Source organism: Motacilla alba, chromosome 1, assembly GCF_015832195.1.
Source record: "Motacilla alba alba isolate MOTALB_02 chromosome 1, Motacilla_alba_V1.0_pri, whole genome shotgun sequence".
Lineage (NCBI taxonomy): Eukaryota > Metazoa > Chordata > Aves > Passeriformes > Motacillidae > Motacilla > Motacilla alba.
The window spans coordinates 4702939-4843751 of NC_052016.1; the positions used below are offsets into that span (position 1 = coordinate 4702939).

Below are 140813 nucleotides of genomic sequence, written 5' to 3' on the forward strand. Positions count from 1 at the left end.
AATTCCCTCCCTGTGCCTGCTCCCTTCTCCACTCACACCTTGGATGCACAGCACCTGGCAGCCCATGCTGAATCCAGTTCCTGTTTAAAGGCTGGGGACTCTTTTTTAAATTTTCTTTCATCTTTTCAAGACCCAGTGTTTCCTTTAAGTGCATTTTTGGATCCCTTCCCTCTGTCTGAGTGTCCTTATGTCCTGATGTATTAAAGACACCTTCCTCCTTCCTGCACTGGGTCCTTCCAGCTCTGGTCTCTTCTCCCATTGCCACCTTTGATTACATTTATATCATCACCCTTTGATAACCCCAATCTCCTACTCTTGCAGGCATGCAACTACTTGCAGTTATTCCTTAACATCTCCTTAAACAAAAACATTTGCAAGTTGCATGATCATAAAGAAAAAACTTGAAAGCACAGACCCTGACCGTTACCAATTTGAGAAAAAAAAAAGAAAGACCTTGAAGCTTTTCTGGTTTTAAAGCAAGCTTTTGCTAGTTTAAGTTACTTAGACCAGCTTTGTCTTTGCTGGAGTTGTTCTGCCCCTTCTTTTCATTCACACATTTTAATCTAGTGCTTATTTTGCTGTTATTCCCAGAGAACTGGCACAGAACCCAGACATGCTCCCCATGGAAAAGCTGCCGCTGGAAAGGATATCCCTTCCCCAAGCCAAGAGCTCCCTCCTGGCTGCCCCAGCCTCAGCCACCCCACGCAGACAGAGCAGGACACCACCACCAACCATCTCTAAACCGTGTGAGAAGGCTCCTCACACCCCAACCTCACCAATCCCATCCATTGCCAGAACATCTGACCCCACCCAGCAGTGAAATTGGGCACCTTCAACAGAGCCAATTTCCAGCAGAACCCCGCCGTGGCTTTGTCGCTGAGCAGCATCCCCAGCCTCCCGCTATTCCCTGGGGAAATGTCCATCCTCCCCTCCCTTCTGGGGTTGCAGGCTGGCCCTGCCCCGTTCCCCGTGGCTCCCGGGTTACCTGCAGGGTGGGACTGGCGCTGGGATGCGCTGGGATTCCTTGGGAAGTGGCCCCGCTGCTGCCCCACGGCCCGCCCGCACCTCTATTTATGTGGCTGCTCGGTGGAACCCTGGCGGGGCGAAAGGGGAGGCGGGGAAGCCTCCAAGGTGCTGGGCAGGGCCAGCGAGATGCTTATCTTGCTCCTGGTGTTGGTTCTGTCTGAGCTCAGGCTAAGCCGGCGTGTCCAGCTCCGTCCTGGCTCCCCACGCCCCTCTGGGCAAACTTCACCAGCGTTTCTGAAGCATCAGCAGCCCCCTGTGTCTCACAGACTGCTGGGGACAGTGACAGCGGGCTCCACAAGGAGAGCAAAACGAGTTAAGAGCTCTAGGAAGGCAGCACAGCTGAAATGCAGCCAGCTCTGGGGTGATGCACCCCAAAATGCAGGAGCCAGCGGTGGGCACGGACCTTCTCAGAGCACACACCTTCCCAGGACAGGGCAGCCCTCCTGTGCCACATGCTTGATATGCAAGCCTGGGGGTTTGTTTTCCCCTGGATCGAGCTGCAGGGAGCCGAGGCCATGGATCCCAGCAGAGAAGGGATGCACAAATTTCATGTGCCCTGACCAGGAAGGGCAGCCCGAGCTTCTTCCCCCTGGGCCATTTGGTCCCTGCTGTGGAAATGTCTTGCCCTGATGATTTCCTTGCTGTGGAAATGTCTTGCCATGATCTCACTGGAAATGTGCCCCCAGCCTTGCAGAACAGAGGGATGCAGAGCAGAGGCATCTTGGGGCAGAAGGGGCTGGAAAGCAGTGAGGGGTTTGGAGCACACACCCGTTCACCCTTTGGAGCAGGAGGTGCTGGGAGAAGAGCACGGGTGAAGCTGCAGGTTGAGGGAGCACTGGAGCTGGACGCTGCACTCAGGACAGTGGGCTGGGATGCTGGCTGGCCTTCATCCACCTCCTGCTCCCTTCTCATGGCTCCTGAATCCTGGAAATCTCTCTGGTCCAGAACCCCCATGCCCCACAGAGCTCAAGAGCACTGAGCTGTGCCAAGCTGGGCAGCTGCCTCCCACTGGAGACATGAAATACTGACAGGGTATTTCTCAGTGGTAGGGGAAGGAAAAGGAACTCCAAGGACTGTTTATCCAGAGGGGGTCATCAGTGTCAGAGGACAGGCCCAGGGATGTGTGGAGAAGGGACAGAGGGTGGTGGGAGGGACACTTGGACACGCTGCTCCTGCCACCGATGCTGTATGGGCACGTGTTGACAGGTCCTGCAGGGAGTTCTGCAGGCAACTCAAATGAAAACTCCTCCCTTGCCTCCTGAGGCCTTTTCCATGCCAGAGACACCGTGGGCAGGATGGCACAGCCAGTCACCCAGCCCTGTGGGACATCCTCGGGGTCACAGCCTGGCAAACATCAGGAGACACAGCACCAGCATCCCTGGGCAGGGCAGTGCCACTGTCAGATGTGCCTGCAAAGAGCAGCCCCAGGGACAGGGGAAGGGGGTCCCAGGAGAACCTTGGCGAGCCTGGCTCCAGCCCAGGTGGAGCAATCCTGGAATATCTGGAGCTCACACCCACCTTTATTGGCTCCCACGCTCATAGTTAACATAGAGAAGAAGTTGTAAATATTCGAGGTCAATACTCAGCGGTTCCTTCACCTTTGCTGGAGTGCATCTGCCTGTCCTGGAGCCTGTCTGCAGCTGGCAGCCACTGCCCTGCAGCCCTGCAGCCCTGCAGCCCTGCTGCTGCTGCTGGAAGCACTGGCCTTTGGGTTAATCCATAACAGCCAGGCTGGTCCAAACTCAGATTCAGACTCAGTTCTGGGCTTCATGGAGTTATGGGGCACTTTCAGACTTACTCATGTGAGTTTGGAACACATGCAGGGACTAACATGTTTCACTTTGCAACAGAATTGATAAAATAAATTTGGTACAATGAGGGTTGAGCTAATCAGTTTGTTTTTCTGGACAAATATGGTTATTGCTGAAGCAAAAACTCTCAGAAAATCTGATAATAGCCCATGTCACTCAGGAAACAACAGACAGCAGAGACACTTTTCCTAACTGTAAATACTTCAGCATTCTATAACTCAATAAAAGTCTCCTGCAAACTAGATTAGATTGAGAATATGGAGTAGCCACTTAGCTGAAATTGAAATTGGTTGTTGCCATCTTGGAGCAGCTCCAGAAACTTACGGAAAGATTGTGAACCTCTCTGGGTCTTTTGAGAGCAACTCCCCCAAACCCAAAGTGGGTTTCAATGGCACTTCAGTGTGGTCCCACAGCCCACTTTTGACATTTGCTTTCATTTATGTTTTTTGGCAGCCATGGCAAATGGCTCTTCTGACCTTCATTATCAGTCCCCAGAACACAATGGCCTGATAGCAAAATCAGGACCAAACTTGCCCTCCCCTCCAGCCCTTGGTAAGGAGCTCTCAGGATGCATATTCATCAGGGATGAAGCCATGGCCCCTCTCACTGTTCTGTGACTGAGTCTTTGCTTCTTGTTTGGGTTCCTTTCACTGTCCCCTCATGTGGGACATGCAGGTGCTACCAACTCCCCCAGAGGAGAGGAAGGTGCTTCCCAAAGCCCAGCTGCCCCCACAGGGGTGACCATTCCCCACCAGCCCAGCTCCTCATCCCCTCTGCTCATCAAAGCCCTCAGCTTTTCCTTCTCACCCCTTCTGCTGACACCTTCCACCTCCTGGGGCTCTGTGTCCCACCCGTTCCTCCCTCCCTGTCAGACCTCTCCTGTTGGAACCCTGGCTGCTGAGATTTTGGGCTTTCTGTGCTGCCAGGCACTGACCCCCAAGAGAACACTGCATTGACCTGAGGCCCTGGAGAAGCTTCCAAAATGGAATGACAGAACTGGGATTGTGGGTGTGGAGTTTGAATAGAAGTGTGTGATATCACAGGCTGGGAAACTCAGAGTTGAAGGGTTTAGAATACAGTAATGGATATAAAGCCAGATGGAGGTTTTAGGCAGAGGCTGCTCCTTCTTCTTCACCTTCTTCTCCATGGGTTTGGGTGGTTTTGTGTCATTGGATAAAAAAGTCCTCATTGTGGGCACGGGTGGTTGGTTATTGGGTTAAAAGTAAAAATAATTGAGGTGTCATTTCTTAATTGGACAGTTTATCCTTCAAAGGCCTTGTAGAGAGAGAGACAGGGCTCCATTTTTAGTTTGTTAGAGTGAAGTGCTGCAGAACTCATGGTTTGTGAGACTGTAACAGAGATAAGAACTAATAAACATCTGAGTCAGAACAAGAAATACCATCTCACACATTTAATCCTGAGCCTGGCAAACAGAAGTTAAGACTCCACATTCTCCTGCTGCCTTCTTGGAGGCAAACATCCCCAGGGGTGAGGAGGAATGGCTCCTGGGGGTGCCTGCAGCCCTGCCTGGGTGGCAGAGAGGGGCAGAAGGGTGCAGCAGTGCTGTGACTTGCCCCCAGCCCTGCTGCTCCTGTGGCAGAAACGGGCTCTGGCCCCCAGGGTAACTCCCAGGAGCTGCACCACAGGCAGTGCACAGGTACCTGCAGCTGGCAAACTCACCAAAGCTCCTCCTGCTAAACTCTGGGCAGGAACAACCATCCCCTTCCCATCCTGACCTTCCCTCATTCCCTGCCCAGCCCTGGGAAGCTCCATGTGAGCACACATGGCTGTTAAACACAATTTCTTCAGTTATCTCCTCTTCAGTGATGCTGTGGGTGGCATTTGGCAGACAAATCTAACACACCACAGTTTTCTCCTAAGCATTTTGAGAAACTACTGGCTGCATTGGGCCAGAGGCTCCCTTGACCAGGTGGTTTGGGCTCAGGGGCACATCTGGACCTGCTGGAGGAGCGGGGGCAGCCGAGCTGCTCTGCTGCTTCTTGTCATTCCTGCTGACAAAGGTGAGGAGATCCATGGCTGTGACCACACCAAGCACCGTCTGCTTCGTGGAGGAGCTGCCATTTCCATTGACTGGAAGCACAGAAAATTCCAGCTTAGTGGCAAAAAAATAGAACACCATCACCCCCACCAGCCCCCTCACCACCTTCCAGCTGTGCAGAGGCTGCTGTTCTTTTATTAAAAGAAAACCCTAACAGGGACAGCATCTGTCTGAGCTCTGCCTCCACAGAAATGATGATGGAGCCTCAGCCAGGTTACTGTGATCACACCAGAGAGGTTTTTGCTGCAAATAACCCACCTTTCCCAGAGCAGGAAACTTAATTTCCCAGTTGTTTTTAGCCAACCTCCAGTCCTGCTCCTATCACTACGGAACCTTTCAGAGCAGACTAATGAGACTCTCTAAAAGCAGCAGTCAGGCACTTTTCTACTCTGTTCTCATAACATCCTACACCACCATTAATGAAACAGCACTTCAATAATTGTTTTAACTGTCTGATAAATGTTTTCTTAAATAAAAATAAAACTAGCCACCAGAGCCCAGACACAAGATAAAATGCGAGCTCCAAAGGTGTGGGAAGAAAGTAATAAATAAGGGGGTAACTGTGACAGCATTAAAACAGCAGCTCTGGAAAAGCAAGTGGGTGTTTTTGAAAATCAGAGCCAAAGGTGCTGCAGACAGCTGGCTGCTATTTTTTGATGGGTGCCATTTAATTTGCTGATACCATTTAATTTATATCAAAACGTGATACAAAAGAGATATTCCTTATTTTGTGACACCACAGCCGAGAAAGGAAACTCTGCCTGGCATTAATTTTGGTGACGGAATTGGAAACGTTCATCAAAGGGAGTTTTGAGTGACAGATTTTTGTTAGCAACATGTTGTGGGAACATGGATGGACTTGCAAGCTTCAGAGCTGATGGGGCTCTGGGGGAGCAGGCCCTGGAGGGGAAGGTTTGGGATGTTTGGGTTTGGAGGCCCCAAGTTGAGCAGACAGCCCCTTGCTGGAGTCACCCACTGCTCACCTGAGGGATGCTTTGCATGCTCAGTGTGTAATCCCATCAAATCAGCATGATTACACCCTTCAGCTCTAATTCACAAGACCTAAACATGGCTCTGGTGACTGCTTTTCGTGTTGCTCACTTTTCCCAGCCAAGGTCAAATCTGTACTCTTTTTGGTGTAATTGTACTGGAAAGGTGTGCCAGGTCAGATGTGCTGAGCAGCACCTGCCACCACGCCTTTTTTGGGTCAGAGGAGGCACAAGGGGCGATCCCTGCTGCCACTGATGTGTCAGCAATCCTGCTGCTGCTGTGGTGCTGCTGCAGGTGACTCTGCTGGGTTGGCTTGTACACCAAGGGGAAGGTGGCTGTGCAGTGGATTGAGAATAAAACCAATAAAACCTGCTTTAAATGTCCTCCCAGACTGGCACAGCATCCCTCCACCCAGCCATGGTCCAGGGAAGGCTCACACACTGCTGCCCCAGGCTACAAACCACTGCCCCTGATGACCCGTGCCACAGGGCTTGCTCATGGCCCACCCCAATTTTTCTCAGCTTTCTCATCTTAGGTGCCTAAATTCCACCCAGGCTTTACCTGATGTGGCCAAATGCTCCTTCTGACCTTGCCCCTGGGCTACAGAAGTCTACAGAGATCTCTAATTTCCCCCTTGCTAGCTTTGCCCCTCTCCCCTCATCCCTGTGGGGTCAGGAGGAGACATGGGTGAAGAGTGGGCAGTTCCAGGGCTTTGCAGAGCAGAAACACCTCGTGGGGCAGAGGCTCAGGGGCTGCACAGGTGCAGCAGATGCACTGACACCTGCCACAATCAGCTTGAGAATTTCCCTCTCCCATCTCAAACCCTTGTGCCAAGCCCGTGGGGAGTTTGTGCAGGTACCCACACTGCATCTGCTCGTGCACCACGATAGCAAAGGGGTCGTTCTCCAGGATGCAGGAAAGCTTCCCAAGGCTGTCCTCCAGGCCGATCTAAACAGGACAAAATGTAACTTTTAATGTTTTACTTCCCCTGGCAATGGCTGAGCTTTGATTTTGGAGGGTGCTGATCCTCCAGCTGCATGAAATCCCCTGCCAGTTCTTGGCTCCTGGTGTGAAAAGCTCCCATATCTGAGCCCTGCTGGCTCTGCAGGGCTTTTACAGGTGCTTGTCCTTACTCTGATCTCCAAGATGTCACCGTGACCCTCCCCACTGCTCTCTGCCCTCTCACCAACCTCTTCTCCCACCTCCTCTCACACCCCAGGGTGCTGCTGGTGCACCTCTCCCTGTCCCCAGAGAGGCTGACAGCAGTCCGGCCTCGGTGGTACCTTGGAGAACTGGTCGTAGGTGACCTTGGTGACAGGCTCTGAGAACTCCACGTTTCCATCCAGCACAGAGCTCAGGGTGTTGCTGAGGGTCACCATTCCCAAAATATGCCTGTAAGAGAATAGGGAGTTTTCCAGAAGGTCAGGCCTGAGGTAGAACACACATTTTATGGAGGGGCTGAACTGCTCTGGTTGAAGTCAGTGACTAAATTGTTGCTGCAGTCAGTGGGAGGCACCAGGTTTCTCCTCACTTGAGCAGAACAAGGAAGTCTTTGTCCTCACCAAGCTGTTGGTTTCACAGCAGTTAAAATCTGCTCTTGCAGTCCAGGACTTAGCAGCTGGGAGAAGGAAAACCCGTGGGTTCTCCAGCTGCTTATTTGTGTGGGTTTCCCCCCAGCTCTCACTCCCCTGGGCTCCCCTTGCCCATGCACTGATCCAGCATCTTCTGGTTTGGTGGGCACTGGATTGGCTTTAACTGGGTCTTTTACAGGAGTTTTATTGATGAATCTTCACAAGGAGGCAGATGATCTTTTTAAAATTATGCATCAGAGTCCAACACAAGAGCCCCAGCTCTGGATGAGCAAATGGGACTTCAGTTTCATCATGAGTGATTTTTCTGTACGAATGCCCGTCTGTGCAGTGAGCAGAAATAGTTACCCTGACTCAGCAACAACAGGAGCTTGGTCATATCCCTTCTCCTGGAGGATCTCAATTGCCTTTTGACAGCTGACTTCTGGCAGGAGGATGAGAGGGGCCGAGAGATTCAGTTTCTGCACCTTGAGGTTCCACCACCTGTTGGAAGACAAATGGCAGCGCCGAGCTGTGACTGCCGCACAGCTGTGGCCTTCAGCAGGGGGGCAAGGCCAGAGGAGATGAGGGATAGTCTGTCTGCCTGAAAAGCCAGCCCCACTCCTACAGCCAAAGCAGAAATGCCACCACGGCCAGGTCTTGTTGAAGCCAAGCTTTCCCTACGCCCAGTGTTCATGCAGCTCCAGAGGCAGGGATGAGACCAGCAGCTGGCAAGGTGCTGAGCTGTCCTGAATCCAAGGAAGCTATTGAGGGCTTCACTTCAAGCTCATAAATGGGTGACCTACCAGTTTTACTCCTTTGTTCTGTATCCTTGGTCCTCACAAGGCAGCATTTGCAGCTCCTGCAGGAGAGAGCCTCGCAGAGATGCTCGTGTGACTTACGAGGGACAAGCTGAGCTTGTGGGGGGGGGACACGAGCAGCCCCCAAACATCTCAGCCCTGAGTCCTTGCAGAAAAGGCAAGGCAATGCTGGAGCCTGGAAGGGCCAAAAGTGACTCTAACCAGACACAAGAGGCCTTGGAAATGTGTTAAGTTTTTAGGAAATATTTTACAATAATTTTAGGTAAAGGAGAAGGCGACATCAGTAATACCTGCTGTCTTTAGGGTGAGACCAAGAGCTTTTCTAAACAACTGGCATTTGCCCAGCCACACATCAACTGGAATCAGCAGTTTGCCTGTGACTCCCTGAGGGGACTCTCTCCCCATGGTGTCCAAGGGACAGCAGAGTTGGCCATCTTTTCTGGCCAGCAGCTCTGGAAGGTGAAAATTCCCTGTTTTATGCCTGAAAAGAGCTGCAGAGCTGTTTGAAAGGGGGCTTGCTACAACAGGGACCCACCTCCCCAGCAGCCTGATGATCCTTTGAACATCAGATGTGGAGTAGAGAGAGGTTTTCAGATGGTTTTGGTGGCCTGGGCTGCCACGTGGGAGTGGATCAGCTACTTTGGGACAGAAATGGCTCCTTTATAGACTTTGACTGGAGAGCTGAGAGATAACCACTCAAAAAGAGAGGAGCTGACATTACAGCCTCCCCAGAAGGGTATGGACTTTACTGTGTTTTTCCTAAACACTAAAAGGGAACGTTTTCCTTTGAAGATAATGATTTCCAGACTCAGAAAGCTGATTCCCCTAGCACAATTTATCCCAGCAGAAGTTGTCTTACCAAGGCTTGTGCTCCTGGGCGTCATTTAGGAACCCATTTTTTATCATCCACTTATCATTCACAAATTTGGACCTAGAAATCACCAACAAAGAGCAAGTCTGTGAGGCTTCCAGAAGAAGTCATGCTTTGTTTCGTGCACCAGACCGCAGCGCTGCCCCCGGGGCCCTCATGATTTTTGCAGCTGGCTGCTCTCAGCCCCTTTTAAGGTCAACAGGAGCATGGGGTGCTCAGTAACTCTTTGAAGCACGCCAGCTATTTGCCTTCCTAACTTTAGGCATGCACGCTCAGAAAGCGCAGCTTGGCTGAGTCCTGCTCCATGCAGTGAGTCAGTGAGGAGATAATAAAGAGGAAATAAACCCCAAGTGTCCCAGCACCCATCCCCTGGTGACTGCCACGCTGATGTGCTGTTCCTCCCTGTTGTTGATTTGGCTTTTTCCCTGTGATCTGCCGGAGGGAGACTCCCAGCTCTGGGCACACTCCACGTGCCTTGCTATCAGATTTATTGGGGTGGTTCTCCAGAGCCCCAAGCACCTGGGCTCAGCTCCTGTCACAGGAGGCCGTGGGAGCTCCCACCCTGGTGCTGGGAGGCAGGGAGGGAGCGGGACACTCACATGTAGTTGCGGACGGAGTCGGGCAGGATGACAACGCAGCGCTGGCCTTCCTGCAAGTCCTTGGCAGCCCTCACAGCCACAGACATGGCACTGCCCGAGCTGCCACCTGCAAGGGCGCCAAGGACAGGGAGACAAGTGTCAGGGCTGCCCAGGGCCACTGTCCTGGCGTGGGAAGCACAGGCTGCCCCAGATAAGGGTGCAGAGGTGGCACCTCATGGGATGGTGGCTTGGGACACTGGGATGGGAGGACAATCAATCACAAAGCCTTGCCGGCTTTAGGGCCAGGCAGAGGAAGGGACTCATGGGACGTGTTCATGTGGTGGCTCTTGGGCTTCTGAGGCAGCATGAAAGTCACCTCATGGACTTCATGAACCATTTCTTGTGGGCAGACCAAGGTCTGAGATGTCCCATGTGGGGACATTCAGAACACACTGCCCACACCACACCCTCCCTTCCCATGAGCAGAAGACCACGCCAGTTCTAAAGCTTCTGGCTGACATACTTGGCAGCCAAAGACTGGCTTTAAATGCACTCTAAAGACTGAAAAAAAAAACCCATAAACATTTCATTCATGCTTGGAATACCAGGCCAACATGATGGGAAGGCTTGAATGCTCCCCGTGTCTGTGTGCACGCATGTGGTTTGCTGCACGTAGGGAAAGCAGGTCCCTGCTTTACAGAGACAATTCCTCCACCACCAGTCTGAGTACTGGAAGTCAAACACATTCCACTATCTGTGTGCCAATTACACACTGCATTCACGGCAGCACGTATTTTACAGCAGGTTAATTATCCCTGGGTCACATTTTTCAAACAAACGAGGAACGGCCCTGAAAAATGCAGTTCAGGGAACACGAAGCTGTTCACAAATTGTGGTTGAGTTCAAACAAGTGGTTTCTGTTGAAACACAGTGACTCCGTGCCTGCTAGGTTAAATCAACATTTAAGTGTTTCATTACATATATATAGCCTGATCTTTTCCAAAACTCCCTGGATATGAGTGCTCAGGGCTTTTATCAGCTGTAACTACGTAGTGTCTGCTCCTGGATGCAAACCTGTGTCTGTTTGCTTGGTGCCAGGGGAGGCTGAAAACAAGGCTGATGCTCTGTGCAGGCTCTTAGGGCACAGGCAGGGTCTGTGTGAGGGCACCTGTTCATTTTGGGAAGCCAGTGGGATCACTTACAGCTTGTTGGCACGGGGAGAAATACTCAGTAAGAACATCTCACACTTTCTTTGCTTTCAGACCTTCCTGGTCCAAAGCTGGCACCTCTGGTGCGGCGGTGACACCGAGCACGGCCTCGCAGAGCTGTTGGCAGAGCCCACCTGTCCTGCCCCGAGCCCCACTAATCCTCCCTTCAGCCTGTGTAACTCTACACTGCCTGAAGATCCAGTTCCACTGCAAAAGTGCTCCAGCAAGGAGAGAATTATTACTTCTATAATTACTGTGGCTGATGAGTCAGAGCCCAGACCAGACTGAGGGACACACCTCTGGAGCCTGCAGTGACCTCTGCACAGCCCGAGGCTCAGCCTTTCAGCCCTGCAGGCACAAAATGCAGAGGGCACCTACTCTGGAGAGTTTTGGTCCCAAAAGGATGAGGTTCAGAAGGTTTGTTAAGGGGACAAACTGTTGTGCCTGCACTGTGCTTACCACACAACAAGCCCTCCTCTCTGATCAGCCGGCGGGACATGAGGAACGAGTCTCTGTCGTTGCTTTTGTACCACTGATCGACCACCTGGAAGGCAAGCAAGGAGGATGAGTCTTGGAAATGTCATTTCAGGCTGCCCTGGCCCTCTGAGGCACGCCGTGGTGCTGATGCCCACAACATCTGGCAGCTCTGAGCTGCCTTCCACACTTGCTGAAAGCATTTGTCAGAACATCCATGGTCTGAAGTTCTTGCTTGCAGACACCCACACCTTTGCAGCCAGCACCCTTTCCTTGGAGAGTTAGGGACGCCTGGCAGGTCCAGGGTTAGGATGTGGAAGGGTATTTATGATGTCCCAGGCCAGGGTACATTAATGATTCAGAATTTGCCAAAATGAGATCCACCTACAAGAATCAGTCTGGATTGTTAAGGTGACAGCTCCACAGCCCGGTGCTGACAGCAGGGGTGTAGTTAACACCTGGAAGCAGAAAGAGTCTGGGGTCTGAGGCTGTGAGGGACCTTTCTAGAATGAGGCCAGGGCAACACAGGCAGCCTGTGTTAGGGATTTAAAGCTCTGTGGCAGCTGATACTGAGAGGGAACTTGACAACAAGAGCTGCAAGGTTCATGATCTGCTGTCTTGCTTGGATCTTGTCATCCAGCCTGCGCATGGTGCAGGATTTCTGCTCTCTGTGTGTGGTGCCTGGGGCAGAGAAGGCTCAGGAAAGAGCGGTGTGATGAAGAGCAGCCTCAGCACAGACATCTGTGTGACCACAGCCAAAGGGTGAACAATGGCAAGGCTGAGCAGAGGACACTCACACCGTGTTAAATGCCTGCCTTTCACCGCTATTTGCCTTCTCCTTGTGGGTCAGTGGCGTAGTTTGACATGGGAGGAATTTAGGGGAGTGAGGCAAAAGCTTTTTGTGTAACTGACAGCTTGTTCAGCCACTGAGAAGCTGGATATGGCTCTGTGAAAGACACATGTTTTTTATCTCTTGGAAAATTGGAAACGTCTCCATAACCTTAACAAGAGGGACTTCTCTCCCTAAGTGAACTGAAGAAGCACTATTTTAAAGGTAGCAAACTGACTGGAAATTTTAGGTTCTGTTTCTTTACATTATCAGTGAGAAAGAAAAGGTTGTGGGGGTAGAAGAAGTGTTCTGAAGGGTTTGTTTTGATTCTTACTACTTTTTTTGTCTTTCAATTACTTTTAATAAAATTTTCTTTCTACCCTTTTAAAGTTTTGAGCCTGCTTTGCCTTTCTCCTAATCCTATCTCACAGAAGGAAGTGAATGCATTAGTGATTGACCAGCACCAAAACCTACCACACTCTTTGGTGCTTTAGCCAGGAAATTTTAAAATTGAGGAAATCTTAAATTAACAAACCAAAACCACTACAGTCAGTTATAACCAGAGTTACTCAGAAAGTAACTGGGTGTCCCAATCCCCCCACAACAGCTTGTTCTGCACTGGGAAGATAGACCAGGGCCACCACACCTCTGGCCTTGGGAGCAGGCTGGGGGTTGCAGTGCACTAAATCGTTTATTTAGTTGTTGTTTTGCACTGGGTGACTGGAGATTTGCTTGACAGCTGGATGCCAAGGCAGAGGGCAGGCAGAGGCCCCTCCTCACAGGGTTACTCACGGATCTGTCGAGGACAGTGGGGATGAAGTCGTGCCCAATGCCCTCCACCTCGATGGTTCTGGTGCTGCTCTTGTTCATCTCACTGGGCAGGGCCACGATGGAGCCATCAGGGTCCACGCCAATGATCTTGGAGGGAAAGGCATTTTGTCAAACCAAAATGGGAACTGAGAAACAGCCAAACACAAAAGTCAAACGAAAAGTTACCTACACCCTTATCAGCAGCGTTTCCTTCCCCTGATATTCATTAATATTCCTAATCACTGGCAGCATGGAGAGCTTCCAGGATAAAAGGGTGCTGTTTTTCACTGTCTGTTTAAATAGATCCTAGGTAGTCTTCAGCTGTTGCAGAAGTGACTGGTGGCTTAAAATGTTATCGCTCTCAAGGTGTTTGTCATCACCCCTTTGGCAGAGCCTGCCACTTCCAAAGCCCAACCCTGAGGACAGTGCCAGAGCTCCTTAATCTGCTCTAGGTGAAGCCAGCCAGTGAGCTCCAACCTGTGGCACCCGTGGACACCGACATCCCTTCTGGATCTAGCTGTGCTGCCTGATGGTGGCACCTCCCCGGTTATTTACAGCTTTGTGTCTGGGCTGAGCTGCCTCCCTCAGCAGGCAGCTTGAGAAGGGGTGGTGACGCTGCACACGCAGCTGCACGCTGCCAGGGAGGGAAACCTCACGTCCCAGTCCCCCAGTGGTGAGTCCACACCTCTCTGGTGGATCAGGGATCACTCACACACTGACCAGACCTGTGTGTGCACGCCTCTGGTCTGCCTTGAAGCACGAGCTCTGCAGGATGAGCATCGTGGGGGATGCTAACCCTAAAGCACTGAGGCTTTTGCAGGGGCAGAGGGGAAGTATTTGCAGTCTGTGCCCCCCAGTGTCCTGCACAGGGCAAGGCACAAGGCAGGGGAGATTTTACAGGGGCTGTGGAAACTTTGGTCTCTAAGGCACTTGGATGGGTCTAGATCAGCCTAAACATCACCAAATTGCTTCCAGCAAAAGCCAGGATTGCTGTGAACAAACAAACAGGTGCAGACAACAACTACTCAGGTGAGCTGTGGGGTTAGGCAGGAAATGACATGCAGGGACAGGACAAGGGGGATGGCTTTGAGTTGAAGGAGGGTAGATTTATACTGGATAATAGGAAGAAATTCCTTATTGTGAGGGTGGTGAGGCCCTGGCACAGGTTGCCCAGAGAAGTTGTGGGTGCCCCATCCCTGGAATTGTTCAAAGCCAGCTCTGAGCAACCAGGTCTGGTGGAAGGTGTACCTGCCAATGGCAGGAGGGTGGAATGGGACAACCCCAATGTCCCTTCCAACCCAAACCACTCTGTGATTCCATGAAAACCCCGGCAGTCCTGCCTCCAGCCTTACCTTGCACTCTGGGCACTTCTCCTTCAGCTTCCTGGCGACACCAGTGATGGTTCCTCCTGTGCCAGACCCAATCACCACCATGTGCACCTTGCCTGCAGATCAGGGGACAGAGAGGTTTGCAAGGCTCAGCACAGCCCCCAGCACGACCTCCCCTCTATTCAGAGCCCTGTGCAGGTGCAGAGCCTGTGTTCACCAGAACCCCTGTGAGCTAAGGTCAGGCAGAGGCCGTGCTGGTGGCCACAGCCTGGTCCTGTGCAGAAGCTCAGATGAGCTTGCAGGACTTGAGCACAGCTGATCCTGCCTCACTGCAGGGAGCTGAAGGTGACCTCTAGATCTCCCACTGCAGCTCTCCACGATTTCTGCATCTTTGGCATCTGCTGAGCAGAGGGAACAGCCTGAAGATGTGTCAGGGCAGGTTTAGGTTGGATATTAGGGAAAGGTTCTTCCCCAGAGGGTGGCTGGGCATGAACAGGCTCCCCAGGGCAGTGGTCACAGCACCAGCCTGCCAGAGCTCAAGGAGTGTTTGGACAATGCTCTCAGGCACATGGTGTGACTTTCTAGGTGTGCAGGACCACAAGTTGGACTTTGATAATCCTTGTGGGTCCTCTCCAGCTCAGGATATTCTGTGATTCTGTGGCTTAAGGGGAGGGAATATCTCAGCACATCCGTCCCTTTCAAACCACAGCACATCAAAGGAAGTCACACACATGAATATCACCAACAGGCACAACCTTCCAGCCTGTGCTGGCATCCACAGTGGAGGGAGGGCTGAGCTCTGCCCTGGCACCTGCCTCTGTCACATGCTGCCCCACTGGCATGGCTGAAATTATACAGATTTAGGACTGGTAGCAGCAGAATTGGAGTCTGGCCTTCAAAACCTGCTGCTGCAGCTGCATTGGGAAAGGGGGACCTGCAAGCCACAGCTGGCAGCCAGCTGGAGCAAACCCTGACACTGCAGTGGAGGCAAGGCTGGGACTCTCCTGTTGCCATTGATAGCTGACTGCTTTGCAGCTCTGATAACTGCTCTCCAGTTAAAATCCTCAAGTCCTGGTCACACTGTACAGTGCTCCCAGAACTGGCAATAAATTTCACTTCTGTCTGCACAGACGTGGACTGAGATAGCCCTTCATCCTCCTCCAGCCCTCACTTCCAGTGGCACTCGTTTGGGAGGTTTTGATTTGCAAATGAGAGTGCTGGATCAGATGCAGCCTTGCCATGCCCTGGTGGATTTATATTCCCTTCCAAGGCCTCGTGGGACCTCTTGTGTTCCCAGCTGGCAGGTCACAGAGGCCACCAAGAGACATGTTCTTTCTCCATTAGGTACAGCCTGAGTTTCTTAAGCCTCTGGTTTCCCCCCCAGGCTTTTTCAGTGGGAGGGGACAACCGGGAACCCTGCAGGCTGAGGTGGATCTGGAGTGGATTAGGAGAGGTTGCTACACTCTGCGTGTCAGTGTTCTTAAGATAATACTGCCTGCCCCTCCGGAGGCCCTTTGGGCTGTTTCTAGACATTCAGGTCAATAAATGGTGTAAATGAAGCCTCTCAGAGAGGGTTGCAGCCCTGTGCACGTAGAGGCAGCAGCACGGACAGTACCTTCACACTGCTCCAGGATCTCCTCGGCCGTGGTGTCGTAGTGAGCCAGGGGGTTGCTCGGGTTTCGGTACTGTTTATTCCAGCAGAGAACAGCAGGAATTACCGTGTGAAGAGCAGGTCAAATACCAAACCAGCAATAGCTCCTGACGGAGCTGTACCTAAAGCATGCAGCTGCCCCCTCCTCTCCCTGCCGAGGGGGAAACTGCCACCCCACCAGGGCAGGCCACACGTGTTCCTCCTGTTTGTCCCTTTGGCACAGGTTTCCAAACCCACTTGGGAGGTTAAGTGTGCCCACAAACACTCACTCTCCAGCACGTGGTGCCCCTTAGGTGTGGGGATGGTTCAGAGGCTGGAGAAGCTGTCCTGATCATCAGCTCTCATGCACAGAGGGATTTTGCAGCGCTGATAATTGTGCACCCCACGTTCACACCCATGGACCAAAAATGAGCTGAAAAGCTCAGCCAGTCTTTGAGCTACTTATTTCTCAGATGGAAGGAGCTTGCCTGGCTTTCCTGCATTCCAGGGGCTCCTCACTCAGGGGTCAGACCAAGTGCCCTCCTATCCAAGACCCAGCACTGCAGGAACCTCTGGCATGAGTCACCAGGGTTTGCCCTTTACAGCATGAGGTTTATTTTTGAGGCAGAACAGAGGCTGCTAGCTAGGCTTAAAAAGTTGTGGTTTTTTTTCAGGTCAAAGTTAAATCTGAAGCAATTTGAGGAGGGTTTGAATTGTGCAAGAAAACCCAGCCTCACTCACATCTAGGCTTTGGCAGAAGTGTTGCAGGTTTGGAAATGTCCCTTATTTTGTTTCTGTCCCCCTGTGCTTTGCAGAGGAGCGATTAAGTTTCAAATGCCATGAAACACTGATGAAATCTGCCTCTGGTGCCAGTTCAAATGGAGCCCCCAAACACAGGCAGACTCGGAGAACACCCTGTAAACTCTCTTGGGAAAGGGAGCCAGTGGAGGGACGGCCTTTACCTGGTCCAGGATGTGAGAGTTTGGGATTTCACTTTTCAGCTTCCAGGCAACACGGATGTTGGACTCGGGGGCATCGAAGCGGGCGCACGGCGTCCTCACGATCTCAGCACCCAGTGCCTTCAGAATATCCACCTTTGGGAGGGAGAGGAGGAGCTGCACACTGCTGATCCCACGCGGGGATGGTAACCTGAACCTGCAGGCTCAGGGCAGCACCAGATGCCAGAGCAGCTTTGCATGTGGGAGACATTTATCATGGGGAGCTACAATGTCCAATTCTGGGCTCTGCTGTCTCTGACAAGCTCCAGCACCCCAGGGCCTCCTGCCTGAAGCTGGCACATGGATTCTGGCCTCTTGCCCTGTCCTACTTGGAGGGCAGGCTGGGGACAGGGTGGAGGGAGGTGACAGTGGAAAAGGGCAGAGGGAACTGGACAGGGAACAGCGTCTCCTGTGTGCTGGGACTGGAGCCCCAGCGTGCAAAGGGGAGATCAAGAGCTGGTTTTGCCTTAAGTCCCTTCTCTTCTCTCACTAAAGACAGGGAAGGAGCAATCAGCCCTAGGGTGTCTCCTCTGGGAGATGGGGCTGTCAGTGGGACAGGGGAGTGTTGGGACACCTGGAGATGAAGCCCATGGCAGCTGGAGGTGGCATCTGACCCAGACTGAGATTGAGTGAGATTTAGGTTGAATTGAGGGTGACACTTAGGAGAAGGGCTCATTCTCGAGCCAGGTCAGGGTGCCTGTCTGGCTTCACTGGCATGAGTTCAGCTGAGCTGTCTGTGAGGCTCTTGGCTCACCAGCGAGGGATTTCTGCCATCTCCAGGACACTGTGTTCACCTGACCATCAGCTCTAGTGCAAGGGACTTGAGACACCACCCTGAGAAACAGCTCAGGCAACTCTAAGTGTCTCCAGGTGAAAGAAAACCATAAATACTCAGATGTCAGAGGGGAAGTGAGCAGGACTGGCAGGATAGCCCTGGCAGCTGCCTGTGCTTCACATGCAGCAGACCCTGCTCCGTTCCTCTGCACCCACACGCTGTGTTTGGCTCTCCCAGCTGCACTTCTGACACCAGACAGCCACCGGGCCACCACAGGCTGTTTTTTTTTCCCTCAAGAGGCAACTTTCCACATAGCAGCTGTGGCAGTGGGTGTGCAAGGCTCGTTGGCTTTTAAAGGGCTCCAGGGAGGGAGAGGCAGAGAGAAAGGAGATGTTCCCTGGCTGTGGGGTAAAACCATAGAGAGCTCTGACCTTCTCCATGCTCATTTTCTCTGGCAAGACGATGATGCAGCGGTAACCCTTGAGAGCAGCCACCAGTGCCAGCCCAATCCCTGCGTGGGGGGAGCAGAGGGAATTGGTTGGCACCAGAGCTCGGCGAGAGCGACCGACGCGCGCCCCTCGCTCGCGTGGAACCACGACGTGGGCACCGGCAAGCCACGGGTGAGGGAATCCTCTGCGAGCCTCCTGGCATGTGCAGGGAGCACCAGGGAGGGTGGGAGGATGGGCTGATGCTGACGGGTGGCACTGAGAGAATGGGGAGAGCTTTTCTCCCCTCACCGAGGCTCAGCCACCTTCCTGTGGTTTTGGAAACACAGGAGAAAGGTGGTTTTGCTTCAGGAGTGCCTTCCCTCCCCCTCAGTTGTGGGGGACAGGCACACAGGACATCACTCTGTGGCCAGCAGGCAAAGGGCACCTCTGCTCCAGTTTCACTGGGGTGATGGATGGAGCCAGCTGCTCCCAGCTAGAGCAGGGAGGTGAGGCAGCAGGAAGGAGCAGCGTGTGCCTGCCAGGGGCTGCAGGGAGCCTGGTGCCATTCCAGCTGCCCCCAGGCAGGCAGGGAGCCAGTGTGATCCAGGTGGGACACAGCTCTGGGGGAGCACAGATCCTCTTGGCTCCATGGCTGGGGGTGGCTGGGGTGACAAGTGAGAGTGACAAGGGCAAAAATCCCAGGAATTCTCTTCCAACCCATCAGGGGAATGGTGTCTGGGAACCTCTGAGAATTCAAAAGCTTCCCAGCCTGAAAACACCCAGGGTTGCCCCAGCCCTTGATGCTGTCTGCCTTGCCACAAGGAAACGTTCCAGGCACACCTGTGCAGGTGTGGGACCCTCACAGAACCCTCAGGAATTTCAGCAAGGAGGCACCTCGGCATGCCAGGAAGCCCATGGCCACCAGGAGGGGAGCTGAGGGGAGGATGGAGCCAGAGCCAACCTCGTAACTCCAAGTGCAAGAGCTCCTCAAATCCCTGCTCCTCAGAAATTCCTCCCTGCCCAGTTCCCAGGCAGAGGGAGCATCCCTGCTCTTCCCACCTGTGTTTCCTGAAGTGGGTTCAATCAGGGTGTCTCCTGGTTTGATAATGCCAGCTCTCTCTGCATCCTCCACCATCCTGAGGCTGATGCGGTCCTTCACGCTGCCCCCCGCGTTGAAGTACTCACACTTGGCCACTGGAAAGGGAAACAAAGGGGAGACTCCATCAGGCACCAGCTGCCCCGGGCCTCACCGCAGTGTTAGGACACCTCTTCCTCCTCTGCAGGACTGTCCTTTGCTCAGGGGAATGCATCCACCATCTGCTTTTCTGGCATTACCCATCAGCACAGAGTCCTTCTTTCCCCCATGTTTCCTCCACCCTGGGTGGGTTTGAAGTCAACCTGGACAGCCCAGGATGGGTTTGAAATCAGCTGGACACGGCCATTGCAGGGGGGGAGGTTCCTCACTGGCACAACACTCCATGAGGACTCTTTTGTGGGCAAGGGTTAGCAGCAAGGTCTCCCTGTCCATCCTGGGGCATCGAGGTTTTTAACAGATATCTAAAAAGCTCCCCTTTTGCAGGGGTGATCTGTAGTCCTGACTGAGGTGCCGTAAAAAGTCCCAAACAATAGAAAGGACATTTTCAAGTGTCAGGCCAAATGACAGTTTCTTCCACTGAGCTAGCAACAAACCAAGGAACTTTCCAAGGCACGTTCAGATTGCAATGCAAGGCACATCTCAGTCCTCACCGGGGCCTCCACACCACAGCATTCTTCTTATCAAGCCTTTGATGAACATCTGCAACTGAACTGGTGCTACTGAGCTCTGTTTTGTGGACAACAGGGAGAAATGGGGATTTCCAGGCGTGTTTTTCACTTCACCCAGGCAGAGACAGTGACTTGAGGTTGAGAAATCAGCCCTGTACCTGAGCAGCCCGAACAAGAAAGGAAATCTTGTGCTCATCCTTACACTTTATAATGCAAAGCGCCACAACTCCAGCTGCACAAGGGTCCCTGGGGGCACAGAAAACACCAGGCAATCCCATCCAGCTGCAGCTGCTTCCCTTTATTCCTGTGTTTGCCTGGGAAGGGGCTCTGTGCTGACACATGGAGCTGCTCTGCCTGTTCTGCTCTCCTTCCCCTCCTGTGCCAGGGGAGGGAGACATCATCCCAGAAAATGGGATCTGCCGGGCTTTCCCAGCTCCTAAATCACCAGCCAGACATCCTCCACGGGACAGGCTGCTCCAGAGCTGCACCAGGCACTGCACATCTGTCCTCCCACCTCCAGCAGCTCCTCCCTGCTCTCCTGGTGTCCCCTCCACTCACTGTGGGCAGGGTGAGGCAGTGCAGTGTGGAGCTTGCAGGGTTGGTGGCCCAAGGATCCCAGATCCTGAGAAGGGGTCAGGTGGGAAAGCCCAGGGTGCTCCCTGTGTCTGTGTGCTCAGTGGGGTCTGGCTGCCCTTAGAGTTATTCATAGTTATTTAATTTAATCATAGTTTCATAGTTATTTAATTTCATCATAGTGATTAAATTAATACATTAATTAAATTAATAAATAACTGTGTGGTAAATAGTTTAATCAGAGTTACTTAATAAATAACTGTGTGGTAAATAGTTTAATCAGAGTTATTCAATAAATAACTGTGTGGTAAATAGTTTAATCAGAGTTATTCAATAAATAACTGTGTGGTTCCCAGCTGCCCCACAGCCCTGCAAGGCTCTGCTGTGCCATTGCATTCAGGAGGAGTGCTCAGCAAGCCTCTCCTTGCTCAGCTGTGTGGCACTCGTGGCACTCTCTGCCTCTCAGAATCTGCCTTTCTGCCCAGTTTGGATCAAATGAATTATTAGGGTTAGGAGTTACAGGAAAGGAGACTGAAAAGTCCACCTGCACAGATCTGAGTTTATCACCCTTGTGACTGTAGGGGACCAGCCTAAAGCCAAGCCTTACATGAGACAGCACCAGCTAACGCCACCTTAGGGAGAGGACTTAGATCCGTCCCCAAATTTAGGCCAGCTCTGCTCTGAGCTTATGCTGCTGTTATCTGGCGGGAGAGATGCCTCACTACCATTGCTCCCCTGCTCACTGCTGCTTGAAACCTCCTGTTTGCCCAAATAAATTGCTGCCTAATAAGCAGGAGAGCCCAGCATGAGCCACATCTGCCCCTCCCCATCTGTGTTCCTCTCACAGAGCCTCTTCTGAAGCCCCCCTCCAGCACCACCCCTCACCCTCACCTCGTGGCATGCAAAAACCTGGTGGCAAGGGGACACTCACAGAGCTCACACTTGAGCCCATAGGACTTCCCAATCTTGTTGATTTGGACCATTGGGGTGCAGCCAATTTTCTTGAGGATATTGGGCAAGATCTTCTTTTCTTCTGTCCTGAAATAATGCAAGGGGGAAAAAAAAAGGTCAAATCAAAGCTATTGTTGTGCAACATGAATCAAGAGAAAATCCGAGTGAGGTTTCAGCAACTTTATCAAGGCCACCAAAGACACCCCAACTCCAAGAGAAAAAGTCCCCATCAACAATTAGTGGCACCAGGAGTTAGTTACAGTTCTCCCTCATGAGTTATTAGGTCTTTTACATTTAAAGTAAGCTAATTAATTTTCAGGGTTGTTCTGAAATGCTTTGCTCTGCAAAACCCTAGGCCAGGTCTGTAATGAGTGAGAAGATGCTGGCAAGCCTTAGGATTTTATGCTGTGGGTGAGAAAACCAGGAGACACAGCATGAGGCTCCTCCTCTTTTCCCCATCCTACCCATCCTGATCTCTGCTCCCCACATTTCCAGCTGCCTCTGGGCCAAGTGTTGCTGGCCAGGACTGCCAAACTTGCCAGGATGGCTCCAAGCCATCAGAGAAGCCCAAACCTCAGAGGGTTCTGGAGGGTGTTTTGCAAACAGTTGAGCCCAGCTCTGTGATCAGTGAAATCCAGCTGCCCAGGTTGGGCAGGCGCTCTCAGACTCCAGCAGGAGCCAAAAACCACTGCAGCAGCCCCCTGAAACAGAGCTGTGTGCCCAAGACACCCTGCCAGGGAACTCACACCCCTGAGCTCTCTCACAGATGACGAGGGCTGTGTTTGTTTGGGCCACGTCCTGGTCACTAGCCGAGGACATCTCCTTGCCGCGGGGTGACAGTGCCCATTCCCTCACTGCTCAGCTCTGCTGTGCTCAGCCCTCACCTCCCACCACCCCTGGAGCCCTGAACTGGAGTTGTGCCGTCCCTGTCACGGCCAGGCAGGGCTGTGTGCTGGCAGGAAGGCCGAGTGGCACAGGGGTGACTCAGGGACCTCACACCCCTTCCCTCCAGGCTCTGCAAGTGTGATACAAACACCTCCTGCCCTGCAGGAGTGCAGGGCTTTAGTGAAGGTCTTTCCTACCAAGAGGTCCCAGCCTCCCTGCATCCCAGAAACGATGGGATGTGCTGGTTCCTCTCCCTCTGTGGGAAGTGTTTGCAGAGCCATCTCAGGCTCCACTGAGTGCTGCCAAATGTGAGGCAATACCACAATAAATGAGCTTCCCCCGCAGCTGCAGCCATTGCCCATCTGCTCCAAAAGCCACTTTGGGAATGCTCAGGGGTTTCAGTGGGGCTGAGCCTTGGCTCCTTCAGGTAAGGTTTAACTGGAGCCTGGCTCTCTTGAGAGGGACCTGATTTTCTGCATTGCACATCTGGATTGCGTCCTGCAGGTGCTGATGTCAGTTCAGGACAGCAGACGAGGATGGATTTCCCCTAAGATTCCAGCTTTTAGTCACAGCTTGCTGTTCCTTGAGATGTCCAGGGGAAATCCAGAGCTGGCAAAGCAAAGGATTCCTGCTGAGGTTATGCTGGATCAGAACCAGCTCGAGGGGTGTCAGAACTAGCCTACCTCTGTATCTCTCAAAAAAATTTAAATATTTAATATTCTCAATTAAAATAACATCCTGTCTCCTCCCTCTGCTTCTACCCCCAGAACTCAATCAGATTTCACCTGGGAATCTCAGCAAGTCCAGAGATTTTTGCTCCATCTGTGGCTTACCCAGAGCAGGGAAACCAAACCACCTCTCCCTCCACGCCCTGCTGCAGAGGTGTGGCGTGGCCCAGTGTGTTTTTTTCCCTGCTCCACAGTGGGTTATGGTTCAGCTCCTGCCCCAGCAGTGCTGTGTGGGCCCCCACAGCCAGACTCCATTCCCAGAGCAGTGTTTGATGCCCAGGGTTTGGGAATGTCTCCCCATCTCCTGTCTGGGAGTGGGATGGGCCCAGCCACTGGCACCACCATGGCACCCTGATGCTAAATTGTTTTTTTAAAAAAAAAAGAATTTTATCCTGCTCAGAATGATAATTCAAGGGAAAAAAATATTAATTTTGACTGAAAAAGCTGATTGTCTCCTCAGGCACCAGCTGCAGGGGTTGCACTGAGCAATGCACAGATTGCTGGATCAGCTCCAGGGCTCTGCATTCCATCCCTCCCTCCTGCATGGGCCAGACTCAGATGCTGCTCTGGGCTGTCCACATGCTGGTGGCTGTGCCCTGGCCTTGTCCTGCCTGGCACATGGTCAGGCATGACCGTGCAGAGCACATCCCATGGCCTCCAGTCCCTGGAGCTGGATTCCAGGAGTTTTACTCCACTGGCTGGAGCTGGATCCCTGTTTCACATCTCTGCACTGCAGGGACGTGTCTGCAGTTCCCTGACATTTATGGGACAGCCTTATCTTTAGTAGCTTGTCTGTGTCTGGTTTGCAGGGTCATTAAAGCACCTCTTGTCACCCTGGGAGGGAACCTGCTGCTGTGAGGGCAAGAGCAGCTCAGAGCAAGCACTATTCTCTGCACTGGGGCCATTTGCTGCTGATATAAAATCCTGGTAATCCATTTTTGTGAAGGCCTCTCAACCATCTAAAATAAGATGCCCCAAACAAGGGGATGCTCTGGAAAACACAGGGCCTGAGACTCGAGCCAGCCGCATCCTTCTGCAAAATAAAAGGGAGTGGAAAAAGTCTTCTGGGAGAGGAGCTACTAAGCTGCTTTTGCCATTTGGAAAATAGACCATCACTAACACACCAGCTGGCTCCTGGCCATGACCATGCTGGTGTAACAATGACCTCCAGGAAAATTCCCTGAGGAAAGCAGCACAGAGGAATTACTTACAAGGGAACACAGGAGTGTGGAGACTTGCTGGCAGGCATTGTGGCTGTCCATGTGCACTTACTGGGCAGGTTGGGAAGGGTCCAGGTGCTGTCGTGACTGCCTGCAGCCCTGCCATTCACCAGGGGACACTTCTTACTCAGCTCCTGTGGGGTGGAAACAGAGGTCACATAGACACCTGGCAGGAAAAAAAGCTGCAGAAGGGGAAAAAATGGCATTTGGGTGGCCAGGCTGCTTGGAGCATCCTGCTGGCATCTCAACCACATGGATCTAGGTGGGTAAGGAGGTTGTAGGGGTGGAAGGAGGTTGGAAGGAGATGAACAGATGAGTGGATGTTGTAGTGAAGTGAGTGTCAGTCCCTCCTCCCAGGGAGCAAATGGTGTGACAAGAGGAAATGGACTCAAGTTGCCCCAGGGGAGATTATACATTAGGAAAAAAAATTAGATTATACAGTAAGAAAAAAAATGTCATGAAAGGGTTGTAAAGCATTTGAATGGAATTCCCAGTGAAGTGGTGCAGTCACCATCCCTGAGAGTGTTCAAAACTCCTGTGGAGATGGCACTTGAGGACACAGACTCACGGTGAACATGGTGGTCTGGGTTCATGGTTGGACCTGATGATCATAACAGTCTTATCCAACCTCAGCAATTGCATGATTCCATGATTCCATGACAAAATTGCTTTTTTGGAGTGGTGTGCTAGACCCCATACATCATCTGGGCATCCTCTCCAGTACATCTTCTTCCCCATCTCAAAACCATCACCTCCACTGGGAAATTTTATGCTCCTAATTTAATTATTTGGTCAAGAACAGCTTTTTTCACCCTAGCAGTGAAGAACCTGCAGGTAAATCCATCCAGCAACAACTGGAGAATGCTTTTATGGTGATGGTGGGACTTCGAGGTCACCTCTGCTCTGGCATCCAAGTGCATTAAAATTGAGAAAAGAGAGCCAACAAAAATAAAACAGCAAAGGTGCTCGGGGTACTGAGCAACTCCCACAGTAAAGCAGCTTAAAGAGAGGAGGAGTCATCAGGCTGGAAATGGGACAAGAGGCTGGTGCTGAGAGCGGGCTCTAAATCCTGGGGGAGTTGGAGAAGGTGCATCAAATAATGAGCAATAAATGATAAGGCAGAATGGAATTATCAGGAACGACTACAGAGGCAGAGCAGATAAAAAATGGAATGAGAAAAGGGTTAAACAAGTTAGAGAAGGTTGAGCTCAGCTGCAGATTTTAAGCACACAAGCCCTGTTGGCATCAGTGCTCTGCAGGAAGGCAATTTTCTGTGCTGCTCTCTTTGTGTTGCTGGTGCATATACAGACAAAAGGAGGAGACTTGGCTTAAAGTTTATTTTCAGGATCTGCTACTGAGCAATAGCAGAAACAAATAAAGCCAGGAAAAGTTTGCATGCAGGTTTGGTGTGACCTCTCTGCTCTGATCCTCTCTGCAATCCATCCACCACCCATCTGTGCTCAGGAAACAAACCGCATGGAGAAAAACCACCTGAGTTTTGGTATCTGCAAGTTCCTTTTCTGGCTTGTTCACAGAATGAATTTACCTTGATTCATCCACTAGTGAATAAAGGCACCTCGAAACTCCACAGGGTCATGGATGGAGACTTGTGCCTCACTTAGACTGATGAGGAAAGCTGCTGTTAAGCTGCTTAGTCTGCCCTGTCCCCCTACACCTCTGTGGGGGTGCATTTTGCAATTAGAGCAAGTGTAACCCTTTCCTTACCTTCGCTGCAGCAGAAATGGTCAAAGACATGACGCTGGACATTCCTTCTGCATTTAACTTCAGACTGAGAACAGAGACATCATTTTGCCATCTGACAGAACCAAACCAGTGGCTCAAAGAAGAAACATCCCATTTGTAAACACAGAGAACTGCCTGCAGCAGGGCCAGACCTGCTGCCACATGGGGAAATCCAGTTTAGCTGGGGAGCTTCATCTCACCCCCAGGCCATAAAGCCACAGCCCTGTGGTTGTGATATTTTGTGAAAATCCCTTTGCTAGGATTTTCTTCTCCTGAGAAGCTGAGAAGGCCTCAGCTTCAAGTGCAAACAATTTGTTATCTGCTGCTGTGGAATGCAGCAGGTGCTTTCTCAATTGGTCAGTGTGGGATGTTTCTACTTGGTGGCCAATCGAGGAGGCAGCAGCTCTTGGACTCTCTGGGAGTTACAGAACTCTGTTATTCATTCCTTTCTATTCCTGTCTCACCTTCTGATGAATCTTTCTCTCTGTTCTTTGTAGTATAGTTTTAGCGTGGTCTTTTTTAATGTAATATATATCATAATATAACAAACCAGCCTTCTGAAATGGAGTCAAGATCTCTCCTTCCTTTCACCAAGTCCAGACTGCCCAGAAGACCCACGGTAATAAATGGTGACCCCAGACGTGGCAATTAATGGTGACCCCAACATGATAACACAGCCCTGTCCCTCCTCAGCGCCTGGGCTCCCTGCCAGTGGCTGTGGCTCTCAGTGGCCAGCAGGCTGTTGTGGCCAAGCCCTGATTATCTGAATTCTTTGTGGCTTGACATATGAGCCCATGGGCAGCCTTAATTACCATTTCTGCCATCCTCCTGCTGCTTGCCTGCTCCTTTCACCCTCCTGGTGGCAGTTTCTCTGCAGCAGCCCGGCAGGACAGCCCGAGGTCTGTGCTGTGAGTCCCTGGTGGCTTCCACGCTGGATGGGGCTGGGGTTCGCTCCCTGAGGGCTGGGCTGTCCCTGGAACACAGAAACACCCCACACTGTTACTCCAGCAACACCAGAGGGATGGGACAGCCCGTGGTGAGGGACTGAACCTCCTCCTTATCCAGAGGCCCCACAGCATCTCTGAAGATGGAGGTCAACAACCTCCTGTTGCAACCGGGCTCCACAGCTAAAGCAGACAGAGAGCTCTGGTCCAGACCCACACCAGAGTTCCCTCAGCCACCTTTTCTTCTCCAGAGACACCACCCCCAGCCTCAGAAAGCAGCAGGAAACCATGAGGGTGCAGGGCAGTCGCTCCAAAATGCCTCGGATCCTGCAGCCAGCAAAAGCTTTCCCAGCAAACTTTGCTTCCCAGTGCTCTTCCCCACCACTGCTGCTCATTGAGAGGGATTAAAGGGGGAAAATGGTTTGTTTCCTTGCAAGCCAGGACTTCTGTTGGCCTTGAGTATATCTCCCAAAGCAAATCTGTGTTTACCTATCTAATTAGCTGGGAAGGAGCAAAAGTCACCTGTGGGTAAAGAAGAGATAATCCACAGCGTACCAGAGGTGGTCAGCAGGCTTTCACAACTGAGCTCACCAGTTACTACCCAAAATGCTGGCTGTTAGAATGCTAGATATTGAGAATGTTAGATTTTTTGTGTTGAAAGACAAAGACTCTCAAGAGAACACTACATTTAACCTGAAGCTGTAGAGAAAACTTCCAGAATTGAATAATAGCATTAAGATTATGAGTGTGTAGTTTGAATAAAAGTGGGTAATGTCACACAGTAGAAAACTTGGAGTTTAAAGTTTTAGAATATAGAGTTTATAGAATGTAGTTTTAGAATATAAAGTTTTATAATATATATAAAACTATACAAGATAGTTTTTTAGAGAGATAGAACTTTTAGAGCAGAAGCTAATCCTTCTTCTTCATAAGTTTAAGTAGTATTTTGTAATTAGACAAAAGAGTCCACATTGCAAGACATAGGTAATTAGTTATTAGAGTAAAAGTAAAAATAATTTGTCATTTCTTAATTAGGTAGTTTTTCCTTAAAAGACCTTGTAGAGATAGATACAGAACCATTTTGTAACTTGCTAGTGAAATGCTATAGAACTCACAGATTATAAGACTGTAATATAAATAAAAAATAATAAACATCTAAGTCCAAACATAAAATTCCATCTCAAGCACTTCCAATCCCAGCCCTAACCCCCCTCCCAAAAAAAAAAAAAAAATCAACAGCTGGCAAAATAGATTTTATGAGTATATTTTTTTTCCTCCCTTTTCCTGGTGATGCCCATCTCTACCATAAATGTGGTGGGGTGGAAAGGGACAAGGCAGGAGGGTGAGATGATTGGGGCTGCAGGGCCTCACCACACAAGCCCCCTCTCCCCTCCAGCCCTGCATCAGGAGGGCTTCATGGAAGGAAGAGCATCACTGGCTCCCACCTTCTAAAATAAGGTTGCCTTCTCCTCTCTGTGTTGTTTCCCTGACATCTGATACAAAAATAAGTCAAGAATGGGGTTTTCATTTGTTCTCTCACCCAAAGTGAATGCAGACATATTTTCCAGACACCCAGAAGAAGAAGAAGCCAGGGCTGGCCTTTGACTACTCAACATCTACACCCCTCTCTGCTGGAGGATGCCTCCTGTGTCTCCTCCAGGGCTGGGCAGTTCCTGGTGCTGCAGGAATGGCATGAATGTCCTACTTCCACCACAAACCACCTTCAAATCACTGCATCTCTGTGCTCAGAGTCTGGATTCATATTTACGTTCATATGAGTCAAAACCTCCACAGTGGCTCTGAAGGTAACTTCGAAAGCTGCCTGAAGTGCAGAACCCCCAAGAGGAGACAGCAGAGGGCCTGCAATGGCACCAGAGGATGGGAAGAATCCAGGACTTTTGGAGGCCTTAACACAGCCCTGGTTGAGTTGGTCCCTTGCTGTCCCTCAGTGACATCCATCAGCACAGGCTGGGTGGGGTGTGAGGAGAAAGGACAGGCATGGACTGCAGCCAGGGATGGCTGAGAGCAGCAGTGTCCAGTGCAAACATCTCCCCACACTGCCTCCCGTGCAGTTTTAGATCACAAAGTGAAGATTCATCCTCTCTGGATTACCAAAACTCTTACCTGTGTCCCAAAACTCCTCCCAGTCCCTGGCTGAAGGCTCAGGTGTGACCTGGTCAGCCCCCAAACACACCTGAGCCACTGCAGGTGTCCTGTCACAGCCCCGTTACTCGCTGCTGAATGGAGAGCCTTGAGAGGGCACAAGCCTGGGCAAAGGATAAATGGAAATCTCCACTGGAGCTGGGAAGCAGGCCAAGAGACCAGGAATGATAACACCCAGCTGCTGCCACTTAATGAAAATATATGGCAAGGAGCACAGGCTAACGTTTACAGAGCACTCTGCAGATAGGAGATTGCAGTTATCAGGTTATCAGACTGCTCTGATAACTTCAAGGGGGAGAAAATCAAGATGCTCATTAAGTAAAGTGAGGGAAAGCTTAGATTAACTCGGCAAGGCAGAAAGAGGGACATGCGAGCGAGCTCCATTAGAAGCAAAATGCCTTTTTCTTGCCTTTTTCTGAAGAAATTGCGTTGCTGCCATCGAGCAAGACAAATGCAGCATCAGTTTAACAGAATGATGGAGTGAGCCAGGCTGGCAGGGACCTCGGGAGGTCCCAGCCCAGCCTCCTGCTCAAAGCTGGGGCACGCTAAATTCAGCCCAGGCTGCTCGGGGCTTTGCCCTCCTTAGACCTCGAGAACCTCCAGGGATGGAGTTGTACAAGCTCTCCAGAAGACCCTCTCCACCACCCCACTGATCTCGTCGTGGGAAGCCAAATCCTCCCCTGCTTGCCCGATTCGTTCAGGACTCACTGAAGGCGCAGCTGCCCCCCAGGTGAGCATCAGGGGCTGCCAAATTCCAAATCTCCCCGCGACACTGAGGGTCCCCGTTTCCCAGGGAGGGAACAGATGAGCCACTACTCACCCCTGCAGCCTGTCAGCCAGGTGCCTGAGCTGAGCCCGGGCCCCAGTTAATATGTGCTGGTGGCAGGGGACACCTGCGAGGCGCGGGAGGGACGCGATTGGGTCCTGCCCCGCACCTCGCTGTGCCCAGCACCTGATTGCCCTGCAAGGGGAGGTGACTGGGGTATAAAAGAGGAGATAAGCAATTTATTGTTTGTTTTAATCCGTACTTATCTCCAGGAGTGCTCTGAACCCTTCCCCCAGCAGTTTGGCGCTGGCTGTAGAAATTCCGTCGCTGTTTTGGTTTCGTGTCTTGTGCTGGAACTTAAACCCTGCTCATCTGTGTCAGCATGGGCCTTGCTGAATCAGGCAGAAGCAGTGACAGAAATGACATCTTGTGCTAGGTGCTGTCTGGTGGGGACTCTCTGTGTCCCCTGGGATCCCAGGGTTAGTCTCTGCACCAGCTCCAGCCCTAAACCTCTGTCTCCTGCTTCTCATGCAACTGCTTTTCTATTAAATCAGCTGAGAGCCCCGAACAGCTTCTGCTCCACGGTGATTCCAAAACACCAGCTCTGGAGATCAGGAAATTGCATGGATGCAGATTTTGCTTGAAGAGGAAGAGCCCCTGAGAAGTTCAGTCCCTCTTTCCCCCACTCCCTCCCAGAGGCAGGGTAGCACACAGAGCTGCCTGGTCCGTGCTGGGGTCCTGCTCCTCCAGAACACAGTGGTGAAAGAAACTTCCCCACTGCTGCCATGATCAGGCAAGAATAAGGCTTGTCAGAATGCTTATTTTGGAATTAAACTTTTGAAGACAAGACTGGTGTAGGTATTAGCACAGGGATGACTTTACCTTTGGTCCTCTTGCAATAAATGAACTCTCTGGAAAACATTGCCAGAGATAATCCATCACAGAAAACTCTTGTGGGCTATCTGATGTGACAGAGAACATGCAGCTCTCCTGTGAAAAATCTGCAAATAACCCCAACCCCAGCAAGGATTATGTTTTCTGGGCATTGTAGTTACAGAATAACCCAGCCACCCCTTCCTGGTTGTCTCCTGCAGCAGTGTGTGCTCAAAAATAAGATTCTTTCCTTCAGTGACCAAAAATGCGAGAAATGGGGATCTTTTCAACCTGAAAGGAAACAAGATTCAGATGGGTATTGGAGGGATAAAAGACAATTTTGAAATAAAATCCTTCCTTTAAAGGAATAAATTTTTAAATTAAATACTTTCTTTAAAAATATAAATGAAAAAAAGAGGTCTAAATGGTAAGTTTGGAGACTTTGAAAGAAAAAAGTCCTCTTTTTTTGGGAGGGGCAAGGTTAAAGCTGTTCACTGCATCTGGCCAGAATGCTCAGGCTTAGTTGCTGGCTGGGTTTAAGCCACAATATTTTCCCACCACCTCCATCCTCAGAGCTGCTTTCACTTGGGCTCTTCAGCATCGCCAGCCCTACAGTCACACACACGGTTTGTTTGGTTTTTTTTTTGAGGTCAGTAGGTATTTTGGTGTGGGTTTTCCTGCTTTGCCTGTGCCTGGGTTAGGAGCAGAGCAGGAGCTGGGCTGGGGTCTGAGCTGGAATCTTTGCCATGCTCCCACCCACACAGCAGCACCAGGTATTTCACAGCCTGTACACATCAGAAAATCCAATTTTACCTTGCTGTTCTGCAGTGCTGGTGTCACTAAGTTCAAAAATCACAAGGCAGCACAGGGCACAGGTGCTCATTCCCCAGCAGGCTTGCACTGCCCCATCCTCTACCCGAAGAGCTGCTTTGCAGCATTTAACCTGCAGGATTGCACTGGCCAGACATCAGCATCCCCAGGCTGGGAAGCAACAGCTGCACAGAGCAATCAGCCAGCCAAGAACATGGGGACAGGCAGCTGAGAACACTGGGATGGCTCTGGGCTCTCATGAGAGGGTGTGACACAAAGCTCCATGCCCAGGGAGAGGGATTCTGCTGGTAAAACACCATCCAAAAGGGATGGTTAAAACACCATCCTTGCAGAGGGAGTTTTAAGGTTCTCACCTCATCTTTACTGGGAGGGTGGCGGTGCCCTGGCAGAGCCCAGAGCAGCTGGGGCTGCCCCTGGATCCCTGGCAGTGCCCAAGGCCAGGCTGGACAGGGCTTGGAGCAGCCTGGGACAGTGGAAGGTGGTGGAAAGAAATGAGCTTTAAGGTCCCATCCAACCCAAACCATCCCCCCTGTGGGGATGCAGCACTCAGGTTTTAATTTTGGGCACTTGAAAGACCTGTAGTGACCACAGTCACCCCCCACCAGTGATTTTTTTTTTTCCTAGAAGAGGTTTTAAAATGTTTTTAAATGGTTTTTAAATGTTCCTGAAATGGTTTTAAAATGCTCCTGATTCTGCTGCACCAAGTGAGAAGACATCCACATTTTCCCTCCCAGGTAATTTAATATTCAAAACGGCTTTATCAAAGCAGTTGAAACAGCAAAGTTAAGCCCCCCACACCAGGGCTTAAGAAGATGACAGGAGAAGGATTAACAATGTTTTGGGAGGGCCTAGCAAGTAATTCAGGGCAGAACAGGCTTTCCTTGGTTCTTGGCTTATTTTTGGCCAGCAGAGAAAAAACATCTTGCTGTGAGGGCATGAGGTTAAAACTGCTTCTGGTCGAGCAGAATTGGCACCAGTTGGAGAACTGGTGATGGTACCTGCTATCTGAATAATGTGGGAAAACTGGGAAAAAGAGAGGCTGTCACTTGCTGTTAAAAGTATTTTTTTTTTACCTGTTCAAGACACGTGGTGTAGAAGTCTTACTGCAGTGCAAAATGCTGGCAGCTGAAAGGATTCCAGCTGTCCCAGGGCAAGGCAGGAATAGGTTAGAAAAGTGACATTTTTGTTCCTGCCTTGGAGCAGCCAGTCCCACCCCCATGTTTCAGGAGAGGTCACCATTTGCTTGTACTGATGCCATAGGATTTCAGCTTTTATATTTTTCATATGTTTGTGATCCTGTAATTCTTCAGTGTATAACTCTAAACTCCACACACAGTGTGAGCTGCTGCTTTCCCATTTTGGTCAGACAAAACAACTCCTCTCCAGGCCTGAGGATCAAGCACACCTCAATGTCTTGAGTCCCAAGAAATGTAAACAAAAGTGAGGTGGGGGGGGTGTAAACTTGGATAAAATGACTTCATTACCTGAAGCTGTAATTGGAAAATTAACCCCCAATATTCAAATGGACCAAACTTATAAAAGTGTGAAAACCCATGACCCATCATCCATTTTGGGTGTAGCCCCTGGGGGGACTTTGTCTGCCCAAAATGTACCTTCAATATGAAGGCCCTTCAATAAATACAACTGCTTTTTATTCCCTTAATTTTGTCCGGCCTCTGTGTTCAGATAGTCCCAAAAAGGCATCAGTACAACCACGGAGTGTTCAGCACATCTGAGGAGCTTTCTGTGATGCTGGAGGCTCCAGAGACAGGCAGGGAGGAGCAGAGCTGCTGGCAGCTCCTGGAAGGAGCACAAGGCAGGAGCAGCTCCCAGCACACCGTGTCCCACCCTGCCCTGCCAGACCCGCTCTGCTTGTCCCATGGGGCAGATCAGCTCACTCTTGTGTCCTGCTGCATCCACCAGGGTCTCCCTGGGAATCCCTGCCTGCTCTGCACTTCCCCAGGCACCTGCAGTGTCTGTGACAGGGAATGCAGGGCCAGGGGGTGCCCACAGAGCCCTTGCCCCGTTTGTTTGGGCACACAAACCCAGCTGCTTGCCACTGGGCCAGGCAGGGACCTCCCCAAGCCTGGGATTCAGCAGGTGTGAGAGAAGCTATGGCACATTTTTAGCTCCTGAAAGTGCAGTGAAACCTGCAGCGTGGACAGCACCTGGCTTTTCCTCTAAGCAGAGGTGGATTTTTCCACAGGACAGGGTGGTGGCAGGTGAGCTGGCTGCTCTCAGTGCCCTGGAGTCAGGTCCTGTGGGCTCTGCCCTCACCCTCCATCCTCCAGCACGTGACAAAAGCAAGCAGCACTTCCATCAGCAACACCAGCCTGGCTTGGTGCTTGTGCTTTTTTTTTTTTCCCCCTTTTTTTCTCCTCCCCCAAAGGGAATTTATTGCTTCCACAAGGCGTCTTCCTGGACTGAAGTCCTCCCTTTATCTGCAGAGCCAGCACAGCTGATTGTACCCAGTAATTTTCCTGCTGGTGACCCACGAGGAGGGGCAGCTCCCCACTGGGGACAGCTGGGTCCCAGGGCTGTCATTAGCCTGTGACTCAGCTGCCAGCAGCTCCTGCCAACACGGGGCTCGGGCAGTGCCCTGCTCCAGCTCCAGCTCCAGCTCCAGCCTGGGGGCTGCTGAGGAGCAGATCCTGATCCCTCACTGGCTGGAAGCAGAGCCTGCTGTACCTCTCCAGGGATTTCTGAACCTGCTGCAAGGTGGAACTTGATCCCTCCCGCCTCCTGCAGCTCTCTGTGCTGGGGCAGCCTTTGGCCTGCTGCTGAAATGGTCTCTGCACACCGGGGAGGGATGCTGGCCTGCTGCCCTCAGGCTGGGACAGCAGGATCCTTTTCCCCTCTGAGAAGGAAAAGGGAAGGCAGGGATCTGCCAGCAATAGCAGCATTTCAGGTGCCACATGAGAAGGATGTGCAGGATGAAGTCACCCCACGCTGCTGGACTGGGGTAAGAAGAGGGAGCTGAGGACAGAGCAGCTGAACACCCAGCAGGAGAGCAGGGAGCTCATCCTGGCAGGACTGGCCTTGCTCTGGAGACATGGAAAGAGCTGCAGAGCCTCTCACTGACAGCCAGGGGTCTTCTGCACAAATTTCTTACAGTCTAACACACCTACAAGCTCGAACTGGCATTAAAAAAACAATCTTACAGTCTTGACACACTTACAAGCTCGAACTGGCATTAAAAAAACAATCTTACAGTCTTGACACACTCACAAGCTTGAACTGGCATAAAAAAACAATCTTACAGTCTAACACACAGGCTTGAACTGGCATTAAAAAAAAAAACCAAAAACAACCCAGAGCCACTCTGCAATCAAACAGCTTTTATTGAACTCTTTGTATGGTAAATTTGTGAACATCTGTGCAATAAATACAGCCCATAGTGGTGATTTTTTCCCAGCTCCTTGAAGCATAAGAAGTCTTCCCTTTCCCTCAGTTGACACTGCACAGTAAGAAAAGCTGTTGGATGACAGGGGCAAATGGCAGGAAACTTCTGACAGTGAGCCTTGTGTGAGATTTCCAGCAAACAGAAGTTTTCAGAAATGAGCTTGGTGGGCAGATGAGATTGGTCTGGCTGCTTAGAGGAGCTCCTGCTAGCCAGAGCTCTGGAGTCAGCCCCAGCTTGTACAAGAAATGGGAAATAACACTGGACATGACAACATGAAAATGAACCTTAGGTCATTGCCTGGTAACTGCTTGCAAAATACTGTACAGATTTTACTGAACAGCTGTCTTCAGGTGAGAAAATAAAAAGTATTTTTTGCAGAGCCAACATTAGGACTGGTAATCTCTTACAGTGACAAACAAATACAGCATAAATTGTTGATAAAAATATCCATGTGCAAAATAGTTTTCAGGTTTAGTCAGTGCTTGCAAAAGCAGCAAAGGTAAACAGAAGATGCAGGCACTCACTTCAGAAAAGTAAAATACAGTTCTGTTCAGGCTCTGGCCTTCAATTTCAGGTAAAAGACTGAACAAATTGCAAATTTCTTGGTCTTCAGAGCACTTGAAACAAAGACAAGCCCAGTTTTAATCAGCCTTACCACAACTGACCAGGACCAGGCCAGCAATGAGGTTCTCAGAGATGCAAAAAGCACCACATTCAGAAGCTTTTGCAGAGGAACTTCAGCCCTGCTGGATTCCCTGTCCCCTTCTCTTTGCTGCCTTCATCCCTGCCATGGGGAAGAGCTCTGGAAAGTTTTTCAGTGGTGCAGCAACTCCATTTATATGCCCAGAGCAGGAGACAGCTCCTGTTCTTAGCAAACCCCAGGGGAGAAGGTGAATTTCTTTGGATCCTTTGGCTTACTTGGGATGGTTTCCACTCCCATCCCCTGTTCCCCACCATTTCTAACCACCCCCTATGCCTCAGTTCACAACACTGCCAGTTTCCATGGCACTACAGGGATTAATGAACGAACAGTGAACCAAAAACCAGACTCAAATCTTTACACCTCTACATAACTGACTAATTTGCTGCCCCACCTTTAACTCTCCTCTCGTGCTGCTCTGAAAAGCAGCTTTGGGAACCTCCTTCTACCACTTCTGTATTTCTTGCTGAATTCAGTTAGGTCAGCTTTGACAAAGGAAAAGGACAAACCTCAGCTACTCAAGCACCTCCCTCCCTGCTGCTGTCAGCAAAGGTCAGATGGAAAATGGGGGGGAAAAACCCATCGGATAAAAGCCAGTAAAGCAAATATTCCAAGTAATGCCAAAATCTAGCAGCAGTGACAATAGCAGAAGGAAGTTCATCACCCTTTAGAACCTTTCAGTTACTATTGAAGTTGTACATTTTTAGATTTATAATAGGGTTTTTTTTTTTCCCCCAGAGCCTTGGGAAAAGTTGCCTTAAATCTTAAAGAAGTGCATGAATTCAATGGCAAAAACCACAGTTTAAGGTAAGGATGGGTCACCTGCTTTCAGCAATAGCCCTAATCTGAAGGGGCAGCCAAGGCAGGGCTTTTCTCCTGGAATGAGGCACTACAGGGTAGGAGCACCTGAACAAGACTTGGAAGAGTCCACAGCTCCTGACAGATTATCTTTGGCTCTCCTGAAAGAGGCACAAAAAAGGCACTCTGAGATAACTGGGGAGGGAAGAGGAGGGAAACAGATGAAACAGCATGAGTTTTAAAAATCTTCAGGCAAGATGCTTGATCTTACCTTTTAAATCTTTCCTTACTTGTGCTTACTTATCAGGAGACCATTGGGGGAAAAAAAATAGGTCTGTCATGGCAGGGAGAGCTGTGTGAAACTGTCACTGGCTGATGTTTGTCACTTCCCTGCCATGCTTCTACTCAAACCAGCTTTTCCTCAGAGCAGAGCAAGTCTCAGCTTCAGCCCTGAGGATTTTTTCTTGTTTTACAATGATGCCACCAAAAGGGAAACCCTCCTTTCTTCTCCCCATGCCCCAGTCCCAATTTTGTCTCCACACAGGTAATATCTAACTTAACATCCTTAAGTGGGGGGGGGAAAAATCCAGAACTTTCCAGAGCTCTCTTGGGCCTCTGCTTCAGTAACTCTTTATTTCAACACATTTTATCATTCTGGAACAACATTTTGGAAAGCCAGCCTTTAAGACATAACGAGCAAGGAACAAAACCAGTTAATTTAGGCAGCATTTTTTACACATACATATATATATATATATATAGGTAAAAAAATAAATTGTCTTGATAAGAAATATTGCTTAGCCTGATTAAGAAACAAGGTCCCAGAAGCTGGGCAAGACACATTGGCGGGACAGCTGACACCAGGATGGCTAACTGCTTATTTGCAGAATTAAAAAAAAAGAAAGAAAAAACACCGAAAAAAAGAGAAAATAAACTATAATAAACTATTCTGCTTAAGACATGAACCTGATTCTCTGTTTGCAGAATGCTGAGGAGGCTCCAGGCTGCTGCCTGGCTTTAGTTGGATTTCCTCTCCCGCTCGCGCGCGGTCACGAAGTTCAGGAGGTCGATGGCTGTCACGATGCCAAACACCATCTGCCTCTTGCTGGAGGAGCCATCCGTGTGATCTGCAGGGAAAAAAAGGGGAATTCTGGCTCCAGGAGGCACAAACACATCCCCCTCCCACTAAACCTGCTCGGTTTTGGTGCCAGTGTTTGTAAAACCGGGGCCGAGCCATCCCAGCTCCACCAGCCTGGAGCTGTTGGGGGATCCTGGCACACAGAGGGGGAACACAAAAGGCACCTTTGGCCAAGAGTCACAGAGCAGTGACAAGGATTTTCAGCTCAGAAAGGCTCCTCATCAGAAGGGACACTGAAACTTTATGGAAGGAAGGATAAGGATCCAGTGGACTTATTTTTCTGGACACAAAAATTCCAACCAGGCCCTCTTGTTCTAAAGTGAATTTTCCTCAACTATTAATTACTTGAAACAGCCGCAAGTGGCATTACCCCATTGGAACCTGGAACCAATGGAACCCCATTTTGAGGAGGAAATGTGACACAACCATCCTCCTGCATCCCTGTCAACCACAGAATCAGTATAAAAACCACCATACCCCATTTATAGCCAAAACCTGTACTAACCATTTGATCTTTGCTGCATTGACAGCACAAGTTCAAGTGATCTTCTCATTGTCTTGGGACTTGACTTGGGAACCAAGTGGCCATGTGACCTCTGGCCCTTTATCAATTGTTGAAATTCCAGTTCCTAAAGTCTGCCTGTACTGAGATGTTTAATCTACTTCTATTGGCAGTTTTTTCAGGCAGCTGGACTGTCCTGGGCTTTTGTTTTACTCAATCTCTGTTTCACTGCAAGCTTCCAGTGAGATTCCAGCTTTATCAATAGTCAGCTCAGAGCCAAGAGCACATCCTTATGGAGATGCTCCCAAATTTGATGGCTTTTCTTGTTCCAGTTATAATTGAGAAGCTAAAGATAGATTTATCTGGCACGACTTAATATTGTTTTCAGTCTCATTTCTCAGTGTTTGTAACTTTGCAAAGTTGTCTGCTATTAGGAAGATTGAACAGGACAAAATATTATTCACATATAAGAGTGATATACCTGAGATTTGAAGATTTATTTTGTCTTACTAATGCTAGGATGGTTTGGGTTGGAAGGGACCTTAAAATCATCTTGTTCCACCCCCGCCACAGGCAGGGACACCTTCCACTAGGCCAAGTTGCTCCAAGCCCCATCCAGCCTGGCCTTGAACACCTCCAGGGATGGAAATTAGGCTTAGTAGCACAAAGTTAAGACACAGAATGAGGATTTTTCTTCCTCAGAGCTCACTTTATACATTCACACTCTCACTTGCTTCTTGCTGCCACTCAAAGATTTGCTCTCGCAAGGTGCAGCACTTTGTACTCACATTGAATTTGTTCATGAACCACCAGAGCAAAGTGATCTATTTCCAGGATGTGGGAGAGTTTCCCCAAGTTGTCTTTCAGGTTAATCTGAGGAGAGAGTTACAGAACTTGAATAAAACAGTCCTTTCTATGTTTAGCAGTCAGTAATCCCCACACATTTCGTACAGAACTAAAATCAGCATTTGTGTTCTGCTCCCACCTGAAGCACTAGAAAACATCAACAAATAAAGGCCAACTTAAAAGATCAGTTTTCTTTGTTTCTAATTTTCAAAAAAAACCCCCTAAGCACTACATGAAGTTATTCCTTCTGGTTCTGTAAACATAAGGAATAGAATAAAGATCTGAAAAGTGCTAATAATCAAAGGAGGTCGAGTATTCCATGCATCTCAACAAAAGAAGTGACCATAAGTCTTTATATTTGGTGATTTTATTCTAAAAAGACTGAAAAAGTGAATTAATCAGGCTGCAAATCATTGTGGAAGTGAATATGATCTGCAAAGGCAGAAAAGCCCAAACAAGCCAAAACCCAAGGGTGAAAGGATGCTCAGCTAACACAGGATTTGGGAGCAAATCAAGGAACTGAGATTTAATAATTCATTTTCTTTGTGAAGCTCAACTTTGCTAAGACTGAACAAGAAACCACCCTGTGTCAACTCTAAAAAAACACAGGTATTTCCAAAACACTTCAGCAATCACCTGCTGCAAGCATTTTAAAAATGCCTGAAACTGTTCAAACATGAGTTAAGGGATGAAGCAGCAGCTCCATTAATCAGGTGCCTCTCCCCAGCATCTGACATCCTGTCATAAAAGGAATTCACAGCAAATTAGAGTCTTGCACTGCAGATTCAAAAAGCCTCTCTGTGAGGAATAAATGCCACAGCATGAACAGTTGGGCTGCACTGGAACACACTGCTCTGTCTCCATGCTGGGAGTCAGAGGATTCCCAGCAGCCTGCGTTTAAGAGACCTGCTACAGGAACCAATCCTTAAACTTGGGGGCAGGAAAGGAAGGAGGTGGGAAATCTGCCACATGGAGTCACCCATCAGTCCCAAATCTGTCTTAAGGGACTGGGCAGGCTACAGAAAACCAGGACAAGCAGCCCCTTGGCAGCACTGGGACAACTATGAAGGCATAAACATGCCTGGAGATGCTCAGTGGAAATTTAACAGAACCCCCACAGAGTTTTCACCTGTTCATTCAAGGTTCTTAAAACATTTTGCCCATGGGTTTTCCCACATTTAGGCTTTGTTTTTAGGCTTACTAGGTCTCTAGGCAGTGAGTTCTACACTACACATGACTGGGAAGCCAAACCACTGGAACTAACACCTGACTCCACAAGGATGGCTCTTCCCTCCACTAGCACTTGTTTGGGTTAGCAAATTATCCAGTGACTGGTGTTTCAAATGCCCAGAGCACAATTGTACCAGGGACTTTCAAAAAAGGTCTAACCATTCTGCTTCTATTCTAAGAATTACCATAAATCAACTGAGGTCCTACCAAAGCAGGCTGCCCATGTTATAAAATCACAGAATGGTTTGGGGTGGAAGGGACCTTCAGGATCATCCAGCTCCTCTGCCATGGACAGGGACACCTCCCACTATCTCAGGTTGCTCAGAGCCCCATCCAGCCTGGCCTGGAACACTTCCAGGGATGGGAAATCCACAACCTCTCTGAGCAATCTAAAAAAGCCAAAACACCCATCTTTCTAAAATGTACCTTTACCCTGGTTTACAGGCTAAGCCTCTTATTTGATGCAGCCATGTAGGGTATCAGAAGCGATTTTGGTGACACAGATGATTCATTTTCCCAGTTTCACTCATAAACAACCCAAATCAGCTCGACTAAAGAGGCAAGAAAAGCAAAATCCACAATACTTCAGAGGTGATGTGCATTCCATCACGTTTCTCCATTACCCCTTCTTTTCAAATGGAAAATAAATATTTTTAGTTAACATGTCAGCAGTACCACAGCTTGTGTCGCTCCCCTTCCAGCCTCCACCAAGAAAATACCAGAAATAAAGGGAAAAGAAATGGTTAAGCTGTTCTTTACTAAAGAAGCCTTCAAGCTGCCCATGGCGAGAGCCACAACCTCAGAAGTGCAGAGAATTGGCTGATGCAGCCAACACCAGAGCAGCCCCAGAAACCATCCCACACCACCAGCCCCAGAAACTCTTGAGGTGTCCAAGGGAGGGAGAACATGAACTCAGCAGTTGTGTTACGCACCACATTTCCCCATGATGCTGGATTGTCTGTCTGGGGAGGGAAAAATAAACTCATGTGGTATTTTCTGAGACCTCCGTCGAAGGGAGGAAATGATGAATCTGACTCCATGTTCTTAGAAGGCTAATTTATTATTTTATGATCTATATTATATTAAAGAATGCTATACTAAACTGTACTAAAGAATACAGAAAGGATCCAGATAGAAGGCTAAAAGATAATAATGAAAACTCGTGACTCTCTCTTCAGAGTCCCAACACAGCCTGACCGTGATTGGTCATTAAGTCAAAAACAATTCACATGTTGGATAAACAATGTCCAGCCACATTCCAGAGCAGCAAAACACAGGAGAAGCAAATGAGATAATACTGTTTTCCTTTTTCTCTGAGGCTTCTCAGCTTCCCAGGAGAAAATCCTGGGCAAAGAAAATTTTCAGAAAATGTGACAGTGACAAATTTACATTTGTCCGTAAAGAACCAGCACCCTTGGGTGGCTCACAGGTTGAAAAGAAGCATTAAACACACTCCCAGAACACTGCCCTCAATCCACTTTGGGACAGTGTTGGAACTTAAATGCTGGTGGAAACTAAGTCAAGCATTCCATGGTTTTAAAAGGAAATTCTGTGCTCAGTAACAGCTGCTGGCTTGGCCCCAGGTGAACCTCACCCAGCCTGTGCAGTGTTAGCACACCTACTCTAGTACTTGCAACTAGAGAACCAGGAGCTGCAGAATACACCCGCCTACCTGTTGAAATTGCTTGTAGATTACTTTTCTGACTTCATCAGAAGGCTTAACTTTTCCAACAAGCAGTGAGGAAAGCATGTTACCCAGGGTAACCATGCCCAGGATCACCCTGGGGAGGGAGAGACAAAATAGGGATAAACAACACAAAAGCCTCAGGTGTTCCTGTAGAAAAAAAAAAGCATCCACTCTCAGCCAGCCTGGAGGAGTCAGTTCAGCTACTTCATGGAAATAATGCAGCATTATTGATGGTACACTTGGATTCTGTGTGTCTGCAGGAGACAGAGTGCAGCTCTCAGAGGTGCTGGAGACTCACACACAAGGCAGCAGGTGCTGCGGGTCCTTCTGAGCACCAGGACCTTTTCATCTCTGCTCCTTGCAGCTGAGAGAGCCGCCTGCAATCTCCGAGAGCTTTTGGAAAGCACAAACTGCTTCATTTGTTCACACTCTCCCCTGTCCTTTTGAAAGGTGTGACAGCCAGAGACAAGCTCACCCCAGCTGGGGTCATTTCTCTTCTCCCTGTGAGGATCTACAAGAATTCATCCTTCAGGTCAGCACAATTGAGCAACTCCTCAATACTCAGCCTGTCTGCAGGAGGGCTGAAGGGTGATAAGGCACATTCCAGCTTGCTGGGGCCAGCCTGGTTTATGGGGGTCACTGCAGCACTGCACTGTAACACAGTGTGCTGAACAAAGCCCTGACAGACATGGGCACGTTTGGGGTTGGTTGTTTCAAGCAGAAATTTTTGCTTTTTTTTGAAGTTAAACTGGTATTATTAAAAGAAATTAAATTATCCTGCAGAGACACAATGAGTAAGCATATCATATCATATAATAATCATTAGAATCATGTGAAGGGCAGGACAATCCTGGCATGAAAACACAAAGCCCAGCGTTGGCATGTTCAAGGCAACATTTCTGAACTGTGTTAATAAATGAAAAAGGATGGGTGAGAAGACATTGCACTTCCAGCAAGCATTTAAAAGACATCCCTGAGGATCTGGTGAGGGGAGTGATACAAATGGATGAAGAGTGATATATGTGGACATACCCAGATTCATCAACAACTGGTACCTGGTCGAATCCCTTCTCCCGGAGAATTTCCACAGTCTTTGCACAGGTAACAGTTGGAAGCACAGTCAGCGGGGCAGACAGGCTCAGTTCCTGAATACTGATGTTCCACCACCTGGGGATGGAGTGAAAAACAATCCCATGCAAGTTTTATGGAGAACACAGAACCAGCCCTTCATGCACAGTGGCCTCCAGCAGCACAGGAAAGACAGAAGGCTGCAAGGGAGAGTCAGGATTCAGCCAGAGTCAGTAAAGCTTCAGGGCTCTCAGGTGTGATTCCCAACATCAGAAAGTCTCTGAAGGGTGAGATGGCTTGGAAATCAAAACCCTTTTCCTCATTTCATCTGCTTTCTACAATTACAGATAGTCAGTGGAGAGCGCTGATCTTGCCAATTTCATTCTTTATCTCTCACACGGAAAATTTTGCACTCCTGCTCAAAGGCTTATCTGTATTTACAGTCATTATAGGCAACAATTTAGGGAAGATTCCCTTCTAGCTATGTAGACCTGCAGTGCTTTGCACTCAAGAACTCTGATTTTGGAAGGATTCTTTGCATATTTCCTTTTTTTTTTTATATTTCCAGATAGAACACTTTTCGTTAAAAACAACAACCATTACGTACCAAATTTTCTGCTGCTGCCATACAACTCAAGGAAGGATGTCAACTAATTAAAGCAGATTTGATTAATAGCTGCAATTATACATCAAGACAATAGCATGGAAGATCAGCTAAATCAAAGGAGAAGTGTAAATTGAAACGAGCTTTAAATTAACAGCTGCCATGAACTCGATTGAGTAGACTGATGGAAATCCAGATGGATCTGACTGGCTCACCAGGGTTTGTTGCCAAGGTCTTCCTCTTTCATGAACCCTTTCTGAATCATCCATTTGTCACTCAAGAACTTGGACCTGCAGAGCACCAGGAAGTGAAAATCTCATTAGCAGGGCTTGAACATCTGACAGCAAACAAGAGACAACTGTTCACAGCTCAGTGCCACCAAGAGATAAAGTGTAACTGGAAATAGGACACCATTGACCATCAGAGCTTAGCAGCCAGGGACATGGAGAAGAAATGCTCATGGGGACAAAAAGGAATCCCACAGGAAACAAAGCTCCAACTGCATCAGCCCCTTGCAATATCACAGAGACACAGCCTGGAATGGAGATGTGTCTTGTCTGCAGCTTCTGTTGGTCTACTATTGAGCTGGATGTAACATGGGTGAGGAAAGTCAGCTAAAAATACCATGGTTTGGGTATGTTTCAATGTGATTGGAGAAAAACTTGTCAGCACAGCTCAAAATCCTGACATTTCCACCTGCAAACTCACCCTGAGTGTGGCTAATGCTGCTGCAGGACTGCTGGATCCTGCTGTGGGCACAGGAACCCTTCCAGGAATGGGATAACCCATTTGTGGGGATCCCCACAAATAACACAGTGAAAGCAAGGCCTTTGCTGTGAGAAATGCTAACAGTGATGATTATCTACTGGAATCAGAGCTCAGATTTAAAGGGGAAAAGACCCTCCCTGCTCCATATGCCAGACCCCTTTCAGACAGCCCAGAACTTGTGCCCCAAAGACATTCCTTGCTGGGATAACTGGGTGTTCCAAGGTCTGAGGGACTCCCTCACCCCTCTCCCAGAGAAGAAAAGCAGCAGGTCCTTACATGTAGTTCCTGATGGAGTCAGGGCAGATGACAACACAGCGCTGACCCTCCTTCAGCTCCTTGGCTGCCTTCACAGCCACAGACATGGCACTGCCCGAGCTGCCCCCTGCCAGAACACACAGCAGGGGCAAAACCATCAAACCACCTCATGAAAGCCATCAGAAGGGAGCAGCAGACAGAACAGAGGAGCCCAGAGCGAGGAGGACAAGATCTGAAGTGGCAGGAGGTCTCTGATCTGCATCAGCCTCCCACAGCCTCAGAGAAAGGCAGAGGGCTCCTGCCTGCTCTTACCACACAGCAGCCCCTCCTCGCGGATCATCATCCGTGCCAAGGCAAAGGACTCCTCATCATTGCTCTTGTACCACTTGTCCACTGTCTGGGGAGGGGCAGGAGACAGAAACAGGGCTCTGTTTAGCTGAGGAGGGGCAGGGGAACTACCCAACCAGTGTGAATTCAGCCTGGCTCTTTGAGGGAACAGCTGCCCTACTGAGCCCAGGGTTTCCATCCTCCTCCAAATGCCAAGGGGGGGGTTTTGCCAAGGTAAGATGATCACATCAGCACAAAAGGCTCCTTACTGGAACCCTTCTGTGAGAGCAGGCTGCTGTGAGTCAGCCTCAGACAGCATCAGCTTCCTCCCCTCTTGGAAGGCATCCCAGGAACACAGGCTCTGCTCAGGACCCTTAACCCCTTTGTCCAGGAGGGGCTGGGATGCTCTGCTGGAAGGTTTGGTTTTGTTTTGTGGGTTTTTTGTGATTGGTAAGTTGGTGTTCTTTGCCGTGTGTCTGTTTTATTTTTATTGTGTGTGTTTCATGAGTGGTTTTTTGGGTGTGTTTGGGGTTTTTTAAGCACAAAAATAAGTGTGTGTTGTAGGAAAACGTTATCTACTCACAGCATTTTGACCTGGAATTGTAAAACTAATGTGGCCAGAAGCCTTTCAAGGGCTGTTTATGCCGATGGAAAGAACAGGAATAGTTCTGTCTGCTAGCCCTTCCATTTCAGCTTAAAGAAATCCTTCCCCAAGTTTTCCTCTGCCTTTAACCTCAGTCCTGCATCCCAGCAGAGGGCAAAGGGCAGTAAACCCAGCAATGTGACTTACAGATCTATCCAACACCGTGGGGACAAAATCATATCCAATTCCTTCCACTTCATACATTGTCTTGTCAGTCTTGTTCAGTTCTTCTGGTTCAGCAAGGATGGAGCCTTCAGGATCCACACCTATAATCTGGAGAAGCAGTTTCCACTCAGGCCACCGAGACACACAGCTTTGGAGAGCACAGCCCCTGTGAGCGCCGGCCTTGTCACAGCTGCTGGTGGCACACAGCCAACCTGCTCTCCCTGTTCATTTCCTCCTGGCACATTCACCTCCCCTGGGAGCAAAAGGCTTTGCTGCTTCTGGCCCCCTTGGAAAGCCATCCCACCTCGTCAGGCTGATGGCACCACTTGTTCTACACGTGGGTTTTGCTTGGTTTAAACAGAAAACAGGGCTTCCCTGAGACAAGGCTGTCCTCATTCCCATGCCAGGCATGGTTACAGACAGCTCACTTCGTGCCAAGTGCAAGCAGATCAGTTTTATTTTCTTTGCCACTCCCTGCCTGTGTAGGAGAATTCTCAAGATTGAAGCAGGATCCCGAGTTCTGTGAGGAAATCTCACCCATCACACAGGAAAACACACAGGCTGGTGTGTGCAGAGACAATTCCACTGGGCAGAACCTCAGCAGCTCCAGAGCAGCTGGGGAGGGCACAGCCAGGGAGGAAACCCAAAGTTATAGAGAATAGCAGAAGAAGAAACTTCCAGAGAAGGAAATTTCCCAAGCACTCCATGGAGGGATCTGAGGGTGAGTGTTCATCTGCTGAGCCAAACCTGAACTCTGGTCACCAGTGGGACCAGAGCATGATGATTTCAGACACTCTGAAACCCTCTCTGCAGCCAGAGCCACCTTTGAACTGAGAACACCCAAGAGCTTCCCACGGAGAGCCAGGGCAGCTTACAAGGAGTGGGAAGTGCCAAGGGGAGCAGTTTGAGGAGACACTAAAGGTAAAAGCAGTGAGGTTCTCACTTACTTTGCACCCTGGACACTTCTCCTTCAGCTTCCTGGAGATGCCAGTGATGGTCCCTCCTGTGCCAGCTGTGGCCACCACCATGTCCACCTTTCCTGTTTAAGGGTGTGGGAGAGAAGTGTGAAATCTCCAGGAGAAGGATGGATTGAAAGCTCACTCCTAAGGATGGACTTTCCTCAACAAAAATACACGAAGTGGCTGAAAAGGGCAGGGTAGGACTCTCTGCTTCCCAGGATCTGTGGTGAGACCTGCCTTGCTCAACCATCATTTTCCCCAACAAGGGTTTTGAAATGTCCACCCAGAGGCCTGACAAGGCACCAGCCTGTGGCACTTTGGACACAGCTGGATGTGGCCCACAGAGCTGACAGCTGCAGTTTTCCTGTTCCTGTATCTGCTGATACAGATAACTCATTCTCTGAGTTAAACTGAGCAGCCCATTATGTTTGTTAATTAACTCCAAGAGCATGGGATAGGCATCCCTGGAGAGAAATGTTAACTCAACTACTCCCTCATTTTCATGTAAAAAAGGGTGTTTTGGTCACTAGCACTCAGAGTGAGTGTGGATGTGATAGCTCATCCCTGTGTCACCACCTACAGCTGCTCTGGTGCATCCACATGACAGCTTTGTTAATTTAAAAAGAAAAAAAAAGATTTTTAGAAGGTCACCAATTGACACACAAAATCAATTGCTTACCAGCCACAAGAATAACACCCCACCAAGCAGGGATAACTGAACAGTGCCTGGGCTGTAAGGGGAAGTGAATAAAAACAAGAAGCCTAAATCTGGAACTCGTCTGGACTCTCAGTTTGTGGGATGGCAGCTTGTAAAAGTGTACTCAGTTTAACTCCAACTTTGTCACAGAAAGACAAGGCAAATCCTCTGAAGAGCCAGAGTTTTAGGAAGGAGGAGAACCTTCCACGTGGTCTTCATCTTTCTGTGAATGAATTTAATTGCTGATTTTCTTATCAGAAGGTCAAAGCAGAAACTGCACTGTTTAATAAGGCAGGTCTGGAGCCTCCCTAGGACTCCCTTCTGTGCCCTATGGAAATGCCCCCGTGGCTGCAGCATCCCAGGGAATGTCTCCCTGTGCTCTCAAACCAGCTCCCAAAGCAGCTCCTGAGCTGAGGAACGAGCCCAGCAGAAGCTCTGCTGCCTCAGCTCAGCCCCTTCTGGGGCTCAGCTGCCCAGAGCCAGCACTGGAGAGAGCCCTGCAGAGCCACAGGGTCCTGCTGGTGACAGTGGTGACACAAAACAGCTTGTGCTCCTGAGGAGCACACTAAGGAGCACACATCTTCACTCCTAAGATGCTTCCAGTGTATTGGAGTATTCGCTCTGGGAGTGTAAAAACCTATTTCTTTATTTGTGATCAAAGACTGACCCTATTCCATTTCAGACTACCTATAGGGTTTTTTTTTTAAGGTAACCTAAACACCACTGCTTTCTCCACCTGCCCACAGAGAAGTCTAAAAAACAAAGAATTCTTCTTTATTGGAAAAAAAAAAATCATTACTATGACCACTGAAATAGGGCAACTCTCTAACAGCACACAGCATGTGTATGGGGTTTGCTTTATCATAATCTCATCTGAGGGCTCATTCTCCAAGCAGATAAGAGCAGGGCACTGCCAGGGCTCTTGGAAGGGGTTTAGCAGTAGGGCAGACCTACCATCACACTGCTGCAGGATCTCCTCAGCTGTGGTGTCGTAGTGGGTCAGGGGGTTGCTGGCATTGCGGTACTAAATTGAAAGGCAGACCAGCCATAAAACAGATGAGAAGTACAAAAATCACATTTTGAGCGAGTTCAAAAACATTTCAAACAATCCCCAAACCCCGTAACACCTAAACATACTCTCTGCAGAATGTTTTATTGTGTATTATCTGGAACTAGGCCTCCTAAGTGACCTAATTTAAGTGCAGTCCTAAGGTGCCAGCACCCTCCCATGCCAAAATCAGTCCTGTCTGTGAGACAGCACCCCCAGCTACATGACCCCTGGGTCCATTCTTCCTCACAGGACTGCCAACTCAGTGGAAACAAGACACCCTGAGTGTTGTAGTTCTGGCAAACACCAGCTCATTGCTGCTCTCTAGTGACTGTAAAAACTTCCTTTGCTACAACGTGGTGACTGCTCAGTCCCAGCTCCAGATTTGGGGCATCTTCTCTTCCAGAGACACATGGAGAGTGTTGAACAGGCAACCCAGAACACCACAGAGCCTCCTCCATGCTATACCTGCACCTCTGACATCTTGCTCTCACCTGGTCCAGGATGTGTGCATTGGGGATTTCATTCTTCAGCCTCCAGGCCACTCCCACGTGAGATTCAGGAGAATCAAATCTGGCTGTAGTTGGGGTCCTCACAATCTCGGCACCCAGAGCTCTCAGGACATCCACCTGCAGCAGATAAAGGTGGTCACAAAACCCCAAAACACCCTCAACAGGCTCCCTTCACACTCAGCCCCAAGGCCAGAACATTTGCAGGATATTCAAAGCTTCAGCACTGTCTTCCTTCACCCTCTGCTCAGCGAGGGACAGCTCACCTGGGGCACAGGTAACCACTTCAATGCGCCAGGCAAACCTCAGGTTGTCTGTATTTAAAACAATTATGGGAGTTTTCCAAGTGGCAGTGCTGTGGGGATGGACATAAAGACATTTTCTATCCACGGCCAGCCAGCCTGAGTTTCTCTGGGCACTGGCAACAGCACCTCAGAGTTTTCCCTGGCCAAGAGCCTGCACTTTTGTTGCTGCAGCCCCAGCACTGATGTGCAGCGGGAGATCTGCAAGTGCAAACATGTTTCTCTTGGAATCCTTGCAAACAGAGGCAGCTCTGACCTTCTCCATGCTCATCTTCTCTGGCATGACGATGATGCAGCGGTAACCCTTCACCGCCGCCGCCAGGGCCAGCCCGATCCCTGCAAGCAAGCAGAGGCAAGCAGAGCACTCAGTGAGCAGCAGCAGAGCACAGAACCCACAGTGCCAGCTTTGGCATGCCCTGCCTTTCATCACATCTCCACCAGAGTGTCTGCAGAGGGGTGGCAAAGGGAATGTTTCTGCCTGTCGGGTGTACAGATGCCGATCCTTGTTTGAGGTTCACAGCCCAGAGAAAAGTTTAGCCAAGGGTGGGGGAACTTGGCTTGTGCAAACTGCTGGCTTTACCACATGCACATCACCTTCCTCCTGTCTCACCCACTTCATTTTTCCAGAAGTAATTTGGGAAAGGAATGTGCTTTAAGCTGGAGGAGATAAGAGGAATCACTATGATTCTGCCAAAAGGTCTGCAGAGCCTCTACTGACTCGCTGCTGCATAAATCCCTATTTGCAATGTGCTGAAACTAAGCCCTGTCTAAAAATAAATTATTTAGATGCTGCTGGTGATTGAGGCTCTAATACACTGTGTCAGTTTGCTACCACAGTGAAGCACCACACAGAGACTTGCTTGTTCAAAGCTGCCTCTGGTTTTGTGTGGATTGCATAGGGGAGAAAAAAAAGCCCCACCCTAATAATCTTTAGCTGTTCCTGTAAGAGAAGCATAACTCACACCTCAAACAACTCAAGTAGTGTTTAATATACTGGGAAGGGAAAGTTTTCTCAGTATATTATAGATAAATATGGATGTCCAAATACACAAGTAAATAAGACAGCAGCAGCTTCATTAAAGCCAAAGGCTGAAGAGAAGTCATCCAGATCTTCCTTATGGTCTGTGATGAAGAATTTTGAGATCTGAACTCTAATACTTTGTACTTTCTGCTACTGACCTGGAAATGCAGCAAACATCAAAACAGGACTTTGGCTGAGGGAGAACTGGGATGCAGAGAAGATAAAAATATAACACATTAGCTCTCACGTCCATCACACCCAGTAACTCTGAGCAGCAGAGAGCAAAAACCAATTCTCTCAGGTTACTGTGTGCCTTGGTCTTTGCTCTTATGTGACCAAAAAAAAATAAATCAGCTTTCTGAAGTGATTGCCCTGTATTTCCTTCAGTTCTGCCTTTTTGGATTCTGAGGCAAGTAGAATCATTTATCAGGTACTGACCCAGAGCGAGGGATGTCATGGTAAGACCTTGGATACTGGAGGAATGCAACACACAAGGATATTTTCCACTTCAGGCCATTGTTCAGGCAGGAGCTACAGCCACACTCACAAAGGCTTCAGCTGCCCTGAATGCCCCCAGAATGCCCTGATTCCCCCCCAGAGCAGCTGCTCAGCCAAAAGCAACAGATGTGACTTCCCAGATTTCTGCTGCAGGCTGGGGGGGTGCTCACAGATCAGCTCATCCCCTGCAGTCACATCAGAACCAAATCTGCCTGCTCTGTGGCTGTCAGAAAGCAGCACTGGGTGGAAGTCCAGAGAAGAGTTTAGCAGCAGGACCAGACACCTCTCCTGAGCACATCAGGCAGGAGGGCAGCTTGTAGCTCACCCCACGAACTCCTCAGAGCAGGCAGTGCATTAGATACTTGAATATTTCTATTTAACTGTATTATGCATTTTATATTTGACTCCAGGGGGAATATTCCAGGTGTGTTTGACTCCCCATGAGTAGAGCATCTTAACACAATTACAACAACAATGACACAGGAGTTAACTCCAGACTGCTCAGATCATCAACGCTCTGCCCCGACCCCCGACCCAAGGGGACTGTTCCTTCCTCCAGCCCTCCAAGGAGGAAATGTGGATCCAGGTGGAATCTGCTGACAATCCAGGCATGCAGGGGCTCTGTCAGACAGTGCTGTAAGGATGCAGCTCATCTCCCATCTCACCTGCACCAGCATGGAAAGGGCTGTTCCTCAAACCTGACAGAGGAACCATGGGACTTCCCCAGCTGAAAGAAGGGGAAGATCCAGATTCACTCTGATGCCTCAGGTTTGAGCTTTTCTATTTTTCAGATTCTGTGCTGCTTTAGTGTGTGGGTCTGGGCTTTATATTATGGGATGGTGAGCTCTCTGCACAGAGCAGGGAGACAAAACAATTCCTGCTCCAGCTGGGCACCAAGGACAAATGATCCAAATCTCAGCCCAGGAGCACAAACAGCGTGGGCTGGAGAGAGAAAAACAAGCAGGATGGGAGTGCCTGGGCTAAAGCTGGAACTGGACAATGAACTGCAAGGTGCAAATGGAGCAGAACTGATCCAAGGGAGAGACCCCGTGCCCGCTGGTGCATTTTGGGACCATTTTGGTTCATCTTGGGTGCAGCCCTGGCTGGGCTCTTGTGCTGCCCAAGGTGAATCCACGGAGGCCTTTGAATGAATCCCTGCTTTATTCTTTAGCTCTGTGCAGCCTCTGCTCTAGGTCAGCCTGCACAAGGCATCAACACCAGTCCTATGGGTGCTCTAATTTCAGTCCCAATGAATTCCTAAGGACTCTTATGAGTCCAGCCTAGCACTTCCTTTCTCTAAATCAAAGAGGCTCTAGCAGAACTCCTTCCCATCTGCTCTGGTCAGCAGAGGACAGTTCAGAATTGTTCCTTGTGTGAGGTGACAGAGGCACTGCTCCCTGCACCAGGCAGGCAGGAAGAGACTCCCACTCCTCCCTGCACAGGCTGCAATCTCAAACCTGCCTCTTCCAGGAAAACCACCACAGCCTTTCCCCCACACTTTCCTCAGTCTCTCCATGTCCTACCTGTGTTCCCAGAGGTTGGCTCTATGATGGTGTCCCCAGGCTTCAGGATCCCAGCCTTCTCAGCATCCTCCACCATCCTGAGGCTGATGCGGTCCTTCACGCTGCCCCCGGCGTTGAAGTACTCACACTTGGCCACTGCAAACACACAACCAGCAGGGCTGCAAGGGATACCAGAGCCCATCCAGCTCCACCCCCTGCCCTGGGCACCTTCCACCAGAACAGGTTGCTCCAAGCTGGCCTTAAACCCTGGTCTTGCCTCTTTCCCCTTCCCTGGTAAGGGAAGCCAAAAAAGTTCTGATGGAACTGAAGTTTCTCCCCTGCTCAGCCAGCACTTTCACTCCAGAACTCCCAGCATTAATCCCTTCATCACCTTTCAGCACTCTGATCAGAGTCAGTATCTACAGTACGGCTGGGTTAAAAAACCCAACCAAACAAAAAAACCCATCCCCTGACCGTTTCACCCCTTTAATCATTTTCAGTGATCTTTAGTGATAACTGCAGAGCAGCATTTTGCACACACTGGCGAATACTCTGAAGAGGAGAAGCAGTCAAAAACTTCACACAACTTCTTTAAATTTAAAAAATTGTTTTCTGCTAGAAACATTTGGTGTTGTCTACAGAACTGGAAAAGCTGCAGGAATTGTTCTCATGAGGTACAAACTGAAAGATGTTTTAGATGACCAAATCTTAAAAACCAGAAAGCTTGCTAGGGAAAACCAGGAATTTTTCCTCACCATTTCCTGCCAATCACCTGCACTCCCGTGGCCAGGTTATATGACACTACTAACCCAAACCATCCAAGTTTCTGAAACAGTGTTTGCAGTTTGCTCTCTGCCTGCAGCAACTCACAGAGTTCACACTTGAGCCCAAAGTGCTTCCCAATCTTGTTGATCCGCACCAAAGGTGTATTGCCAACTTTATTCAGGATGTTGGGCAGGATCTTCGGAGGCTCTGGCCTGGCACAAACACAAAGGAAGTCAGTGTACTCACAGAAGGGTCACACAACAACCACGCAGCATTTATTGTTTTTTATTTCTCCTTTTGTGGAAACCCAGGGCATTGGGAATGTTTCTCTGTCTGCTCTGGGGTGCCCTGACACCCAGGAGAGCACTGACTCTGACCCTCATTCATGGAGAAAGTTTCCTAAACTTCAGGATAGACTGGAATCCACAGAAGTGTGAAATAGGTTATAGAGGGTAGTGCAGGTATATCACTTGGCGAGGAATTTAGGTTTTGGGATTTTTAGTATGTTGTGGATGGCAGCAGGATGGAGGGCACAGGGTGTCATCCTGGGCTTCTTCTTCATGCTTCTTCGTTCTTTTTCCTTCATGAGTTTGGGTGGCATTTTGTAATTGGGCAGAAAAGTCCACATTGAAGCTGTTTGGGATCAGTTATTGGGTTAAAAGGGAAAATAATCCAGGTGTCAATTCTTAATTGGACAATTTAGTCTTAAAAGACCTTGTAACAAGAGATTGTTGGCCATTTTGTTCCTTCTAATGAAAAGCTGCCCAACTCACAGCAGTGAGACTGTTTTACTGATAAGAAATAATAAACACCTGAGTCCAAACATGAATTACTGTCTCAAGTGCCTTCAATCCAGACCCAGAGAAACCCACAACTGATAACACCACATCCTTTATCAGGCTGGTTGTTTTAGCTATTTTAGCTCAGAGGAATATCCACTGGATCCAAACTCACAACACCAAGTCCTTGATCCAAAACACGGATTAATCAGAGCTGGATTTGTGCTGAAAATCAGCAAATAAGGTAACACTTACAGGGTGGCATGATGATGGGGGGAGGCAGAGAGGGGCTTCCCAAGCTTCCAGGTGCATTTGCTGGGTGTATCAGGGCGGATCCACTGCCTCTCCTTCTCATTTGCCTTGCAGTTCTCAGCGTCCACCCCACCAGAGACAAAATACTTGGCAGGTGCATGAGGGCATGAGTTGGTATCTGGCTTCTTCTGGGAAGGAAGAGTCGGGATTTCATTCTTGGGGGAGGGAGAAGGAAGAGAAAAGAGGGAAAAGAAAAAAGGAGTTGATGTTTCCATAGTGCTGTGAGGATGGGGAAGAGTTTCAGCATCATCTTGATTTGACAAATCCTTATCACCAACATGAGAACCTGCACTGCAAGTTTGGGAGCAAAAGCTGACCACAGTGCTCTACACAAAGATAATTTAAACACACCTGGCTCACTGTAACCAGCCTGCACAGACACAAAAAAAAACCAAAAACCCAGGACTATTCTCATGGGAGACACCCCTCCCACACCAAAAGCTCTCTGAAATAAAACCTCCCCACTCCAAGCAGACTGGAACACAGTGAGGCTGCTTGGTGACTTATTAGAAAACTGTGCCAGAAGACTCTGCATGGCTGAGTGGTCACAGAGAACTCTTCCAGGAAGGTTTCAGCAGCACCTTCCTCCAGCTCAGAGCCCTGTCCAACCTGGCCTTGAAACCTCTCTGTCTTGGCCCTTCCCTGGAAAGTTCTCCAGCCACAGAGCTTCTGGTAAAAATGGAAACGTCTCCCCTTGTTCAGCCTGCACTTTCACTCCAGTATCCCTTCAGTTTATTTTATTTATTTTTATTTATTCATCCCTTGAATAGGGTGTGTGTGTCGGGGGGGGGGGAATCCAGAACTTTCCAGAGCTCTCTTGGGCCTCTGCTTCAGTAACTCTTTATTTCAACACATGTTATCATTCTGAAACAACATTTTGGAAAGCCAGCCTTTAGACATAACAAGTAAGGAACAAACCAGTTAATTTAGGCAGTATTTTATAATTTTATATATATATATATATATATATATATATATATATATATATATATATATGTAAATAAATAAATGTCTTTGATAAGACAATTTATAAATTGATAAGAAATATTGCTTAACCTGATTAAGAAACAAGTATTCCCCAAAGACCTGGGAGTACCTTAGAGACAGGAACAGGCCTTTCTGGTACAAACTTCTCCATGGTTTTTGGTAGGGGTGGTGGCACAGAAAACTGGATTTTCTTCAGGAGAACAACTGCTGTGGGTCACAAGATTGGAATCCTCTTCAAAGCTGCAGATCATAAAAGTTGGAAGAAAAAAAAAAAAAAAAAAAAGACCAAACTATCAGGAAACTCTCTCACAGGGGCAAACCACACACATCTTTTTCATAGGGGGAAAAAAAGAAGCTGCAAAACAAAGTGAAGATAACTTCTATAAAGAGGATTAAAAATAAATCATGCAGCAGAGGTATTGAGCAGGATTGATGGGGGGTGCCCTGACCCTGTCCCTCCTGCATTACTTTATCTTCCCTCTGCCCCTTCCTCCACAGAAAGCACAAAACATCTTTTATCTGACCTTCTGCAACTCCAGGAGCTTGAAAACCACAAAAAGTAATAGGAAATACTTCAGTTCACAGGAAATACTGTCCTAGAGACACAAAGGGTGAAAGGGCTTCACAGTGCTGTCCCTGGAAGACCCTGTACACAACTTTGGAGAAGACTTTATCCAGGAACAGAGGCCTCTCCACCCTCAAGGAGAGCAAAATCTCACAAGTTCCTGCCCAAAATTAGTTAGTGTTCATGCACAGCTTCAGTGGTGCTGCATAAAACACACACGGCAAACACTTCGTGCTTCTAGCAGCTTTTAGCTCCAGAAATTAGTAAACACAAAACAGTAAGTTCATTCCTCCTACCAGTTGTTCACAGAGCCTGGCTGCTTCCTATCAATTAAAGATGAAAATCTGGCTGAAATCTTGGAAAGCATGAGGTGTTTTTTTCCCCTAATATTTGTTTTCCTCATCACTGTTTTGCAGCAAGGTTCAGCTCTTTCCATTACTGAATTTTGCTGGGAAAGGTCCCTGGCCTCATCCTCCTGGAGATGCACACAAAACACATATTGAAGATCTCACAGAGTTGAGAAAACTGGAAAAAAAAATCTGGATCACAGCACCAGTGACCTTTAGTATTTGATCCTGCAAGTTAACACAGGCCACTAACCACTGCTGCCTTGGGCACTCCAAAGCCTAAAGCATTCAAACTGCTCTCCTCTAGGGAAAAAAAAAACCCAAACCTCTGAAAAGATCAACTTTCCAGACTAAGACTTGAAATCATTTCCCTCCAAGACAAAAAGATTTCCGTGCCACCAAAAAGATACAATTCTATTTGATCAGCTAATACATGCCCAAGAGCCAAGATGGATTGTAACCTGTCACAGATGGATTGTAACCCGTCACAGACTACTGACCAGGGTTAGAATGAGAGACACCAGCCTAAAAAAAGCAAAGATCCCATAAATACACAAAATCTAACACCAACCTGTCTTTGCTACCAGAAATCAGCTTACTCCCAGTTCCAGAGTGAAACCCAGCCTTCATTTCTCTTTCTAGGATATTCTGGTTCACAGTCCAGAGTACCAGTGTGGGGTTTTTTGGGGTTTTTTTTGGAAAGGAAAAATACTGGAGGAGTTTCAAGGTTTCCTATGAGGCACGTGGTCCCTCAGACACGAAACACTGGACACAGACAGTGACTGCCTGTGCCACAGGTAACACTCACAATATTGACAAAGTCCAGCTAAAAAGGGACCTTGCTGCCAAAGGGTCAAATAATTTCAAAATACAGGAGAAGAGCAGCAAGGGTTTAGAAACAGGAAAAGTTAAAATTTTTTTCTGCTTCCAAGTTATCATAAAATAGGAGCACAAAACCTTTGAAAGCTTTAAGACACTCTCGGTGTCTTTTCAAGAGTGTCCAAAAAACTGAGATGAAAGAGGGAGAAATTCATTGCAGAAAAAAAAAAATAAGAGGTTTACAGTATTTGTTCTTTGTATTGATGGCAGGAAAGAAATTAAGATGGCTCTCAAAAAGCTGCCTTCTAGCCTGGGCAAAGCAATAGCATCTCATTTCCTTTATTGTAAGGCAAAAAAAATTAATAATTTACTAACAGCAATTCCCATTACTTCTTGAAGAGCAGAAACTGAGAAAAAGCTGTATTTATTGCCCTGAAATAAGCTGTGAGATTCTCTCATCTTTTCACGATGGCAATACTTGATGTTTGATCAAAGCTTCAATAATGGGGCTTCAACTCTGAACAAAAATAAGGAGAGGGACAAAAAGCTAAAAATCCTGTCACCAAATACAAACCTTAAGCAACATAATTAATTTCTTACAGCCCTAGGTGACACAACCTCAGCAAAATGGGGTCAGACGTGGTCTAGGACATCCAAATCCCCACCCTAATCCTCCCTACAGGCCCAAAATCTCATTTTTTTTCTGGGGAAGCAGGACAGGAGGATGGCAACTCTGCAGCTGCAGCTGACCACTGCTCAGCAGAGGCCAAGGGAGATAAGCTACAAGAAGAGCTGCCCATCTTTAGGAAAAAAATTCTGTCAGCCTGAATTTACTTTTCCTGTAAAGGGGAACACTCCCATAACCAGTTGGGAGTGTGGGTAGAGTCTAACTAGAAAAGCCTGACTAGGTCCTGCCATTCTATCTGCAGATCACACATGGCAAAAAAAAAAAAAAAATAATCAGAAAGATAATTTACAAAGCCATTTAAACCTAAGTCACAAAGGGGAGTGGGACAGAGGGATGAGATCCAGAAAGTCTCATGGACAAGGCTCACACCCCTGGGTCCAAATCCACAGGGAGCACAAGACTTAAACCATTTCTGAGCTCCTCAAGAACAGGAGTGAGGGCCAGTGAGTGAAATCCTGAGCAGCCTGAGCTGAACTCGGTGCACAGGTGAGTCAGGAGCTGCAGTTTCCAGGCTGTGCACAGCGTGTGGTATCAGCACTAACGCACGGCACCGTTCAAACCTCCCCTGTGCAGCAGCCAGATGAGCTGAGCCTGGCCTGGAGCACGGATGGAGCTGTGTGGAAGAGCTGAATCACAGGGATGGCCCCGGGGGGACTGCTCGGGCAGGGACCAGAGACAGAATTCCACTCTGCTGCAGGAATAAGGGAAGTGATGTTGTTGTTGATGATGTCAAGCAGGTACAAATAAACCACTGCAGAACAGCTGTCTGCTCAGCCTGACCACCACGGGGTATCTCTGTAGGTAACCAGATGCAGCAGCACCCATCCAGCCTTTGGAAACACCACAGATGGAACAGATTAAGGAGAAAGACAAACATTCGGGTTGTTTTGCTGCTGAGGTTTTTCTGTGAGTGTGTGTGTGTGCTTGCCACTTCCTCAGGAGCAGCTATCCAGCCTTTGGAAACACCATAGATGGAACAAATTAAGGAGAAAGTCAAACATTTGGGTTGTTTTGCTGCTGTGGTTTTTCTGCGAGGGTGGGTGTGTGCTCCTCAGGAGCAGCCATCCCTCCTGGGCCAGGAGAGATCAAGTGATCTGAAGTAACCAGGGAATGAATTAACATCTGGCTCTAGGAGGAGATCCTTCAAGAATCCAAAGTCTTGTTTCCATTTTCTCTTACAGAGCAGGTGATCACGTGCACATCCTCTCGATGATAACTCTCCAAAAGCCAGACTGGCACACTCAGAACTTTCTGGAAGGAAAGGGGCAGTTCTTTAGTGCCCTCACCTCTGTAAGACTGCAAAGATTAAACTGCGGCAGCAAAGCATCTTCTGCTGCTGTGGTAATAGTTATTCTAGAAATCAGCCAGGGAGACGGGGGGAGTGTTCAGTTTGCTGTGCCCCCAGAGAAGGGAAGCTGTGCCTGCAGCCCTCACACAGGTGTCTGACAGCTCCATTTCCCGTTCATTCTAGCCCTGCTTGGGCTCACGTAGTAAGTGTGAAGACTGATGTCTTCAGGAGCACAGCAGCATTAGAGAAAAAAGTGGAGAATGCTTTATCTGCATTTTTACCTGCTGCAGTCAGAAGCTTTCAGTATTTCTTTCCCTGCTTCTAGTTCCCCCCTCCTGAGCACACAGAGATGGACCAACGCTGCAGCAGCGCTCTTGATCTGCCCAGCCCACCAAGCTCAGGGAGAGGAGGACTCCAGGTAGGGTGACAGATGCTCAGAGATTAAACAAGTTGCCCAGCAGGACAAAAAGAGGGAGCTGCTCTCAGTTTTTGACCAGCTCCGTAAGACAGGCAGAAGAACAGCAGCCCTTCCCCAGCATTTTGCTGCCTCCTGCAAGGCTTGGCAAGTTTTGCTAGCCCTGGGATCTCTGATAAAGGCTGGCAGAGAGCTGGGCAGGAAGGCAGCTTTTCCCTGATGTGTATTTTGTGGGAAAGACCAGCTGCCATCGCTCTGGCTGCACCTGTGGAGCTTTTAGCAGGATCCCCCAGGGCAGCCAGGAGCAGCGTGCCTGGTTCCTGCGCTCACAGGCAGGCCACAGGCCAGGGGCCAGCCCATGGCAGCCACCCTGGCAGGCTGCCCTGCTGCCAGCGCCAGCTCGGCGAGTCCCTGAGCCTGCACGCCCCAGGACATGGGTCACTCCTGCCCCTGGCTGCCACCACCTCGTTAGAAGCAGCGTCAGGGAAGCTGGGTGCTCACACACACGGTATGGCAGGGCACCAAGGGCCACCAGCTGCTCTGGAGAAGGATGCTGAGTGCTAACACCCCAGGACTGGCACCTAAAACCCACTGGCACCCAGACCCCAGTTCATCAGTGCTGATGTGAGCAGAGAAGAGCAGCAGCAGGCTCCGAGCAGGTCCCAGCTCCCCAGGGAATCGCTGTCCCCTCGCACACAGGGTCCCCACGTTCCCTGCCTCCACGCTCGGTGTTTTTCCGCCTCTCCAGAGCGCAAGCGTGGCGGAGCACGGAGCTCAGCGCCTCACATCAGCAAACACACTGCTGGCAGGGGAGAGCGACTCTGCTGGAACGGGGCCCGGCGCTCCCAAAGCTCCGGGAGCACAGAGATGCACGGCAGAGCGGATTCTCAACCGGGAGCAGAAGGATCGCTCGTCTTTGAAGCTGCGGCTGCTCCAAGAGAGCGGGAGCATTATCAACGCTGCTGCTGAACAGCTCCCTCAGGGTCCTACTCAAGTTCAGATCCCTCCCAACTGGGGAGGGGGTAATACGTGAAATCAAACGTAAAAAATAAGCCTCGTGGTCCAGCGCATCAGCCAGACTCGCCAAAGACACCTTGCAGGAGAACCTCACGGCACCCTCGAGAACGATGGGCAGCGAGCCAAGAGCAGCTGGAGAGCCAAACCCCGAGAGAGACCCAACCGGCACAAACTCATCCTGTGAGCCTGTAGGAAAAGCAGAGAGCCCACCTCTGCTCCGGGCACCCCCCGGCCCGTCCGCAGCGGAGCCAGCGGCGCCCGGCGCGGCCCCGGGGCTCCCCTCGCCCGCAGCTGCCGCTTCCTTCATTGCAAAACCGAAAGAGAAGCCCAGCACAGAGCCACAGAACGGCTCAGGCTGGAAGGGACCACATCTGGAGAGCGGCACCTGGTCCGAACTCCCTGCGCCAGCAGAGCCATCCCGGAGCACATGGCACGGGATCGCATCCAGACGGTTCTGGAATGTCCTCACCCGGGGAGACTCCAACGCCTCTGAGGGCAATCCACAGCCCTCCATCCCCCATCCCCTCTGGGATGAGGGGCACGGCCACCCCCGGCTCTCACCCCCCACATCCCGCTGCCGCGGATGATGCAACCTGCGGCCATCGGGATGCGGCGGCCCCCGCCCAGCCCTCCGCTCCGCTCCGGCCGCCACCTCACCCGCGCGATCCGGACGCTGCCCAGGACACCGCCGCTGCGGGGACGGTGGGGACGGTGCCTGTGAGGAGGATGAGGGTGAGGAGGAGGGTGAAGATGATGATGACGAAGAGGAGGAAGATGAAGGTGCGGAGGATGCGCGGGGTTTAAGAGGAGCCCGCGAGCCGCGGCCCCGCCCCCCGCGCGCCCCGGCCCCGCCCCGGCCGCTCCCGGAGGGGCGGGAGCGGCGCGGCGAGCGCTGATTGGTCAGCGCGGGGGCGTTGGCGACTCCGAACAGCGCCGGAGCGCCCGGGGATGTTCGGCAATGTCCGAGGATGTCCGGAGATGTCCGAGGATGTCCGGCAATGTCCGGAGATGCCCGCCAGTATCTGACAATGTCCAGCAATGTCCGGAGATGTCCGCCAGTATCTGACAATGTCCGGCGATGTCCGGAGATGTCCGGAGATGTCCGGCAATGTCCACCAGTATCTGACAATGTCCGGCGATGTCCGGAGATGTCCGGAGATGTCCGGCAATGTCCACCAGTATCTGACAATGTCCGGCGATGTCCGGAGATGTCCGGAGATGTCCGGCAATGTCCACCAGTATCTGACAATGTCCGGCGATGTCCGGAGATGTCCGGCAATGTCCGCCAGTATCTGACAGTGTCCGGCGATGTCCGGAGATGTCCGCCAGTATCTGACAGTGTCCAGCAATGTCCGGAGATGTTTGGAGATGTCCGCCAGTATCTGACAGTGTCCGGCAATGTCCAGAGATGTCCAACAATGTCCGCCAGTATCTGACAATGTCCGGCGATGTCCGGCGATGTCCGCCAGTATCTGACAGTGTCCGGCGATGTCCGGAGATGTCCGCTAAAATCTGACAATGTCTGGCGATGTCCAGAGATGTTTGGAGATGTCCGCCAGTATCTGACAGTGTCCGGTGATGTCCGGAGATGTCCGGCAATGTCCGCCAGTATCTGACAGTGTCCAGCGATGTCCGGCAATGTCTGACGATGTCCGGAGATGTCCGTCAATGTCCGCCAGTATCTGACAGTGTCCGGCGATGTCCAGCAAAGTCTGACGATGTCCGGCGATGTCCGGCAATGCCCGGCCGGATCGCTGAGGGAAGCCCGGGGGGAACACCCAGGGTTTACCCACAGGGCCTCCAGAGAGCGTGTCCAGTTCTGGTGGCCTCAGTTCAGGGAGGACATTCGTGTGACAGAGCGTGTCCAGAGAAGGGTAAGGGATGTGGTGAAGGGTCTGGAGCAGGAGTGCTGTGAGGAGCGGCTGAGGGAGCTGGGGGTGTCTAGCCTGGGGAAAAGGAGGCTCAGGGATGATCTTGTCACTCTCTACAGCTTCCCGACAGGTTGTAGCCAGGTGGGAGTCAGCCTCTTCCCGGGCAAACAGGACAGGACGAGAGAAAATGGCCTGGAGCTGCACCTGGGGAGGTTTAGGTTGGACATGAGGAAGAGGTTCTTCACAGAACACGGGATTAGACATTGGAATGGGCTGCTGAGGGCGTGCTGGAGTCACTGTCCCTGAAGAGACTGGATGTGTCACTCAGAGCCATGAGTGGAGATCATCATGGAGGACTTGATGATCTCAGAGGTGTTTTCCAGCCTAACTGATGCAGTGATCCCGGAGGAAGGGCTCTGCCAGGGCACCTTTGAAGATGTTTTACTCGTGTCCCCAAGGGCAGTAGCCATAGTGGGGACACAGATGTGGCTGCCGGTGGCTCCCGAGCACCGCCTGTGGTAGCGGCTGCTTGTCTGGTTTGGGGGGAATTCCCACTGCATCCGAGGGGTCTCTGAGGGGCTTCGTGCTGGCGCAGCAGTCAGGTGCTCCCCCCAAAAAGGCCTTGGGGTTGTGCAGGCATTGCCCAGGTCAGCAAGATGGGAGAGAGGTGCAGGCAGCCCTAGAAATGCCCATCTCAGGGCAGGGAGCCTGGCAAATCATGGAATGGTTTGGGTTGGAAGGGACCTTAATGACCATCCTGTTCCAACCCCCTGTCATGGGCAGGGACACCTTCCACTAGAGCAGGCTGATCAGAGCCACATCCAGCCTGGTCTTACACACTTCCAGGGATCCAGGGACAGCCACACCTTCAGGAAACCTGTGCCAGATCCTCACCACCCTCACAGTAAAGAATTTCTTCCAAATATGTATTGAAACCCTACCTTCCTTCAGCCCTAAGGCCATTCTGAGAATGTGACCATGAGTTATTGACCTGGGGAACAGCTCAGTGCCTCAACAGCTGCATCCTCACTGTTGTGAACAGGGCTCGATGGTGTAGAACACAGGCTGCAGGTGAATTTGATACACTCCATGCAAATCATCTCACAGTAACTCTTAAAAAGTTGCTCCAGGTTATTCAGAAAGTTTAAAAAACCAAACCAAACAAACGAAACCACAGAAATCCTTGCATGAAAGCAGATCCTGAAAGGCCTTAGCAAAGAGAAGGTCCTCAGGAATGCAGCCTGTGGCTCTGGAAAGTCCAAGCAGCAATTTCTTCTGTATCTATAAAAAGTACCAATACAGAGAAAAGCAGTTCAAGGTAGTTTATTTTAGGACATGAGATTCACCCTGAAGTGTTCCATGTGTTTCAGGCCACTGAAGGGGTTGAGACAGCTGTATGTCTCCATCTGCACATGGTATATAGAGCCATTTGGAGAATATTGCATGCTGTAGAAATAGGAAAAATAAGGAATAGGATGTTTTAATCAAGTGGTAAAAGTGACAGAAAAGACTTTCCAACTGGATGTGACTGCTCTAAAGCTGAGGGACCAGTTTCAGCATTAAAAAGTCAAGGGTCTGTCTCTCTGGTAAGAAAATGGACCATGATTAGAACGTGGGGTGGAATTTATGAAAAAAAATTCAGGAAAAACACTGAGCAACTAAAAACAAATCAAGAGAAGAGCCAGATATTTTATATTTGCCATAAATACACTGAAGCAGCTGTCTCATTACATTGTTAAAAATTCACAACTTGCAGAGAAACATCCACATCAATGACAAATTACAGAATCAGAGAGTCACAGAAAATTCTGAGTTTAAGGGACCCCCAAGGATCATCAAAATACGATTTCTGACTGAAATGACACTGGTTTTTCCCTACCCTCCATATTCTAATTTTGCTGCAGGAGAGTTTACTAGAAAACAGTGTTCTTAAACAGAACAATTATTTACTCTAAATCATAGTTTGCTTTGTTAACTACATCTGAAATATGCTATAAAATGACATTTGCACAAGTAATCAGTAGCCCCACTGGTAAACCATCAGTTGGAAAAACACGTGGAATAAGATTGTGGCTTTCATCTGGTGCAGATAAATTATGGGATGGCACAGAGTGTGAAAATGGTGATGTTAAGGAGGCCTGGCCCTTGATTTGGGTCTCAGAGAATGCCAGGGCACATGTGAGGCAAAGCTATACAAAAATCCACCAATATTTGGAACAGAAGGACTGCAAGCACTGACAAACTGCAATTGTAGCTGTAGTGGTTTTGGTTTGTTAATTTAAGATTTTCTGGTTGAGGATGTCTTAACATCCTTTAAGACTGATCCTTCTATTCTTTTAGCTACATTAGCTGCATAAGCAGAATCTATAATTAGATTGAAAGGCTCCTGAAATAGCTGAAATGCTCTAACTACTGCTGCTACTTCGACAGTTTGAGGAGAACCTTTGACTGTTTGAATGTCTGATTCCCATGTTTTAGTTGTTTGGCCATGTCATGTTATTACTGATTTGTGTGTTTTCCTGGAGCCATCAGTAAATGCTGTTATGGCATTTAAAGGCACTTCACTTAACATGGGTTTTTCTCTAAGCTCAGTTTTGCTTGCAACAGCAAGAGGTGTTACCTCTTTGCTGCCTGGAAAGGAAAAAAAAAAGAGTTTTTGGGTTTCTTTTGCCTTTAACGTGTTTTTCGCAGAGGTGTGTGCAGCTTTTTAGTGGTTAAAACAGATTGTTAATTACACAGAAGCTTTGTATCACTTCTGTGAATGCTTCTTATGCGAAACTACTGGAGCAGCCAAGGAGGGATATCCGTACCTTTCATGCCTTTCAGGAGGGACTGGAGAAGAGGCCCTGAGTCAGCTGTTGTGCCTGAAGAAGTGCCAGCCTTGCAGCAACCACTGCAACTTCAGCAGATGGGCATCGAGGTATGGAAGTGCCAGCACAGATGGATGTGCCAGATCCTGAGAGATGTCAGACAGGCACCTCAGAGAAACTTGCAAGGCCAAGTGACAGCTCCAAGCGTGTTGGAAACTATCTAAACATGATGTGTGAGGCAAATTACAGGGATTTGTAATTGCAGCACAGCTCTGCACTCAAGATTCCCTTTCCTTCACCAAGGCAGCAGCCAGGTGAAGAATGGTTTGGGTTGGAAGGGACCTTAAAGAAAGTCTTAGTTCCAACCTCCCTTCCATGTGCAGGGACACCTTCCACTATCCCAGGTGGTCCAGAGCCCCAAACAGCCAGGCCTTGGACACTTCCAGGGATCCAGGGGCAGCCCCAGCTTCTCTGGGCACCCTGTGCCAGGGCCTGCCCACCTCACAGGGAACAATTTCTTCCTAATATCCAATCTAGTCCTGCCTTCTTCCAGCTTAAGGCCATTCCCCATTGTCCTGTCACTACATGCTCTTCTGGAAAGTCTCCCTCTACTACAAGGGAGTTTTGGTGTACATAATAAACTGATTTAAAAGATCTCCACAGCAACACCAACACCAATTGGCACTGAAGCCATTAAAATCAATCATGGTGCCTGGGAATGAATACACACCAGGAATTTGCTGCATTAGGGCTTAGCCCAATCAGTGGGACACAGATTATTCCTCATCCCAGCTTTGAGAATAATTCTCATAAATCAGCACCAATTTCATAAGGAGAGCCACTTAATCAATTTCCTGAGATCTGGCAGTGATTGGGTTTTTTTCTCTTGCAAGGGACAAGAGGAGCTGCAGCGAGGGTTGGTATAAAAGCAAAATTATGATGTGATCAGCCTAGCAGTGAAGTGACAGCAGCTGGAATATTAACATGGAAACAAACAGCTCGTTTAGGAATGGCAAGCAGAGAATGATGTTTGTTGTATCAGTGACGAGCAGACATGCTGAAGACTGAAAGGTCAAGAAGAGGAACCCCTTGGAGAAGCCCAGTCAGTGATCAAAGAGAGGGGGAGAAAAAGGTAAATGCTGTTGTGGCAAGACCACCGAAGGAGGAGATCAAGTGGAGGAGGCTTTTTGTGAGCAGCAACTGAAGTCGCCAAAAGAGCCAATGGAGTTTTGGTGATCCCCAGAGCTCTTTTGGGAAGGGAGAGCAGAAGCCTATTGCACAAGTTCATGGAAATGTTTTTATGCAAAGGGAGGAAAGCACCGCCCAAAAAGGATCACTCCTTATTTTAACTGCATGGGATAAGCCACAATTTGGACAGAACCATATTTCAAATGATCTTCGGCAGACGGAAAAATAAGGAAAGAAAGTGAAATAGGAAGGTGGCCGATAAGGGCAAGTGCTAAATTTTGCAGCCAGGCAGGAGGAATAATCTGCTTGAGTGGCCATTACCTGGACAGGAATTGTGTGGAGTGGAAGGGACGACTACAGTGCCAGGCAGGCTCAACGTGAGTCAACAAGGCCCTGCTGTTGTGTAAAAAGCAAACATCATACAGGGTTAAGCAAACAGGGATCCAGCCTGCAGGACACATGGCGCTCCCAGCACCCATGTGCCTGGGGAGGTACCTTGTCCCACCTGGAATGACGTGGCCCATGTGTGACGTGGCCTGGGGAACACGAGAAGTTGTAGAGAGAAATACGGGCCCGGAGTAAAGAGTGAAAGAAGTGAAGTTGTCAGAGAAGAGAAAACAGACTCTCAGAAACCTTGCTCAAATCAGCTACAAGTACTACAAGGGGAAATAATGTAATTTGCTGCTTGCTCTGCACTGCAGGCCTATTCCCTTTGCTGAAGATGTTTTTTTGGTGAGGTGTAACAGCTGCCACCACACATGTGCTTGAGAATCCCAGGGCTGTTCAAAAGACCAAAGACTGGCCTCCTTAGAGGCTGAGCAAGGAAGGCAATTTAATGTCTCTTTATTGTGGTCATGAAAGGGTAAAATATAACAAGTTAAACCCTTGCAGAATGAAAAAAATGGCCCAGACATTCACGAGACTGTTACTTGGTGAAATTCTGGTGAGACTTTGGAATTTCCCTCGCCCATCTTCAGTCCAGCATTGCAATAATTAATGTTGCATGCAATCCACAAGGCAGTAAGGGCTGACTGCTCACTCTCCACAAGTGCTTCGTCCAGAAATCAGTTCCTCGTGTCCTGCCTAGAGTCCCTTTATCACCTCCTCTCTCCAGGACTTTTTTCCTACAACACAGGAGCAAACATTTTGCATGGTCACTGAAAAGGAAGGAAAAAGGATGATGGAAGATGCAGGACTGTTTTGATCAGTGAGGTTCTCTCTCATTTCTCTATAGGCAGGAGCAGCATTAGCTCTCAAGGAAATGGGTGGCAGAGAAGGGAGGAGCAGGGCTCCCCTTGGCTCTTCCCCCAGCCCCCAGGCCCAGGAGCAGGCTGGTGCAGAGCCTGCAGTGGGAGCAGCTCCTTCCCTCCCTTCCTCTGCCTGGCCAGAATCCCAGACAGCTCCAGGAAGACAGTGAGAAGGATCTGAAACACATCCAATATTCAGCTGAATAGGTAGCAAGACTTGAAATGAAGCCGGGTGCTGGCAAAAGCACAGCAGGCCTCAGCCTGGCAGACGAAAGGCTTTTCCCTGAAAAACAAGGAGGCAGGGAGACTCCACTGCTGCCTGCTGCCTTTCACCCCACTTTGTCTCGCTGCTCAACCAGAGCAGAAACTAAATTTTTTTTCCCTCCAGACTTAACTACACTTGCAGTTGTGGAAGTGCAGAGCTAGAAGAGCCCTGCAGTGCTTGGGAAAACAGTGTTCTGCAGACGTCTGTCATTAACACACAGGTTTGTCCCAAAGGAACCTCTGGATCACAGTATTTATCCTTCCTAGGGAGAACAGCTGGAAGAATGCTGCTAAGGCACTTGGATCACACGCACAAGCTGCTGCCCACCCCTCACTCACATCCCACCACTTCATCAGTTGTCCTGTAAAAACAATCTCGTGGAAAGCAAACACCCAAACAACACAAATTATGCAGAAGTACCAACCCGATCCTCAGCAGAGCACCAAGAAGCAGTTGCTTGCATCTGAACAGTCAGAGATAATCAGAGATAAGCACACCCTGCCCCCTCCTGCCTTTGATACCTCAAAGGAGCCGCTGGCTACCGGAGCCAGGCTGCTGGCAGCTGACCTGGGCTCTTGGCTGCCGCCCTTGCACCCGATCCCACACATCCAATTTACAGTTGAAACTTGAGATCAATTGAATTAACGCCACTCCTGGCAGAAAGCATCAGCTGGGAAACAGGGAGCTGCTAAGGCAGGTCTGCTGCTGGAGAACCACAGGACTGCAGGGTGGGACTGTGCTGGCCTCTTGCTCGTGGCCCTTCTTGCTAAGGTTCTAATTTTGTGAAAAATGAAACGTGAAGGGTTAACGGGATCAGAAGATTTTGGCTGATGAGCATATTGCTGACAAGGAGGGACTGTCTACATAGCTGAGGAGATTTGCTGAATTTTCTATACAAGTGCCTTTAACACAATGAAAATCACAAAATGTAAGAACAATTTGGAGACACTTTCACCACTGACAGGGCCACACGGGTTGCCCAGAAAGTTGTGCACTCCCTGCCCCTGGAAGTGTTCAAGACCAGGCTGGAAGGGGCTCTGAGCAACCTGGTCTAGTGGAAAGTGTCCCTGCCCATGATGGGGGTTGGTCATTAAGGTCCCTTCTAACTCAGATTATTCTATGCTTCATAAAAAAAAAAAAACAGTGAATTGGATGAATTCTGAAATACTTGTGGATAGCTTTAGAAAGCATCACGCATCAATTCAATGTGGAGACACATTAATTTTTTCCTACAGACATCTGAATGTAATTTTGGTATTTTTTTTAAAACTGAAATCCATTTGCTCCAGGGTAAGACTGTACAGTAACACAGCTCAGCTCCAGCCTTGCAGTAAGTGATAAATTCAGCTACAAATATTCTCCTCTGTGACAGCCTTGCCACTCAGCCATTACTTCCTTACCAGCTAAAAAGAAAACACCAGCCCAACTCTGCTTTTCAGCTGCAACTTCTCCTGACCAGGACTGTTTTTAGGGACTCTTCAGTAGAGCAGTGTCTGGAGGATGAAATTATTTACCCACAGCCTCCCCAGCTGCCACGAAAGCAGTTTCACTTCTAACGTATTAAGGACAACAGATTCAGTTTAAGGTGCTGATGTACAATTGTTAGCACCCAAAATTTTGCAGCCTGAATGGTGCAACGCCAGGAAGAATCATCTTTAAAATGCCACGACCCCCTTTGATTACCTAGTTTTTCAATTGAACACATTCCTTCTGTAAAAATGAGCTTTCTTGTCCTCTGCACACCACCACAACAGAAATCTGCAGGCTCTTCCTCACCTTAACAGCCTAACCAAAAGCTTCATCAATTGAAAGAACCCAAACCAACCCTCCCCAACTCCTAACCCCAAGATGCACTCTTAAAAATCCAACTCGATCATGTAAATATGGAGAGCCTGGGGTTGTTTCAGCTGAAGAGATGCTTCACCAGCTCTGAAAAACAGAAGGCAAAGAACGGCTAAAAAAATAGTTTAAGATATAAGAATTTGAAACTTTAGTCTATGTCCTCACTAGATATTTAGAGAGCGGCATCCAATCTAAAGGAAAGGGATAATTTTTGTCAGATTCTTATAAAAAAAAGGCTTTATTTTGAACAAGTTTTCTCCATTTGGTTTTACAGTCTCAACATACATCATATTCATGGACAAGCAGCATTTTCACAGAATAAGAGCCAAATACAAAGAGAAAGCCACTTGGGATTAACAGTTTCAACCTAATTGACTCAGACTTCAGAAAATCCTGTATGCTGTCACTTATTTGAGGTAAAGGAATTCCATAAATTAAGATCCACTGTTCAACAGAAGAGTCAACAATGAAATATTTGAGAAGAACCTTGGGGAGGAGGGGGAAAAACAAATCTTAAAAGACATTGTGGGCAACAAGAGAAGGGGGAGGTAGGATTTCCACTTGGTTTGTATTGGTGAACCAACACTTGGGTCTGTCAGGTGTAAATGTTTAACCAAACTGGTGCAGTTTAAATTTCAGATTTGATGAATTTTACTGGTAGCACAGTCTCAAAAGGAGAGCCTAACAAGGTATGTCATGAGCTGAGTTTATGTGCTGAATGCTGTCACTAGGCACCCATTGGAGTATCCCATAAAATCCACTGCTTTCATTGCCCATTCCAACATATTCCAGTTAATTGGGGGATTTTTAGGCAGCCGTGCAATCAGATCACAAAATTATACATTTGGTAGAATTCTAGAATGCTTTCTTCAGTAAAATTGTAATAGGGGAGACAGAAAAATCCACCCTCCACTATCTGTTCATGCAAAAATATACCTGCAGTGAAACAGGATTTAGATTAACAGATTAAAGCCATTACAGGGACACATTTTTACTTGTTTTAAACTAACTTTGTAGAACAACTAACTTTTAAACTAGCTTTATAGAGCAAATCTTAAACCTTTTAAAAACTATCCACAATGTATTAGATGCTGTTTAAAAACCAAAAACTATCCTCACCTTTTGTAGTTTGAGATTTAAATTAGCTCACCAATAATCCTGAATCTCACTTAAGAGAAATATGGAACTGGATTAATATCCTGTAAACTCTAAGAACTAAATTAGCAACGTGAAATTCCTAATGCCCAGCAGAAATACATTTCATCTCAGTCATTTAATGGCAGGCACTGCTCAGTTTCTTCCAGCAAAGCATCATTTGATTTATGTACTTACAACAAAACATCATGTGGAGATGGGCTTCACTGCTTGAGTGATATTTCTTCAAAAAGGGTCCTGGCACACCAAAAGTTCCAAAGTCTGGTTAGCCAAACCATCCAGTGGGAGCAAAAAAAATTCAAATTGAACTGGTGCAAAAATTTAGTTTAAGAAGCAAAGCAGATTAATTTAGAAAAGCTCTTTTTTTGATATTGTTTTGTTTTCCAAGTTCCAGTAAGAAAAATGGTTTTATACTTGAGGCAGAAAGAAGCTGGTTTGTTAATCACCCGACTATGTGATGCATCCGTATCCTATTTCCATTTTTAAAAAAGAATCACCAAGGAGCAGAATTATCATTTAGCAATCTGGCTCAGAACGAAGGAAGCTCTAGCACATTCTCTCCCCCACTGGAAAGCGGTGTTTTGTTGCGTAGCTTTGTGTACACACAGTTCCATTTTGCAGAAATATGATCAATGGCCAAAACTTCTTGCTATGTTACACTTTGAATAAAAGCAGACATGAATGAGGTGAAACTGCAAGTCAACCATTGTACAAACTGTCTCTCAGAATGCCAATATTTCCACTGGAGCTTTAATGCTTTGGGACACAACCTACAATGTTCAGTGATTGAGCAATTCAAGATCAAAAAAAAAAAAGTATTTGTGAAGGAACTGCCATCTGTCCATTAGCTTTCATCACGCTCCAGACTATCAGAAAGGTGGAAATAAGATTTATTTTCCACTAGCATCCAATTAGTTATCTATCACCTTGAATGCTGACAAAATGCTTTTTATTAAATGACAGGTGAGAGAGCATAGATTAGAAATAAAAAAGTCTGTTAAGAAATTTGATCCTTGCATTTCCTTCAATAGCATTTCTCTATTATGTCGCATGGAGCATAATTTTGGTGGTTTTTTTTTCATAAAAACCTCACCTGCCTATTATGAATCATTGCAATAAAAATATTATCTTTTTCCACACTGCACAAGGCAACTTTCTTTCCAGCTAAAGAAAGGAGTTTAGTCAAGAATTATAAAAACCTGAACTATGAACTCTGGCACAGCCAGGAGCAGCCACTCAACTATGCCAGAGTGCTTAGAAAATAGGCAGCCAGGAGTAGCAACTCAACTACTCCAGAGTGCTTAGAAAATAGGCTTTAGATTTTACACCAAGAAATTGGATTTATTGTAAATGCCACAGTCACATTGATAGACAGAGCACAGACTTCTGGTAACAAACAAACATACATTTTTGTAACTAAGCGTTTCTACTCAGTAAATAAATGCATTTCGCACAGCCTTCCTCTTAAATGTGCCTAAACTAACCTAAGTAAGCAGACAGCATAGCAGAAAAGGGAAACTTATGTGAGTAACTGTTTCTTAAGCAGTATATTATTTTTACTATGTATATAATATTTTATATTATATACACACACATTTTCATCAACAGTTCAAATTATACCCGAATAAAATTAAAAAAAAACCCAAACCAGAACTGGCGCTCCTCCAATACATTTACCACCTTTCCCTCAGGCAGACTTATCCAGGTATTTGTCAAGATAGAGGAATGACAGTTAAAAAGACTCCCCCCACAAGAAACAAGTTACACAAAGAATACTGTATCACTACAAATTTTTTATTCAGAAGCCCATCTTTAAAAAAAATGTCATTATGAACTTGTTTGGTCAAACTACAACACTTTCTAGCAGACATACAGTAAAAATGGCATGGCTCAGAATCGACCGGATCGTTCACGATCCCTTGACCGCCTCCTGTCCCGCTCGCGGCCGCCTCCTCCTCCTCCTCCGCCTCCACGGCCGCGATCTCTGGATCTAGACCGGCGTTCACGGGACCTCGACCTGGATCGATGCCTTCAAAGAGAGTTTGGACATTTTATTGTTTCATCCAGGCAGGGATTTACTTACAGAACACGTAATTAACAATGGGAGTGATGAGGGAGAAGAAAGGCGGCGTGTCATTAGAAGGATTGGTTAATTGGCACTTGGGCTGCAAAGCCCAATGTATTTGCAAACTGCCCAAATTTCATGCTGGGAGTCAGCACAAACAGGTACAAGAACTCCCTGCAGTCACCTCTTACAATGGATGTGCAAACCCTAAGGAGAGACACGGTGACACTGCTGTTATTTAAAGCAGGAGAAGGGGACACCTGCTTTGGCAGACAGGAATAGCTCCTAGCAACACACACCAAAAGCCTACAGCTGCTTCTAAGTCCACTTGTATTAAATCAATTGCATTAATTAGCAATTACAATCCAGTTCTCTGTTATTGCTCTCTCTACATGATTTCTACCCCCCCAGGACACGAGCACTGCCAAATCATCTTCCCTGCCTCTTAGGTTGATAAATCCAGGAAGGGAGCTAAAACCACCCAGAACATACTGCTATCACAGCGACTACCAATCAGCATTACTGAACCTGAGAGTTCCAGATCTGTAACAGTGACCAAAAGGTTACTATAAAAAACACACTTGGTCTTTTTCATAAAGCATTCAAATGTATGAAAAATGTACTTAGCCACAAATACATGTGGCTAAGCAACACAATCTGTATTTTCCGAAGTTAAAATCATCCTCAGATTCTGAAACACTGGCAATTAAGAGATGTTTACAGGAGAAACATGTTCACAATCCCAGGCTCCTTGTGTGATTGACAGAAATCTACAAAAATCATACTCTATAAAAAAGCAAGATCAAAAATTTTATAGGCCTATTCCAAATAACAAGGTCTTAAATGCAACCAGATTGAATCCAGTTCCAAGTGAACCATCATAGCAACAGCAGTGGTAAAAGCCTTTCTGCAAGGTACCTCAATAAATGAATAATTTAATACATAATAAAATGTCTTTATCAATTATTTTCTACCATTAAGTGAAATTACTTCTCCTTTCTCCTACTGGGAATTCCTATCGAGGGACACACTGTGAAGCTAAAAGCGAGCTCCATACAGTGACTGGCTGGTATTAACAGTAAGAAAAGAATACCAGCTACAACATTTCACCACTAACAGTTAAGGCAAATAAGGCTGGGTCCTGAGTACAATCCACAGATATGCTTGACTGCACAGAATGCTGAAAGCTGCCTATCTGCTACCAAAAATGCCCATTGGCCAAGTAGCCTGCATCTAACAAAGGCCATGAGCAAACACATTTAGAAGAAAATATAACAGAAGAAGCATAAAGCAACTTCTCCCAAGTCATGTCCATCTGTACACTTTAGAATTTGGAGATATGAACAGGTAGGCCTATGTCTTCAGTAACTCAGTGAGTCTTCTCCTTGAACCCTGCCTTCCACACCAACCTTCAGAATCCACAGCACTGCAGAGCAAGAAGCACCATATTTTTAGAGCCCTAATCCTTTGTTGGAAACTGGCCACTTGCCAGCTTGACTTGATGCCCTTTGGCACGTGTCAGAAACGCGTCAGAAAAAACAAGAGCGCTTGGCACAAGTTTAAAGATTTGCCTTCAGATTTTTTCAGCAACTGATCCTTAAATTACTTGTTTTAGTAGCATTTAAAAACAAACTTACTTTTTACGACGCCGCCCATACAACTCGCGCCTTAACTCTCGAGAAATGGGCTTCAAATGCATAAAGTTGCAGAAACCTCCTCGTGTACACTCTCTGAAACAGAATTCAAGAGGCACAGTTAGACCTCCCAGCTCCACCTGCTAAGACATCAACACCTCTGATACTAAACACAGTATATTACGAGCATTGTTTACTGACACTGCCGCACTTCTAGGAGAAAACCCCCAAAAGATGGCAGCAGTCAAGAGGTTCACTGCAGTCCTCCACACTACTGGTCCCTGAAGTGGTTTTCTTCCTGCACTCAGCTACATGAAATCCAGAGCCAAGCGCCCTCCCTCCCCGCTGTCAAAGGCAAGAGAAGGCCCTGCTTTACCCCATCTCGTATTGACGGCAGCAGGCCTCTCTGAAGTCAGTCACAGGGGAGAGCTCGGCATGGATGGGCTGCCCGTTAAACCAGCGATTGTTCAGGTCGATCACGGCCTTCTCGGCATCTTCTTCACGGCGGAACTGAAAGCAAAACCAGCCTTTTCAGAGAAGCAACAGGAGGAGATAAAAGATTCCTACCAAATCAGTTGTGTGATATCTGAGGCTCAGGGTTCTCGTAATGAAATTAGAAGCTACTTCAGATTTCTTGGACAGTCCATCAAATCAAGGGTAAATATGTCAGCTTTTCATTAGCTGGGACTCAAGGGCTAATCAAAACATTGATTTTCCTCTTCATTATGCTCTGTTTGGTCTTTCAAGTGGGAAAGTTAGTCAATACAAGATACTGTGTTTCCTTAGTACAGCTTTGAACCAAGAGAATGCTTACAAATACTTTCTGGAGCAACATATTCCTGATGTAATGCATTTTTTCAAACATTTAAGCGAAATTTATATAAAAACTGGAGCTCGCATTCATTTAAATGAGAGTTTACAAAAAACAGATCCTGTTTTATGATGAGTGTAAAATTTAAATTTGAAATGCCTTTTCACAGCTAATTTTTTTTAAACAACTTTTTTTTTTCTGATTATGACATACACAGTCAAGAATTCCAGGTGTGAAAATACTTTCCAGCTGAGGGAAAGTATTGCCAAAATATTCCAAGGAACTCTCTCACACCTCCCCCGCACTGTGAACACACAGTAAAATTTCTGCAGGTGACAACTTTGTACTCATTATTCAAGAGATACCAATGACTTTTTAAAGTTAAACCTAAGTGCTCCAGTTAGCACCTTGAACCACCGAGCTACTGCCAAATCTAACATGGTCACATATATGGTGTTTAACTGGGAAGTTAGAAAATTATTGCTCCTGTGGCATATAAAACCTCTCTGACACTGATGTGCTTAAAGGACAGCATGATGCTAAGACAGAGCCCACATTAACCCTGCCAAACTAAACAGTCCAGTAGTGGTGACTGCTTATAACTATGTAAAATAAACAAAAAATTAATGTTTCTAAAAGTTACATGTATTTTGACTTTCAAGAAAGCTTCTCAAGCTTCTTTTGGATTCCTTTAACATTTTTACTCTAAATTGTGAAGTTGGAGAGTAGCTTATATACTGAAGAGCTTTCCTGAAGAGCAAAATGAAATCTACAATCACACAGTAGTTTTTCAAATTCTAAACCAATGACCACCACCCCTCCTGACTGCATGAACATCTCTTCATCCTACCTTTACGTATACATTTCCAACTAGATGATCTCCAAGGTTATCACAAACGTTCATCTCCTCAACTTCGCCGTACTTCTCCTCCATTTCTGTGAAGACCTCCTAAGCACAAAGCAACCCAGCACAAGTTTGCAGCACGTTACTTGTAAGTACAGAAATATTGCATCTACCTCTAAGTAAGTCTAAGAAAGACCTTCCTTGGAAAAAAGCAAGACCACTTGATTATTTTAACATTTTGGGGTTTAAAATGAATACTTTCTTGGCCATCTGTAAGCACAGCACTACCAAGATACGAGTAAAACCTATGGAAAACACACACAGCATTTACAGAATACACAGGATGCACTGAAAACACAACACAGAAACCCTGATGCCAGCTTCAGGTACTTTGTTTTTATACAAATAATTAAGAATATGTAACATTTATAAAAATGGAGATTATACAATCAAAATGCTATGTCACTTAAGCTGTTGATGTTGAACAAAGACTATTTCAAGCACTCCAATTAAGGTCAAACTAACCAATGGTTACACCAGGAAATATTTAATACAAAGCTGTATGTTTTATAGGAACACCCAAGGAAATAAGTTGGTTTTTTTCCTGAATCTATCTGTGCTATCCACTACACCCATTTAATTATCTGTGGTGACAAATCCAGGGATGCTGTAATGCACCTTTACATACCTCAAAGAACTCATCATAATGTTCCTGCATCTCAACATCGCTCACAGCACCTGCAAAAGTCAAAGAGTCAGATCGATTAGAGCCTGCCAAGCAGGAAGGGGAGATTTTGATCAAACTACAAAACAATCTAGAGAGGCCATCTGGAGCATGAGAGACACCATATAGCATGGAGCTAACTAACAGGAATATTGCAAAATAAGGATGTGTGAAGAGCTTTGAGTCCCCAAAGTATCTGTCAAAATATTACATTGGTATGATCAAATCAAAGTAAGTTTTAATCAGAGCCAAAGTTGTATGCCACAAATTTAAAGGGGAAAAGAATTACTCTGAAATATCACTTGAAACTTAATGTATAGTCCCACTCTCTAATTACCAACAATTTTACCTAAACAGAAGGCAAGTGCTTTGTTACAATTTCATATCGTAAAATACTACTAAAATTTAGTATTCCTCTACTTTAAGGCAGAAATTTATGCCTACTTCTCTAGCGTATCTACTGGACTTTCAGAGCTCACAATGTAAAATAGCTCAGAATTTTTTTTTATTTGCTGAAAATAATCATTGAAATGACACACTTTTCTCAGTGCCCTCAATGCTTTGCAACAGAGAGCCATTTTCTACTTTGAGCGTCCCTTTATTTTTCTGTAGTCCTGCAGAACACCTTTCAGTGCAAGACAAGCCAGCCTTATATTCCAGTTGTTATTTTCATGCTACAAGCTGGACTTCAAAAACGAGTGCTGCTTGCCCGCTGCTACAAAACCCAACGTAAGTGTGGCTTATTTCTCAAAGCATTAAATGTATAAAAATGAGTTCCATTTATTTCTTCCAGTCTACAGCACTTTAAACAAGCTGTATACATTAAAGCCATTAGATTAGCTCTTCAGCAGTTAAGTGGTTTATTAAGATCAAGCAGAGCAGTTTTACAACAAACCCTGCATTTTATGCTAGAAAAATATGCTAGTGTTTAAAATTACAAACCAGACCGGCTTAGTTAACAGAATGTGAAAGACAAGAAACTGAGCCAATAAAGCTGAGTTTATTCTTTTTCAGGCTGGTATGAAAAAAATTTTGGCTAGTATTACCACTTGGACAAACTTTACATTTTTCTTCAAAGGCTCTAAAATTAACCAGCCACGCTCTCTGGAACTGCAGTTCCTGTTCTTCCACCCAGCTCACCTCCACAAGAGGTTAAGGGGCATTTGGTTAATAGTTTAGGCTGACAGAGTTTCTGCATTTGAGACGTGTTTGCTTTTAAGAAATTTCTTATCTCCCATTATAGCAAAATAAGGAGTATCAAACATTAAACCAGTAATTCTAGGCAGTTTAATACTTAACTATATTCCCAAGGTTCTGCCAACATCACTGATAACAGCTTACTAACACCTAGGGATTTTTTTGTTTTGTTTCTAAAGGTATCAGACAGGGGCTCTGGGAGCCTCAGTGGGAATAACTACTTTTTACCAGGTGGACAAGTGCTAAATTTTTTTTTTTGTCAAATTAGGATATCACAGGCAACAGTTAGTTAATGACTACTTCAATGACCTTCTAAAGTGGGAGGTATACATATGCACAGGCTTTACAAACATCCATATTCCAGGGCTAATGGTATCTGAACCATAAGAAGCCCAATTACTAATTAAAATACTCAGAAAAACTACTGCTGTTCCAAACTAAGGTTAATCCTCTACGACGGCAATAGAAAGGAAGACAGTTAAGCAACAATGACAAGGCATTAAATAGCTACCCAAGTTATCCATTTAAAATACATGCAATACTTAAGTAGGGACAAATATCAAAAACCAAGGAGCCAGGAGTTTCAGCAAACCTACTGCTTGCAGAGCTCCAGCTCTACCCCAGGAGGTACAGTCAGGCTCTGGCACACAGCTACTCGCTTGTCACAACAAACTAGAGCTGGATACCAGCATTTACAACACTGGAGGATCTGTGCAGGACTCTTGCAGCTGTAAATCTAAACAGCTCCACAGACCAAACTGCTGTAACTCTGTGCAAATTAGTTACCAGCGCATTGAGAGTTCAGGGAGACAGTGGAAACACCCAACCAGAAATGTTTTGGTCTACTGAAACAGTGTTAACTACTAAGCAGCTGCAAGGAGAGCGCCTACAAACCAACGGAACTGGTCAAGCATCTAGACAAAATGACACAGTTCATTTACATGTCCAGCTTGATTGTGTGACAAAACCACAAATTACATAATAGAGCCATTATTCCTTTCAGAAGCAAGAGAGATAGTGTTGACTTTTAAGTTAGTGGCCGATTCACAGAGCACTTCTAATCAAATGCTGGTAACTAATCTGAACTGGTCTATAAACCAACAGTCAAAAAAAGAAAAAAAAAAGAATAGCCAAACAAAGCTTTATTACCACACAGTAAATACTCACTTCAACAAGAAAGATTAGTTAGAAAAGAACACCGACCCTTTTTTGGTTCTAAAACTTTTTTTTTAAATCTTATTTTAATATCGATGATTCAATTACAATGATAAATCAGTTAATCGCCGATCAACAATCCTGGGCATTAACTGCTGCCAGTCTCACAGGAGGAGTGTTTGCTTATGCCCATTTCTATCTCAGGAGGAGTAATTTAATTACTTCATACCATACTCAAATGCCTTCTCCTCCTCAAAAGTACTTTAAAAAATACTTGTCTTAGGTATATATGCCAAATGGCATTAGAATTTGAATTTTCAAAGTATGGAAATAATTTTAAGCGTGCACCCATCCAAAAAGGACAGCTGCCAGAAGGGGTTAGTCAGTCATGGTGTGTTCTTCCAAAGTGCGCTCCCTAAATGGAAGCTGCATTAACCCAGGACAAATTTATGCATGCATTCTGAAAAGTTTCAGTTCAAGTTCTCTTAACATTTACAGAGCAGGACATTTGTTCTGAATGAAGGCAATGTGTCACTGTCCTGCTCTTTCCGACAGTGGAACCTAATGGATAGCACAAAACATACAGAAAACCATTCCTAGGATGCAGGCAACTGGCAGGGAGAGAGGTGACAGGAAGAAAGCAGTGCAACCAACACTGCTTCACAGGGGAAGTACAATTTTAACCCTTTTTGATTAAAGTTGGTATTCAGATTCCCCCATAGTTTTGGGAGTAGGGAGGAAGATAGTGGGTCAAAAAAAAAGTTGGGTTTTTTTTTGGTTTTTGGTTTTTTTTTGTGTTTGTTTTGAACACATGTAACGAAACGTGGTCAGTTTGATCTGTTAAACTAAAATGGCAGACCAGTTTAAGTCGACACTGAGCTCTGACAATCAAGCCCAGGGAACCAGTGAAGGAACTTGTATGAACTTACAGCGCAAACCGTCAGCAGACTGGGAAGAGTTTTGAGGGTTACGGTAAATGTTCAAGAGGGCAATGGTCTGAAATACAAAACGCAACAACTTTATATTATGGAAAATAATTTTAACAAGAAACTGGTTTCCTTTAGGGTCGCTTTAGCCGAGTCTGTGCTGAAAGAGAGGTGGTTATTCTCTCCCAAGCAGGAGAACTTGCACTTAGCTGGTGACCTTTCTATATCAACCTAACACTGTAAAGTAATAGAGATCTCATGATACTCCATTATTGTATTCTTAATTTCACTCCATTCACCAATATTACTATAGAGGGGTTTTGCATGATTTCAGATAGCTCTGAAAATAGGTGGTATCCAAATGCAGCAGACACATTACAAACATAATAATTTTAATTTGGTATTGCTGAATGGCTGCTTAGTAGCAAAATCCCAGGAAAGGAAGTAATACAATAATTAGAGCATAACATGAAATCTCCATTTTCCTAAAAAGTTAAGATGAAAGAAAACCCAGTTTTGGGACTTACCGTACATATATACCTATTTATTTTTTTTTTTTTGTGTTTAATCAAGAATTTGTGAAATGTCTGCAGTTTAACCCTTTCAAAAGAATGCAGTGTTACCAAGCAACCAAGCTTCACTTTGCAACACAAAAGGGAATCTGCATCAAGTCCAATTTGTGCAGCCCTTTCTGCACTCAGAATTGCACACATTCCACAAATTCTTGATCTGTGCGCAAGAAGAGTTCCGTCACTTGTCCTGTTTGCAACAGCTTTATGTCAGCAGCTCAGAAGCCAACATTATTTTATCATAATTAGGAGTGGGCTCTTTAACACCATTCTTTAAAAAAATTTCTCCAACTGTGGGACTTACAGTGTGAGCCGTCAGCCGTCTGTGCACTGTTTTGGGGGTTACGATAGATGTTTTGAATCAAGATGGTCTGCGGGGAAAAAAAATAAAAAGGGGAATTCTACTGGCTGCTGTGCATATAATAGACAATTGCAAAGAGACAACTTGTTTGCAAACAGCTAAAAGTCATATTTTATCCTTAAGACTTCCTTTTGTATTTGCAGAGTATCTTCCAAAATTGTATCCAGACCATCATATTATGAAAACAGTTTTAATTAACCACCAAGAAAGAGCTGCGTTTGTCTCAACAGCCAGCCTCAAAATGGGAGGTGTGAGGCCCAGCAACCTAAAATGTCACACGAGGTATTCTGGAGATGCCTAAACTTTTGAGACCAGATTCACTACTGCAAGTCTAGGGGAAAAAAAAAATAAGTGTTATGTGCACAGCATGTAATAGATAATGCCACAGTGTCCAAAATGCTACACCAGACCCTAAGGCCTTTAGGCAACTGCTACATCTCGTTTTGTGCATCAGGGTTTTCTTGGTGGAATTTCTGTTTAAATAATATAATAGCATCATAGGTTCACATGTTTCCGATCCTTCAAATAAGGACAATATCCTTTTAGCCCTTCTGCTTTTTACTTGAAGAATTAGCCCAGGCAGACTTGAAACCTTACATTTGTACCGTTCTTCTTAAAATCAAGTTGTCTGAAAAAACAAACCATGTTTAAGTTAGTAAACTAATATTACAAAAAAATTCCAAACGTCCATATCACTGTAAGCAGCTCAAAAATTGAGATTTGATTACTTAAAACACAAGCTCAATGTTAGTCAGTATGAATGGCAATCCCCAAGTAACTTTAGCTTAGACATTATTATTATTAGTCACAGTAAGAATTCAGAGTTTTAAGAAGTCAGAGGACCAGCAATGTCACACCTACATATGCTACCCATTTAACATGTGAAAAAATACAAGTGTACCATCACATTTAAAACCACACGCTTGTTTTATTATGGGTCCAGCCATACCAACCAAAGCTTTTGTGGCCCAGGTTTAAACTACCTATGCTTCAGCCTACAGCCGGAGAGTGCCAGGAACAGGCATCTCGTTAGGGTGTTTCTGCTGATGGGGGTAATTTGATCACCCTGGATTGTGTGACCTTTCCTAACACAGCTCTTCTGTAAAGCAGCTGCACCAGCGAGAGCTGCACAAGGTTAAAACATTGTGCTGGTAACTTCCCATTAGCAGGATCTCCTCTCTGTTTTCTATCACAGCTGATTGTCAACCTGCACACAGATAAGGATTTCTGCAGACCCCACACGGCGCCGGGGAGCTGGGAGATGTCACAGCACAGCTGCCAGTAGGAGGCTGTGCAGCCCCAGACATCCCTGGGTGAATGGGATGTGCCCTGCTGACACGCTTCAGCTGGCATTGCTAAGCAGAGCCTAAAGCAAAGCTGAAGGCTGCTCTGACAGAAAGCTGTAGTTGCAAACCAACTTTTATTGGTTAAAAAAAGATGTAAGAGTTGTGGGGGTTTTTGTAGGGTTTTTTGGTTTTTTTTAAACTTAAAAGACAACTACTGTAGAAACTCTCTGCTTTAGGAATATTTTCCATAGTCAATGACCTAAATTTAGGTCTCTTAATAACCAACTGCACTTCAGCTTGTGCTCCATGTAGGTCAGCAACATGGGATAGTTTTGAAAATGGACAATACTCATTTGAAATACGATATCTGCATTACAGAATTTTAAAATCCCAGAAGCAAAGAGGTGTTTTTGTTGCTTAAGTAATGGAAGTCCCTATCCACCAGAAAACTTGAGATTCTCCCCCAGAAGTTCCCCTGCCCACTCACAGTTTACCTTGGTGATCCTGGCTCTGAACCTGTCACATGGATAGTACTCCCCTCCCTAATTTCTCCCCAAACCAGAATCAGCTCACATTTCTCATCAACTCTGCTCCTAAGCAGATGAAATGAACTTGCAGAAGACTCTGCTGTTATGTGAACTGTTTCTCTGTAGTTTTAAAACTACTGCAGTTGAAAAGTGCAGTAACTATCAAAGGCACTGTTGCTCATGTACAAAATTCCCAAAGAAATTCATCTGTGTGCCTTGACAATCAGCATTGATAGAAAGAGGAAAAAAATACATTTCTCCAGGAATGTAATTTGTGACTATTGTACAGCTCATGATAATAACAACAATGAAAATCCTGTCGCTCCCTGCACCTTTTCAAATTTATTTTTGTTTCTGGCAGACATGCAGTCACACATCATGAGCCAAAGACTAAACAATCTGTCATGCCAGTTGACAATTCACCCTCGGCAACCAGGCAAGTTGCTCTCATTAACCATTTCTTCCACATTCAAAGGAAGTATGCAAGTCACTCTTGAAACTTAAGAGCCTGGCTCAGAGAGCAAGTGTAATGACAGATGAGTCACTTTTATTCACTAATTAGCGTTCTTCTATTTTATGCATAAAAGGCTGAAGTTCCCACCTTTGGGACAGGTGGAATGAGCTGCCTTTGTCTGAGGTTTAAGAACTCTGGGAGGGTTTAAGTGCCTGAACACCACTGAGAAGGCACACTCACCTGAAGGTTAGCACTGGTTGGTCTCTACTACAGGCAAGCTTACAACAGCATCGCTTCCTGCAGCCATTAAGGGTGACAGGAGATAATTAGAAATGCTGGGAGAAGTAAATGGAATACCCCCAAAAAAAAAGCAAAGACCCAGATAAACTGGGGCTAGAACTGAACTAATTAATCTGGAGCTTGGTAATTATTCACTTGTATCTGAGAATCTATGTTTTAAAGAAGCCAGAGTATATTTCCACAAGAAAGAGAAAAAAGGGGAAACAAACCTGGCTAAATGTTGGTTTGTTGTGCAACCGAGAACATCTGTCTCCATGGCGACAAGCTCCAATTTTGAAATAAAATGAGCAGTTGACTCTGCAAGAAAAAAATGAATAAGGTAGTTACACACTGGCACAGAAACCATCAATTTGCAACAAAGCCTAAGCCCTAAATGTCTTTATCTTGATGTGGATAAGTAACACAGAAGAAAACCCACATCAGAACTGTACAGGAAAGCATTCCAACAAACCTGTCAATTTCCTTCTTTTACCCCTAATTTACAGCCAGAATCTGACCAATTTCCCCCAGAGTGGCTTCATGATTCACCACACACAAGTGATCTCTGTTTTACTCTTCTGCTTCTCCAGTCTTGTCTTTACATCAGTTTCAGTGGCTGATGGGATGGAAATTAACAAGAAAAACGGTCTGAAAATCGACACTGGGAGCTCTGTGGCTGAGCTGATGCAGGCCCGGGTCCAGGCAATAAAATGTGATTTCAAACTGACACAGTTGCACCTCTCTCACCTTTATAAACCACCTGTTCGAGTCATACTCTAAGGGTAACTCTACTACCAACACAGTATCCAAAATAATTCAGGGAAGAGAAAATCACGTTACAGAAAGAATACACATAAGCAAAATAAATCCATTTAGTTAAGCCATTTCCACGAATATAATTAATGATTTTAAGAGTAAGCTGCTTTTTGTTTTAAACCACAAGTTTTTTCTTGAATGATCCAGCTCAGGACACCTTGATAATGATCTGGGTTTAGAAATGCTACTGAAACTCCCACAAAAAGGTGTAATTCACACAGAACGATGAAAGAAAACCACAAGGAGTTTAGTTACCTTGAGAGGGAAATGCAAAATTCTGAAGGGCAAGAAAACTATTATGGGCTATATATGGGTAAATGAAATATTAGAATTCTCCTGGAAGAAAAATTATCATTCCCATAATTAACACCAATTATTTTCCACAATCCTGTGTAACCAACATCAACTCACGGAGGGGAGAATTATTAAGGTACTAAAGCACATCTGATCTCTAGTAAAGCATTCTACTGTAAAATTGCAACATGCTCACTCTTCATTATGTTTTGAAAACAAACACTTAGCATGATAAAATACTTACTGTCTTTTCTGAACTCTAACCTGAAACAAAAAGAAATACCTAACTACAAAATTTCCAATAGTGCCTCCAACTTCAGCACCTTCTGGAAGGTTCCGTTTGCTTTTTTTTTTTTTTTTTTAACAGAAAACAAGAGCTGCACGGGAATTTCGTGCCTGATTAAAACTCTGAAACTGTAATGCATTAAATTCCTATGTATCTCCTTTGTGTGAAAGGATGCTACAGTAACAGAGCTCAAAAGAGAGGCTGCCGACACTGCTTTCCGGGAATGGCAGCGCTACAGAGCAGAGCAGAAGCCCCACGGCCAGGGGCTGACAAGAGTAATTTAGTCCAGCAGCACATCGATGCCCCCTTTTCATTTTTACGAGTGGAAAAACACGCCGGTTTGGTCAGGCCGGTGGTGACCAAATTTTCGTTAGGAGGGTTTTGTGTGTGTGCTTCCAACAACCAGAGAAACTAGAGGCGTTCCCGGACGCGTGGAAGGCTGCAGGCAGAAGCCTGTAGGATCAGGATGCAGCAGTCGGGGAAATCCTCCGCACCCTGGGGAGGGGGGAGAAATAACCAGTCGCTGTCCTTGCAGCAGAGCGGGAGCTCTCAGGCTGCTGCGAGGCTCAGGGACACGAACAAAAGGGGAACAGGAGGAGGAGGAGGCGCTTTCTGGCAGGAGGCGGCGGGAAGCTCCGGCACCCAGCGGCCCCGGCAGGAAGGCGCAGCCGCGGGGGGAAGGGGGGAGGGCGGAGGGAGGACGGGGGAGGGCGGCAGCGCGCCACGAGGCGCGGCACACCCTCATGGCGGCCAGGGGAGGGGAGGGAGAGGAGGAAGAGCAGGAGGAGGAAGAAGTGGGGGGATGGGGAGGGAGTGCCCGAGAACGGCCCCGGCCCGGGAGAGGGGGGGGGGGGGGGGGGAGGGAAGCGCGTGGGCGGGGCCGCCGGGCGCGCGCGCGGGAACGCGCGAGACCCACGCGCCGCCGGGCGCGCGCCTGGGATGGGGGGGGGGCGGGGGGGGGAGGGGAAGGGCCTGAGGGAGGCGATGGCGGGGGGTGGGGGAGGGGAGCGGGGAGCGCGGCCGCCTCTCGCTTCCCTCTTCCCGCCGCGCTCCAGCGGGATGGGAAAGGCGGGGGACGTGGCGGCGTCCCCGAGGCGGGAGTGGAAGAAATGGGCGAAACGGGCCGGGGATCCCCCCGCAGGGAAGGAGGGGCAGGGAGAAGGGAAGCGGGGCTGACCGCCGCGATCGGAACAGGCCGCGTCCCCGCGCAACGCGCTACGGGCCTCCGGCCTCCCGTCGAGCTTCCCCCCTCCCTCCCGGGGGTACCGCAGCCGCGGGAGCGGCGCGGGGAGCGGGGGAATGGGGCCACTCACTTGTCCTTCTCGGTGCCGAAGATGGAGGCCAGGTACTCCGCCATCTCCCACCGCCCGCCCGCCCGCCGGACCGCCCCGGCGCCGCCGCCGCGTCACAGCGACCGCGCCGGAAACGCCGCGCTGAGGGAAGGCAGGGGAGGGGGCAGAGGAGGCGGGGCCCGCGCCCCACGCGGGGCCGCCGCGGCGCGCGCGCAGGGGCGGCGGGGCGGGGCCGGGAGGGGGCGGAATCTCCAGGCCGCGGGTTCGATCCCGCCTCCGGCAGGGGCTGAGGGGACGGGGCTGTCCGGGTCTCGCGGCTTCCAAGTTCTGAAGGGGTTTAAATTAAAACAAACAAACAAAACAACAACAAAAAAAACCTCAACAAAACCACAAACTTGCTTTTCAATCCAAAGCAGAGTAGAACCAAATTCTTTCTGATGGTTGTTTTGGGAGGTTCCACGGCATTGCAGGCCGAAAGCTGCAAGGCTGAACGCAGTGACCTGAAGTCTTTGCGATGGAGCAGCAATGCACGTGGGAGATTCCAGTACTGTACATCACTGAAAACCACGTCGGGAGATAAACTCACTGGCTCTGCTGATTCAGAAAACGAGACTGAGTGCTCAGTGTGAGACGAGTAAAATTCATCTCAGATATCTTGCGGTTCCGTGAAGCAGTGATAAATACACTCCACAGAGCTCACAGCTCCAGTTGGCCTGTTCACAGGGCAATGGAATGGTTTGGGGTGGAAGGGACCTTAAAGATCATCTCGTTCCGAGCCCCTGCCATTTGCTGGAGCACCTTCCACTATCCCAGGTTCCACTCCAAGCCCCATCCAGCCTGACACCTCCTGCAATTCCTGATTTGGTTTGAGCTGTGACCTGTCTCAGGACAGGGACAGTTGTCCTGACACTGCTCCATGCCCTTTGTGTTCTTCTTGTGCTCTTTAGGGGAGTAAAGCTCAGCTGCTCCCTGCTGCTCCCTGCTGCTCCCTGCCCCTTCCAGCAAACTTGCACTGTTTTTTCTCCAATGTTGTTGTTAAAGCCCTCAGCTGAAATATGTCAAAATACATTTCTCCTGGGGAATCAAGACACGTTTTCAATATTTGAAGCATGCTGGGTTGCGTGGTGGTGTGAGTCAGGGGAAGGGATCTCTGCCTGGCATGGTAACAGCAGCCAGTTTTTTTCCATGTTTCTTTTATTTTATACCTATCTGTGAATCTCAGGTTAGTGATTTATTGTGGGTTACTCCCTGCCCCAAATTGCTCAGATCTGTTGGGTTAAACGCTGCCCCAACCCCTCCTCTGTTTTGCTCTGCCTTCTTAAGGCCCACTGTCATCAACCCAGGACAAAATGGTGACACCCAGATCTGGTTTGGTGATAAAAGGGCTGAGAGGAAAAATAAGGAGGGAAGCAGCTGCTTTTAAGAGAAGAGGAAAGGCAGGAAAAAAATTGTGAAGCAAAAGAAAGCAGTGCTTGGATACAGAAAAAATATTAAACACAGAAACTCCTCCAGGGGGGTCAGTACATGAAGTATTTAAAGCATTCACTGGAAAATAGCACTTTCTTGTTGCCAGTGCCCAGAACTATGTGCTAAATAGGTACCTGGAGTTCCAGACCTGTGCACAGGACGTGGTTTCTCAGGTTAAAGGGATTTTGCTAACAGTGCATGTGCAGGGATAATTACTGACCCACAGCCAGCAAGCCCTTTGAACAATTTTGCCAGCACTCTGCTTGACACCTCTTGGAACAAGGCACAAATGTGAGGAATGAGAACCAATTTGAGATGTATTGTCAAAAAAATAATCTGAGAAGGCAGCCCGTGTACATTGGAACAGAGCTGTAGCTGGTAACCTCATCTAATCTCCTTGCATGCCTATACTTCACTAATCACCATGGTTATATAAGCAGATCTTTGATAATATCCTCAATTATAGCAACCCCAGGAGAGGCTGCACATCACAGCAGAGGGAAGGGTGAGGTCTTCGGAGCTGCACCTTCCACATGGGCCTGGGGGAGGACAGGCTGTGGCTTTGTTTCATCTCTTGGGGCAGCACTGGTGTGAAGGACTCTGCCAGCAAGCACATGGGGACAGAGCCTGTCTGAGGCCCCCAGGGGAGCCCTGGCCCTGTCACTGCTCTGAGGACACTGCTCTGAGGCTGGGGCTGAGCTGCATTGGAGCAGCCTGGCACCAGGAGCAGTGCCTGGGCTTGGATGAGTGGCAGGGAAGGGGAGATGCTGAGTCAGAGCCTTGGAGAGGCAGCAGTGCAGACACTGCAGAGCGTGGCTGAGGGATTTGTGTGTCTTAGGGAAGCTTTTCCTTGGAGAGGCTTTGAGATCCAGCCCCTGATTAGGAACACTGCTGATTTATTATCTGTTAGGGAGAGCTTTACAATTGTAAACCAGGAAAATTAATTAAGTTGCAGGGCTTTTAAGTTCAGCACAATATTTGATGTGATTAGAACTTTCATCCAGCAAGCTGCTGTGCAGTCTGGGGTCAAGGACATCATAATGGCAGTTGCTGTTGGTAAAAAGCCCTCTCTTCTTACAAGCTAGACAAAAGAGCCATCCTCCCCCTTTTACAGGGGAGTGAGCAGGTGATTTTCCTGTCATCGAGGTGGACAGGAGATGAGCAGAATGAGGGTAAGAATTTAGCCTCCTTGGTTCAGATGCAGGGTTCACCAGGCTGCACATGCAGTCTCCTTGCTCACACACGAGGCACCAGGACCTCTCAGCTGGCTGTGAGGGTGATTGCCCTAGCAGGGGACAGAAAGAGGAATATTCTGCACTCAGTGGAGAGCACTGGTGTGTTTGTGGCCTCCTCTGCTTCATGACTCAGTGCACAAGTAGCATCTGGTGCCCACAGCTGCAGCTTCACTTCTGGCTCCTCCAGAACCACCTCTTGATTTTATTTATTTATTTATTTATTTATTTACCCCATTGTTAACATCTCCTTATCTGGGTGCAAATCACTTGTTTCCTCCCTGTTCTGCCCCCCCATAGCCCTCCAGCTCCCCTTGCTAGGCAAGAATTCCAAGTTTTGTTCAGGATATGTGCTAGCCTGGCCCAGAAGAGAAGGTGTCACTGGAGACTGTAGTGATACCAGCCTGGCAGGAGAGCTCTAAAACCAAGTAGGTGTTTTTTTCAAGGTGAACCCCATCCCTGGGCCTCTCTCTGTGCTCATCCCTCTGCTTTTCCTAAATGGGCAATTGGGCAGCATCGCTGTGCTGTGGCCATGGGGGATGGCATCCCTATTCACCACAAAAAAGAAGAAAAACCCCTTTTCTTCCGCTTTCAGTGTGAGTGTAATCCTGGCTCTCCTGTCTCAGACCTCCTCTCCCAGCCTTCTGAAGTGCTGCCCAAGGCTGTCCCTGATCCACCTCCACACTCCAAGAGCCTAAAGGATTCACTGGAAAATAAGCAAAGTCCATCTCATAAGGAAACCCAGCTGCTCCTTTGAGGGAAATTCCTCTCTGGGCTGTCCTGGGAAGTTTGGAAGAAGCATTTTGTGGGAGCAGCTGATGTCTTTTGACCTTTCAGAGTACTCTCTGAAGAATTCTCCAGGTATTGCTTGCTTGCTGCCCTCTGGTACTTCGAGGACCAAGAGGACACCAAGGCTGTGAAAGGAGAGAATTTGGTGGAAATCTCTTCTTATAACTCTCCTCCGATGACTTGTGCAGTGCCCCCGAGCTCATACAAGCTCTTTGTGTAGTGTGGTAGTTTGAAATAGCTTGGTTTTTTGGTGAAAAGGAAAAAGGGACCGAGTAGATAATTTTTGTGAGTGCTCTGGCATTTGGCCACTGCACACAGGAAAGCAGCTTGCAGATCTGCTGTGCCCATCCCATAATTTTGTTTGTTTTCAGCCTGTCTTCATTTGTTTGTGGTTTCCTGGTACAGCAGGACCTTGGCTCACACGGCCTCAGCCCAGGTTCAAGGGGCAGGGTGCCCTCCACCCCTCCCAGATCTTGTTTTGTTCCACCTCCCACACCTGCCTCTCACAGTGTGGGAGCCTTGAAGTGGCTCAAATGGCCAAGTTAATAACCTGGATCATTTTATCTTGGAGTCAGGATGGGGAAAGGAAGCTGCACTGCACAGATGGGAGCAGACTGCAGGAGGAGAGAGGGAAATCATGAAGGATGGGTAGAAGAAGAAAAGAAAGAAAAAGAAAAGGAAGGAAGGAAGGAAGGAAGGAAGGAAGGAAGGAAGGAAGGAAGGAAGGAAGGAAGGAAGGAAGGAAGGAAGGAAGGAAGGAAGGAAGGAAGGAAGGAAGGAAGGAAGGAAGGAAGGAAGGAAGGAAGGAAGGAAGGAAGGAAGGAAGGAAGGAAGGAAGGAAGGAAGGAAGGAAGGAAGGAAGGAAGGAAGGAAGGAAGGGAAGGAAAGGAAAGAAAGAAAAAGAAAGAAAGAAAGAAAGAAAGAAAGAAAGAAAGAAAGAAAGAAAGAAAGAAAGAAAGAAAGAAAGAAAGAAAGAAAGAAAGAAAGAAAGAAAGAAAGAAAGAAAGAAAGAAAGAAAAAGAAAGAAAGAAAAGCTTCTCCCTTTCTGTAGCAGCCAAGTTGTTCAGCTCAAGCCTGTCATGGGACTGTACCCTCATAGTGGAGCTTTTTTATCAGCAAATATTAAATCTAAAAATAGCAGGTGTTTCTGCCAGAGAACCAGAACAGAGGTATCAGAGTTGTAGGAGGGGCAAAAACCTCCTGCACATTCCCTTTGCTGTCTGCAGTTGAACTCTGCTCATAGCTCCTCATTCACAAAACAAAGGGATCGGGCCAGACTTATCCTGAAATTTATTTACAGAAAATTCTTTGTTTAGGGAACGAGCTGTGATAGATGAGTAATGCAATGATTGACTCTCACAATTAGCAGGCAAATATCATGTATCTAGGTTAAGAAAAGTTTTATAGATTTATAGTTACGTTTTGCCCCCTTGCGTTGTTTTCAAGGGACAGCCGGGGTTGGGACATTTGGGAGGGTCGGATTGTCACTATGGTGACACTGAACTCCAATCAGGATCTGAGGAAGAGATCTCCACCACTGGACAGCGAAGAAGGAGTCAATGGACAGAATTTTGGGAGGGGTTAAAGGCTTAAACGGTGAAACCTCCATTGTGTGGATGAGCACATGGTGGGGAAAATCCTTCGCTCCCAGCGCCGTAACCTTTTCTCTATTCAGTCTTCTGTTATATTTTTGATAAGGTTTAATAAATCTTCCTAAAATTATAAAAAGTGAGTAACTGTTTCTTACAGAAACCAGTTGTAACAGAAAGCTGCAGAAAAGCAAGGCACCATCCACCCACAGCAGGCTCACTGCTGCTTGCCCAGGTCAGACAAAGCCTCCCCAAATCCACTGGGAGCTGTCCTGGCCAGGCGAGGTGCAGAAGAGGCTGTGGCTCAGGCACTCCATGGGGGCTCTAAAGCTTTTCTGCAGTGCTCTCTGCCCGTGCTTTAGCCAAGAAGCAGCCTGAGCTGTGTGCTGGACCCTCCTGAGCCGCTTTCCGTGACCCGCACTTGAAATAATCGCGCTCCGGAGGCGCCGGGGATGCTCGGGGGAAGGCGAAGTTCCAGGGGGATGCAGGAGCTTCCCATTGGCTTTGCTGGGGCTCCCTCCGCTGGCACCGGCTGGAAGGGCTCAGAGCACGCAGAATTTCCCGGTCTCATCTCAGTCCTTGGCAGGAGCTGAGCCGGGCATCATCCAGGGCAGGATTCCCACCGGGACCCTGCTGAGCGCATGGGGTGCTCGGGATGGGCACCGAGGGGACAGCAGAGCCCAGAGCAGGGCTGAGACTTGTGCAATTTGCAGGCAACCCCGACAAGGGAAGAGATGAGAATCTTGACTCCATGTTTCAGAAGGCTGATTTATTATTTTATGATATTATATTATTTTATATTAAAATATTATATTATATTTTATATTAAAATATATTATATTATACTTAATATTATATTTAATTATTTTTATATTATATTATTTTATATTATATTATTTATTATATATAATGTAATATGATATAATACAATATAATATATGATATAATATAATATAATATAATATATTATATTATATTATATTATATTATATTATATTATATTATATTATATTATATTATATTATATATATATATAATATATTATATTATATTATATTATATTATATTATATTATATTATATTATATTATATTATATTAAAAATGCTATACTAAAGCTATACTGAAGAATAGAGAAAAAGGATACATCAGAAAGCTGGAAAGAAATAGAATGATAATAAAAACCCGTGACTGTTCAGAACTTTGACACAGTTGGACCATGATTGGTCATAAGTAAAAATAATTTACATGAGACTAATCAAAGATGCACCTGTTGGTAAACCATCTCCAGACCGCATTCCACAGCCATCAAATAGTTATTGTTCACATTTCTTTTCTGAGGCTTCTCAGGAGAAAATCCTAGCAAAAGGATTTTCAGAAAATATCACCGTGACAGTGAGCGACCCCTGCGCTCCAGAAACAGATTTGCTTCAGCAGGATGGTTTCTGCAGTGTGGATTCCCCCCAGCGCAGCTGCTGCTGCCCTGTTCCCCAGCAGGACCCTCTGAGCAGCAGGGGTCCCCTGCTGATGTATGATAATGCAGATCCCACGAGGCATTTTATGCCTCCGTCTCTCTTGCTGGCTTGTGAAGCAAGGTGCCAAGGGTTGTGCTGCCTGCATTCACCTCGGTACAGAGGTGCTGGGTGATGCCGGGGGGGCCTGCTGTGACATCTTGGAGCTGTGGGGGTCCTGGGGGAGCAGAAGATGCTTGTGAGGGGACTCAGGTGTGGGATTCACTTTGGGGCAGGAGGGAGGGATAACTTAGGAAAAGCTGCTGGCATGGCAGCCCTTAGGGAAGCGTTACCAGACCAGCCCGGGTTCACAGAATTCACAGAATGACTGGGTTGGAAGAGACCTTCAAGATGACTGAGTCCAGCCCAGCCCCAACATCTCAACTCAACCCTGGCACCCAGTGCCACATCCAGGCTGTGTTAAACACACCCAGGGATGGTGACTCCACCACCTCCCCAGGCGGACCATTCCAGAACTTTATCACTCTTTCCATAAAAAAACTTATTTCCTAACTATATCCAACCTGTATTTCCCTTGGTGCAGCTTGAGACTGTGTCCTCTGGTTCTGTCAGTTGTGAGGTGACACCTCCCGGTGCACAGAGAGAAGCAGGATGGTCACAGCCAGGCCCTGAGAGGGGATGGGATTCCCCTCAGGAGCTCACAGGGTTGAAAACAGGATCCCCTTGCTTCGTGTGGAGTGCCTAAGAAAGGCTGTGGTGTGTGAGCTCTGCTCTCCTGGCTCCCAGCAGCCCCTCTGGAAGCCAGAGAGCTCCAGGGATACTGCATGGAAGCCTTCCTGCTTCCCCAGGCAGCCAGAGCTGGGCAAGGAGACTGCAGTTTTGCCACAGGGTTTTGTTCAGTCCCTGCTGTGGTGTGCTCATCCTGCCTTCACACAAACCATTCCCAACGTGAGCAGGAGGTGGGGGCCAGTCCTGCTCAGACTGTCCCCGATGTGAGCGCACAGCTGCACAACAGGCAAAGCTGCACGTGGGGCTGTGTTTGTGCCCTTAGTCACCACAGGAGAAGGGGCAGAGGAGGAGTTGCACCTGCAAAAGCAATGGCAGTGGAAACCTGCCAGCAGAGGGGCAGCCTGAGCCCAAACTCTCATATCTCCCCTGCCAGCATCACCCCTGAGAGCCAGGTAAGCTGCTGATGACCTGAGCTGAAGCCAGGCTCTGCTCTCTGCACCTCACAGGTGCCTTGGAAAATTTTACCCGAAGTCAAGCTGCTACTTTTCAAAGCAAGGAGCTCTAATCCTGTGAAAATATTATTTCCAATTCTGCCTTGCAGGATGGCTGGTGCAGATCTAATCGATCTGTTTAGTCATCCCTGTGAAAGCACAGGCATCAAAGCTGCTGCCTCTGACGCAGCTCCTGAGCTGCTGTGCCTCGTGTGAATTCTTCCCGTTGTTGTTTTAGCTCCTAGTTTCAGGGCAGCCACTGCAACAACAGACTTTGCTGCCCCCTGACTGAGGAAGCAACGAGGTTCAGGGAAAAAAAATAAAATTAAAAAAAAAAAGGAGGGTTGTTGCTAAGCTATATGCTCTGAAAGCATTCCCCAGGAGCTTAGCAAGAAGTAAATGTTCACGACGCCCAGCAGAACTGTGTTTTTGCAGAGCAGGGCCCAAGATCAATAGTATTTACAGCCCTGGTTTTAGCACTGTGAAGCAGCTCTAGCTGAAGAAACACCAGCTCAGGAAGTAACACTTGGGGTGTGAATCTGTTACAGGAAACCCACGCAGCACTGCATGGCTGTTGAAATGTCCTTTGGGTGTTGCACCACCTGGGTCCTGGGAAGGATCTCCTGTGCTCTGGATTAGCAAAAGACAAAGGGAACTTCCCAGGAGCCCTCTTGTGGGGTTAGATTTCAGAGCAGAGCAATGCTGAATGCTGGAGTAATACCAGACAGCAGTTTCACCACAAGATTAAAATCGATTTGAAACAACCACAAGCAAGAACACTGGTTCCTGTTAATTCTGCTGGTATGAGGGGGCTGGAAGGTGACAGTGTCATGAAGGAGCCTGAACTGTGCTAAAAGGCAGCTGAAGACACAGCTGGCATGAGGCTACTCAGCCATTTAGCCCAAATTAAACAGTCTCCCTGTGCATTCCTTGATGCTGCTGCTGCTGCAAGGTTTTTTACCACTGCACCTGGAGCAGCTTTCCTGCAGCCCCTGGCACTCGCTGGGCTCAGGTGTGACTGCTGATTTCAGTTCTCTGGCCCATTTTGCCTCTTGTTGTGCTGAGTGGCCAAAAGCCTCCCCGGGGACCCTGTGCAGGAGCCCAGGCAGCTGCTGGCTCTGGGCTGGCAGCTGCCAAGGGACCTGGGGGTCCCTCACCTCAGCTGCCCCCCAGCTCCCAGACTGCAGGGACCCTCCAGGCTGATCCCAGAGAGATTCCAAAGGGAGGCCAGGATCACTCAGGAGACTTTAGAACCGTGCTGCTGCAGTCTCAGTGAGCTGATCTCACAGGTCCCAATGATTTTTCCAGGTCTCATCTACCCCAAAAAGGCCTGAATTTTATTTCCTTAGTGTCCTTAACAAAACAAGAGATGAAAGTGCTGAAAATGGAGTTAGACAGGAGGGAGCCTGCAGTGAGGGGCTCCCAGGAGCCACCTGATTCCTCGCCTCTGCTTGGGATCTCTCCATGGGCCTGACACATCTCTAGGGAAGAGGCTGTTAACCAGAGGCTGAAAGTGGCTGGCTGCACCCTCACCTGACACCAAATATTAGACATTATTTTAAAAATTAATCAGTTGTTGGCATTAAGTACATTTTTGTGCGTGCATTAAGTACAGTTTTGGAAAGCCCAGTGTAAAAGAAGCTCTTTTGAAGGAAGTGGTATCTGTGGTGTGCAAGCAGGTTGTTCAGCAGCTTGAAGTGGATCTTGACTGGACACAGCCAGGAAGTCGTGAGTAGTGGCTCCATGTGGCATCCCTGGGATGAGGGGTGTCCCTCAGGGCTCTGCCTTGGCCCCAGGGCTCTTGCATGGCTTCCCCAATGGCACAGACAGCAGATCCAGCTCACCCTCAGCACATTGGCAGGGGATGGGAGGCTGGGAGGGGCAGGGGACACTATGGAAGGATGGAGCCATGCTGAGCAAGCTTGGGAAGTGAAACCACAAGAACCTCACAAGGTTCAACAAAGCCCAGGGCCAGGTGCTGCCCCTGGGTCAGGGCAAACCCAGACACGAGCACAGACTGGAAGAAGAATTTACTGAGAGCAGCTCTGCAGAGAAAGTCTTGGGGATGGTGGTGGACATGAGCTGGCCATGTGCACTGGCAGCCCAGGGATCCCTCATGTCCTGGGCTGCAAAATAAGGGGGGTGTCCAGCAGGCCAAGGGAGGTGATTCTTCCACTCTATTCTGCCCTCACGATGCAGTGCTGGATCTAAATTTGGGGTCCTCAGCAAAAGAAAGTCCCATTGTAGCAGGTCCAGAGGAGGCCACAAAGATGATGCAGGGACAGGAGCACCTTTGCTGTAGAGACAGGCTGAGAGAGCTGGAGTTGTTCAACGTGGAGAAGGTTCTGGGAAGACCTTATTGTGGCCTTTCAGTATTTAAAGTGAGTTCATAAAAAGGAGGGAGTCTGATTTTGTATATGAGCAGACAGTGATAGGACAAGGAGGATTGGTTTTAAACTAAAAGAAAAGAGATTTAGATTAGATATTGGGAAGAAATTCTTTGTGAGGATGGTGAGGCCCTGGCACAGGTTGCCCAGAGAAGCTGTGGCTGCCCCATCCTTGAAGTGTTCAGGCTGGATAGGACTTGGAGCAAACTGGTCTAGTGGAAGGTGTCTCTGCCTACAGCAGGGAGTTGGAACAAGATGATCTTTAAGGTCCCTTCCAACCCAAACCATTCTGTAATTCTGTGAACATGGGAATCACCTCCACGAGGTGAAGAGGGATTCCTGGTCTACCTCTGTGGCAGTCATTAAACCCAACCACTTCCACATCTGCAGTGGCAGAGCAGCAGCACATGCCCATCCCAACCCTTTTTCCACACAGGCTCTCTGTGCCCTTTGTCTCTCTCAACAAATGGGAGCTGCAGTGAGCACCCTAAGGCAAGATCCACGGCACTTTAATCCCTCTGCCAATGCCTACAAAACAGCCTGCTTGTTTTATTCCCCCCATATAAACTGCTTTCCTAAGCAGTTGTCTTCACTGGAATGCCATGAGAATTTTGCTGTGTTTCTAGACCAGAAGTGGTCCTGAAATCACGGCTGCAAAAAATGTCCCGTTAGCAGTGCTTGGGTATTGAGCAGGTATATCAGAGCAGGCTCACCTACAGCTGCTGTCTAATTAATTACACATTCTACTGAATAGCTGGATTAACAAGGTCAAATCCTACAGGCTGTCATTCCTCACTCTGTTTTGATGTGGTAGATAATGTGTGTCTGGTCCTGAGCACTCCTACATCCAGCTAAAGGTCAGGAAGGAAAAACTTGCTGCTCTGTTAATTTTTCCTGGTGATTCCCCATCCCTGGTCTATCCCTGTGGCCAGTGGAGCACAGAGTGCCATCTGCAGCCCAAATCCAGCTGGGAGGGGGCTGTGTGCCACTTTTGGGCTAGCTGAGCACTTGGTGCAAAGGTCAGAGCGTGCCACATGTGGGAGGACAGGAGGCACCCTGGCCGTGGATGCAGCAGCCTGAGGAGGGCTCAGGCTGTACCTTTCAGCTCAGGATTCTGAACAATGGCTTTAAGGCTGAGGATTCTGAACAATGGCTTTAAGGCTGAGGGTCATGTAACAAGGCTCTGCTCTGGAGCTGAACTTCCCATTGCAGTTGGAAAGGTTTAGGGAATGAGCTCAGGTTGAGAAGTCATACTGCATGGGCACATAAAGCCAGTGTTTGCCTCCAAAGGGTGCTGCTCTGGGAGATGAGCTAAAGAGGTGTGAAACAAGGCAGCAGCACCTGGGGAACCTCAGCTCTTTCCTTTGCACCTCCTTTTGTTTGGTTGATAACGTGATTTCCCTGCCTCTTGCCTATTGGAGCCAGGTATTGGAAGAATATGGCCCATTTCCTGGGGGGTGCTTGGGGAAAATCTAATTGTCTGTGGACCGAAAGGAGCTGGGAGATGAACACTTTCAAAATCAGATGTGATTTAAGGGTGAGAACAAGGCATCTATGTTTGCCCCTTATGTAGGGAATAACAGACAGCTAACAGAGCAAGTTGCTGGGATGGATGAGATTCCCGATTAATTCAGGTCTTGGCAGTTTGGGCGTTGGTGCTTTTCAGAGGTTTGGAAAAGCCTTTCACAGTGCCTGGGAATGGTAACAACGACCCCGCAGCACCCCTTCCAGAGCCGGGCAGATTTGCAGACCCTGGAGCATATTTTGCCTGAGTGCTTTGTAAAGGAAAAGCCAACTCTGCAGTGTGGCAACCTCTGGGAATAGATGTTAAATGGATGTAGAGCATATTGTGATCTCAACTGAAGGCTGCACATTGCGTCTGACATGCTGTGAACACACTGGAAAAACTGCCAGCACTACAGTTTCTGGGGATAAAAAGCCCTTGCCAGCCACTGTAAGCCATGGAGCAGCCATGTCCAAACCCTTGGAATAACATTCACTGGAGAAGGGCAGCGTCCCTTCTGCTTGGTGTTGTCAGGAAGATTAATCCACAAACATCAGAGGTTTATGTCCAAACAGGAGACAGAGGAGTCATTTTACTTTATTGGAATAAAGGGAGAGGCCACGGGGCATTCCCCTGGGGTCTCAAATTTTTGGAGGATGCAGCCTCCCTTTTTATCTGAATTTCCTGGCTGCATTTCCCTTCTCTCTTTCCCCATTGGCTGAGGTACTTGAGAGGCACAGACTTCCTGATATGCCTGATACCAAAGATCCCCTCTAATGTATAACCCTCCCTTTTAATTTTTAATTCTTATGCAATTTAGGCTTTCCCCCCATTGTTTCTTTCATCTTTCAATATCCAATTCCATTTATCAGACAACCTGAAGTTTATTTGTAAAAGCAAATACCTTCTTCTATTCATCGACCAGTGGAATCCTTCCCATTGTTTCTTTTATCTCTCAGTACTAGTTTTATCTACCAGCAGACCCACAGCTTGTTTGTAAAGACAAAATCTGTCATTCCTCTCAGTGTGAAGACATTTATCACACGTCCTTACAAGGGCTGCACTTGGCCTGGAATTCTCAGGTTCTGGGAATCCCAGAGGGACAGATGCATTTTTTGGGAAAGCTGTCCTCAATTAAAGACACGTGCCAATCTTTTTTGATGCTTTATTGATCACAGCAGATATTCTCGTGACTGATTTTTTATTTCTTCAATCCAAGTGGATCTTTGAAGGTTGAGCAAACCCATCCCCCTGGATCAGGGCTTGCAAATAAAGTGTCACAGCTGCAGCAGTGCACAGTGGCTGAAGGACTGGCTCATTCGCAGTTGCAGCCTCTTGAAACTCTTGTCTTCAGAAAAAAAAGAACCCCCCAAATTCCAGAAGAAGGTGGCACATGAAAGGAGAAACAGAGTAAAAAAAAAAAACAGTGAAATCTTCATGCCCTTCAGAGAATGGTGGCATGCTTTTAACTGGATTGGGATGAGCAGGCAGCTCTTTAGAAGTACCAACTATTTTAAGAACCCTGGAACAGGTCTGTAAAGCAACATAGACCCAGAGGAAGGCTGAACAGCACTGACAGGTTTTAATCACTCCACAGAACAGAAATACACAGATTTCCTGGTGAATAAAACTTGAGAGTCAGAGTGAGAGCAGGACAAGGCTTTAGGAGGAGGACAAGGAGGTATAAAGGAAGGTTGAACACAATCAGTGGCAAAACAGTGGATATCACTGAGAGTTACCTCTCAGATCTCTCTGTGTGGCTGCAGAACATTCCTCCTGTTGTGCTCTAGGTGGAGAAAGAGCACCAAGCCTTGGGCAACCGACTGCAGTTTCATTTGCTTGTCTGCCTGAAAGCTATGAGAAGGCTTCAGAACCATTCTCCTCCATCCGGAGCTGAACATAAAGTGCATTATTTAAACCTTTCTAACTGAGAGCACCCTCTTTGGGTCACTGAAAAGCCCCTCTGTGATCTACAGGTCACTGTGTCAGCCTAGGGAATGAGAAATGTTATTCAAATACTTTTATGTTTGCACGCTGAGAGTTTAGATTTGGGACCTTGCATTTAAAAATGATTGTTCTGAATTTTCCTCTGTTATTGCACCCACAGCTGCAACTCCCCTCCACTGCACCACTTTTCCCAGAACAACATACAAATTATTTTATTTCTTTTGCTCAGCAGCTGCAGCAGGGGTTTTTCTGTTTGCTTGTTTTCCCCCACTAAATTTGGTCCACCAGCTATGACCTTTTGGCAAAATGCATACAACATCTGGGAAGGAAAAAAAAGAAAAAAGGAAAGTGAAAAGAGGGGTTGTTTCAGACTGCAGATGCTGTAGCAATCTTTATCGTTTAACCTTAATTATACACAGCAGAGCCATGGCCATTGGTGTAGCGTCAGCAGCACCAGTGATCCCATCTGCTGTGCCTGAGCACAGCACTTTGCTGTGGGTTAAAGTCTGGGCAATGTGATGCTCTCCAGTTTGATTGTCCCTTAGTCTGTGTCTTCTCCACCGGAGTGTGCTCCAGCCTGGCCTGTCTGGTGGATATTTTCACCCCCGACGAAGGGGAGAGAAATGATGCGTCTGACTCCATCTTATCAGAAGGAGAATTAATCACTTTATTATACTGTATTATTCTATATTATATGACACTATAGTACATTACATCTAAACTGAATCTGCCAAGCACTGCACTGCACTGCACTGCCCAGAATCTCGTGGCTGTCAGCCGACAGTCCCCACACACACACACACACTTGGTCCTGACAGGCCAAGGAAACAAAACACCATCACTCTGGGTAAACAATCTCCATGTTGCATTCTGCTTTGGCACAAACACAGGCACAGCAAATGAGATAAGAATTGTCCTTCCCTTCTCTGAGGTTCAGAGAATGTGAAACCCAGAAATATCCTTGGGAAGAACTGTGCCTTGCTTTTCTCTGTGAAGAGAAACGTGGCTGCAGGCCCATGTGCTCTGTTTGCCTCACAAGCTCTGGAAGAGACGTCAGGGGGGATTTCGTGGCTCTGTTGTGACTCTTTCCCGTGCTCTGGCGATGCTGAGCAGCAGCTGAGGAGCCCTGCTGGGGTCAGGCTGGGCGCAGTGACGCAGAGAGCCGGGCTCAGCGCTCCGCTCGCCGCTCTGCCGCGCTAATCCTTCCTCCAGCAACCTCCAGCACCTCCTGCTAATGCTCATCCTCACATGAGTGCACACAAATCCAGCAAGAGGATTTGGGAGCAGCTTAGACAAATGGTTCATTAGGGTCTTTTCTCTGCCAAGGGGTGTTTTTATTTTTTTTTTCCTGAGGTTCCCATCACCGAGCTACTGTAAAAATAAATTCTCCAAGTCACCAAACAGCTGCCACCCTAACAGACTTGTCTGGCATCCAGGCGTGAGGGACAGGGATCATTATCCCATCAAGAGATGGCTTTTTTTTTGCTCTCAGTTAGGCTGCTGGATGGACAGAGTGGGTCCCTGTGAGCCAGATAAAAGCTGTGATTATTTTGTGTTTCTCCTCAACCCAGGGAGATTTGTAGATCCTGTGCTGCTGCTCAGGGGGACGTTCAGAGAGATTCGCTCCAGTGAAGAGTCCTGCTCCCTGGAGCAGTCTCTGGATGTGTGCTCCTCAGTCATTGTAGGTTCTCTAGTTTAACTTTAAAGAACCTAGTTATACAGGTAGCCTGTGTGCACACACAAGCTGGTGGAGAATCCAGTTGTTTTCAGTGCCTGCGGTACCAGCAGATGTCTCAATACCTCCCACTCTCCAGTCAGTAACAAACCTTGCTTGTCCAAACCCCCTTCATCAGTGTCCCTCTTGGATCTGATACTGCCTTCTTGCCCTGTCCACCATCTCTGCCAGGCAATCTGTCCTGACAAACAGCTCAATTCCCAATTGCACCTGAGCACTAAACTACTGCAGCATCACCTGCAATCAGGCAATTTTTGGAGCTCTCCTGGGTGGCTTAATGATTCATGCAATGATGTCTGCATTCAGTGTTTAGTGCTTCCCCTCCAAGCCCTGCTCAGACAGAGAGAGGCAGACTCAAGCCAGCACAGGGTTGTTACTGCACCATCACCAAGTGGCTGCAGGGTTTGCAGAATGCCTTTTACAGAGCTGCTTGTCCTGATCAGACAACTCTCTTTCCATGGTATCTTCTTTTCCAGTCTTCTTTCCTCCAGACCTCCTCCTCCTCCTCCTGCCTCCCCTTCCCCACTACATCAGCACCACTTCTCCTGCACCAGCAGATAAAGCCACTTTTCTTTCTGGCTACTCACTCTTCTTCCTGGATACCCACTCCTCCCTGTATTCCATGCTTTCCCAGTGCAAAGGCTGGGTATCAGTCCTTTGGAGAAGAAAATTCTATATGATCGCCCTGCAACGGGCTCTCTAGGATCATCTGCTCAGTGCAGGAATGCTGATGTGGACTGTGAAGAAATAACCCACATGTAAACAGTCAAGAACACTGGAAGAAAAAAGAAAATTACTCAATGGATTCAAAGTTATGGCAAGCTGTGATTTATTTTTGGAGAGGTCTCTATCTAAAGAGATATTTTATTTAATTATTTAATTATTTATTTTCTTTTTTGAGGTTCACACCAAACCAAGAATGAACATAATTCCTCCTTTCTTCTGAAAAAAATACCCAGATTTTAATTCCTCAAGGTGTTGCCTCATTTGCCATAATTATTTGCTTTAGACAAATAAACATCATGTCACAAAACAACACTATGCCCTCAAACTCTCTGGTCTGAAAATAAAAATGGGTCTAATTTCAGAGCCAAGGGAATATTTCATACAGCAGGACGAGGGGCCATGGAAAGCTCAGGGAGATGAGCTCTGGTTGCAAGGCAGGAGAACTCCCAGCAGCAAGCTCTGTGGAGTTGCAAGCCAGATGGTTTTATTTAAAGAAAGGACCAAGGGAATGGAAAGGGCTGAAATTGTACCTCCTCCAAGTTGTTTTACAGGATGATACTCACCTGAGATCTACAGATGGGGAGAAGCATCTCTGCTAAGCAGCTGTAACTTCCAAACCTGCTCCTGTCCCCGTTCTCCTGCTCTCTGGGTGTGTGTGAGATGCTCTCTCCACATCTCCCACCTTCTGGGAGCTGCTGCACGCTGGGAAGCAAAGAGCATCCCTCATTCCCTATGCAAATCCATTGATGAAAACATAAAATGCATTGTGCTGCTAAAACTTGCTGAGCTTGTTTGACCAAGTGCCAAGGATTAGCAGCACGTAAATTCACCATTGATTTGACAACAATGATATTATGTGCCCTAAACACTGATGGGATTTGTTCAGTGTTTAGGATGTGGGCTCTGATGTGGAAAAAAGGGATTGCTAGTAATTTTTTAAGCCTCTTTGGCTGCGCCAAGGCAGACTGTTGATATTATATAAATTCTTTAGATAAAATAAATATCAGTCTTAGGATAAGTAGAGTGGATGTTTAACTTTTCCAGTGTACAGCTGAATTGTAAAGCTGACTGGGGATTGCTGTAAACTGTAAAATGAAAATTGCCCCATCCCTCTAAAAAGGACAAAAAGAGATGTTGGAGTAGAAAAAGAACATAGGGCTGCAATAAAACAGATGATTATGCCTTAAAAGTGGTGAGGTGAAGATTTCTTTGTCAGTAGAAAACCAAAAATGTCCCCTCCACGACTTGTCCCCACTGTGATTGTTCCCTCCCTGTCTCCGGTGTCCAGCAGCTTTGCAGCCACAGTCCCTGTGGACAAAAGCAATGTCAGCGTGAGTGGGGAGCACCTGGGACAAGCCTTGGGGTACAGGGCTGACCAGTCATTGGGCAGGAGCTGCAGAGGTGAGGGAAGGGAGAGTTGTGGTGGTTTGCACAGGACAGGCTTGGCCAAGAGTCTGGAGGGCAGGGGCTGCTCACCTGCTCCCAGCTGGGCAGCTCAGGGCTGTTTGAGAGGCACGGGAATTCGCAGGGTTCTCAGGGATACGCTGGTCTCTCTTTACAAGGAAAGCAAACCCAGTTTGGTGGTGGTTTTTTGTTTGTTTGTTTTATCAAAGGTGCTCAGCATGTAGTGATCCTCCTACTAACTGGCTTCTTTTTTTTTTTTTGCCGTGAACTGTCCCTCAAGAGTTGTTTTCAAGTGTTCTTTGCTTTTAATAAGGATCACTAATTAATCTAATTTAAAAAAAAAATAGCACCTGCCATTTCTCATGCCAGGCCTTCCATTGCACTCCCCTGCAGCCCCAACCCCAGATAAACATCGTGCAAACTGCACTGATAACGTGGCCTCCCCCCCTCCCATCCCTTATTAACTTCAGCAAGATATCACCAGCATTCAGAACTCTTCAGGATCACTGCTGTCCTGCCTCCCGTGGTGGCTGGTGGGGAGGGAAATGAGTCTCACTGCTGTTACAATCACCTGCTCCTTCCTCCATCACCATCCCAGGTCCCCCGTGGTTGAAAGTTTTGAAGCTCCTGGCCATGAGGAACAGGAAATGAGTCTCATAAAAAAAAGGACTCTTCCCTTAAAAAGAAAGAAACAAACACTCTGTGATCATTTCTAGGAAAAGCTTTTAGTAAGTGCTTAGCAGCCAAAACTGATAACCAGGAGTGAGCCTGCTCTTTGTTCTTGACTGCTTGCATTCTGACTTCTATGACTTCATACTGACTTCTTGCATCCTTTCCAAAGCTTGATCTATGCAAGAATAAGAAAAACATGGTCTTTTGTTTCTTTTCCCCACTCACCAGCTTTCTTACACACGTTATGTGGTACTTTCCACCACAGCAAGAAGAAAGGCAGGAAGAAAACTTGCAAAAAAAAAAAAAAAATCACATTATTATTTACTCTACCTTCGTGTCCCTCTCATGATCTTGTTTTTGTAACTCATAGATTTCTATGAAGTGGAAACAGTCTGACTGGCATGCTGCAACAATTTTATCATTAAATATTGCCAGAGATTGCTCAATCCCTTATATCATCACTAAACAGCTGACATCTAGACACAGAGGACCTTTGAAATGAGTATAGTTGTATTTTGGGGGTTGATACGCATATTTGAAAGAAAAAGCACTGGGATGCATTCCTGTTTTCCATGAGAACTGTGTGAAGAGTTGCATCCTGTGCAGGGTGACAGGGTACACTTGACTTGAGCAGAAATGCAGATCAGAGCACAGTCTGTCTTTCTTGGCTCTCCTGGGGCTGCAGCAAACCAGCTGGGAACAGGAACCCCCGTTCTGTCAGCACTTCAGAATCTCCTACAAACCCTCCCCAGTCTCTGCTGACCAACACCTACACCTGACCAGTGACTGCTCCACTTCAAAATTTGTTTTTTTCTTCACCCTGGGCTTGCACAGAGCTTGGCAGGGGGGTTGGAGACAGCCCTGGGCTCACCTGGAAATGGGGAGGTGGGAGTCAGTCATGCAGACAAACTGAGAGCAGCTAAACACAAGCAAGGGCTGTGATTGCTGATGGCAGCTTTACTCAGGAGCTGGGATTTCTTCAGTTTGTCCTGGGCAATGTCCTTTATTAAACGTCTCACTCACATGCTGGCAATTACACATCATGGTTTAGGAAGGGATTATTTCAAAGGTAAGCTGGACAGCAGAACATTCTGGAGGAATTTCTCAGTTTGACTCACGTTCTAAACTTGCAATGAATCTTAGGGAAAAAACTGCCTTTTGATGCATTGCTCTTGGACGTGCTCATGACCAGACGCATTCATTTTCTTGTGTTCAATTTCTGCCAACAAATCTCACCGCTGTTGCTCAGCAGGTGATAACGATGCTCAAATGTTGCATGTCTTGTGAGGTCTGGTCTGCTGAACTGATGCAAAATGATCACTCTCTCTTCTTGGACCAAATTCCCCCTGGATGGGATTCATCTCAGCAGCTTTGCTTGTCCAGGAGGAGATTAAAATTAGAATTGCCTCCTCAGCTCCCTCCTGAGACACAGACACTGCTAAAGGGCTCTCATTTCACCTTTCCTGCCCACCCACATGATGATGTGATCAGGAGGCATCTGTTCCTCCACTGACTGGACAGGCAGCATGGACAACTCATCTGAACAGGACACAGAAGGTTTTGGACCATTGGAAGTCCCATGGGATGCCTCTCAGAAGATTTTTTTTTTTTTGTCCCCAGAGGCATGCAGGCCATGTGAAGTCTGCATCAGAAAAAAACCCTGTAAATGAAATTTACATTTCAGTGAAATATTTTTGCCTACAAAAGACAAAAATGTCTGCCTAAGACGTATGGATATGATTAATTCTAGGGAAAGCCATGAAAATGTAGGTCCAGAAGAAAGTAAAGACATAAAACCACAAAGTTGGCTGATGCTTTTCAATTATTTGAGTGTCTGATAATATACATAAATTCAGATTAAATTCACTTGAAGACATATTTGCCATTTTTCTATAAAGAGCCAATTCTTTTCATCTCTCTGAACATACAGAGGGCTCTGGTTCCTTGTATGTTGCTCACTGGCACAGGTTGCCCAGAGAAGCTGTGGCTGCCCCATCCCTGGAAGTGTTCAAGGCCTGGTTGGATTTGGCTTAAAGCAACCTGGGCTCCCTCCTTCCTCCTGGCCTCAGTAATCCAAGGAATGATCTGGGGAACATGCTGGAGGTCAGAGCTCAAGGGTTTGGCAGAGGACTGAAGGGTGCCCAGAGAGGATCCTGCCATGGTGTGTGTTGCTCCCTGTGCTCCCACCATAACCCCTGATTTGGGAAACACAAAGAGGATGTTCCCAACATGCTTTAGGGATGGCATTCACCCCTCACCCCCTCACCTGGGGCCCAAATGGTCTGTCAGACCCCCAAATCTCTCTTACTTTCTGTGTGAGCACAGTTCCCACAGTTCCTCTACCAGTCAAATAAATGACTTGCTTTGTGTGTTCCAGTGAGTGCTTTGGGATTTGAACTTGTTCCTGTCTCTCCTCTCATTTTTCCTCTTATCCTGCACATCAGGTGATACATTCTCCATCAGGCCACTGCTGCCAGTTGAATAAATACAGGTTAGCAGGTCTCTGGAACTGTCTGGCTGAGGAGATATTTTTTTTCTCTGCCAGGACAAATCTCACAGAGTTCTTGAAGAAAAAATCTTGGTAGTGCTTTATGACTTGTTTGCTTCCCCTTAATTCCTCAAACAAAATGATAGATTTGGTGCAATGGGAATAAATGAGGGGTTAGGTCTCTCTCTTGTGGTTTTTCCCCATGGCTTGAGGAGTGATTGATCTCTTTTTGACACCTGATTTTAGAAAATCCTTCATGCCTGAGAGCCAAGGCCGGACCATGGGGCCTTTTCTTGCTGGAGCTACCTAAGGTGCAACCAGAGCTCTTGCCTGTCTTCTTAGCAGTCTTTACTGTGGTTTTGGGTGTTTTTCTGCTCAAGTTTTTGCTTTTCATGAAGGAAAGCCTCTGTAACAGGATCTTCTGGTTCCTACAATTCCTCCAAGACCAAGGATTTTCCAAGACCGCGTGGTGCCTGGATGCCAGGTGATTCCCAGCTGAATATCTCTCAGTGATAGAAAAGCCTCAGTGCTTCTCTCAGTTCAGCTCCTCTGGCCTGGCATGATCTGGTTTCTCCCAAAGAGGAGGGCAGGATCTCAGCCACCCTTGGTTTCTTTAGTCCCTGACAAGGTGAGAGGATGATTCAGCCCCTCATATCTGAAGTGCCTTTTGGAAGTGCCCTCCCTTCTTTTTCTTTTGTTCTCTGCTGACTCCAAAAGGTGCTGAGATGCACAAGACTCCCAACACGGGTGCTTCTGCTGCTCAGAGGCTCCTGGAACGCAATCCCTGCATCTCTGGATGGGATGGAAATGGGGTTTCAGCTGTGGCCACAGCCTGTGAGCCCTGCTGTGGAGCTGGGCAGCCTGGCTGCCCTTTCAGTGCCCAGCCACCTCAGCTCTCTGGCAGAGCCTGCGGCTCCGGCGGCGGGCACGGTGCCCATTGCCCGGCAGCCCAGGGTGCCAGCTGACCCCTTAAAGGAGGCTTTAAGGGAAACAGAAATGAAAACCAGAAATGCATGTTAAGCAGGATCTGTGCTGTGACACCATGAGATAAATGGATCTCCCACATCACTCCTAAATCAAAACAAGGACACTCTCAAGAGCAGCTTTGGGACCGATGTTACAGTCAGAGACCAAGCTTATTTTTCTTTCTTTCTTTTGCAAAAGTATTTTTTGTTGAAAGTTTTTGTTTTGTCAGACAAAAAATGATGCTCTGCATCATTTGTTAGTCCTGCTTTCCTGCCAGTCCTGCCATGATCCCTGTGCCAGGGGCATCAGGCCTCTCTCGAGTGGCAGAGGCACTTTGTAGCGTGTTACAAAAAAGCTTCCCCTCCTTCAACCTGAATCCGACCCTTTTTCCTTGCTTGGAAGAAAGTTATTGCATTTATTTGGAAGAAATATTGAGTTTCTGCTTCAAGGAGGGGCAGAAAAGAAGCAAATTAATGAAACCCAAGGCCAGGTTACAAAGACCCACGGAGCAGATCTCTTTCACAAGCATCTTTGAGATGCCCACCGGGGTGTTCTGCTCAGCCTGCTTGATTCCACATGGGACATGCCAGCACCCCTGGGCACCCTGTGCCTCGCAGCCTGCTGCCTGGCATCATCCCTCCAGGACATCTGGCACCGATTCCAACCAGACTGTCATTTCCAGGTCAGTCTCCGCATTTCTGCTGACCACGTTGCCTCCATCATGAGATCATGTCTTTCCAGAGGAATCCTGCTAATGCCTTCATTCTGCCAGGCTGGTATATATAGGGGGAGCTTCCCTGGGGCTGCACTCCAGCCAAGGCATCGCCGTCTCCCCAGCAGCGGCGCTGCCCCTTCTGCTCTCCCCTTGCAGCCACAGGTCTCAGCAGCAGCAGCAGAGCAGCAGCAGCAGCAGCAGCAGCAGCAGCATGGACATTACCATCCAGCATCCCTGGTTCAAGCGTGCTCTGGGACCCTTCATTCCAAGCCGTTTGTTTGACCAGTTTTTTGGAGAGGGTCTCCTTGAGTATGACCTCCTGCCTTTGTTCTCGTCCACTATCAGCCCCTACTACAGGCAGTCCCTCTTCCGCAGCGTGCTGGAGTCGGGCATTTCAGAGGTAAGGGCCCTTTGATTTCCTCTCTTTTCCTTCCTCTCCCTCCTTATGCCTCCAGCTGCTCCTCTCCACCCACATCTCACACTGCTGTAGCCCCGTGTGAGGGGACAAGACCCCAAAGCCACTGCCAGGCACAGCCACCCACCCCTTCTTGGGCACCAAGGGAAACCCTTGCTGGGGACAAAGCTTCCCTTCGAGAAACAGGAACCATTTTAACTCCTTTTGAGGGTTGTTCCCAACACAAGAAGGCTGGTTTTGTTGCTCTGTGTCCACCACCTGTGTAGTGAAGAAGAGCAAGGCTGCTCCCAGAGTAAGAGCCTGTGAGGGCAGGTCGCCATGGGAGAGGACCCTGGCAAGTGGGAGTTTTCTCCACCTTCTCCTCCACCTTGGGAGCTTGGTGGTTTTTGCAATCCCTCACTGAAAGACCCCAGAGCAATTTTCTGAAGGGACCTGTAGGGGAATGTGTAGCTGTGGGGGCCGTAATCCAAAATTCAGGTACAGGGAGCTTCTGTAGCCCTCTCTTACTTTCCTCCCAGAGCTACGACCACAACAAAACCATAAATCACTGAAAGGACAAAACATGTGCTACCAGAGAGTCTTACACTGGTTTCCATCCCCTCTCTGTGCCTGGGCCATCTGGCAGGTCACTGGGTGCTAAAGGGTCCCTGGCACAAGAATAGCAGCAGGGATAATAACACTCTCCCCAGAGCAGTAGCCCAGGTGCAGACACCAGCCATGGCCTCCTGGTGACCCTGACACATCCCACAGCCTCCCGGTGACCCTGACATCTCCCACGGCCTCTCACTGTCCCCGGGTCCCCACAATGGGAAGAAGACCCCCGCTGAGGCTCATAGTCACAGAAGGACAAAGTGCCAGACCCCCCCTTTGTTGTCCTTTGGTCTGTGGTGATGTTGGCAGTGCCCCACAGCCAGAGCTGGGGCCTCACTGTGTGACAATGCTCCTTTCAGGTGAGGTCTGATCGGGACAAGTTCACAATCATGCTGGATGTAAAACACTTCTCTCCCGAAGACTTGAGTGTGAAGATTATTGATGACTTTGTGGAAATCCATGGCAAGCACAGTGAAAGGCAGGTAAGTGGAAGTGATGGTGATGGTGGAGCAGCTGGGGAGTCCAGCTCTGTTTTTCTTCTTTCCAACGGTTCTCAGCTGAAGGAAAAACAACAAAAAAAAAAAGAATATATCAGAAGAAGGAGTTAATTATGAATTGTCATTATTGGCATGGGCTGTTTCCATAGAGCCCCCACCTGATATCTGACAATAACAAGCTAATCCACCCCTCTTTTGTTTATTTTCAATCATCATCTTCCATAACCATCAGATGACCATGTCCATTGTTCACTAATAACACTGGGCCAGACACAGAACATCATCTGGCACTGCTGAAGCGTGGCTGAGTTTTCATAAGCCAGAATCCTTAGTGAAAACAGAGTTTTTATATGCCAATCTGGGAGAGAAAAGCAAGAGCAAACAAAACAAAAGAAAACCAACCAAGTGCCTCAGGCTTGGAAACTTTTAACACGGATGTCATGGAAATATCTGTGGGGGTCGAAAAGTGAATTATACCAACAGGGGTTTAATTCTTCTCATACACATTTTTGGCCAGACGAGGCTCTAGCCTGGAAGCAGTATGTATTTTTAAATATAGTTATTATTCTCATGGCCAACTTTAAAAAAAATTATTGCACTTCTCATACTTTTGGCCAAAAAAAGAAGGGGGCCAGGATTGTGTACTTTGGCTGACACAGCATTGCAGCCTAGTAAATAAATACATGGGTGCACATGCCTGCCTTGCCTTTACCTTCCCAGACCTCCAGACTTTGTCTCTAAGCATCCTTTGAAATCAGAAGCCCAAATCAGATCCCAACCTGGCATCAAACCTATGGCCAAAAATCACTCCCTGCTGCTGTGCTCAGCTCTTGCAGCTTCACAGGTGCCGGGGAAGACACCTGCCCCGACAAACCTGCAAAATTAAACCCAGCAGAGGTGTGCCCAGCGGTCCTGGCAGTGCAGCGTCACGATAAGCCAGGGTGACTGTGGATCTCCTGCCCTGAGGGGGCTGGACAAAGGGAGGCATAGGGAGTTTCTGACACGCCTTCCCCCCTTTCCCCACTGCCTCTCAGGACGACCATGGCTACATCTCCCGGGAATTCCACCGCCGGTACCGCCTGCCCGCCAACGTGGACCAGGCTGCCATCACCTGCTCGCTGTCCAACGATGGCATGCTGACCTTCTCGGGCCCCAAGGTCCCCTCCAACATGGACGCCAGCCACAGCGAGAGGCCCATCCCCGTGTCCCGGGAGGAGAAGCCCACCTCCGCGCCCTCCTCCTAGGCCCGCCGGCCGCCGCGCTGGGCAGGCTGCCACCACCTGCAGGCCTCACTCCCAGAGCCTTTGCGTAGATATCAGTGAATACCTAGAGGGGTTTCTTCTGTCGGTTCCTCCCCCACTTTGTTTCCTCTTTTTTTTCGTTCTCCTTTTTTTTGTTTTCCCCCTCTTCCCTTGGATGGGAGGAGGGGCTGGGTGAGCGGCTGGTGGACTTGGAAGCTTAAACCTCGTGGGGATGGCATGGATGGCAGTGCTGCCATGCTGCTGTGCTTGCTGAAAGGGTCTTCGTCCGGTGCTGTAGCCCATTTCCACCATCAGGTAGGAAGGAGTGCACGAGTAACGCTGGCTGCTGGTGCACCAAGCCTCGAGGCGAGGCTTGGGACAGGGGAAAAGCCCTGCAGAATTGCTGTACCCCACTCAGAGTTAAACTGCTTACTCTCAAACAGCAACAGAGCCAAGCCCCACACTCAAGACCCTGCGTCCGTGTGACGAACCTGCCATGAGTTCCTTGCAACCGCAGGAGAAATAATAATAACAATAATAATAATTACCAGTAACATCTCACCTTCGGGGGGTTGCAACGTGTATTTCTTTTTTTCAGCAAAGTGTTTAAGTGTCTCTGTTCACACCTCTGCCCTGTCATTTCCCTTCGGGACAACTGACAGGAGGACAAGCACGTCTTTCCGCTGTCTTTGTAGGCCCTCGGGGGGGAGAGAGGGGGGCTCACCACTGTGCAGAGGCTTCCCATCCCCAGCCAGCTCTCCCCAGCCTGTGTGTGACACACTGTCTCCCTTGCTCTCCTGTAACTCTAGGGTAGCCCCACCTCTCCCGCTGGTATCTGGCGCTCAACCTGAGAACGTGGTCAGTGGCGGTCAATAAAGTGATATAGGAAACACGCAACCGGTGTTGGGGGTTTCATTTATTCCTTTTTAGGGCTTTTGAAGGTCAGTGTGGTGCCCAGCAACACTTGGAGGATGTGCTTTCCACTGCTGGAAGTACTTTTTGTGGCTCACCCTTTCTTTTGTGTTCCCGTTATCCTTCGGGCAAGCAAAACCCGTTCCCGTTATCCCTCGCAAGCAAAACCAAAAGGATCAGAGAAAGAACAAAACTCAGCGGCCTGACCACCACACCATTCCTTCAGACCACTGGGTCAGTACAAACAGCCCTTCAAACCTCACGCCCAGGGAACCTCATGACAGATTTAATCTGAAATTAATGATTAAGGTTGTTTGATGGCAGGGTGGGTGGGGTGGAGGTACGAGCTCTCCCTGCAGTTGCCACACATGAAATCCACAGCTCCAGTGTATGTGAATGCCCAAGACTAAAGGTTTCAGCACTCATCTCTGCTCAAACAGCTTTCCACACAGATGGATATCCAGGGTGTTCAGGAAAGGCCCCCACATCCCCATAATTTACCACATAGGTATAATCATCTCAGTTTTTGCTCTGCCAAAAAGCTGAGCCCACCAACCTCCTCCTCTTTGATGCTGATTAGCTGTGAAAAACAGAGGAAATAAATGCAGTTGTTTGTTGGTTGGTTTTTTCTTTTTTTTTACCCTCACGTTGTGGGCTTAGATATTAATATGAGCCATAAACACAGAAGCTCTGAGACTATTTGAATTTAAAAGCCACTTGCTTCTGCCATATCCAGGCCAAAACTCAGGGAGGGCTGGGAATTAAGGAGCAGAGGCATCACCTCTTATCCAGACAAAGTGAGTGTGCCCCAGGGCTCATCCCAGTCCCTGCCTGCATCCCCAGAGGGATCATTACTGGGACCAGCATCACAGTACCTGTGGCAGAGGCTGGGACAAGGCTGCAGGAGGGGGAAAGTGCTGCAGATGCAGGAGAAAGCAAGGGAGGGAGATTACTGTCTGGTAATTAGAAAGCAATAAATCCCCTCAGCGTCTGACACTCTTTTAAACCAATTTTTTACTGAGATTAATTACTGGGCAATCTCAGAGCTTTCTACCACAAATTGTGCAGCCAGTTGTGTTTGCATCTCCGGGGAAAGGCGTGAATGAGTGCACTTTGGGAAAGGGCAATTTCATTCCAGGAGGGAGCTGTAGCTGCAGGCATGGAAAGGGCATTTTAACTGAGGCTGCCTTGTTTCTTTGCCTGGTGCTAACAGGTCCCCAGCCCCTGCTGCTTTCCCTTCAGATGCATCTTTTGCCAGAGCCTCGGTGCCTCCCTGCCATGTGCTGACATCTCTCTCCTTCCTGACAGAAACCTAGCAAAGCCAGGAGGAAAAAAAAAAATCGAATCCCAGACATTTTACCCTCAGAGGTGTAAAAATAGGGAAGCAGATTTTGAGCGTGATCTGTGTGCAGATGTTACCTGCAGGTGCCTGAGCAGCCTGTGTGTCTGTCAGGGCCATGAAATGACATTTGAGCCATTTGTGGGCCCCTTTTTATGCCTGGCTGGCAGAAAGTGAGGGTTTGATAGGAAACGATGACAGGAAATCAGGGCAGGTTTGAGACAAGCTGAGAGCCAAGAGGGAGCAGCAGCTCAGCACCTCTGCTGCCCCTCAATTTCAGGGACACCAGACCATGACTGCCTCCCTGCTCTGAGAAGGGATGATTTTAAAGCCTTTTGCAATCCATAAGCTAATGAAACACATAAGCAGCTCTGAAAGCCTCTGTGCAAGGGCATTGGGGTGTCTGGCGGTGTTTTGTGTGGGACAGGGCATGTGTCCCCAAACCCAGAGCCCCTCTGACCCCAGAAGGCTCATCCACTTGCAGAACAGCTTGAGCACTACCATTGTGTATGTATCTGTATGTAATGCCTGTGTGTCACTCAAAATATTTCAATTTTTTTCACCCAGAAGTCTTCCCAGTCATATCTGTCCAGGATACTCCTCCTCTTCTCTGCAAAAATTCTTGTTTCCCATGGCTGAGATTAATTGTCATGTAAAGAAATTCTTGTTATTCATAACCTATGGTGGTTTCAGGAAGGAGCTCTTCACCACAACTTTCTTTGCAAATTCACCTGTGAGTAAGGTGTTGATAACACTCTTTTAGGGTTAACAAAATTTCTTGGAGGTTTTTTGGTTGCGAATTAGTCAATAGTTTTATGATGGAGGGAAATGCAGCAAAGGACCCTGACCACAGGGAACTTTCAAAGTGCCTGGGCAGTTTGTGAAGCGTGGCCTTTAACCAGGGCCTTCTGCTCAGGGTGACTATTCATCCTTTTTGCAGTGTGTTTTTATTACCTGCCCTCCATTTCCACCCAGAATCTTGCTTCCCTACAGCAAAACAGAAATGACTTTAGCTTCTCCTCCAGAGGAATTACCAGAGGGCTTTCAGGAGGATGCAGCAGATAGCTCCAGGGACATGCAGCTCCCTCCAAGTAATTCCCCTTCTTCCCACAGGCCCCAGTGACTCAGTGGGGTGGCAGTGGCGTGGGGGACAGCAGCAGCTTTTGGTGCTGCCCCTTCCCCTCCTTGGCGCTGTCCTGCCTGGGCAGGGTACCTCTGCCAGGGTCCTGCTTCCTCCAAGAAAAATCCAGGAGCAAGAACTGGCAGGATCCAACCTGCGGGCCACCAGCCAGGAAGCTGTCCCTGAGCATTTGGGCCAGAGCTCCTGGCTTGTCACCCTCCTTGGCAGGGGGATAAGGAGGCTTCTCCTCATCCTGCTCACCCAGAGCTCACACAGCCCCCTCTGCAAGAGAGTGGGGCAGTTAATGGATGCTGCGTCCTCCCCACGCTGATCCTTTAGCTCTGGAATGTTGTCCCCTGGCTCCTGGCAGAAGGACAGCCCTGGAGACAGGCAGGGGTTGCCTGGCAGAGCCGTGTCCCCACGGGGTGGCAGCCTTGCCTGTGTTCTGGTACTCCCAAGGGCTCCCTTCTCTCCAGGTTTCAACACCTCCCCATGGAGATGGGACCCAGGGCACAAGGCAGGCAGGCACAAGGACCCAGCTGGAGTTGCACAACTCTGGCATTTCTTGGTTTCTGATTGATTTACAAGCTAGCCACTGCTACATAAAAACTGGGAGTAGCCTGAAAGTTTACCAGCATTTTTCACCCAAAGCAAATCCTGCTGCATGCAATCTCTGTGACCCCTCATCTCCTTGGCATCATCATCAGGACTTGGGCTCTGCCACACAGGTCTCTAAATCTGGAATTAAAATAGCAGTAGTTGCCTGTGTTAGCAAAAAAAAAAAAAAAAAAGAAAAAAAGAAAAAAAAAAAAGGGTTCCAAACACATTAAAAAATCCCCAGTAGTCTCTCAAAAGAACAGTGGACACATCTCTGCAGTTTATTGCAGTGTTGGGCACATAAATCTGGGAGATGCAGCCAGAGGAGACTGTAATGATGGAGACTCTGCTCCCCCTAACTTGGTCTTTGTCCCTCTGGTGTGACCTCTTGTCAGGACAGGCTTGGACAGCCACCAGCTCACCCCAAGGTGCCTGCTGTGTCCCTCATTCCCAGCTCCTGCTCTGGCTGTGGGGCTTTTCCCAGGGGAAATGCAGCCAGGGCCCACCCAGAGCCCACAGAGCAGGGCTGGAGCCTGGTGACATGGCTGCTGCTTCACTTTTAATGGAAAACGTCAGCCTGGGACAGGCCCAGATGTTCGTGGCATTTCTGAGAGAGCAGCACAAGTGGAATAAAAATGAAATGTCAGTCCGAGAGGCCGAGGCAAGACGATGGAGTGACGCAAAGCTCAGGAGACTTGTCTCTGCCTCAGAGTTCATCCTGCAGCTGACTTGCAGAGATCTACCACACATCATGGGGGCCCTGGACTCCTCTGAGGGAGAAAATTATCTGTCTGCTTGGGGAAGGCGAGGCCCAGCTGCCCTGGGGTGTGGGCAGAGCTGATCCACAAGGCCCTGGAGCCTCCCTGAAGCCCTCATTGCTCCCAGAGTGGGCTGTGATGTGTCACTGGAGTTTTGGGGTGGCTCAGGGTCACTCTGCAAGGGTCCAGAGGTGGGGAGGCAGTACTTGGGGTGGGTTCAGCACACGAGGGCCCCTTGGACAGTGTGGCATTGCCTGGTGTGTCCCAGGGGAAGCAGCAGCTCAGCTGGCAGTCAGGAGAAAGGGAATTTCCATGATTCGCTTGTGGTGCTTTCTCTGCTAAAATTTCATAGCTGCTCATCGTGCCATTACCCTCGGATCGGGGTGGGGGGAAAGGAGCACTGCTTAATTCAGAGCCTGAATCAGTGAGATCTGCACACTTGTGTATTTCTGCACACAAAACCCGTAGCATCCAACACAGCACGCGCACGCGAACAATTTTATTTCCTTGGTGCCTTGAGCGCTGTGCTCAGAGATGCTGCACCCGAGGATTTTTACACACTCATCCGAGAATTCCTGTGTTATTCCAAAGAACTGGCTTCGGTTTCCCTTCCCGAGGCTTTCCACCCGGGAGGTGGCAGCAGCCCCTCGCCGGTGGGACCGAGCATCCTCCGGCTTGGAGGGGAACACACGATGATGGGAAGGTCACACTCGGGATTTGCCGAGCATCTCCTGCACGTTCCTCCACAGAACGTTGGGCTTTCCTTTTTTTTTCCCCTTCCTTTTTTTCCCCTCCCTCCCCGATCCCCCACAATAATTATTTCAGGTTTTTTTCCTCTCTTCGCTCTGACAAGGCGCTCAGAGGGAGCAGAGCAGCACCATTGTCCGTGCTGTCTCCGTTTTCCACCCACTCAGGCTGATGTCAGCCCCTCGCTGCAGGATTTAATGCATTGCTCTCTGCCTTCCACGCCGCTTATTTCAACAACTTTTCGTTTCTCATTTTTTCCATCTGCTGGGGAAATCTCAGAGCCAAAGCCTGGCTCCCACCTCTGCTGCCCTTTTCCTCCCTGCTGAGCCATGCTGGGACATGGGACATGCAGGATCACCCTGCCACTGAGTCACCAGAGTGGAAACAAAAGGGAGCCCAGGGGAATAGGCCCCTCGCGGTGTTTTGCAGGCCACTGAGGGTCAAAGAGGTCCCTTTTATTCCCCCTTTGTCCCTTGCATGAGCCCAGGACACTCTGCTGAGTCTTGCAGGAACAACATTTGGCTCTGATGATGTTGATATTGAGATAACTCAGAGCTCAGAGCTGAGCTGTAAAGGCCATTGAAAGTCTGCTTCATAGTTCTCAGTGCTGACTAAGGAAGGTCTGGGGTTTAATTTCCTGCTATGTTTTTGTTGTTATTGTTGTTTGTTTTCACTCAAAGGGAACTATTTGGAATGTCTAGCCTTGTCTCCGCTGGTTTTGCTGGAAGGCTCCTTGGGCTTTTCGGAGGATTTGTATGTTGAACTCTCTCACACTGCAAACAAAGCGTGTCAAATCCCTCCCAAGGATGCTGATTTTCCAAAGCATTCTTTAAGATCCTGACCTTTCCTCTCCAGTAATTTATGAACTACTTCCAAACCCTCCACAAAACAGTAATGCAAAAAGTCTGACTTATTTATTGCTTCAGCAGGCCATAGGGGTAAGAAAAGCTATACATAGCCTTGTTTCAGTGTCTGGATATGTCATTATCTCCCTCCCCTGTGAGGTTCATGACACCAGGATCTATGACCCTGCCCATGGGGCTGCAACCAGGAAGCCCAACAGGCTCCTTCAGCCCCCGTAGCAATTTGGCTTCCCCTGAGATGATTTCTTCTGCTCATTGATTTGCAACCAGTCAGCTCAAAGTCTCACCTGAATTTAATGCAAAACAAATACCCTGCCACATCAACACAGGGAAAATGGAATATGATGAACTTAATTAGCAGTGACAGGGTGGTTCAGCAGAGTCTGGGAAAGGATTTTATAGAGGAGAGCAATTGTTCACAATTTTTTGCTGGGCTGTAGCTTCTCTAGCAGCACACAGCAGAGCTGACTTGCAAGCCTGCCAGGCTGGCTTTTCTCTTCCAGGCACTACTAGTGCCCTATCATTTCATCTCCCTATCGTTTCAGCCTAATAAAAAAGGCAGCACAGAGCAAGAGAGGCGTAGACTGGGATGCATGGAAGGCTCAAATAAGAAATAGTATCAGTGGGTGAGCTGGAGAAGTTGGCTATAACAATATTTCCAGCTCCCTTGGAAAAAAAGCAGCCCAGCCACACTGAACCTCTCCCGGGGGGCTGGCAGATAACTCAGAAATAAAGCCTCCAGCTAAAGTATTACAGACACATCAACTCCTTTATGCTTCAGTAACACAAAATTTTTAAAAATCCAAACCAAAGCACAGATTAGAGGCTATATATGTATTTTTCTCCTTTGATAAGATGAAGTGCAGCACCTGAAGTGCTTGTAAATACTCTCCAGAGGAGTGTAGCAGAATTCAGCTGTGGTCACTGTGCAGCTGGGCTGTCCTGCTCTCCCTCCCACCAACTGATGCTCAGGGTCAGCCAATGATGGGGGCTGAACTGGAATCTGAGCTTCTCATTCACATTTTTTCACATTCAAATGGCAGGAGGTTGCCTCACTGTGTGACTTCCATGTTTGGGTCATTAACCAAGCAGCTGAAAATGCATTAATTAAACCAAGAGATTAAAAATCCCACCCCTAAAAACAATAACTAACCAACCAAAAAAGTAATTAAAGTAAGACAGAAGAGTCTGACAGAATCTTACCTGCATGTTTTGGAGTAAGACAGCATAAATGGAAGGAAAAACTCACACCCACAGCACTTGTGATTTCATTTGCTCAGACTTTTCACTGCCAGCCCTTGCAGGAGGGGTTTGCAGCAGGGGTGATGTGGGGACAGGAATCACTGAGGTGAGTTAAAAAAACCCAGTGTGCCAAAGAAACCCCTCTGCCTGTGACCACCACAGCACTTGGGTCAGAGAGGGGCTCCTCTCCACGTGCTTGCACCACGGAATGAAGTCCCCCAATTAATCAGGTGTGAACTCAGGCCTCTGAGGTGCTCTCCTTACCTTGGAACAGAGCCAGACACTGAGGTCTCTGGCAGATTTTCCTGCAGCTGCACTGTCTCAGGACACAGCCAGGTCAAAGGGTTGTAGACAGAGGGAATATTTGTCATTGTATCCACCAGCACAGCTGGAAAAATTAGAGGAGATTTTGAGCTCTGAAGCCAATCTGAAGTCAGTGAGGACGTTGAGAGATGAGCCTTGACTGTGGTGGTTACGGGAGGTTTGACATCACCCCCTTCCACTGCTGTGGCTTGGTCTGCAGGGGAGGACAGTGGCAGCAGCCACATTTCCCACACTTTCTGCCAAAGTTTTCCTGCTTGGTGCCTGTGCAGCCCTTCTGTTGGAACTCTGATGGCTGAAAGCTTCGAGCTTTCTGAACTTAAGGGTGCCAAGCCTCAAGCAAACACCTTGTTTGACCCGAGAGCTCGGAAAAGGCTTCAAAAATTGAGTGATAGCACAGAAACAGTGTGTGTGTAGTTTGGATGGTATTGTGTGATCTCACAGGGTGAAAAAACTTAGATTTGGGGTTTTGGTATATGGTGAAATATGGGAGCCAAGATGGAGAATTTTGGGTGTGAGTTAGATGGTTTTTTGCACCTTCGTCTTCCTTCTTCTTCTTCACAAATCTGGGTGGTTTTCTCCAATTGGATGAAAGATGTCCACATTGTGGTTTTTGGTGATTATAATTGGGTTAGAAGCATAAATAATATAGATGTCAACTGTTTATTGAGTAATTAGAACTTAAACAACCTTGAACGGACACAATTTTAGCTCACTTTCTTGACTTGTTAGAGAGCTCACATCTTGTGAGTTTGTAATAGATAAGGGTAATAAACTTCAGAGTGAGACTTCAAAGGCAACATCTCTTGAGTTTTATTCACCCTGACCTTGGAGCAAGAATGAGCTTGGTATTCCAACACCCTTCCATGGGTTCCCAGGTGCTGTCAGCACCCATGTGTCTGCCAGTGAGTGGGAGCAGAGCTGGGAGACCATGAAACAGCAGCAGAAATCTGGTTTAACCTCTTGTATGATAAGGTCACTTCTCTGATAAACCTTAAAGAAAGAGAAGATGGGAGTCTGGATGTTACAGAGGAGTAAAGAGGTGGGTAGGATACAGTTCAGCTGTTATTACTTCTTGTTATAAGATAAGCATGACAATTTGGTCTAATTATTTATGTTAGAAAGTGCACTGTAGACATACAGAGTACAGAAACATGACAGAAAACTCTTCTAGACCATGGGATTGCTGTCAGGCTGGATGCTCTGGCTGCAAAAGCTGCTTGGGTGGCTCTGGGCTGACAGGTTACATGAGCTCAGGTGGCTGCACGAGCCCTGCACAGGCAGGGTTAGGACAGGGAGAGGGAATTTTTGAGCCCCTTGATAGTGGGGACCAAAATTTAGGTGTGACAAGATTTAAGAAGACAGAGGAGAGGCAGAAGAGGAGGTACATGAGGAAGGAACATTTGCAAGAGCAAATGGAGGAATGGCTTCAAACTGAAAGAGAGTAGGTTTAGATCAGATATTAAGAAGAAATTCCTCCCTGTGAGGGTGCTGAGGCCCTGGCACAGGGTGACCAGAGCAGCTGTGGCTGCTCCATCCCTGGATATGTCCAAGGCCAGGTTGGACAGGGCTTGGAGCAGGCTGGGGCAGTGGAAGGTGTCCCTGCCCATGGGAGGGGGGTGGAATGAGATGTTTTTTAGCTCCTTTCCAAACCATCCTAGGGTTCTGTGATAAGCAACCACAGGATATCAGCTGGGAATACTCAAGGACTGAGTGCCAGGATCTGTGCCTGGAGGAGGCTTTTGTGATATTTTGGGCCTGGTGGGTGGGTGCCCTGGGAAAAAGTGTGGGTGCTCTTACTCTTGTTAGGACTCTTTGGCAGCATCTGCTCACAGAGAATGGACAAAATTCAGACACGTCCTGCTGTGGAGAAAAATCTCCTGGGGAAAGTCCCTGTAGCTAGAAAGCCAAAGACTCCTTGGGAAAGCCCCAGACTATTCCCAGCATGAGGTGGTGGAGAAGCAGCCTCAAGGGAGGAGATGAAGTTGTGCATAGGTGGAAACCCCCCTGTTCACCCCAAAGGGAGGGCCCAGGGCCTGGCTTTGGGCTGGGGGCACAGTGACACTACCTGGGACATCTCCAGGGCATTATCTGGGCTCCTGCAGGGAGAGCATGGAGGGAACAACAGCCACTTTTTTTGTTGGTTGTTTGGGTTTTGTTATAATTATGAGTTACATTCTCCACAGCAAAGCACCAAGGGAAACTGAGAGGTTTTTTTAACTGGGTTCCCTTTGAATCCATCTCTCTTCTGGGCAGTGTCTTCCCCCTAAAGCCACTGCCTTTTGATCCCTCCATCAGTCCCTGGCAGTGCCCCACATCCAAACTGACTCCAGCTCTCCCTCTGTGTCACCCCCCTTCTGCAGCCAGCTCCCAGCTGCCTCCTGCTCACCGTGTGGGATTCATTCCTGATGTTGCACCCCTGGGGCAGCTGCTCAGCTGGGTGAATTTGGCGGCAGTGCTTTCCAAAAGAGCCATTTCTGAGCTGGGATGGCAGGCAGTGAGCAGGCACATCCGGTGTGTGCACGGGAAGGTGCTGATCTCTGTGCTGTGCTCGTGCAGTGGGAATGCCAAAGAAGTACCAGAATCACAGACTGACAGAGGGGTTTGGGTTGAAAAGCACCCTAAAGATCATCTATTGCCAGCCAAGGGCCAGGCTGCTGCCGTTAATCAAATTGTCACTTCACCCTGGGTTGTATGGACACGGTGACACCACCACACCAGGAGCACTGTGGGGACCAGCAGGCACCAACAATTCTGCTGAGCCTTGCAAAATGCCAGAACCTCTATGCAGAGCTCCCCCTTTCCATCTAAAATCACAGCTGAAAATAACCCTCCCTTCCAAAGGATGGCCCTGTTTGAGCCCACGATGCATGACAAGGGGGTTATTTATTGCCAGCGTGCTGGGAATAGGATTTTACAAGGAGAGGGAGGGTGACAAAGCCTATTCCCAGCAAGCTGGGACATTTGGACACCTGTTCCTGAGTTAACCGGTGCACTCACATGCATCAGAGATGTATGGAGTTACCAAGGTCTCCTGCAACATTCAGAGCCCACAAATTTTCCAGCTGCCACCAACACGCTGCCTGGTGTCTGGGGCTCCCCTTGGACCCTGCCTGCACATTTATTTTTCTTGCAGTTGGATCTGGCTTGGCAGCAGAACTCCTCCAGCAGTTACGTGAGTTTCCCTTCAGTTTTTTAAGAATCAAAGCCGCAGGCAAAAAGCAGAAGGCTGCACACCAGTGGGACAGGTAAGGTGGAGGCTGCTGAGCTGCTGACCTGCCCTTCTGGTGCATTTGGGAATATCAGTGGGGAAGGGACTGCCTGCTTCAGCCCATCCAGTCCCCTCCTGCCATGAACAGCAACTTGAAAGCCTGTCCTGCCCAGCATGGCTCACAGAACATTTTCTTCCCAAGCCTCAGTGCACTCTAGAATGCAAAGCACTTCCTGATCACCCTTGAGCCAACTTAGATCAATAGGGTGAAAGATCAAAAGACCCAAATTCTGCTGCTCTAGACGTGGGGCGCTGCAGGTCAGCTCAAGGGCCTTGCCAGCATCCCAGCAGGAGAGGGATGCTTGGAGATGAAAATGCAGGGAGCAGTCTGCAGAGGAATAATCCTGCTTTCAGCTTGCTGATGCTTTTAGGAAGTTTGTAGGAAGTGTGGGGAAGCTCAAACTGGCATGCAATGAGCAGGTAGGAAAGGATTTGGGATCAGGTTGTGAATGGCAAGCCCCACCATCCATGCATTTCCCACCCCTATTATTTACTGTTCTCTGGGCTGCAGGGATGGGATTCAGCTCTCCTAACTCTGGAGGCCTGGGGCAGACATCTCGCCTGAGCTCACTGTCCTTTTCTCCCTGGGCAGGCAGTGGAAAGGAGTAGCTGCTCCATGGACACGCTCCAGCTGGCCCACTGTTAGCCTCTCCACCAGGAAGGGAGGTGCTGCTGCCAGGATGGGCTCTGTCCTTGGGCCAGGGAGCTCAGGAGGAGATAATTCATCTACATCTGAGAGGATAAATCTTATCCAAAGCATCCACCTGGTGCTCAGGAAGGCCTGAGTTCAGAAGACCTGCTGGATGACTTTCTTGGTTTGGAAAGTCAGGTGTCTGCTAAGGAAGGCAGGAGCCTCCCTGAAATGGAAAATGTAAACCCCCTCCCTCCATATTGCTATAAAATTTAAATTAGGGGCTCTCAGGCAAAAAATATGGGAGTAGGAAATGACAGTTCTTTACTAGGGAAGAAAATAAAAGGATAAAATAAACAATGCAGTAAATTAAAACAACACTGACAGAGTCAGAACACAGCCTGACACCCTGTGGGTCAGGGTGTTGGCAGCAGTCCCATTGGAATTGTGGCTGCAGCCCTCCTGCAGTGCCAGGCGTGGCTCTGCTGGAGCAGGGATCCTGTAGAAAGGGTGTAGTCTTCCTCTGGAGATCCAGTGGAAGAAGAGGCAGCTGCTGTTGCTCTGGGAATCCAGTGGAGAAGCTGTGCTGGTGTTCCAGAAACTCCAGATTCTATCCAGGTAGGAATGCTTGGCTCCTCCCCCTGGGTGGAGCATCTCCCAGTGGGATGCTGTAGCTCTTATCAGCCATGCAGTGACATTCAATGGCCTCTTATCAGCAGATGTCCCCTCCTGAGGGAGGAGTGAGTGTGGAGGAGATAAAGAAAACTGCCACTTGACAAAAGACAAGTGCCATCCAGGTGGCAAATAGAATACCTCTGGCCTTGCAATCTGGAACAGCTCCTCATCTGAGTGCCTTGAAACCTTCCTTGTGGATTGAGGGAGTGCCAGGCTCTCCCTCTTGGAAGCATCCTGGGGCTCAGGTGGGAGGTGTGCACAAGCACAGACCCATGCAGAGCCCACGTGGTGGTAGGGGAAGTTGTGACAGAAGTGAGGATTGGTGAGAAAGGAGAATAAATGGGAATATTGGTATGCAAAACTCCCAAAGGAGCAACTGGCAGGAGGGGGGCAGGAGGGATGGCAGCTGTAGGTGGCCCCTGGACTGGCAGGTCTTTGAGAAGCACAGCCAGGGACAGCTCCTCAGAACACCCAGAGCAGGAGACAAAGGACTCAGGAGACAAAACACTGGTGACTCACGGGGAGGTGTGGCAGGATGGAGAGACTGATGAGTGAAAAACACCTCTGAACTGCACAGTGTCACTCAGACTTGGTGAGGACTGGGCAGCCAGTGCTCCTGGTCCTCTGTGCCAGCATGAGGAATTGTGGCCAGATTAGGTGGAGATGAACTCCTCAGTGCTTAGGTTTATGGGACTGTGACAGTATGAGGGAGTGAGTTTCGTTTTGTTTAAAAATAAATCTCTCTTCTCCTCTTATCAGGTCCGGCATTGAACTTACTGCATTTTTATTCATATTGCAGCATTGAAACAAGCCTTGACTTGGAAATGGGCTTGGGCACAGTCTCTGGTCCTGGAAGGGTCTTAAGGCATCCTGGTGGATCTGTACTTACAGGGCCTCTGTGGTGTTCAGCTCCATCAGAGTCTAAGCTTACCCTGCATTTCCAAGTGAAAGGCATTGGCTCAGGTTAGCTTGAGACTTGGCCTTGGCTTGGCTGACAGGTCTGTGAGTCCCTGAAACCCTTCAGCTCTGGCTCACTTTTACAGGCTCCTGTCAAAGGACAAGAAATTCGCTGCTGCCCCGATCACAAACTACTCTGAGCTGGAAGGGAACCACAAGAATCATCACAGCCATCTCCTGGCCCTGCATGGGACAGCCCCAGGAATCCCCCCAGTGCCTGAGAGCGTTTTCCAAACGTGTGCACAGCCAGCTAAGCCAGTGCAGTGTTGGCAAGGGTGGATCTGGAGCCCTTGGGACACTGTGCAGCCCCTTGGTCTGTGATTCCCATCCCTATGGAGAGCCTGACTTTGGCCTCCACTTTTTTCTTGAATCTATTTTTCCTTGGAGGTTTAAAGCAGATATTCCCATGGGAAAGGTGTCTTCCCTCTTTGGTCTGAGGCTGGCTCAGCATTTTCTGGAGACAAACTCCTGGGGACCAGGGCAGAGCGAGGGGGCAGTGTGGGTTGCATTGCCAGGCTCTTTGCACACTGGGATAAACAAGCCAATGGAATGCATGCTCACTGTGTATTCCAAGGCTGGAATTTCTACTTCAGTGTCTGTTAAAATCCTGGCCTGTTGAGCTGCACACCTTTATCAGTGTTGCCATAGTTCAGATATCCTTCTCCACGTGGGGTTATACGGGACCTACAAATTTCTTGGTATCCCCCAAGAATTTCTTAATTTTTAAACACACATACACTTTAGAAATGGAGAAAAGGAGAAAAGGGCCAAACCCAGACCAGCTGAACCATTCAGCTAAACACAGCCTTTTTGTGCAAAGGCCAGGCACAGGGATGGTTCTGCAAAAATCTTACCAAACACGAATTGAAAAGAGTGGAAGTAGTTTGCAGACTTTTGTTCTTGATTTTTCACTTTTTGTGGTTTAGCTCCAGCTGGCAAGTAAGCCCAATGGAGCCCCACACAACCCCACACAGCCACTGGGATGAAAATTAACTCTACTCCAGCCAAAACCAGCACATCCCCTCACCTGCCACAGGGCGCAAGGATCAAAGACCTCTGACTCATCCCAGCCATTCCTGGAGACGGGCTTGAAAGGAGATTAATCTTGGTTCTTCAAAGCCTGAAAGCCAGAGGGATATTTGATCAGGGCTGCGTTCTGCCAAGCTCCAGAGGGAGGCAGGTGAATGCTTTGGCTCTCTTGCAGGTGTGGGGGAGCACTGTGGGTTTGGACTTCCCACGGAGGCCAGCCAGACCTCTGGAGATGCTGCTTTAATTCCCTCAAATGGCTTTGGCAGACTGTGATTAAATGGCTTAAAATGAGGGGCCACCCAGAAACAAGGCAGGATGCCATCCCTGGGGGCAGCCTGAGTGTGGCAAAGAACCAAGAGATCAGTGGGGAAGAGAAGTGTGGGTTAGACTGACAGCTTCAGAGGGGACCAGAGGCACAGCGTGGACTTTGCTGTGTTTGCACACACAGGGGAAGGATCTGTATCAGTATTAAAACAGGAATTGCAGCTCTGACAAGACATTACCACATCAGCTGTGGAGGAGGGAGCCTGCATTCTCTAACAGGCTTGGAAGGTTTATTCCAAGTCTTGCAGATGTGGGACTGTTGACACAAACCTAGAATTGGTACCTCTTTTGGAAAATTACCATTATGAGAAGACTCATTACGGATAATATTCTCATTTCCTTTCTGGCAGCAAGTCTGCCAGCTAAAATAGACAGTAGGATGCTTTTCACTGATAGGGGAAGATATATCCCTGCATTTTAATTTAAAAGGATCAACTATTTTAATTTTTTTTTTAAAGCAACACAAGTAATTTATCTGCACTGTGGCTGCAGAGTAGGCAGGATTTTAATTATTGAGTTTCCACAGGGCAGCCTTAGGTCTTGGTGCGAGTCTCCCAGTGGACAGGCTGAAGGTTTTGTTTCAGCTTTGAGCTGTGCTCTGCAGGATTCCCCAGGTTTCAGGTCTAGTTACTCACCCTGAGGTGCCTTACAAAGGATTGTAAAGGTTCAGTAACCCTGAGGTGAGAATCACATGAGTCTAGGCCGAGTTTAAGAAGGTTTTTAGGAAGGTCCCTTGGGTCAAGCCAGGCTGAAGGTGCGGAGCTTTGTGGCTGAGGCAGGGTGAAATGTGAGTGCTGTGCCAAGCCCCAGTGCCCATTGCCTGTGCTTTGTGCAGCTCTGGGTGCTGCAGCTCATCTGAAAATGAGGATGTTTCCTTCTCCACGGTGTAACCCAGCTCTGCCAATGGGATTTTGGAGACACTTTAGAGGACTAAAGCTTCTCCCTTGGCCAGCAATCCCTTGTGCCTGGCTTGGGCCCAGCACAACTCTTTTCTTGTCCCAGTTAGAAAATGGCCTTGCCCTGAGGGCAGAGATGTTTCCATCTCTCCTCATGCTGCTGCAGTGCCCTGAGAGCACACATAATGAGATAACATTGTGTTCACAGCAAAAAAATGCCCCTAATTCCTGGTACTGCAAATCTGTGACAACTCACCAGCCAGCCTGTGCTCTTGGGGAAAGAAAAACAGCCCTGACCCTGGCTGGGGGCACGAGCCCAGCTCCTGTCACTGGGAGCCACTGGGAGCTGGCAGCAGATGCTGCTCTTGAACTGCACATTCACAGGGGAACCAGGGTGTTTCCATCCCTGGCCACCCAGGTTTGGCACTGCAAAGCCCTGCCAGAGCGTCCACAGGTGGTTTTGCCTGCTGAATGCTGCTTCCCTCTTTGGGAGGGTTCAGTACACGGCCACGGGTCAGTGCTGAGCAAACCACGTGGCTGTTGCTTTGTGTTTGACACAGGTCACTTGATGCAGGTGTTCGTGGGCACAAATATCACGTGGCAGAGCCTGGAGATTCCTCTGGCTCAGGGTCATGGGCAAGGTCAGCTCAGAGAAGGTCAGTGAGTGTAGGCAGACTAAAATCAGGGCTTGTCTTTTCTCTGAAGGAGGGCAGAACTTAGAGCCAGACAATTTTTGGAGAAGCCAGGCAGCCCCTGCTCTGTTTCCTCTTGCTCCCACTCTGCTGGGTGACAGTGTCTGCCTGGGGCAACCTGGAAATAAATATTTCCAGTTTAAAAGCAGCTGTGCTCGGAAATATTCAGGCACCTTATTCCCCACAGAAATCAGGGCAGGCAAAAAAAAAAAGTGCATTTGGGGTTTCTGAGTGAAATGCTGGGCACCTCAACCCACCCTAAGCATGTGAATGACTTCAGGGGGAGGCTGGCAGCTCCCAGTGCCAGGCAGTCCTGGATTGCCAAGCAAATTGTATTCTATTTGCCACCTGGGTGGCAGTTGTCTTCTGTTCAGTGGGCAGTTTTCCTTATCTCTTCCACAACCAATCCTCCCTCAGGAGGGGACATCTCCTGATAAGAGGCCATTGAATGTCACTGCATGGCTGATAAGAAATTCAGCATCCCACTGGGAGATGCTCCACCCAGGGGGAGGAGCCAAGCATTCCTACCTGGATAGAATCTGGAGTTTCTGGAACACCAGCACGGCTTCTCCACTGGATTCCCAGAGGAACAGCAGCTGCCTCTTCCACTGGATCTCCAGAGGAAGACTACACCCTTTCTACAGGATCCCTGCTCCAGCAGAACCACAGCTGGCACTGCAGGAGGGCTGCAGCCACAATTCCAATGGGACTGCTGCCAACACCCTGACCCACAGGGTGTCAGGCTGTGTTCTGACTCTGTCAGTGTTGTTTTAATTTACTGCATTGTTCATTTTATCCTTTTATTTTCTTCCCTATTAAAGAACTGTCATTTCCTGCTCCCATATTTTTTGCCTGAGAGCCCCTAATTTAAATTTTATAGCAATATGGAGGGAGGAGGTTTACATTTTCCATTTCTTGGTTTTTCCAAACCAAGACACAAGCCAAGGATGGGCCACACTGTGCTGTGGCTGTGTGGCTGTGGAGTCTCAGTCAGGCTGATGTGCTGTGGAGTGGGGCCAGAATGCCAGGGCCCAGCACTCTGACACAGTTCCTGCCTGCCCTTTGCTGAGACAAAACTTTCCAGGTGACATTTGGGCAGATAGAGGTAAAAGTCTTTAGGATTTGAAGAGAGAGAGAGAGAGATTCCTTTTAATTGTGTCCCTGCCCGTGATCCTCTTTCTTGTTTAGAGAAGGTATTTGAAACAAATGAAGGTTCCTGCTTTGCTTCAACTGTCTGACACATCCCATCCTCTCTCCTCCTCCCCAGAGAGCCCTGCTGGCCCTCCTGAACTGTGCTGGGCTGTGGTCTCCTTCCCAGCTGCACTTTTGACTGGGGCCACAACTTGCTGGAAGCCTTTCTAAGGATTCCCATGAAGAATAAATCAAAACAACGGAATCAGACCAAAAATTAATTGTTTTTCCATCTGTTGAAAGTAAAAGAAAACTCCCCAGCACCCTCTCTCATTAATCAGTCTGTTTTCTATCTGCTTTTGACCCTCACCTGCTTTATTTAACAATAAAATACAGGCAAGTGTTTTGATTATCTATTGTTGGGAAACTATTAATTCAAGGAAATGTTTGCAGTGGAAGGAAATTTAAGTCAAGGAGGATTTAACCTTGGAACAGTCCTGGGAGCAGTGGAGTGTCTGCAGGGCTGTGACACCCTGGTCCAGCTACCCCAGGAGGCAGCAGGAAAGGAAAGAGTTGTCCATTAAATACCCAGTTTTTCCTGCTCTCCAGAGCCAGGAACTCCATGGGAAAAGGTCCCTTCCCAGCTGATTTGGGGTAGTTGCTCTGTCCCAAAAGAGAACAGGGAGACAAGAGTGAGAGTGATCCCCTGCTCCACACCTTTATAAAGGGTGGGAGCATTTTCTGATTTAGCAAAGAGATGGTTTTTTTTTTTTCCCAGAGGGTGCCTGAAAGCAGCCAATTCCTCAGATTTTCTCTGCTAATGCTGATAGATGGTGCAATCCATGTGCAGATCCTGATGGCAAACACTGCAGTGCAAGGTAGGATCCACATCCAGGCTTTGATACACCTGGAGTCACAGAGGCCATTTGGGCAGCTCAGTCAGATGTCCCCACCATCATCAATTGTCAGGAATATCTAAATCACACAACAGGAGTCATTTCTGTGTCTTGAGATAAACCCTTTCCTCCCCAAGCCCAGAGTCCAACATCTGTAACTCCTGGGGTGACAACAGGCAGACAGGAGATCTCCTCGAGTGCTTTCTCAACTCATAGCCCAGCTTAGTTGGAATAAAATAATAATAGCAATAGTAATAGTAAAAAAAGCAATGGCAGTAGCAATAGTAATAGTAACAGTATACAAAACTGTGCAAACAACAACAAATGTAATAGAGATGACAGGGAAAATCAAATTCTTTGTCCTGAGAAATGCAATTTCCACCTACAGCAATCTAAAGTCTTGCTTCTGGAAAACTTCTGCAATGCCTCTCTTACTTCAAGCATTCCAGTGCCAGCAGGAGCCAAGGAGGAAAAGCGAGAAGGCAAAGCAGGAGCTGATGTGACAGCAAAGACTGAAGTGATTTTAATTTGCCCAGACAGCCCTGCCATCCCTGCCTGCCCAAAGGACACTCCTGCTGATGGGATGGGTGGCAGGTCCTGAGCCCGGGCCCTCAGCCAGGGAAGCTGCACATCCCTCCCCTGGGAGAGACTCCACATCCACCCCGGAGCATGGATCACTCACCTGTGGGGCTGGACAGCTCAGAGGGGAGGAACAATGAGGAAAGGGGGGCCCAAGGAGGGACCAGGTGCTCCCAGGCTGGAGGAAGATGAGGAACAGCCTCCTGCCGTGGTGACCTGTGCAGGCTGAGCCTGGTGGAACCTCCCCACACTGCCAGAGCAGAGCAGGACTGGACTCCACGTGCTGGAGACTCCTGTGAGACCTCTGTGGTGCAGATCAGGGTTTTAGGGGGTAAATAGCAATGTCTGTGGGGCCCAGGAGAAACATGGACTGCAGGTGCCAAAAATCCCCCCTTATTCTGCCACTGGCCCTATTGATGTGTGTGCTTTGCTCAGCACCAAAGGCAGGAGGGGACAGGGACAGGGACAGGGACCCTCAATTTCTCTGGAAACATCACTCTTGAGCATGGGCACAGAGGAAAATCACAGAATCACAGAATGAGGCTGGAAAAGACCTCTGAGATAAAGTCCAACCTTTGAGTGAGCACCACTTTGTCAACCAGACCACGGCACTGAATGCACATCCAGTCCTTCCTTGAGCACAGAGATGTTCAGGCTGAGTTGAGGGACAGGACCCTCTGTTCAAAGGCTTTCAGAAAAATCAAATGCCACAGCCTTCCTCCTAGCCCATATTACATGCTCAGGATCCCTCCTTCCCCCCCTTCCAGCTATATTTAGTCTGAGCAGCAGACATGGAAAGCCACTCCAGACAAATCCTTGTGCAATCCACAAATCTCTACCTGGGCTGATTGCTCAAGTTGCCTTATTAGCATCACACCTGCTTTAAGCACCAAGGCTACCAAATTAGATGGAAGAAACATGCAAATGCCTGTAGCTCTCTGGCAAATTAGCATGCTTCCTGCACCGAGGCGGAGATGCTTGGAGGGGGGAGAAGTAGTAACGTTGTCGTGGTTTGGTTAATTATCAAAGCAATTATATCAAATTAGGAGAAGGGATGACTTAGGAAAAAAAAAAAAAAAGCACAGGTATCAATGCTGTCATATTGACTGGCTGCTGTAAGGGTGGCACAAAGCAGCTCCTCTGTATGGCCACAGGGGTCCATGAGGAGGATTTGCCATCTAATCACCATTTTAAAATTGTTATTTGATTGAAAGTTCCAAAGATTTCTTGCCTTTTTTTTTTTTTTTCCCTCTTTAAGATAAAGTTGCAGTGTTTTAGAAGGAGCCCAAGGGGGAGAAAGGAAAGAACCACTTTTGAGCATTTGCCATATCAGCACAACCCACTTGCTGCAGCAGTGGGGATCTCCTGCTCCTCTTTCCCAAACAAATGGCTCAGCCAGCCCCATTGGCTCCCACCCCTCTGGGAGCAACAGCCTCAGCTCTTCTGTTTCCTGGAGCATCTCCTCCATGGCCTCTGAATCTATGGATCCATTTTCTCCTCGTGTCTGCACCATCAAAGCACTGAAAGCTTCAATACCTTTCTTCCCAGGAAACCACAGCAGTTACCTCAAACCATCTGATACCTTTTTAAAATTAATGCAGACATGCAGTTCTGCTAGAAACCAAGAGCTGCAGGGTCCTGGCAGTGCCCTCTGTCATTTCTGGGGCATCCCAGAGGGCTCCTGCCTGGGAAGTGGCTGTGCTGCCTTGTCCTGTGTCCTCCCCACAGTTCCTGCTGCCGTGCTGGGAATGGTCCCTCCTGCCCAGTCCACCAGGAATGGGAGGGTGAGTTCATGCCTTGTGCAGGCTGACCCAGAGCAGAGGCTGGACAGAGCTAAAGAATAAAGCAGGGATTTATTCAAAGGCCTCCATGGATCCACCTTGGGCAGCACAAGAGCCCAGCCAGGGCTGCACCCAAGATGAACCAAAATGGTCCCAAAATGCACCAGCGGGCACGGGGTCTCTCCCTTGGATCAGTTCTGCTCCATTTGCACCTTGCAGTTCATTGTCCAGTTCCAGCTTTAGCCCAGGCACTCCCACCCTGCTTGTTTTCCTCTCTCCAGCCCACGCTGTTTGTGCTCCTGGGCTGAGATTTGGATCATTTGTCCTTGGTGCCCAGCTGGAGCAGGAATTGTTTTGTCTCCCTGCTCTGTGCACAGAGCTCACCATCCCATAATGTGAGGCTCAGACCCTCACACTAAAGCAGCACAGAATCTGAAAAATAGAAAAGCTCAAACCTGAGGCATCAGAGTGTGCAAGGACCAACCAGCATTATCCCTTGAGGAAACACTCCCTGAGTACCTAGATCATGAGGAACACACCTCTCTGACCCTGGGACCAGACTTATGGACCTGCTGCTCCCTGCAAGAGAAGTTTTGTCCTCTGGAAGTGGCCAGCAGGGCCAAAAGAGCTGCTCACTTCAGAAATGCTGGCCCGGGTGCTCCCTCTGTTTGGGATGGAATGCTCTGAGTTCTGTCACTGAGTTTTACTGCAGGCAGCTGTCTGAAAGTGCTCCCCTTCCTTCGGGATGGCCTCAGTTTTCCTGCCTGCTTGCTGGAGTCTCAAAAGCTTGTTTTCAGTTGGGTTTGCTTGCAAAGCTCAATTAGCACTTTGCTCGCATTTGATCAGGTGCTAATTTAACTCAGGGGACGATTTACCTTCCAAAATATATGCTAATGGTTCTCTTCAAGCAACAAAAAAAGAAAAAACAAAAAGAAAAAAAAAAAAAAGGGAGGGGGGAGGGAGGGATGACGAGACAGGATAGAGAGAAAGCAGCAGATAAATTATTTTTAACTGGATCAAAATGATGACATTCCTTTTCCAGCTCATCCCTGGCTGAGTCATGCAAATCATCCCGAATGTGAGGATGTGCAGCAAGGACAGCAACAAGCTCCAGGAGAGCAGGGCTGGAGGGGCACCCAGGGATCTGCAGCATCCCTGGGCAGCTGCCCTGCCCTGCCCTGGCAGAGTCCTGCCGTTCCCAAACCCTTCCTGTCCCACTGCATCACCTGACCCCAAAATATAAGATTTATATAAATTCCTTCTAACTGAGGGCACACAGTGGATGTACAAACTGTCACACAGGGTCAATAAAATGTCCTTATTGTGGACAAGTGGGGCATAAAAGCATCTCTTACATCAGCCTTACCAGGGAGGTGTAACAGCACCACAACCTCATCCTCTTCTCAAGTGGCTTTTTTTTGGTTTTAGTTAGTTGTTTTTTTTTTTTACAAAAGCTCTGACCAAGGGTCAGCAATTAATTGGTGAATCTCTGGTATCCACCTAGCACATGGACGGGTTTATTTCTCAGAGGCCTGGTGTATCTGGGAAAATAAAATCTGGTTTGAAAAAAAAAAAAGGGTCTTAAAAGCTTCCCAAAATCTGAGGAGTGTGAACATCACTGGTCACTTCCAAGAGCGTTTTTAACTCACTATTGTAACTCACATTGCCTGGTAGAGCTGAGCCCTGGATTTGTAGAAACTCCATGAAAGAGTCAAGGTCTTTTTTTCCACCCTCATTTCGTATGTCTTAGGCTGCAGCAATTCCATCACTGCCTCAGATTGTTATTCAACAACTGAAAAAATTCCCTGCCAGAGATATTCCCCAGTCCAACAACATATTTCACATCACTTTTTGTCTTATGCAGGATTTAAAAAGCAAGTTTATGAGCGTGGAGACTGAGCCTAGCAGATCCCCTGCCTTTCTCCCCTCTGTGATGCCACCCTTCAGGAACTCTCCTTTACCCTGCAGAAAGCAACCAATTTACTCTGGGCAGGGGAAGAGGAGGTGGTTTAATAAAAACTGCCAGGATATCACTGGAGCACAGGACAAAAGGGCAACAGGATCTACATAACTCTGCCCAGAGCAGCAAAAATGCTTTCATTCCTCTGGTCCAGGGCCAGGTGGGATGCCAGCAATTATTTGCTCCTGCTCTTAATGTTAATGAAGCAAAGAGAGGGCATCAGGCACCATCCCAGCTCTTTGGTTTGTTAACATTAAAGTGACTTTACTCAAAGTTGCCAGTGGGTTTGTGTTTCTACTGGGCTGTGGGCAGGGAAGATAAGCTCAAGATTAGAAATTTAATGTGGTTTGTTTTTTGTTTTTTTTTTTCCTTCTTTTAATTTTAATTTGCTGTAGCTCAAGCATTGGTGGCTACCTAATTTCCTTGAGAACAGGGTGCTGGCCAAGGCAGGGTTATGCAGAGGCACAGCCATGGGGAGTCTGAGATAAGAGTGGTACAGCAGGACCCTGCAGGTGGAGGGGCAGGGAGCATCCCAGGATCCCTGAGTCCTGCTGGACAGCAGCACCTGTGTGGGGCCAGCTCGCCTCTGGCTGGGTGAAGCCTTTGGAAGCTGTGGGACTCAGTCTGGGCTGGAATCCCTCTGCAGCTGCCATTTCAGAGGGCAGCAGTGCAAAAGTGTTTTCATTTCCCCACCCTGCAAACGCATTCATTTACATGCCTTACCTATCCTTCCTACCCAAAAACCGTTTCCACTTATTTTCTTTGCTCTGTTCAAATTGGTTTTACACCGTGTCTAATGCCCCACAGGCCCCTTCAATTCACAACTGCTGTTATTTAGTGAAATGTTTTCCCTAGGTCAACAGACTTTCATTTCAGGGTAGATAATCCTCGGTATATCCCCTGCGGGAGGTCGGGCTCTGCTCTGCAGCTGAGAGACTCTTTGTCAGGGTAATAAACTGAAAGCAGGATTTAGAAGAAATTACCTAGAAATTGAGTCCTTTGCTGCAGCTTTTTATTCATCCTTTGAGTCATGTTTTCCTAAGGGCTTTTCAAAAAGAGGGATCAAGAATGTGCATTATCTTTGCAGAACGGCAGCAAGGCAGCAGACAGATTAGTCTGGCAGGGAAGGGCACACATGCAAAGGCCACTACAAAGACAAAAATTTTAAAAAAAAAGGCTCTACCCTTAAGTAAAGATGAAAAAAAGTTGTGTTTGGGGTTTATTGTCTTTTGTATGAAAGCGTGCGCTTCAAAGCATTGTTGGTTTTTCTGGATTTTAATTCCTACATGGCTTTCCTGAGAAAATAAAGTTATCTAACATAGCCTCCTTAGCAAAATATGATTAATTACACACAGGCGTGTTTTATATTTAAATACATTTTATGTGTGTAATGAATGGGATAAATATTAATTCTATTAATATGTAAAATACTATTACCTTGCTTAGGTTATGACACCAGTGGATCTGAATGTCTTTCCTAAGAGGCCCTTCTTGGATTGGTAGTACTGACCTCCAGTTTTCTTGGTGCTTTTTTGTTTCAAAGGCATTTTAAGCAATGGCAAAGTGTCTGATTTCCATCTTCCCCATTTGCACTCTCTTTAAAAATAAATTTTCCTGGTTTCTCTTTCCCCTGTACAACATTCTGGCACTCTCTAGTATCTGGTAATTTCTTAGAGAGAAAGCAAACCCAGTTCTTAGGCAAAATATACTCATCAGTGCCATCTCAGTTTGTAAAAATCTGCATGAATCAAGGAGATTTCCCTGGCAGTCAATACAGGAATGCTGAGGCTCTGCAAAAACCAACAACCTTTGGCACTTGCAGGTTTGGCTGCCTCCTGTTGTCCGAGCCCAGGACACAACATCCTCCTGAAAACCCCAGCACTGCAAAGCTTTTAAGACCCTGCATTGTGGACACTAAGCAGAATTTATTAATGGATTAACAGAAGCATTTTTACAAGCTCTGAGGGCCATCACTGCTTTGTGTGTCAGAGGCACAGAGAGAGCACCGAGGTGAACTCCTGGGTCACTGAATTCCTGCCCCTGCTGTGCCACACAGCCAAGCCCCATGAGCCTGTACATAAATTTACCACATTGCAGCCAGAGATGCTGGTGAGGGGCAAGAGAAAGGGGAGGGTCTTGCTGCTTCTCTTGCAATTTGGAAAATGTTCCACAACCTCCTCAGTCTTCAAAACTAACTTTTAGCCTATGTGATTTTCTGATTTTCTGAAGTAATTCACTTTTCCCCCTCGTGTTCAGTGTGAAGGTGCAGAACAAGTTATCAGACTCTCAGGTCTTTCAGTGTTGTCCAGTTAGGACCAGAGAGCCACAGAATCACAGAATGTAAAGGGGTTGGAATGAACCTTTGAGATCACCTCATCTCATCTCAGCCCCTTGCCAAGGGCAGGGACAGCTCCCACTGTCCCAGGTTGGCCAAGGCCCCGTCCAACCTGGCTTTGAACACCTCCAGGGATGAGGAAACCTGTGCCAGGGCCTCACCATGATCTCAGTAAAGAATTTCTTCCTAATATCTAAGACAAAATCTTCTTTCTCTTTCAATTTGTACCCCATTCCCCCTGTCCTGTCACTGCAGTTCCTGACAAAGAGTCCTTCTCCAGCTTCCCTGCAGCCCCTTCAGGCTCTGGATAGTGCTCTGAGGTCTCCACACAGCCATCTCCTCTCCAGGCTGAACAGCCACAACTTTCCCAGCCCGTCTTCAAAGGGGAGGTGGTCCAGTCCTCTTATCCATGTTGTGCCTCCTCTGGACTTGGTCCAACAATTCCACATCCTTCTCATGTTGGGGACACCAGACCTGGACACAGCACTGCAGGTGGGGTCTCACCAGAGCAGGGCAGAGGTGGAGAATCAGAGTCAGCTGAGCTCAGGGGAAGATCAGCAATGAGCCCTGTGTGCTCCTGCTGAAGCCTGGGAAGTGACTGGTGCAACCACAGCCACTGCTTCACCTTCCTCTAATGGAAATTACCATTTTGGATAGGCCCTAAAACATCTGCAGTAAGTTAATTCTGTGAAGCACAGAGCTCAGCTTGGTGATTTTCAGCCAACCTCCCTCCCTTACTACCATACTTGTAATTATTTTTTCCTGAAGCAATTACCTAGAGCCTATGTGTGACTTAGATCAGTTTAGTTCACCTCTGATGTCCCCTTTCTTGTCCCTGTCTTTGATCTACAAATTCTCCAACCATCTGATGCAGTTTTTTTTTTTGGGGGGGGGGGGGGGTCTCACCTCACCAGGGTGCCAGTGTGTTACTCTGATACACAATGGCAAATGTGACACTGTGCTCTTGACATGCCATCATTAACGCACACACACACCAGCATTTTTTAATGCTAAATATAATTTCCCAGAAGTCAGGGAACACAAGCTGAAATAACAAATTTATGGTTCATGCCCACCGCCTGATTTGTCTTCCTGTCAGCATCATCTGAAGATAATTCTCCATTTTGGTGAGAATTAATCTGTGAAGAGAAAGGGAGGAGGGGACCAGGACTGGGGCCTGTTGACAGAGGAGCTGCCTCAGTGACAACCCAGGCAGTGATTTGTTACCTGTTATCACAACGAGAAAGTCAATGCAAAGCAGGGGAAAGTCAAACGTTGTGAGGTTGCCTGTGTGTTTCTCGGTCAAAGAGCCAAACTCTGCACCTTTGATATTTCCCCTGGGGCTGTTTGAGTGCTGGTGCCCACTCTGAGCAGTGCCAAGGGGTGCCAAGATGTGGGTTTGGCCAGGGGTGAAGTGAGTGGGCAGGAGAGGGGTTGCACGCTGCACTCTGCTGATTATGCAAAAGGATCATTGCCATCCACTAAATAAGGAGATTATGCAAGGAAGAGATTGCTACTGAAACAAGTTGAATCAAATACCCCCAAAAATTAGTCAAGGAAACTGTGGCTGACTGGCCTGAGCACAGACATCTTGTTGCCCTTGGCTGGTTAAAGTGGGGATGGGGAGCAGCAAATTGGCTGGAGCTTCTTTAAACTTTGGCGTAGCCCATTCCAGCCTTGTGCCAGCAGTGCCACGAGCTCCAAAGGCAGTGTCTGGAGCTGTGCTGGGGTGATCGCCTCCCTTCTGGCAAAGCCATCGCCAAGGACCACCCCAGGGCTTCCTCCCCAGCTCTCAATGGGATTCCCTGAGCAAAGAAAACACTCATGAAAACCCAGAAAGACCTTGGCCTCAGCTGGATCAACCCTCCAGGAGCTTCCCTGCTCTGCTGAACTGGCAGAGAGGGTAGCAGCAGCTTCCACCAGCATCGTTCACCTGCAGCTTTCACCTGGGGTACCCTTGGCTCTGGAAGTTCCCGTTGAACTCACTCCCCTGCAGGGTTTTGATTTCCACTGAGCGTTGTGCAGCTCCTCCCTGCCCTGCTCCTGAGGAGGAGGAATGCTCCTTGCTCTTGCTTTTGAGAAGAGCATCCCCCTGTGTTCCTCTGGAGGCCACCTGCAGAGCAGTGAAAACGAACTGCGGGGAAGTTTTACTGTTTTAATTTTTTTTTAATGGAGCAATTTTTCCAATCCTACCTCCTGCAACGCCAGTTGACTTAGTCATCCTGGGCTCCAGATGTGCAGGGCTCGCTGGGAGACAGCAACTGTCACACAAGTGCTGTAAAATGAATTATCCTCTACAGCAGCCTCTGACATCTTTGGTCCTCCCAAGGCCGGGAGTGAGTGCCTGGTCCTTGTCCTGAGATTTCCCCCTGGAGCAGAGCAGAGCTCCCAGGTCACAGCTGCTGCTGCAGCACAGACAGGGTGAAGCCGTGCTGGAGGCAGTGATAAAATTCCCACAGATCATGGTGCAGACCTCGATTCCACCCAGGAGTTTCATTTATTCCTGCTGTTTGTCTTATGAGCCTTGTCCTTTTGCATATGCATATGCACGCATCCAGACACAGACACACACGACTTTAAGCGGGGTTCTTTTAATGCCCCTTGATTTTATAACAAAAAAGGCTGACTCCAGATCAATAATCTTTGATTTTGGGGTTCCCGGATAGTTTTCCTGGGGTGTGGCATTCCCTACATTTCACCTGAGGTGCTAATACAGGAGTTATCACTAATAACTCTGACAACAGGTTGCAGGCAGAAATTTCCCCTTTGCTCTCAGCCTGATAAATGAGGGAGAAACTGTGTCTCCAGGAGTAGAAAATGAACAGCAAAAATGAATTTTTGCTTCACTGGGGTGTGCAGAAAGCTCACGTCTTCACTTCCTTCACCTCAGATGTGGCCCTTAAAAAACGTGGGGCACATGGTGAGCAGGGTGCCAGTGGCCATGGTGGGCACACGACACACAGCTCCCTTGACTAAATACACACAAGTAGGTAAAGTTTGGCCATAAAACACCTCCTGACCCTCAGGCTCTGTGCACAGGGCTCTGAAACAGCTGCCTGCAGCCAGCAGCCGAGCATCAATCACATGTGGCTGTCCTTGAGGTGACACAGGACGGGGGGATGTTAATGCTGCAGCCAAGGTGTTTCAACAGACAGTGTTACCTGGGTTTCATACCTCCCTTTTGGCTTAGCATCAAAAAAGCAGCACTTGTTTTGTGCCTGACTGCTGGAAGTCCCCAGAGGATAAATGCAGTCCCATAGCCAGGCAGGGAAAAGCCTCACCCAGCCCTGGGAGGAAAAAGTAAAACCTTTTCCTAACCCTTCCCTTCAAGCCCAGGGGGTGGAGCAGCATCTCTGCCTCCTCTGGCCAGCTGTCCTAGGGGACACTAAGGAGTGACTTCAAGCTCAAGTGGAAGATCTTGGAAATACTTCTTTCAAATGAGTTTTCTTTGGGGTAATGATATCATGAAATAAATCAGGAGGGAGCATGTCATCCTTGAATCACTGTGGAGCCCACCTGTGACATGACTCATGGCCTTGGTGACTTATTTAGGATGACTGAACCTCATGAGAGTCCTGTGATTAAGCAGCCACCAGCACTTGTGAAGTGCCTTGACTTGTCAGGGCCCCAAATATAGAAGGTTTTGGTCAGACTGGAGCAATGTTTTGATGAATAAAGATTTCCAGGGGAGCCCACATTTGCCAACAGCAGGAAGAACAGTGATTTTTTTAAAGTGATGCTCCCAGCCCCAAATTTGGCTAAGAAAGAAGATATAATCTAGAGACTTTGGGCATGAATGCTAATGCAAACGCCCCCACCATCTGCTTCACTTGCACAAACACACAAACACGCTCAGTTGATAAAATTCTGATTCTCCCCTGTTGCTTTTTCAAGCCACCCACCCCACTGCAAGGGGAGCAGTGAAGTGGAGCTGTCCCAAACACCTGGATCCCATCCCAGGAGTGCTGTGGCAGGCACACTGTGCCTTTTTCTCCCCCCTCTCACAGCAGAAAGCACAGTTCCATAAACAGGGCTGTGAGGTGACACCACCTGTGTGTCCATCCCTGCCTGACCTCAGGTTCCACAGCCCAGCTTTGTGTCCCGGCCACCAGGGTTGGTCCCAGGGGAGCCAGCACAGGCTGCAGCCATTCCTGCATGTCCAGGAGCCACGCTGGGATGGCTCAGCCCCAGCCTTGCTCCAGCAGAGGGAAGGGCTGGGGCTGCCTCCTCCAGCCCACACGCTGGGGAGGGAGATTAAGATGCACTTCACACACACTCCAGCGTGACTGCAGAGAGCAGTGTCCTTTAGCAAATGGTAAATAATTGACACTTTACCCTGCTGGCAGCCAGCACCCCCGTCGGCAGCTGGGTTTGTCATTTTGCATCCCCTCAGTGGCTCTAATTTCAAATTTACAGTAACATATGCCCACAGAGCTGCTGGCCTTCCCCCAGCATCACGGATGCTTATTCCCTGCTGCCCTGTGCTGTGACGGGTGAGGAGTGAGTG

General features: G+C 48.1%; 4 protein-coding genes across 12 annotated transcripts; 1 reads left to right on the forward strand and 3 right to left on the reverse strand.

The window, feature by feature from the left end:
* Nucleotides 1–4232: 4232 nt before the first annotated feature.
* Nucleotides 4233–26092, reverse strand: LOC119709016 (cystathionine beta-synthase-like). Its single transcript, XM_038156206.1, has 16 exons — nucleotides 26051–26092; nucleotides 24317–24459; nucleotides 21473–21579; nucleotides 19264–19398; nucleotides 18208–18287; nucleotides 16966–17097; nucleotides 15989–16058; nucleotides 14398–14489; nucleotides 13028–13153; nucleotides 11392–11476; nucleotides 9746–9851; nucleotides 9135–9206; nucleotides 7824–7958; nucleotides 7170–7278; nucleotides 6750–6834; nucleotides 4233–4928 (listed from the first exon to the last, which is right to left on the reverse strand). Exons 1-16 carry the CDS (start codon nucleotides 26090–26092, stop codon nucleotides 4714–4716), a joined length of 1734 nt encoding a protein of 577 aa, XP_038012134.1. The 3' UTR covers nucleotides 4233–4713.
* Nucleotides 26093–37478: 11386 nt separating this feature from the next.
* Nucleotides 37479–61113, reverse strand: LOC119706275 (cystathionine beta-synthase-like protein). Of its 2 annotated transcripts, XM_038149709.1 has the most exons (18): nucleotides 60955–61106; nucleotides 58757–58828; nucleotides 55268–55398; nucleotides 54115–54326; nucleotides 53186–53292; nucleotides 52337–52471; nucleotides 49551–49630; nucleotides 48978–49112; nucleotides 48390–48459; nucleotides 46727–46818; nucleotides 45762–45887; nucleotides 44957–45041; nucleotides 44666–44771; nucleotides 43837–43911; nucleotides 42982–43116; nucleotides 41935–42043; nucleotides 38975–39059; nucleotides 37479–37673 (listed from the first exon to the last, which is right to left on the reverse strand). In XM_038149709.1, the coding sequence occupies exons 3-18, from the start codon at nucleotides 55307–55309 to the stop codon at nucleotides 37564–37566; spliced, it is 1704 nt and encodes a 567-aa protein (XP_038005637.1). In that variant the 5' UTR covers nucleotides 55310–55398; nucleotides 58757–58828; nucleotides 60955–61106; the 3' UTR covers nucleotides 37479–37563. The 2 variants fall into 2 exon arrangements, with proteins under 2 accessions (XP_038005637.1, XP_038005629.1); XM_038149701.1 differs by lacking the exon at nucleotides 58757–58828 and having other exon boundaries at nucleotides 60955–61113.
* Nucleotides 61114–69734: 8621 nt separating this feature from the next.
* Nucleotides 69735–86363, reverse strand: U2AF1 (U2 small nuclear RNA auxiliary factor 1). Of its 8 annotated transcripts, none has more exons than XM_038140994.1 (10): nucleotides 86217–86346; nucleotides 84862–85398; nucleotides 83738–83825; nucleotides 83469–83525; nucleotides 80905–80971; nucleotides 76718–76767; nucleotides 76036–76134; nucleotides 74751–74884; nucleotides 74378–74470; nucleotides 69735–72704 (listed from the first exon to the last, which is right to left on the reverse strand). In XM_038140994.1, the coding sequence occupies exons 6-10, from the start codon at nucleotides 76745–76747 to the stop codon at nucleotides 72566–72568; spliced, it is 495 nt and encodes a 164-aa protein (XP_037996922.1). In that variant the 5' UTR covers nucleotides 76748–76767; nucleotides 80905–80971; nucleotides 83469–83525; nucleotides 83738–83825; nucleotides 84862–85398; nucleotides 86217–86346; the 3' UTR covers nucleotides 69735–72565. The 8 variants fall into 8 exon arrangements, with proteins under 8 accessions (XP_037996922.1, XP_037996897.1, XP_037996876.1 ...); XM_038140969.1 differs by lacking the exon at nucleotides 84862–85398 and adding an exon at nucleotides 80035–80101 and having other exon boundaries at nucleotides 86217–86300; XM_038140948.1 differs by lacking the exons at nucleotides 80905–80971; nucleotides 83469–83525 and adding an exon at nucleotides 80035–80101.
* Nucleotides 86364–108589: 22226 nt separating this feature from the next.
* CRYAA (crystallin alpha A) lies at nucleotides 108590–112147 on the forward strand. The gene is made up of 3 exons (XM_038138586.1): nucleotides 108590–108906; nucleotides 109872–109994; nucleotides 111044–112147. The coding sequence occupies exons 1-3, from the start codon at nucleotides 108718–108720 to the stop codon at nucleotides 111251–111253; spliced, it is 522 nt and encodes a 173-aa protein (XP_037994514.1). The 5' UTR covers nucleotides 108590–108717; the 3' UTR covers nucleotides 111254–112147.
* The last annotated feature ends 28666 nt before the right edge of the window (nucleotides 112148–140813 follow it).

Excerpts from the sequence above, each read along its gene's own strand:
- LOC119706275 (XM_038149701.1), bottom strand. The coding sequence starts at position 55,309 with ATGGAGAAGTTTGTACCAGAAAGGCCTGTTCCTGTCTCTAAG. Across the intron at positions 52,472-53,185 it reads TGGGCTCAAGTGTGAACTCT|TGGCCAAGTGTGAGTACTTC; the intron begins GTGAGTTGCTGC and ends GTGTGTTTGCAG. Across the intron at positions 45,888-46,726 it reads AGAAGTGTCCAGGGTGCAAA|ATTATAGGTGTGGATCCTGA; the intron begins GTAAGTGAGAAC and ends CTGCTTCTCCAG.
- U2AF1 (XM_038140926.1), bottom strand. The coding sequence starts at position 86,260 with ATGGCGGAGTACCTGGCCTCCATCTTCGGCACCGAGAAGGACAA. Across the intron at positions 80,102-83,737 it reads ACAAACCAACATTTAGCCAG|ACCATTGCCCTCTTGAACAT; the intron begins GTTTGTTTCCCC and ends TTTGTATTTCAG. Across the intron at positions 76,135-76,717 it reads ATTATGATGAGTTCTTTGAG|GAGGTCTTCACAGAAATGGA; the intron begins GTATGTAAAGGT and ends CTTTGTGCTTAG.
- CRYAA (XM_038138586.1), top strand. The coding sequence starts at position 108,718 with ATGGACATTACCATCCAGCATCCCTGGTTCAAGCGTGCTCTGGGACCC. Across the intron at positions 108,907-109,871 it reads TGGAGTCGGGCATTTCAGAG|GTGAGGTCTGATCGGGACAA; the intron begins GTAAGGGCCCTT and ends TGCTCCTTTCAG. Across the intron at positions 109,995-111,043 it reads GCAAGCACAGTGAAAGGCAG|GACGACCATGGCTACATCTC; the intron begins GTAAGTGGAAGT and ends ACTGCCTCTCAG.
- LOC119709016 (XM_038156206.1), bottom strand. The coding sequence starts at position 26,092 with ATGTCCAGCGTCATGTCTTTGACCATTTCTGCTGCAGCGAAG. Across the intron at positions 16,059-16,965 it reads ACTCTCACATCCTGGACCAG|TACCGAAACCCGAGCAACCC; the intron begins GTAAAGGCCGTC and ends TGGAATAAACAG. Across the intron at positions 9,852-11,391 it reads AGAGGAGGGCTTGTTGTGTG|GTGGCAGCTCGGGCAGTGCC; the intron begins GTAAGCACAGTG and ends GCGCCCTTGCAG.